Source organism: Watersipora subatra, chromosome 8 (assembly GCF_963576615.1).
Source record: "Watersipora subatra chromosome 8, tzWatSuba1.1, whole genome shotgun sequence".
In the NCBI taxonomy this organism is placed as follows: Eukaryota; Metazoa; Bryozoa; class Gymnolaemata; order Cheilostomatida; family Watersiporidae; genus Watersipora; species Watersipora subatra.
In genome coordinates, this window is record NC_088715.1 from 27609224 (window position 1) to 27753402 (window position 144179).

General features: G+C 36.9%; 7 protein-coding genes and 1 non-coding gene across 11 annotated transcripts in view; 6 read left to right on the forward strand and 2 right to left on the reverse strand.

The window, feature by feature from the left end:
* The first annotated feature begins 1049 nt into the window (after nucleotides 1-1049).
* Nucleotides 1050-56515, forward strand: LOC137402208 (importin-5-like). Its single transcript, XM_068088703.1, has 25 exons — nucleotides 1050-1188; nucleotides 1583-1663; nucleotides 2914-3106; nucleotides 8535-8637; nucleotides 18426-18516; nucleotides 20239-20469; nucleotides 22351-22536; nucleotides 22817-22889; nucleotides 24075-24246; nucleotides 25467-25563; nucleotides 27548-27697; nucleotides 29798-29922; nucleotides 30612-30718; nucleotides 32067-32161; nucleotides 34634-34750; nucleotides 38510-38698; nucleotides 39755-39866; nucleotides 40921-41027; nucleotides 45887-46054; nucleotides 47853-48050; nucleotides 48791-48935; nucleotides 51349-51465; nucleotides 52905-53016; nucleotides 54372-54513; nucleotides 55699-56515. Exons 1-25 carry the CDS (start codon nucleotides 1105-1107, stop codon nucleotides 55783-55785), a joined length of 3282 nt encoding a protein of 1093 aa, XP_067944804.1. The 5' UTR covers nucleotides 1050-1104; the 3' UTR covers nucleotides 55786-56515.
* On the forward strand, nucleotides 19546-19618 carry Trnat-agu (transfer RNA threonine (anticodon AGU)). Its single transcript has one exon. It is a non-coding gene; the product is annotated as a tRNA-Thr (tRNA).
* LOC137402210 (uncharacterized) lies at nucleotides 42077-44795 on the forward strand. 3 transcript variants are annotated; one of them, XM_068088709.1, is made up of 5 exons: nucleotides 42077-42276; nucleotides 42659-42740; nucleotides 42975-43314; nucleotides 43567-43740; nucleotides 43894-44795. In XM_068088709.1, exons 3-5 carry the CDS (start codon nucleotides 43075-43077, stop codon nucleotides 44065-44067), a joined length of 588 nt encoding a protein of 195 aa, XP_067944810.1. In that variant the 5' UTR covers nucleotides 42077-42276; nucleotides 42659-42740; nucleotides 42975-43074; the 3' UTR covers nucleotides 44068-44795. The 3 variants fall into 3 exon arrangements, with proteins under 3 accessions (XP_067944810.1, XP_067944808.1, XP_067944809.1); XM_068088707.1 differs by lacking the exon at nucleotides 42659-42740; XM_068088708.1 differs by lacking the exon at nucleotides 42077-42276 and having other exon boundaries at nucleotides 42555-42740.
* Nucleotides 56516-57153: 638 nt separating the features above from the next.
* LOC137402015 (uncharacterized) lies at nucleotides 57154-69473 on the reverse strand. The gene is made up of 3 exons (XM_068088480.1): nucleotides 69258-69473; nucleotides 63167-63319; nucleotides 57154-57548 (listed from the first exon to the last, which is right to left on the reverse strand). The coding sequence occupies exons 1-3, from the start codon at nucleotides 69412-69414 to the stop codon at nucleotides 57412-57414; spliced, it is 447 nt and encodes a 148-aa protein (XP_067944581.1). The 5' UTR covers nucleotides 69415-69473; the 3' UTR covers nucleotides 57154-57411.
* Nucleotides 69474-69600: 127 nt separating this feature from the next.
* On the forward strand, nucleotides 69601-98330 carry LOC137401701 (DDRGK domain-containing protein 1-like). The gene is made up of 9 exons (XM_068088160.1): nucleotides 69601-69757; nucleotides 88756-88845; nucleotides 90400-90456; nucleotides 91642-91754; nucleotides 93089-93190; nucleotides 94803-94922; nucleotides 96058-96096; nucleotides 96938-96994; nucleotides 97744-98330. Exons 1-9 carry the CDS (start codon nucleotides 69667-69669, stop codon nucleotides 97945-97947), a joined length of 873 nt encoding a protein of 290 aa, XP_067944261.1. The 5' UTR covers nucleotides 69601-69666; the 3' UTR covers nucleotides 97948-98330.
* Nucleotides 98331-100122: 1792 nt separating this feature from the next.
* Nucleotides 100123-105939, forward strand: LOC137401683 (mitochondrial import inner membrane translocase subunit Tim9-like). 2 transcript variants are annotated; one of them, XM_068088142.1, is made up of 4 exons: nucleotides 100123-100141; nucleotides 102210-102319; nucleotides 104372-104467; nucleotides 105543-105939. In XM_068088142.1, exons 2-4 carry the CDS (start codon nucleotides 102299-102301, stop codon nucleotides 105702-105704), a joined length of 279 nt encoding a protein of 92 aa, XP_067944243.1. In that variant the 5' UTR covers nucleotides 100123-100141; nucleotides 102210-102298; the 3' UTR covers nucleotides 105705-105939. The 2 variants fall into 2 exon arrangements, with proteins under 2 accessions (XP_067944243.1, XP_067944242.1); XM_068088141.1 differs by having other exon boundaries at nucleotides 100135-100253.
* Nucleotides 105940-134453: 28514 nt separating this feature from the next.
* On the forward strand, nucleotides 134454-134864 carry LOC137402408 (processed variable antigen-like). Its single transcript, XM_068088907.1, has one exon. The coding sequence runs from the start codon at nucleotides 134454-134456 to the stop codon at nucleotides 134862-134864; it is 411 nt and encodes a 136-aa protein (XP_067945008.1).
* Nucleotides 134865-135982: 1118 nt separating this feature from the next.
* Nucleotides 135983-144179, reverse strand: part of LOC137402409 (uncharacterized) — a 12308-nt gene continuing 4111 nt past the window's right edge. Inside the window, exons 4-6 of the mRNA XM_068088908.1 lie at nucleotides 143667-143814; nucleotides 138167-138540; nucleotides 135983-136201 (exon numbers count right to left, since the gene is read on the reverse strand). Coding sequence (XP_067945009.1) covers nucleotides 135983-136201; nucleotides 138167-138540; nucleotides 143667-143814 — 741 coding nt within the window. The remainder of the gene's footprint in view (nucleotides 136202-138166; nucleotides 138541-143666; nucleotides 143815-144179) is intronic.

Here is a 144179-nt window from a genome sequence, read left to right on the forward strand (position 1 = left end):
ATATATATGTATGTATATATACGTATATATAATACATTACGAATTACATTTGCGAGCCCTACTTGCATCTAAATTAAATTAAGCATTAAATTTTCAATTTCTTTTGTAAAGTGATTGAAATGTTTCTCGCACCACCTGGTGGGGCATTTATTAGCTTTATTTTTGTATTTCATCCTCATGCAAATATTATATATAATATTTATCTATATATATTTTATATGTAAAATATATGTTTATGTATATAATTTATATTTTATATGATATATAAAATATTTATAAATATATATTGGCCTATATTATATATATAAATGCGCTGAATGAAGTAATATTATATATAATTACATATTATTCATATGTATTATGTATATATATGAGTATATTTACAATATTCAATAATTATTATTCAATATATATTTATATACATATTGAGTAATACATACATATGGTATATCTGTCCATTATATCAATTATTGCATTATTTCAACACCAAATTCATTTGGCGAAAGCGTGCAAATATATATAGGGTATATATGAAATGGCTTTTTGACAAATGATTTTGGTAAGTTAGTGCATAATTTGATTTGAATATGAATTAATTTGTTAATTTTATTATAAAACATATAATTCCTCGAGAAACCTAAACCAGAAACTGGTTGCAGATACACAACCTAGCAGAATCTGAGCTTTATGTCTTTTAGAGAAAACTTGTGTTTTAACATAAGTTTAAAAGGGCTACCTTGTTTTAAATCATAAAATTATTGGTATCATCTTGTAAAAAATTTCGTTTTCTTTCAAACGGTATGTAATACAACAAACAGTTTCAACGCAACTGCAAATGGTAGTTATTTTGTTCGTTAATGTTGTTGTCTCTCAATTATAACTTGTATAAAATGGTCTGTTTGATTGGAAACTAACGTTTGTGCTTCCGGCTTTAGTCACTTGACTTTGAAGCTATACGGCTCTGAGATAGCGTACGGTAACTGCAATAAATAGCGATCACGATTCAACTTCGGTCCTTTATCAGTACAGGAAACGCGAGTAGTGTTCTTCTCCCGCGTGTGAAAGCACAGGTCGCGCTGAAAAGATCTATCGGTAAGATCAAAAATGGCCACCCAGGTACAAGAACAATTCAACGATATTCTACAGAATCTTTTAAGCGCAGAAAATGAGACACGGAGTAATTCTGAGGTAGAATTATATATTTACGGTCACTTTATTAGAACAAGTTGTATAGTTTCAACTAGGCATAATTAAACTAAGCAACCACGCTCGCGTAGTACGTGAAGCTGTCTTTTTAATATTAGCTGTGGTCGACCTGGCAGGATGAAACTATATAGGAATATTAGTCCACTAGTTAATACCGTCGCTATTTCTACATTTATTAAACTATATATGACCTAATACAATCGCTCGTAATTTCGTTTAGCAGTTTAAAAACAATATATTCTAAGAAACTGATATTTATGAATTCGCTTCACTGGCTGTCAACGAAATGGTTCAAGTGTTGCCCGTAATTATTATTTTCTATTCCATGTATCTAGTTGTCTTTGATTGTACGAGAAACTTAAAAATGTTGTTTTAGGCAATATATGACACCATCGCGCCAAATCAAAGACTGGAGCTTTTACTAGCCGCAATACAAGATGAGACCAAATCAACAGAGGTAGGTTGAGCAAATAATTTCTTTTGAATTTTCCAACTTCTATCCAGGATTCATTGCATCTTTTTTGGGTAGTGCATTAAATAATAAAAACCTGAATTGACTCTGATTCATATCGTTGTTAATTATCTTTAAATTTCAACCTTTCAGATAATGCAACATGATGGGCTATACAGCTAGTTAGTGGCAAAGTGTGATAATTTTACATGAATAATTATATTCGTTTGTCATTATTAAAGGTTGACTTGCAACAAAATTCACATTACAGTTATTTGGTATCATAAGATTCACCATGTCTTACTCTGTTATGTTGTAGGTGCCAAATATGTAGGAATGTGATTACAAGCTCGTAAAAGCTCAAAAACAAACAGTTAATCGCAGCCACGCAAGACCGCCATAGTTTGGATTCTCTTTCCAAAACTGCTCAAATGTGACGCATTTGTGAGAGATGGTTTCTGTTTACAATTTCATGCAACCTAATTCGTCGAAATATTTTCACAACTATACTTCACGCATTCAATAAAACCATGTCTAGTGTTCTTACGCGTCTGTTTTATCGTCATTGTAATGCTGTCACTTTTAGCAGTGATATCTTATAACTTACTGTAAAAATTCATTTAACTTTTTAACCTTACCTTGAAGGAGTACATATCATTGTCTGATAATCATGATGAGCCTGTTGATCACCAGTGATAAGCGAAAAGTGCTGCAAAAATTATTTTCGAAGTATTGGGTCACATGATCAGATTGCGACTTGCCGATTAGACCAGGCCGAAACAAAACTGTAAAGTAGCGAGCATCTATATTTGATACGGGGTCTTCGGTAAAACCCGAAGTGTTTGTCATAAACTAGTACTGCGATAAGTTTTATATTGAGCTTTGTATTGGCCTTTCAATTCACGTGAGAACAATGTGAAAAAACAATAACCGAATTTCATGACTACGTCATCGAAATAAAGAGATTCCAATCTACGGCGGCTTTTCGTTTTTGAGCTTTTAAGAGCTTGTCATCACATTTCCACATATTTGGCGCTTACAACACAACAGAGTAAGACATGGTGAATCTTTTGATACCAAATAATTGTAATGTGAATTTTCTTGCAAGTCAACCTGTAAACATTATCACTGCCCACGTAGTGACTGATATATTTTTATGTGAGCTATTGTTAATGACTTGGTAGGCTATAGGTAGATATCACAGCAGATTTACTGTTCGAACCTTAAAATCAACTACTCATCTTAATTTGTTGCAGATGCGAAATTTGGCTGCTGTTTTGCTGCGAAGACTTTTTACTGGGGACTTTGATGAGTTGTGGGACAAGCTTCCTGTTGAGCACCAAGAAGCTACAAAACAGCAGTTGCTAGCTCGAGTTAAACTTGAGACTGAGTCTTCACTGAAGAAAAAACTCTGTGATGCCACCGCTGAGCTCTCCAGGAACCTCATTGGTCAGTTGAAATTTGGATAAATTAATCATCGATTGTCTTCGAGTCAAATGGATGTTGAACTGTATGTAGCTTTGAATCTTTTAGGTTTATTCTGTATTCATGTTCATCAGTTCTGGTATTTACGTTGGTATGTTGATATTTATGTTGGACAAACTGTATGATATAGCAAATATTCAATAAAATTCATTGCATTTGGTTTAATACTGAATTTCAGGCTTATTTTCAAAACAAAGTTTTAAATAGTTTTTTTTTTCAAAGTATTTTTCAAATTGTTCGGAATTTTCAATACGGATGCTTTTATTTTGTAGCGCTTGAAAATGTAGGTCACCAAATAACCTTAAAATGGTATTTTCACTTCTTGTGTAGACGGTGATACCCTCTTGGTATCAGAACTCGATAAATAATTGTCGTACAATTTCTAAGACACTAAGTTGATATTCTATGCTAAAATTCTATATTGTATGTATTTCATATTTTGACTTAATAGCGTTTCACTGCTGCTTATTTATAAGAAATTGAACATTTTGTTTGTTTTCACAAAACCACTTGCCGGTTAACAGCCAAACTGTTGTCAATTTCAAGATCAGCTGACAAGTTACCGTAGACGGATTGATGAGTTTAAAACTGCAGCATGTGCTGGAGTTATTATTAGATTGACTAGTTGATTATGTAATAGACAGCCAATCTCGATCTTGACAGTGTCTGTTGACCGCTTGTGTGGAATTTCATAAGGGAAGCGCTGCTAATTTGTCAAGTGTGTATACAGTAGACACTCCTGTAACGTAATCCTCCTATGTAGTAAATTCCAGACAATGTTAAGAATTTATTTATGTCAAGTTTTGCTATGTACTATGTAAAGAATTCCATACAACATAGAGCGTTAAGTTGGTGCAAATTTTCAAATTCGATTTGAATAGCACGAGTCCCGTAGTGAACCTTGAAAATATCGTTTTCTCTCTTGCCACATTTGGGAGAAAAAACAACAGATAGGGGTTTCTCTGTTAGATATACTAGTGCCCTCGCAGTCTAGTGTGCCATGAGAGATCGTCAGGTGTGTCCATAAAGCTAAGGCAATAAGTCGCTGGTATAATTACTAAGAAACGCCTAAAAGGGGTCGATTGGTGTTTGAATGTTGGTCTATTAATCTGAATGTCACTAATTGGAGTCTCCTTAAAATCAATCTTTTGTCATAACCCCTAATCTGGGAAAATGGACTATCAGCCAGACACCACTCTTACGAACGCAAATCTCTATTTTTGTTTTACGTTATTTTAGACATGATATATTTTATTTTTTAATTCCAGCATACACGTTGCTGTCTAAAAAAAGAGAAAAAAATCGCTTCAAATTGACATGGAAAGTATGCGCTTCCCTAAATATAAATCACTGTAATTATGAACCCTAAAGCAAGTGAAAGTGGTAAAAAGAGAAAATTTGTCAGTACAAGCCAATAATACTACAGTTGCTGTACAGTCGTTAAATCACAGATGTAGGTTTGGTTTTTTCTACTTGAAGTGCCAAGGTGGTGAGTTTGGGACAGTCTTGGAACAGATTAGACAATTTACATGTATTTTACCGTTCGTATAACATAAAATCCTTACAAGGTAAATGTTCTCGGAATGGATTAGTTACGTGGTAGGAGTGTATTTATGTTGGAGGAGATTTTACTTTTGTTAGTACTTTCCAGTTGGGGCACCATCAACATCCTTTGCGTCTGATTTGCTTTGTTGCTAATTTGCAACATGGTCGGTAGTCTGAATTTACTTTGAGTGTCTTGAAGAGTGTGCTTGACTATTCATCATATCATCTTACTCCTAATACCTCTTACTTTCTAATACAATGCAATCAGAGAAAAGAGTTAATTTATATGAGTGTAATCCATCTGACTTAAGGCATTGAGTTGTGTGTTTAGATACTATAATAAGTATTATTGCCATTCACCAGGGCATTAACGCGTGTATAGCATTCCACCAGCATATATTTCCCTCATCATTGCGTTCTCCATTCTCGCAAGGAGAATAGGAGCAGGCTAGTTTGGAATATGGAATTTACTGAATGATTAGATTCGCAGTTGGTTCACACAGTCAACTTCCTTCTGCTATGAATACGTGGTTAACTCATTTTAAAGGATCCACTAACTTTTCCGTCACTTTTGCCGAGATTCAGCCCTGAAACTGTCGATGAAAGTTACGTTTTACTTCAGTGCTTGCAACAAGAGCGTCTCAAAAGAAATCATGGTAATTTTTTATGCGCATTTCCTAAACCATTTAACCAGTTCCATTTAACCATCTGAACCGTTTCCTTCCGTTTCATTAGGGATGATGTAATATGTTTAAGAAAATATAAGCAAATATCTCTAAAGGTCCAAACACACTAAGCGATTTTATCGCGAGCGTCATGAGGAGGGCGGAGATATCGCTGGCGTGTGCATAAACACACTTGAGCGATTCACTAGCAAACGATATAATGGGCACGCTCACAAACTGCCAATAAAATTCCGTATCATTAGTTTCTTCGGAGTTGTTAACAAATTTAGGTAAGTCAATATGGCGCCGTCTAGGCAACAACGTAAACAACTTCCGCATTTGTTATTAAACCTATCTCACTTTCACGGATTGTACACTGCCTACACTACAAGAAGACATAAGAAAAACGATTATTGTATTTTTAACTGTAATATTTTTACGATTTTTATACATATTTTATTTTGTAGTGGTTTTTTATATTTAATATATTAACTATTTACCGTTCTCAAGATGGTCAACCTGCGCAACGATTGACTCCAAATGTTGGTTTTCAACTCGGATTTTTTGTAATTTTTGTTTGTTATGGTGTACAGAACTGGGAGTGCTATTATTACATTTATGAACAATTCAGTGTTCGTTCTGAAGATGTTTCAATTGTAACAAAATAGCAAATTGTGGCTGCTGTACGTTGTAGATCATCGATAAGAAATAATTACCCATCATAAAATTGCATTCTGGTAAAAACCAACCAATCGAAATGCATCTCGTTAGCGATAAAATCGGGTAGAGAAAGTCTAGCGATATCGCTCTGCATGAACATGCTGAGTAAATTCTAGCGCAGATTAGCGCTGCGCAGCGCAATATCGCTCGAAATATCGCCTAGTGTGTTTTCACCTTAAGATATGATTTGGAAGTCACAGCGAACAGATTTACAGAGAGCATTTGGCAGAAATTTGTCATTTGGCTGGTCTGAAATAACCAGTAGGTCTACTGTCAGAGCCTAGGCGACAAGTATCTCTTTTCCACACATGGAAGTGATTGACATTACTGAATAATAAATTTATCTTTATCCATTGTGTGCTCAGTTATTGCTGAGCAGTTTGGCAGTTATATTTGTCCAGAAAATAGTACTCTCCACTTTTGTCAAGTTTGTCACAGCCAGCCATCTTATTCAACAGGTCATTGCTCAGCCGGGCATCTGGAGCTGTAGAATATCACTCCTGTCCATCCTTGCTTTATCAGCTTTAGCAAATTGTCTTGCTTTATTCACTGTGTTTCCATGACGCGCATGATTCGCACATTTGAGCCAATCCTCAAGCTAACCGCATCATGGAAATGACATGAATTTGCAAGCTAAGCGAGTTTTGCGATTCGCAAAACTTTATCAAGTCCATCATGCTTGTGAATTATGGAAACAGCACTTGCTAAGGATGCGCATTAGAATGCTGCGCCAGCTATTCAATTTTAAACATTTTCAATACTTCGTCATTTCTTGATCAAGTTTCACGTGCTTGCGTCAGTAATTAATAATTAATTACAGTAATTAATAATTAATTACAGTCAAAAATACATCAATTAATTAATAACAAGAAGGCGCCAGAGTCAATCCGCATCGTGTGAATGTCCATAGAAACACTTAATTCGCATGATAACACAACTTCACATGATAACACAACTTCACATGATAACACAACTTCACATGATAACACAACTTACGCATAACTCCAACTGCATGTCATGGAAACATAGCGATTTAACCGGATGTTTTAAATCTCTATTTTGTACTAAAAGGTTGGTGCTGGTCACCGATTTACTGTTGTTACACAAAGTTTATTTATGCAGATCAAATTATAGCTGTGCGGTATGAGTTTTCTGCATTTCGATACGATATGCAATAAATATCGACGATATTCGATACGGTATTTGCATTCCTAATGAATAATGATAGGTTTTGCAGTGACATAAATGAAGAGTGCGTTGTAATAAAACCAAAAGTTAGAAAACAACTACATGTATTTGGAAATGGAAACAATCTACTCAAAACACCAAAACAAACTACAGCTTTACACAAATGACTACAACAAACTGAAAATCCAGCTACAAGTTTCTACTATTATGAAAACAATTTCGCGAGGAACAGTCATTGCCTATTTTTAGTATTGCAGTATAAAATAAATTCTATACTTTCAGTTTCTCTATTCATACTTTTGAGGGTGTACATGACTCAATATAGAAAAATATATATCATTGAGTTGGTATGCAGTAAGGTTTGCTTTAGTTCCCGCATTTCCATGCAGTTGCAGCTATCCTCAGCAACGTGTGACCGACATGGTAATGGAGGGACCTACTATTAAATCTATACAAACATTTTTATCATTCACTAACCACATTTGTTATATAAGGAAACCGTTCGAGTATCATACTCTACAACTATTGCATCACTAGTAAAGATCTTTGGCCCATGGTGTTTAATGACGCATTGACTCATGCAGTGGACTGCAATGGACTCTACCCGCTTATGTTATTGGGCATCCTCGTGGATACAATCAAAGCAAAAGCTACTGTAACTTTTTCATTATGGGGAACCGTACTGTCTCACCCCTCACCTACCGCCTATAACTAAGAAATCGGGTAGTTCCCTTTCTGTTGTTACATTAAATTTATTTATGTGACTAAAAACCATGAAAACACTTATAAAGAATTTATTCGAATATAATTATTAATACTTTAACTTCTATACTATCGGGAACCCTACTGCCTCACATGCATCCCACTCACCTACTGCCTATTACTAAGGAATTGGCAAACTCCCTTACTGTTGTTACATGAAATTTATTCATGCGATTGGAAAACCATGAAAACACTTGAAAAGTATTTATTCGAATATAATTGTTTATATGGTTCGTATAGACAGTATAATAGATTAAGCAAATAGGTTAAGTTTAGTGTTGAAACAGTGCTATGCAAACAGTTTGGAGGTTTTGCATTGCTGTAATCAGGTCTGTGGCATGATATACAGGCTTTAGCTCAACTTCCTGCGCTAGGGAGACAATGAATGTTTTGTAGGTGCTTTAAGTTTGGCTAAACAAGCTTGGGCGGTAGTTACCCAGTTTGACTGCAGGACCTAACAAGGCTATTCATATTATGGCTACCGCCTTCATGCAATTTCAATCTTATTGCAGATGAAAATAATGTCAACAATTGGCCTGGGATCCTGCAATTTCTACTCGAATGTGTGCAGAGTGGGGAGACGCCCCTCAAGGACAGTGCACTGCATATATTCAGGTAGGCTGATTGTACTAATAGGCCTTCAAGTGGCTTCCTCTCTGGTCTTTGTTATCCCGCTGCCTTTTGTGTTCACATGCAGCCAATCACATTAAGTGTCAGCGCGTGTCAGGCCTGACTCCTGGTCGACACTGTTTCCTTAACTAGTCCTCTCGATTGGGTTGGATTCGTTGGTGCCACTGCTGCTAGTTGCTACTACTTAAAGGCTAGTTCACACTGTATCGCTGTATTGATGCCACAATACTTCGGTGATCGTCGATGATAACCATGTTTACACTATGACAACCCATCCACGTTTGCATCGGGAAATACTCCGTGACGTAGTGTTTTCATTTATCTTTTTAAACCTTGGCGAAGAAACCTTTTTGTTATCGCGTGGTTGAATCAAAAACCAGTTGCGCAGCAACCAACATAAATGGATATGAATAAATCACGCTATTCGCGGCCGCGAATTACCATCGCCGAAATTGTTCACGTTAGAAAGGCGGTCGTCCATGTTCGGCGAAGTATCGGGAAAGTTTGACAGCTGAAAACTTTCCCGAAGTGTCCGTGATGCTTCGTCAATGCCATCGGTTCACATAATCTATAATCTACAAACATTGACTTATGGCAGTATAGTGTGAACCAGGCTTTAGACCAATGTTTGACACTCATGTGCAAGTGCTAGGCACCAGGCTCCGTGTGTTCCCGGGAGTTTCACCATCATTCACCTCTCGACCAATCATATCAGTCATTAGCACCCTGTTTTGAAAATTACTTGAAAAAGTTAAGCTCGCTAATAGGATATTTTTTACCTTGAAAATGGTTTTTTTGCAAATTGCTGGGAATACTTAGCCCATCAACTATTACATAGCCAGAGTTTTATTGAAAATAATTAATATGTATATAATATTGTGAAGAAAATGTTGACATGTGTAACAAATAATGCATCGGCAAAATATCCCTCACTGGTTAATAGTATGCCAATTCTGAAAAATCATCGGCCAAGAAGGATCATTCAACATTTGCATCTGCGTAAAAACTGGTTGTACTCTGCCATTAGCTGGCTCGAGATGAAGCTATCTCCATTTTAACTTGTTTATCAATAGCTTTTGTACCTCTAGTCTACTTTTCTAGTCGATGACAGACTGGTGTTGATGAATGTATGGAATGATTGCATGACAATTGATCGTGTCATAGGGTCATCTAGAGTTGTAGACCTACTCGTGATGAATATATGTACTGTAATTGAGATAAGTGTTATAGCTTCTGTCCTGTAGGAACTTTCAATTCAATCTGCCACAGGTGTGCCACTCGTCCATAATCATTATCAGTCTATTAGTAAGGACAGGCCTCTCACCCACCCTCATTATAATCCAGTTTAATAATTAGGCCTCATTATTACCATTGAATAGCCGTTAATTAGGATCTATTATCACTAGCAACACCATCACCTTTCTCATCATGGATATGATTTAGTTTTTATAGAAGATTTTCACAGTGTTGTCTATCACTGCATATCTTGAGCCACTGTTCATTGAATAATGCCGTCTGGGCTGCACCTTGCGTCTCACAGTTTATGTGCTAGTTCCCCATAACAATTTTATTGTTTATAATTTATTTTTCTTTTAGAATTAGCAAGAGTTTGTCTGCAAATATTTATTCATTTTTTTGTATGTAAAGCTTGTGAGAGTATTCACTGACTTCACAATTCTATTAAATGACAAGTTGTATGTTGTTTGACAACATAAAATTTGTCATTTGATAAAATTATGAAGTCATACTCTCACGATGTTGATATGTGTTGTCTTCAATGACAACATATGCATGTAGATGCATATATATATCGCCTTATACTTTGTCTTTGGTTTTTAATACAGTGGAACCTCGGTTCTCGAACGCTTCGGTTCTCGACCAATTCGGTCTCAGATCTCAAACATAAATTCGGTTCTCGACTAAACCGGAGCATGCGCATTAGAATTAAACATTCGTACCAGCTCCGTAAACAACATGGAAACATTCACTAACAAAGGGAGAAGCAAGTTACGTTTCATAAATTTTTTACAAAAAGGAAGAAACTATCTGGGACGATGTCCCGTTACCAAAGAGATTTGCTAGAGAGACAACTCCTCCAGTCGAGTTACCCTAAATTGTTTTGGAGGAGGATTCTCCTGGAAAGATCTGAACTAAATGTTGGCAACTAAACGAGCCATTGCTGTTTATATTTTCTTTTTCACACGATTTCTGATGCAACTGATCTGTTGCATTTTTCTGTTTCATTTTTCTCTGTATCAGTTTCTGCAATTTTTTGTAGTGCATCTTAATCTAGAATGTTTTCGGTGTTTCAAAAGCAAAACATGAAATGTTTACTCTTTGTTTTCTGTTTTCATATTCATAGATAGAAACTCTTTTGTTGAAAATAAACACGGTCTATATCTACCCGTTTTATTTATAGTATGTAGTATATGGTAAATTTTATGGTGTAAAATGTTATAAAAGTACTTTACCGAAGTTGTTATCTCGGCTTGGATCGGACTAAAATTTACATACATTAATTCTAATAGGAATAATTGTTGCGGCTCTCGAACAAACTCGGTTTTTGAACAACCGTCTGGAACGGATTATGTTCAAGAACCGAGGTTCCACTGTTTATTATTCAATGAACAAATTCAAATACCGTTTTTATACAGAAAATTTTTTCAATTTTTATATTCAATCCTGTTAACAATTGTTTAACATTGTCTTATGGAAACTTTTTCCTTGTTTCTTCTATTCTGCCGAGATTTGAATATTTGTAGTCAAACCTGACTTATGATCATCTCTACACAGAAGATTCTTAATGCATGATATAGCATTTGAGCAAATTAATTTCTAGTAGATCATGTCAGAAATATTTTTAAAACATTCACCGTTACGACAGCAAAGAAATTTAGCAAAAATTAAAAATGTAACTTAAAGATATATGTAAACTAAAAATTCCCCTGTCATGCAGCCCACGACCAAAGTGATATTTGAAAAAAGAAAGGGGACTGATGGTTGAGAAATGCAATATTAGCAATCAAATGGCACTGCAGTGCAATAGGATAACTGCAATGGTAGCTGTAATGTACTGGGTGTGGGTGTTATTATGTACAACAAACAGCAATAATGAGACAAAAAGATTATATGTTTATATCTTATGTTTATAGGAGAAATGCAATATTACAAGTAAAATATTATTAATACAGTAATAATAGAAAACCAATGCACAATTTTGTTTACATTTCAAAACGTCATAGCTAACAACATCAAGAAGTTGCGATATTTGTGTAATTTTTAGAAAATCTATTTAACAAAACTATTTAAAAAAAATAATAACAGTAACATATTGCCCATCATCGATGTTGTTAATGTGACTATAACACTTCAATAGTCATCCGAACTTATAATTAAATATTGTAATAATCTCGTAAGAATCGTTAGAAAAAATATCTTTGTCATTTCCTTTACTTTCACTGCTTTGGACATCAGTTAGAATACCAAAGTACTCGTTATAAGTGTTCAAAATGTCAGTTCCTTTGAAATCGGCAAAAAAGAAACGATTACTTTTCAGTGAAACTTAAAAGTATTTATAAATAAATATAAAGTAATTTAAAGTGTATTTACTGCAAGTTATCTGTGTAACTCTGAACAGTATCTTTGTATAAAAACCGTATATCCCCGTATATAAGCCGATTTGAGAATGCAAAATTTCATATAACTAAAGGGTCTGGCTTGTACACAGTAACTCTGATTAAAATCATACGAAATCAGATTATGCCAACATAATTTTAACAACTACAACTCTACCTTTATTAACTCACCTTTATTAACAAAAGTAAAATAACAATAATAGTTACCACTATAATTGAATATCTTGCTACCAATTAACTTTCTATAGAGACGAATATTCAGTAAACCAAATATTTGACATTGGCCCATTCAAGTTGTCATAACATTTGATAAGGTTAATTAGCATAAAAGTTTACATCATCTGATGCAATAAAAAGGCCACAAATGTGCTGCAGAAAGAGTTCAGACACCTTTTGTCCTCATCATACTGTCATGGTGGACAAGTTAAGCATGCTCCAAGTATGACAGTTACTACTATTGCTATAGCTTACAGCATTATTATTACTGTTAAAAATAAACACTCAGTCACTACTACTATTGCCCCACAGAGAATCATCAGAAGTCTATTGTTCTACAATTTGAAAAACGTGCGTAGCTAAATGCGTCTAACTATAAAAACGTCTTTTTGAAAAGCGAAACTAAGATCACCGTGAAATGCAAACACGTGTTCCATTGGCTCAACACAAACATGATTGTTTCCTATTGATTAAACAGAGACACGATAGGTTAATTATGCTGCTACTGACCAATCAGAAATGTTTTGTACCAAGTCATCAAAAGCCACTCCGCTTCTGCAACCTTTTGCTCAAGAAGAGTGATACGGTTTATAAGGTCGACTCAAATGCGAAATAAGCTATATGGTAACTATTGGGATATACGGTAACTTGGCCATTGCGCCTTGTCATTGTTGAACCCGCATTTCCTTTGTTGTCTCTAAAATTAACAAATAAAAACTGATTTACTGCTTAATCTTTTATTAACTTATATTATATAATTTGATATTTTTCAATCAAGTAATAAAAAATAATATAATTTAGTGTTTCACCAAATTTTATATAATACATTTGTTTTATGTTACATCTAATTACTTGCAGTAGCTACCACTTTTTTAGGTTCTAGATTGAATTAAATGCAACACTACATGTATATTCTTGTGAAAAGAAACAACAGATAGCTATTAAAATCGACGAATTAAAAGCTCGCTGCTTGCTAGATTTGTACTCACGGTGATTGCAACTGCAAGTTTCGAAACCACGAACTTAATCACTGAGCATACATATGTACCAGTATCGGGAGGTACCAGTATCGAGAGGTACTCGTATTCGAAGTTTTTATGGATAGTTTTTGCTGGAACAGAAACCTTTCTCATACACACACTTCCATGCACGAATTGTTATTATTAATTCACCATATTCACGATTTTTCTTTAGTTTTCTCAGTTCGTATTAATTGTATCATTACCAAATCATTTTTCATTGAAATTGTAGCAAAACAGACTTAATTTAGCTAATACTTGCTAATTATTTCACATTTACATTTAAAAGCTCTTATTGTTGTTTTACTTTATTTATTAATTTGACCTGTTCAAAGTTTGCAAACTTTTACAGTTGTTTTTATTGTTTATATTGATTTTTTTAACTGAAGAAAACGCTTTTTCCATGATATGAAGTTTAACCCATTCAGGCCTGTTCCCGGTTACTACAGGAAGAGTTGTGTTCTCTAGGGCCCGTTCCCGGATTCTCCGGGTTAAATTTTGATTCACTCTATTGCTTAGCTGTTTAGGTACATCGGTTTTATTCATTTACCAAACGAAGTTTAAGAGCCTGGGCATCATTTTGATACCAAATATGTGATAGGACAAGAGATTTTTAACTAACAAATTACGTGATAGATATCAACTGTTTTGAAAATTTGTTGATCACCATTTTGGAAAAAGTTTATCCGAACTATGGCAAAATTTTTAAGTGAATCAGATGTGGTAATTAGCTCAGGGGAAGAAAATAGCAACGAAAGTGATGTTCAAGAAGAAAATGAAAACTTTCTGATGGAAGAAGGTAAGTTTTATGTGACTATTTATAGAATTTTTGCCGAAAAAAAAAGATAAAAAGCCGAAATTTTTCTTGTGAATTTCAAAAAAACTTTATTCTAACAGTGTAAGATATGGAGTTTTTCATGATACACATGATTATAACATTTTCAATCCAATAGAATTTAGATTTTTTGCAGCATAAACTCATTACTCTATTACCCCATAATAAATAATAATTTTATGATTTCCTTGTAGAACTACAAGATAATAAAAATTTCTTATTTCATTTATATCCAATTGTTCAACCCACAGTTAGTCAAACATACAGTTCTCAACCTCAACATCTACTATAAACTAGCCCCAACCACTAGGCTCTAATATTGGTTGATAGAGGACACTTACCACAGTAATCTTCTTCATGACTTTCTGTGTTTGTATCTACAGTATCAAAAAATATTTGCAATTTGTATTACCAATTGTTAGCTGCAGTAGACTACTTATTTTTCAATTTTTATCAGGTGTTTACCTTGAAAAGCTACTAAAGCACAATTTCTTCTAGGCTGTATGAGAAGTTTGAAAGCAAATAGGTTGCTTACTACCGATCATATTTGCTAATGTAGGTGAAGACAGTCAAGGGCTTGTGAGTGATGATGCCATTGATGATGAGCCTAGGGCTTCAACACCAATATCTGATGAATACTGCATCAACTAACTTATAATGGGAGCAAATATGCATGTGTAGTTGGTATCAAATAACTCTCACTGTGTCATCATTTATTTATGAACACACCCATATTATACATGTATACATTGTTTCGTTTTCATGCATATTCATTTTTACTGTATTTTTTACAATATATTTTACTGTATTTTTACACATTTTTTTTGCTGGTGATTGTCTGTTAGCTGGTAACTTGATTATCTTTTTTTATGCATAATATATTCATAATAACCTCTGCAATGCATTTCAATATAAATTAACAAATTGTTTGATTATATAATTGATAAAACTGTCATTGACGTAGTGTTGGTTAGAAGCTAGTAACACCTGTTCTATTGCTTGGAATTGAGAAATCTTTTTTTATTTGCTGCTGATAAAGTTTGCTATCAGTCTAACATAGGTCCAACAATGTCAGTACCAAAAAACTGCTTGTGAGCTGCTATAAAACATAAAAATAATTTTGATCAAAAAAAGTTCACGGAGGTATTAAAAATTGTGGTCAGTAAAATTTGTAAAGGTGCACAGACATTTATATCAAATTGTAGCCTGGAATGTCTTCGTTAAGCTGCAAAAAATAAATCAAGATTATTTTGAAAAGAACTCCAGTTATTCTCAATTTCGTGTAGCTCTATTTTAATTGTAAGGCTATGTACTGAAAAATTAATTAGGCTGGGGGCAGTCGACCAATAACTAATTAGTCCTGAATGGGTTAATGTTTGTGGTTTGAAGCATTCGCACTAGTGTTCTGTTTCTGATATGGTAAGAAGAAATTATGTAACAAGCTGTATGCATTATGCAACTGTTCGCTGCAGATCTGTTCGTGGTCTGCCTGTTTGACTTAATGCTTTTTTGGTTATTGTCACACCATAGGTGTGGGGACAATAGGTGTTTGGATTGGGCTCATGGGGCAGGTTTTGTTGACCAATGGGACATGACTTTCTGGTGTACTGACATATTTTAAGCTCTTGCCGCCTTGAACCATCAGCTCAGCGTGCTCAGTCAGTTTTGACTATTCAATTAGACGACAAGCATTTCGCTGTCTGTTAAAAATATATCTGACTAAATATTTTAGCTTATAATGTGATCCATTTTATGGTCATTTTGAGATTTAATAGTACAGGAGGCAAAGGTTAGTAGTGCATAGGTCTCTTTACATTTTATTATATTCTAACTGCAAACACTCGTCTACCCTAGGACACTTATATTTCGCTAGTGTTTAGTTTCATGAGTAGCATACAGAGTAAAATTTCGGTGCAACTTAATTTCGCAGCTCTGATGAGTGCAAAAATATGGTGATGTGAAAATAAATGTAGTGGAACATAATTAGATTCCTCGGGTTCAGTTCACCGATAAGAAAAAAATTTCAATTTGGGACTAGTTTGTAATTGTGAATCGCAGGTGAAATGGTGTGGTGGGATCGATAATGCAATTTGATCGCTTGCTGCCATTTGTTTCTTGGACTATCAATAAACAAAGCTATTTGATTTCGTGATAGGATGAGTCCTCGAAAATTAGATGAGGCGAATACATAAGTGTCCTGGGGTACAATTTTTGTTTATATTCAATGTTGTTTTAATAGTTTTACATGTGTGGTTGTTGTAGTGTTGTGGATAGTGTTAGTGTTATGTTGGTTTCTGTGAAATTGTGAAGTAGTGTACCATACACTCATCTGTGAAGATCCAAGCATTCCTAGTTGTGAACAGTTAGTTAAAGTCTAGTGAATACCAATTCGCTAGACTAGAAAATGTCCCTCATTAGTTAACAATACGTTAACAAAACCAATCTGGAACTGTTTTTGATTGTGTGACTGAAATGTTAATCCAGTTCCTAATTAAACCGTTTTACTATGTTTCACGTTGTCAGTGAGAAGTGTATAAATATATTCATAACTGTAGTTTTCCCGAGTTACCCGAGGACACTTTTATTTCGCTTGTATTTAGTTTCGTGAGTAGCACACAGAGCAAAATTTTGCTGCAACCTAATTTCGCGGCTCTGATGAGTGCGAAAATATAGTGATGTGAAAATAAATGCAGTGGAACAAACAGATTAGATTCCTCAGGTCCAGTTCGCTAGTAAGAAGAAACTTTCAATGTTGGACTAGTTTGTATTTGTAAACCACAGGTAAAAATGTGTGGGCCATTTGTTTCTTGGACTATCAATGACGTCTAGGTCCCTCTATATATGACGATTTTATTGTGGATATCAATGAACAAAGCTATTTAATTTCGCGTTTTCGCTCGTTCGTTATGATAGTTCATTTTCGCCGATGAAATTTTTGCGAGATGATGACTCCGCGAAAACGCGAACGTTAGATGCCGCGAATACACAAGTGTCCTCGGGTATGTTAAATAACCTGCACTTCATGCATCATATAATTGTCTACCTTAAAGGTTGACTTGCAACAAAATTCACATTAAAGTTATTTGATATCAAAGGATTCACCATGTCTTACTCTGTTGTGTTGTAGGTGCAAAATATATGGGAATGTGATTAAAACACTTCAAAGCTCATAAACGAACAGTTAATCGCAGCCACATGAGACTGCTATAGTTTGGATTCTCTTTCCAAAATGGCTCAAATGCGACGTAGTTGTTACAGGATGGTTTCTGTTTACACTGTCATGCAACCTCATACGTCGAAATATTTTCACAAATATACTTCACGCATTCAATAAAACCATGTCTATTGTCCTTAAGCGTCTGTTTTATCGTCATTGTAATGCTGTCACTTTTAGCAGTGATATCTTATAACTTACCGTGAAAATTCATTTAATTTTTTAACCTTACCTCGAAGGAGTACATATTGTCTGATAATCAAGACGAGCCTGTTGGTCACCTGTGATAATCAAAAAGTGCTGCAAAAATTATTTGCAAAGTATTGGGTCACATGATCAGATTACGACTTGACGATTAGTTCAATCCGAAACAAAACTGTACAGTAGCGAGCATCTATATTTGATGCGGGATCTTCGGTGAAACCCGAAGTGTTTGTCATAAACTAGTGCTGCGATAAGTTTATATCAATTGAGCTTTTTATTGGCCTTTCAATTCACGTGAGAACATCGCGTGACAAGACAATAACCAAACTGTCATGGCTACGTCAGAGAAATAAATGGATTCCAATCTACGGCGGCTTTTCGTTTTTGAGCTTTTAAGAGCTTGTAATCACATTTCCACATATTTGGCACCTACAACGCAACAGAGTAAGACATGGTGAATCTTTTGATACCAAATAACTGTAATGTGAATTTTGTTGCAAATCAACCATTAAAAGAAGGGCTATTATGTAAATGACTGCCTAATGATTAGTTGTTAGCAAAATGAGTTTAGAGATTAGTTGTAGAGGTTTAACTTTACTATTTCAAGAACTGCAGAGTTGAAGTTCTCATCTTACATTGTTGTCTTACAGCTCTGTCCCCGGTATATTCGCCAATCAGCAGGCTCAATACATGGAGTTGATTAAACAGATGCTCCTTAGCTGTCTTGCTGATAACTCGGAGGTGAGTGGCTAGAGAGTATGCAACTCCGTGCTTGCATGGAGTTGGTACATACAATCGCCTCGCTTTGCCGGTTTTGCGTTGTATGCTTTAAAATGATCAAATGCTTCCAATTAGTAACCTTAATAATAAATTAATAATTAATGTTTCAAATATAGTAGTTAATCTAAAAAAAATTGAACTACCAGCTTGAACTATCATCGATTTAATGCCGACGTGGTTCCCTTCATCTGTGTCACTCGTGATGTGATTGTACAGCGCAATGGAAAAGTCGTTACACACTGAGACAACGAAGTGAAGGATTACTGTGAATGTGTAAATCAGTGTGAAACCATATGGGTGTTTTTCTCCACGTTTTGTTTTACGTAGCAAAAACCCTTCTCTACATTTTTCAGATAAAAGTTATTCTCTGTTTTTGGCGTTGGCTGTTTATTTCTTTGTTTGAATGTGGAGACATGTGTTTTACATACACTTACGCTATCTGCCTCTCATGTTGTTCAGCCGGAGAAAATGACTACTTGACACAGGTGCTCTCATAGTTGAGTTGATTGATGACTAGTTGTCAGTTTAGGTAAGCACTGAGAAGTATACTTGCGTGTTTGAATGATTGATGCTGGATGCAACCAACAGAAAACTCCCTAAACTTAAAACTAGACATATCTCTATTGGTTTGCGCTGTGTTACGCGAAAAGGGGATCGGAAAAATGGAAATTTGTACCAGAGCCTCAGTTCATTTTATTTGTTCATTACACCCTTTATGATAGCTTGGCTATATTTCGATGCTGATTATTGACCTGTCCATCCTGTGCCATAATTAGGCTGGCGTATGACATGCATCTATCATGAGTGACCTAGAGGACTATATATACACGCACGCACACACCATACCTGTCAACAACATTTTTCGCAGATGTTTGCGGTAATTCACGATATATCAGATATTAATACACTGATAGCGGTCGCAGGTCAAGCGTGACGAGTGCTTCGTACTTGGCCATTGATACAATTGAATTCTTAATTAGTTGCGCATCTGCCGCCATAGCTCAGTGGTTAGAGCGCCTGTCTAGTAAACAGGAGGTCATGAGTTCGATCCTCATTGGTGGCTAACATTTTTCTCATTACTAAAAGTACCGCAATGTTTAACGGCATTCATAGGATTTCACCCTCGGCATTCATAGGATTTCACCCTTCAACAATTATTATCAAATTGTTTTTTTTCTGCCAATTCTAACACACCCACACACTAGTTTTTGTCTTTAACTCTTTTGTTTAGTTATTTAGTATGTTAACCATATTTGTGTTAATTGGCAAGCCCGTGGCAGTGTCTTCTTGCTTGCCATTGTTTTATCCGATTTTCAGTTGAACTTTTATTAATGTTAAGCCAGTAGCCATAGTTAGTAGGAGTTGCTTTTGTTTAATATCTGCAGTCTAGTTCCTGGCCAAACTATTGATAAACATGGCAGACCTGTTGGAAAAAGATTTTACATCTATTATCTTGCTGAGGGCTACCGAGTCATACATTTTCAGCTCTACCAAAGAAACTATACCAAAGAAACAGTACAAACACGGACAAATACAAATAAATTGATTTCCACTAAATTCTTTGTTTGCATCGTAAAAATATAAGCAGATATTTGCGCACCTAGCTGAGCACTATATTACATCGGTAGCTCTGCGAGTGGTTTTCATGGAAACTATGGCCTGATCAAAATTATATTTCTGTAGGTACGTTTTTCCGCTGCTAAAGCGGCATGCTCTTTTCTCGTGGCCAACGACTCCGACCAACAGCTGCTAGTTTATTTCCGAGACCTGCTACCGGGAGTGCTAACAGCGGTAGACCTGTCGATTGAAAGGCAGACGGATGACATGCTGTTGAAATGTCTAATAGACGTGGCAGAGAATATACCCAAGTACTTTCGTCCTCAACTCGAGACTGTTCTTACCCTCTGTATCAAGGTATGTGTGACAGATTGGAGTTGTCTAACTCGTACAATAGTTCTGATGAGTGCAGTAGTCAGTTGACTGATATAATAGTTCATACCTTTAGTTGTCTGACTTATGTTGTAGGGCTCTAGTTAAAGCACATAAATTACATAATTTTTTTATTGTATATTTCAATACATCAGAGTCTTGGCTTTCGAATGAGCCTATATTCAATGCACAATGAAGGATAGAACTATGAAAAACATGGTGTCAAAAGTATGGCCTGCAAAAAACACTTGGTTCAGGTTCTCAAAATGTGATCATGTGTATTGAATATAGGCTCATTCGCAAGCCAAGACTCTGATGTATTGAAATATACAATAAAAAAATTATGTAATCTATGTGCTTTAAAGATGAACTTACAACAAATTTTAGTACATTTCATCAGAATGTATCGATATGTTTCTATTATTTGCGATTATTAATGATGTTTGATGTGATCTGATTGCCAGGATGTTTCAATATTAGTATCCGTAAAACGATCATTCAAAGATTAGTATCGGTAAAACGCTCAGATCATTCAAAAGTGGGATTATGATGTCTATAATTGCAAAGAGACGCGGTAACGCATTAACTTTAACACAATAGCTGATATCAACTCTCGCAATGATTTGTCTTCTCAGAGTTTTAACCGCGATCAAATTTTATCGATACTCTAACAACATTTTGGCGACCAGTTCACCTGAAACTTCAAAAACAATCGCAAATGATAGAAAAATACTGGTACCTTTTGATGAATTCTATCAAAAAAAACTTTTGTAAGTTCGTCTTTAAGGTAAGGTAGGAGTTACCTGACCAATAAAGTAATTGCAGCGTCTTAAAGTTTTCAATTCATACAATTCATGTTGTCAGACTGGTTATTAAAACTATAATATTTAGAAATTGTCTGCTTTCGGCTTTTTGTGTCATTCTACTGAGTGAAAATTCTATGCTTCAAGAAAATTTATTTGACAATTAGGTTTAAGGACTTTCTAGAAACGCTGAGTTTGGAAGTTGGTCAAGTTACAATTGGTATACAAATCACAGGAAATGAGTATAACACAATATTTTGATGTGTTGCGGTATAGTTGCATATTGCCAAATACGTAATATTTGTCAATATGCGTTCAAAATCATTTTGGCAAAAGTTATGAATATATGTAGTTATCATGGTTTGTTATTTTTTTGCAGGTTTAGGTATTTTCTCGTCATTGATGTAGAATTGTTTTGTCAAACAAGTTGAAAACTCTGATCATGAGTTCCAAAAAGGTCCTGACATTTTTTAAAAACGTTTTTTATTATTGCCAAAATACGTCTAGCTGTTTTCACACTTCTGGACTTTTGCTACAAAGAAACCAAAAATAGTTAACATTTTCCTTCTGTTATGCTAAATTTTAGACCAAAAATAACTTATTCCATATCTGTGACAATTTATTTCATAAAAATAAAGTGATCAGATGCGTTGTATCTTTAATTGTTTTTTATAAGATATCTGCTAAAGTTATTATTACTCTTGTTATTATTATTATTTGTTATTATTAATCGCTATTATATTGGTGTACATATACTTATCTCGTATTACTACAAGGTTTTATTTAGTGCCACAGTTGTGCACGGTCACGGTTTTATATTTATATTTCTTAGTGGACAGTTTTGAAACTGTTCGGCTTTAACGCTGTACAACTCTGTCTCTACCGCTGTTACTTTGTGAAGATGTCAACTATGACATCACTAAATGTTAGCCTGTGATTCCGGCAGCTTTTATCTCATAATAAAGTCTCAGCATGTCTTATCATTTCAATGAAAAATAGAATGGTTCTTACTGGCTGTATGGTTTTCACCATAATATAATAATAATTATTATTATCGTGACAGGTGATGTCGAATAAGGATCTCGAGGACTCTTGGAGGCAGCTAGCCTTGGAAATTGTTACCACTCTTGCCGAGACTGCATCAGCCATGCTCAGGAAACAGAGCAAATACCTCCCTCATATCATAGGCATCATTCTGCAGCTTATGTGTGAACTAGAGGAGGAAGATGATTGGTCATTACAAGATGAGGTCAGCTGCGATTGGCCGTTCATATTGTTTCTTGTTTTTATTCATAACTAGTTTGAAAGTTCTGCGTGATTTCCTGAGCAGTGACAAATTATTCAAAGCAATCTTCAAGGAAGTTGAGCTATTTCCTTTGCAAAAGAATTAATGTTTGTACTTATTGTGTTTAGGGAGTAGACAACTCTGTAGCCAGAGTGTTTTAACAGTTTATTTTTGTAACCATGGAACAACCTACAACTTCGCTACTCGGGGATCTAACTATCTGCTATTGTATCTTGTGTTGCAGCCAGAGGATGATGAGGCTGATACAAATCCTGTTGCAGCGGAGTCAGCTCTGGACAGGATAGCTTGTGGTATTGGTTAGTAGCGGTGGCCATGCCTGTTTTCCATGAAATGATTTCAGTCTATCATCTAAACTGTAATATGGTGTCCGGTATTGTTTAAACTCAGTTAAAATGTAAGGACAAGCAGAAGCTGTAACAGTATTACGCGTACATTGTAACACATAGATATTGTTGCAGAGCTGCTTTGAGTACAACCGCAGTATGGCAAACCAAAACCATTATTTATGAGAATCCCAACCTTCAAAGTACAAAAAAATACTGAAATTGGAGCCACTGAAATGTGACTCCACACCGGAAAGAATTTCCAATCTATGACTATCACAGTTTCTGGAGAAGTTGCAGTTTTGGAAATAAGAGTGAAAAGGCAAAATAAAAATGAAATCATAATGAAAGCTTGAAAATAATAAAACATAAAGAGGTTTAAACTGCCTAGTCAGAGTTAGACAGTCTAAGAGATGGAGATACACTGAGTCTCTCTATCACCGCCTCAACCTTCAAACTTCTCTCAGTTTACAGCGAAGTGCAGATAGGCATCACCTCTCGTGGAGTCTTACCTTATTTAGTCTTTCTTACATCTATATTATTAAATTCTAATTTGTCATTTTGTTTTGTCATATTATTTATTATTATATAATTTGTCATGTTATTAAAGTCTAATTTGTGTTTGTCTGTCTGTTAGTCTGTGTTCACGCTATGAGTTTCCACATCGTTGTCCGAGTTCATCCAAACTTAGCAGGCATATTCTCCATGCCTCCCGCCAGGTCACTAAAAGTATTTAGTTTCAAAACTACACGATAACATAACTCCTTAATGGTTCCTGAAAACCAGCTTCTTAAACACCCACCCGCAGGGCACCTGATTGAAAATAAAAGGAATCCTCGGGCTTACCGCTGAAACAATTAGGATTTTACTGTAAGTGCTCATATCATGCGTTTTTAATGCTACGTAATTTATTAATTAGTGAATGTAGGTTTCTGGGCTATGATCAGAATTATACGAAACTCAGTTTGCTCTTATGGAAGTATTTGCTCCAGCATATGATGCCGTTAACAGATGAAACAGATCACATCTAAAGGTTTGACTATTTGTTGGTAAAAAAGTGAAAGAAAGGGAGAGGTTGGTGGTCGACCTCAATGTATAACCATAATTGGGACTAGCTATAAACTATAATTATAAACATATGATAGATGTGCTTTGCAGGTAAAACCATGCTGCCGATCATCATGGCCAATGTACCGGCGCTGCTGCGGTCTGAGGACTGGAAGTGTCGCCACGCTGCCCTCATGGCTATCAGTGCGTGTGGAGAGGGCTGCAGTAAGATGATGGCATTAATGCTTAAACAAATCATCGATAGTATTATTCCATTAACTAGGTGAGACCTTCCAACAACTATTCGCAGCAACTATATAAAGAAACTAGCGGAATGCCAGGCGTTTCATGGGTATTAAAAACAGCTTATAAACAGTGACGGGTAATGTAGTTTCCTGCCACTAGTCTGGCATATTGCCAATGGCTAATTTGAGTAAGCAAGTGCTTTGAGTACTTACCAATAAGAGCTGTGAGAGCAAGTATTATATGACGAACGTTGTGCAGGGCAGTATGTGTGTTTTCATCCACATTTCAGCGTATTTCAGCGACATTTATCTCCTCAGAATTCAATGCATCTTGCGGAGCTTAATTGTTAAGATATTTGCCCGGTGAAAGGGAGGTTCCAAGATCAAATCCAGCTTGAAACGGATATTTCATTCCTAAATTTTAATAGCTGTAACTGGAAAAACCAAAACACACATATACACACAAACTTTGAGATTGATATAAAAACATGGTTTGTTTTTGCAGAAATATGAGGCAAGATTCGGTAAAATGCTTGAAAACTTGATTCAATTTCAAGCTATAATTTATGTATACGTGATATTTAATAAAACTATTTTAATATATCAAATGGTATCCATTACAGAATTAAAATTGCTTTTCTTGCTACAACGCTATTGAAATGCTACAAAAAAATAAGACACGTAAATTATAATTTACTTTGACTCGTTGCCAAATGGTGTTTGTGACACACATGGCTCATAAAAAGACTCGTTACTGGTTTCTTATGTGCTGTGACAATGCTGGCAAGTAGCTCCCTCATTCAACTGCAAACTATATTATCTGCAGAGCTACAGAAGCCTCATAGATTTTCAAGTCTGAGATTTCACTTTTCTGTCATTTGCAGGTGTTGCATAATAATAATAATTTACAGGTGTTGCAATAATATTTCCTTTTAGGATTGTAAATTTTGGTTTCTGTATGATGGAAATACTAACTTATCATATCATGGAAATGCCCATTTATCATATCATGGAAATACCCGTGTATCGTATCATGGGAGTACCTACTTGTCGCATTATGGAAATAGCTACTTATAACAAGGAAATACCAGCAGTTTGCACATCAAGACTGCATGCAGCCAAATTCAGTGATGTCAGTTCATGCAAATAAGATAAAAGCAGTAGTTCAGGCTACCATACAACAGAAGTTTAGAAACCAATGAGAGCATTCACTCTATCTGTAGCATGCTTGTAATGTTCCATCTGCTGTCTTCTGCAGAGACAGTCACCCGAGAGTACGCTATGCAGCTTGCAATGCACTCGGCCAGATGTCTACTGATTTTAGTCCTCACCTTCAGAAAAAGTTTCACCAGGAGGTCAGTATTATAGTCCTCAAGTCCTAAATAGCAGCACCAGTAGGTCAGTATTATAGTCTTCAAGTCCTAAATAGCAGCACCAGGAGGTCAGTATTATAGTCTTCAAGTCCTAAATAGCAGCACCAGGAGATCAGTATTATGGTCTTCAAGTCCTAAATAACAGCACCAGTAGGTCAGTATTATAGTCTTCATGTTCTAAATAGCAGCACCAGGAGGTCAGTATTGTAGTCTTCAAGTCCTAAATAGCAGCACCAGGAGGTCAGTATTGTAGTCTTCAAGTCCTAAATAGCAGCATCAGGAGGTCAGTATTGTAGTCTTCAAGTCCTAAATAGCAGCACCAAGAGGTCAGTATTATAGTCTTCAAGTCCTAAATAGCAGCACCAGGAGGTCAGTATTATAGCGTTCAAGTCCTAAATAGCAGCACCAAGAGGTCAGTATTATAGTCTTCATGTCCTAAATAGCAGCACCAAGAGGTCAGTATTATGGTCTTCAAGTCCCAAATAGCAGCACCAGGAGGTCAGTATTATAGTCTTCAAGTCCTAAATAGCAGCACCAAGAGGTCAGTATTATAGTCTTCATGTCCTAAATAGCAGCACCAAGAGGTCAGTATTATGGTCTTCAAGTCCTAAATAGCAGCATCAGGAGGTCAGTATTATAGTCTTCATGTCCTAAATAGCAGCACCAGGAGGTCAGTATTATAGTCTTCAAGTCCTAAATAGCAGCACCAGGAGGTCAGTATTATAGTCAAGTCCTAAATAGCAGCACCAGGAGGTCAGTATTATAGTCTTCATGTCCTAAATAGCAGCACCAAGAGGTCAGTATTATAGTCTTCAAGTCCTAAATAGCAGCACCAGGAGGTCAGTATTGTAGTCTTCATGTCCTAAATAGGAGCACCAGGAGGTCAGTATTATAGTCTTCATGTCCTAAATAGGAGCACCAGGAGGTCAGTATTATAGTCTTCAAGTCCTAAATAGCAGCACCAGGAGGTCAGTATTGTAGTCTTCAAGTCTTAAATAGCAGCACCAGGAGGTCAGTATTGTAGTCTTCATGTCCTAAATAGCAGCATCAGGAGGTCAGTATTATAGTCTTCAAGTCCTAAATAGCAGTGCTCATTCATTGTCTTGTTCCGGTCTGCAGTAATCGCTCACTGGGGATGCTTAATGGGGACCGGCCTCCACCACCATAAGCGAAAATCCGCGAAGCAGAGACTTGCTTTGAAAGCATATATATTAGCCAAAATTTAACACCAGGACACTTGAATCACTTTTTAAACATATTGTATTTATTTCCTATATAATACATCAGTAAATTGAAATCATCTTGATTCACTTTCAGTTTATATTTCAACTTTAGTCCCAGTATTTTAAGCTAAAGAATTCACTTACATACATGTATTATGGGTATAGTTTGGACCTCATCTGGTCTGAATATTCGTACTTGTGATTAATTGGGTTCATTGTGAGAAGAAAGTCACATGTCTGTAAATGTACTTTGTGTATTTTAACTTTTCAATGTTTTTTTCATGAGTTTTTTTATTGAAATTTTAATCGGGAGGGATTACTATAAGTAATTACATATTATTTATCATCGCTTATTTCGGTCATCTTAGAAGTCAGTATTAACGGTTTAATAAAAATCTATAAATGCTTTACCAAGCGAGGTACCAACTGAAAGGCCTCTTAAATGTTGTGATCTGTGGATTGCTGTTCATTAAGTATATGATGAAAGATGTGAAAAGTTGGTTCACTTATGCATTTAATAGATGTGCCATTCCTCTGATCAATTTCTTTGGATCCAAACTTTGCCCGCAGATATACATGTATATATTTATGTATTTTAATCTTTTTTATGTTCATTAACTAATTTTCTGTTTTTAATTTTTAACCGCAAAGTACTAAAACTGCGAAAAGTGAGCTGCGAAGTAGCGAGTCATTACTGCGCTACTATTGTGTAGTGACTGTAGTACAAGTTGCAATGTTGCCAGGTACTCGAGGGCCTGTTGTTTGTGCTCGATGACAAGGAGAATCCAAGGGTGCAAGCTCACGCCGGCGCAGCTCTCGTCAACTTCTGCGAGGAATGTCCTAAAGTTGTGCTCGCTCCATATCTCGATCGTATCATACAAAAACTGGCGGAGGTGAGTGGATACTCCTGCCCATATGGTTAAGTAACAGATATGTGGCCATATGCAACAGGCTTTTGTAAAAACCTTGTGTTTTAATTGACAATTACTGAAAGCTGTTGTAGTTTAGATTCGCTCAGTACTCTTGCTGCTGATTTCCCATCATTTTTGTTCAAGTTAGCATGTTCAGGATTTTTGCTGTTTTCGTGCTACTTTTAAAGTTGGTCGCTTCCATTGGTTATGCTTCTATTTATTTTATATTCATTTTCGAATTGATTGTCTTTATTTTTAGGTTTTTACATGAGTATTTTCATTTGAGTATGTTTATTATCTTTGTGTATACATGCGTACGCGGTACGCAGTATGCGCGAAGGTGCGTAGCACCTTTGCGCATACTGCGTACATGATACATGCGTACATGATACATGCGTACATTCTAGCAAAGGTGCGTAGCACCTTTGCTAGAATGTTATTTGTTTGTACGTCCTAAAAGGTTTTTTTATTGAGCAGTGTTACAGATGTGTGTGATCATGCTTTTGTATGTATATTTCTTGGTGAACAATTTCAAAAATGCTTTGTTCCGTGTCAAACCTTGACAATGACAATGTTTCATTGAAATGACAATGACTTTAAAAGACAATGACCTAAAATAAAAATACGTTATGCACTTTTTGGCAATCACAGTTGATAAGTGGTTTACTATGCACAAAAAATTTTCTAAACTCCAAAGGGAGAAATAAAGAGCTAAATTATGACAATTTCATTTTTCATATTTTAAAGCAAATGCCCAGTCGCTTGCATTTGCTGAAAGGCCAAATTTATTAATAAATGTTACAGACATCGAGATGTCAAGCTGCTCAAGTGATCTTACAAGGAATGGCTACTAACCACTGTTACTAGCTCGTGTTACATCGGATTGAAGATAAACTTACACAAAATTTTAATAGAGCTTATAAGAAAGTATTGGTATTTTTTAGAGCTGCACAACAATTATACAAATTAATCGCGATTAATAACTGGTCTGAACCAGTTAATCTTAGAATTAATCTAGCAAAAACCTGCATATTCAAAAACAATTAATACAGCTATATATAAATTAATTATATTTGAGACAATTATTGTTAACAAGAGTACATGTTATGTAGATTGTACAGAAGTTACAATGTAGTAATTATTATGAGTATGAAAACAGTCTATAAAGGTCTATAATTTAGTCAGCCAAGAGTTGAGGCAGCACAGTTTATTCACATTATCTGAATAAAGAGATGCCCTCTTCTTGCATACAATATTGCCAGCTTTAGAGAATAGTCACTCGCAGGGAGCAATAGTAGTAGTTATTGTTTTGGACAGCTGGTCATGATTTCTGCGGGTAGGATGAGAATTCGTTAAATTATATCTTAATGATGATGTGCTGTGGTAGTAGGTAAATTCTTTCAGGCATATATTGCACTTTGCTTTCTTGTTTACGCTTCCAGCAACATATGGAAATGCGCTACCTACTATGAAAGACATTTTTCTGCTTTCATGTTCCAATAAAGTGTCATTCTTATATTACTAATATTCTCAAGCTGAAATATGATTGTGATTTTTTTGAAAAATGAAATCACATGTATAGTTTAATTAAGAAAGTTTTTAAAAATAAACAAAAAATAGACTTAGAAAAGTACATGTCGAGTTGCTATCGTTTTTATAGTTATACTCGTTTCTATTCTGTCAGTCTCTTTGCAACTATAGACATCATAATCGCACTTTCACTTGGTTTGTGAGTTCTAATCGCAATCAAGTTTTGTTGATTTTGATCTTGAAACATCCTGGCAGTCAGATCATCTTAAACATAAAAAACAATTGTGGCTAATGAAAAACACCCAAAACTTACAACAACAAAAAAACGAAGTTACGCTTTACAAATCGTAATTCGTAAATTTTCTTGTAATTTGTAGATTTACAAGTTGCATAATTTTTAGATTTAGGTAGATATAAATCTATCTCAATCAACAAATTTTTTGTAGATTTAGGTAGATTGTATCATTCTGATAAAATCTACAAATCTACAAAAGTTTGTGCAAGGTCATCTTTAAACAAGGAGACAAGGATATGATTGGATTTCTGTTGCAGGTGTTGCAGGATAAGTTCAATGAGCTCATACAGAAAGGAAACAAACTGGTATTAGAGCAAATAGTGACAACCTTGGCAACTGTGGCGGATTCGGTGGAGGACAAGTTCATACAGTATTATGATCAGTGAGCTTTTACATACATGTATCTACCTACTCTAGTATCAGTAGTAATACTACCTACTCTAGTATCAGTAGTAATACTACCTACTCTAGTATCAGTAGTAATACCACCGTATTACTACTGAAACTAGAGTAGGTAGTATTACTACTGGTACTAGAGTAGGTAGTATTACTACTGATACAAGAGTAGGTAGTATTACTACTGATACTAGAGTAGGTAGTATTACTAGTAGTAATACTACCTACTCTAGTATCTGATCATCCGAATACCAACTTTCCTGCACTTGGCACATCAGTGTGTTGGTTTTAATCTCTAAGGTAAGGTAACTATTATTTTAATTTTTATTAATTTTGATATAATAGTCCATTTATATGGTGGACAGTATTGAAATGATTGCGCTCACTCACTTAATTATGTATAGATGTTGCCATCGTTGAAGATTTTATAAAAAAATTGGAAAAAACTTTCATTCTTTTCTGCATATGTGTTATCTCAGGGCGAGAAACAGCAGGTGCCTGTTATGCAGGAAGGCCTCCTGAGGTTACGCTTGACCGCTCTTCATTGTTAGGGACCATAATGATACATGTTTTTGCAAGCTTCTTAATTTATGCATTGTGATATAATTTATATTTTAATATAATATGAATTCGATATGCTCTTATATATGTTCATAATCCGGCCATCTCGTACAGGTTCATGCCATGCCTCAAGGTAATTATAGAAAATGCTGTCCAGCCGGAGCTAAAGCTACTCAGAGGCAAAACTATAGAATGTGTCAGCCTGATTGGGCTCGCTGTTGGTGAGTCTTTTCCGTCATGCTTAAAACTTCCTTGCAAGAGATTATAGTTTTATCTATTATACATAGTAGATACAGTATGTAACTGTTTAGTATCTACAATTACAGACTGTATAGTATATACAGACTGTATACAGGGGGTCTTCGACTTACACCATTGATCCGTTCTTAAACCTTGGTGTAAGTCGAAACACCATAAAGAAAGTACTTTAAACACCCTGTTCTGTAAAGTATTGTACCTTGTACTTTAATGAAATGCATCAAATGACATAACAAAGTGTTAATTAAAGGTAAAACTCTTTACCACATGAAGTATTTCAAAAAAAGAGAGAACAATTTCTCATTTTATTCCTATGGTTGACTAGCGTTTTTGGAGCGCTTAATGTCTAATTGCATTTCCATAGTGATGGCTTTTCTTTGATGCACTACCATCAGAGGCATCTGACTTACGTTTTGGAGCCATAACAAAGGGCAAAACGTTAACAGAAACAATCAAACATGTGAGAGAGCGGCGAGACACAACCGATATGGCGTACCACTGAAACAAAGTGACACTATCTTCCTCATCTAGTGCCGCCTCACAGTGTATTCGTCTGCTGCGCGAGAGGAACTAGTTCGCTGTTGGTTACATTTTTACGACGCAGAACAGTGTAAGTCGGAAACACACTTTAATGTTTTTATATTTTTTTTATGGAGTGGTGCTTCGTAACGGCGAAACGGTGTAAGTCGGGACCGTCGTAAACCGAGGACCTCCTGTAGTTTATACGGCCTGTTTAGTATATACAGTCCGTATGCATGTCTCAGCAAACAAGCCCTCATAAATCCTTAGCTTATGATGACAGTTTCTTGCTATTTTAAACTCTTGCCCTTTCTTATCACCTGACTCGAGTGTATTGTGTCATGATGTCTGTAGGCATACATGCTGGTACTCTGGCTTGTTGGAGAACTCAATATGTTTTAGCCAGTCATACAGTCATAACATTTATGTCAATTATTATGTGACACCAAAATGCTATATACACCATCATATGTTTTAGTTTGTGAACTTTCTGTTACTACAACCTTCATATCACTTTCCCAACTCTTTCGCATTACTATTAGATTAAAGCACTTTTAAAGCACGTTTGTTCAACTTACTCAATTATTCCTGATTTATTTCTTCTTTTTTTCGTCATGTAATAAAAAATTTATTTTATTATTTGTCAATAAAAGTTGTACAAAAGTTTTTTGTCAAATGAAAAAGAAAGTTGTGCGATACGATAGACCCAGTTTTAGGTGTTTTAGTTGAAAATAGGCTGCTTGTTCTCGATATGCTGTGTTGTTTGTTGAATTGTCCTGCTCATTTCTTCAGGTAGGGAGAAGTTTAGTCAAGACTGTGAGCAGGTGATGAAACTATTGCTTGCCTCACAGACAGGGGCAGCAGACATAGCCGATGATGATCCTCAGGTAATCAGTGACACTCAGGCTATGGGCCATTAAATAGGATTTTTCAACATTATTGTAAATAAGACGGACAGCAGGAAATACTGTAGGTTTGAAACTCATTTGGTGGCGGGCCATCTAATGTTAGGCCAGCTGGATTTACTGGTTATTAAATTACTCTCGTTTATATTCGTCATCACAGTACATGCTTTTTTACAATGCTTGACCTTGTATTTATCTAGCTGAATGCCTGGCGTTGCACGTGTCATAGAATAATTATCTAATGAATTTGAGTAACTTTCCTAGAAAGCTAGATCTTTACTAAAACAATACCCGCCTTTTGAGCCAGCTTAACAATTGTTATGCATAACGATCAATCAAGCAATCAAGCAAGCGAGTAGCTTAACCAAGGTAATGACTATTCACCCGATGAGTCCATTGTATTATGCGCAGCTTAATGGTTAAGTTCGTCGCCTCAAATCTAGTGCTATTCAGATTTTTAATTGCTATAACTGGACACAGTTTAAAAAAGACAAAGACGCAAAAACAAACACAGATTCATATGTATACTAGCTGTGCTACCCGGCGTTGCCCGGGGAATAAAAGTCTTTGCACAAAAAATTGATTTCTATTTAATGTATAACAACATTTGCTATTCTAACTTTCAAACTACATACCATGAGAGAAGTGTTTTGTGTAGTTGAAATAAATTGAAAAATAAAAAATAAAAACAACTAAAGGTTTTTCAACTTTGTCAAACAACTTTTCAACTTCATATCATGAGGAAATGTTTTGTGAGGGACAACTAAGTTAAAAATAAATAAAACAATGGTAAATGTTTTCAAACCACTGTAAATTTAAAATTTCATAACTTTCAGCGGCGTATATATTTTAGCAACATACAGTGGAACCTCTCTTCGAAAACCGAGTTGTTGGAGATCCGAAACAATTTTTCCCATTAGAATGAATATCAGTAAATTTTAATGCATTCCAAGGCGAGAAATCAACTTCGGTATTTTACATTTTTCACCATAAACTGTACTGTATACTGCATACTATAAATAAAAACGGATAGATATAGATCGTGTTTAATTTTAATGAAAGATTTTCTATTTATGATGATTGTAAAAGAAAACAAATGTAAACGTTCCGTATGTTTTGCTCTTAACCCTTTGGCGGGGGAAACGACCAGAATGTCATTTACCGGTTGCGTGGGGAAACGACATTTATGTCTATTTCGTTAGACGTTTATAAAGCTGTCGCCTAGTAACGTTAAACAAAGGATATGAACACTGTAAGTTTTAAATATCATCAACAAGATATCGGTCGATGATTTACAATATGAAACGATTGAGAGGCGTTGCTTTGTGCTAAAAGCTAAACAAATCGCGATTCCTTGGAAAAGATTAAAAGTTGGAAAAACCAGTCAACATCGGCTCGACTTTCAAAATGGTAAAATAAAAGATTATTTTATCCTGTGATCGTTAGTGATTTTTTTTCTGATCAGAATAAAAATGATTCAAATGATAGAAGTGATGTAAACTTTTTGGACTTTTAATATACTTGGAATATGCATAGAAAACGATCGTTATGGTGGCTCGCACGGCTACGTTATAGCGTTTGACTCTACCGAAAAAAAATGTTTCCAAGCATTTCATACAGGGACAATTGCACATGGTTGTAATTTTTTTTGAGTAGTAGATATATGAATGAATGTATATGTACAAAAAATTTTGTTCATAGAAATAAATTTAAGACTTGAGCTATGCATGTTCATAAAATATCGATTTTATTGAATTTTCGAAAATTAATTACATGAGTTTCGGTTGTTTTTGGTCACTGGTCAAAGGGTTAAAACGTCAAAACATTAAAGATTAAGATGCAATGACAAAAATTGCAGAAATTAATAATGAAACAGCAAAAAAATGCAACAGATCAGTGACATGAAAAATCGTAGGAGAAGGAAAATATAAACAGCAAAGGCACGTTTACTTCACATCTTAGAATTTCCTCATTTTCCAGCATACAAAATAAAACAGGAGCAACATTTGACTTTGATCCTAAGTTTTTCCATTTTGTGACATTTTTTTCCATTTCTAAGTGACTCCATTTTCGCCAGAGTGTCAGTGAACCTTGTCGACATACATTTCTAATTTTTTCAAGCACTTTTATAGTCGAGGATTTGTAGCCAACAACTTTGACCTCTGGATGAAGCTTTTAGGTGTGCCTAGCCTGTTTTCTAACAGACTGTTACGATATACATGTACTACCATAGATGGGTCTGTTACGATATATTACCATAGATGTGTCTTTTACGATATACTGCCATAGATGTGTCTGTTTCTGTTATGATATACTACCATAGATGTTTCTGTTACGATATACTACCATAGATGTTTCTGTTTGATATACTACCATAGATGTGTCTGTTACAATATATTACCATGGAAATGTCTGTTACGATATATTACCATGGAAATGTCTATTTTGCAACAGGTATCCTACCTGATCTCAGCTTGGGCTAGGATGTGTAAGATTCTTGGACAAGAGTTTGCACAATTTCTACCAATGGTCATGCCACCTGTCCTGAAGGCTGCAGGCATCAAACCAGAGGTGAGACTACTATCAGCAGGTGCCAGTCGTGAGATACTGCATTTAGTTGTATAATAGTTATGTACCATCTGCTCATTTTCACTGTGTTTCTCTCAACACCCAGTGACATGCAATCCAGTCTCTTCAGCACCTAGGGTATTCATGGATACCCTTGGGTATCTCCATGTTAATGGCTAGTCCCAATCATCAAAGACATTTCCCCAGCCTTCCATTCAATGAACTGTTGTAACAGGATGTTGTTATATTACTGCGAAGGTAGGGCCACACCAGGCAACAGTTTTACAGTTTTCCCATCTGAAATCTCATACATCAACAGTAAACCACGCCGATTTTGTAATGCGACTTTTTGGCGCAGATGTTTTGATGCAGAAATTTTTGGCGTAGGTCAAAAGTTCAGAATTTATCCATCTTTTGTTGTGACTTATGGCTCAAAAAAATCTTAACTAAAAACGGAAGAGAAATTTGCACATACAGTGGTGTGCATAAACTTGGAATCACCAGTTAAATCTTCAAATATGTATGTTTATATGCTGTTGTCTAAGAAATTCTTTGGAGTTAAGTGCCTCAACCCCATCAATATATATATCATTTGAAAGGGAAAATTCTGAAGAACAAGATGATGCCAAATATTCGAAAATATTCTCAGATTTTTATCGCTGGGGGTGGATCTACCGAAAGGCAGACTTATTGGAGGCTATGAATGTTGTTAGTGAAAATTGATAAAATAGGATACAAACAAACTCTTTTATACAAATTGGTGACCCTGAAAAGGGCCGTTGGGTTATTGTTGGTCTTCAGAAGGACTGGTAAGGTGTCTTGAGCTGAGCATTAGTATTTTATTGGCCAGCCCTTGTTCTTGATCACCATCTGACACCGTCAAGGCATGCTGTTTACCAACTTACAAGACCAGATAAAATTGCTAATCTGTTTAATAGGATTAATATAAATCACTCAGAAATGATTGTGTTAAATCAATCAATGCATTGTTTGAAAGCACATCTTCTGCTGATCAGATTGATATATAATATCTGGCATGGCATCATAATTGGCGGGAAAATAGAAAGCAAATGGAAGATCCATTCGATATAGAGTGAACAAAACAATGTGATTCCAAGTTTATGCACACCACTGTAATTGTTAAATTTATGTATTTGACAGATGTAGTTCACAACATCCTTCAATCAAATTTTGGTGAATGAAAAAATTCATTTACTTTCATATGCATTCACTTAACATTATTTCATTAATAAACTTCACACTAAAAATGGTGAAGTGATTAATGAAATAAACCTGCATGGCCACAGGTCATCAGCCACATCAATTGAAGCTGCTCTCGTTAAATGTGCGATAAAATGCCTAGTGAAACACTGAACGGAACGAGTAAAATACGCTGAACTAAAATAAAATTTCCGTTTATTTTTTTAATGTATTTTGAATTAATAGGTATTATATGTGAAGTTTTATGAATAAAAAGTTTTTTATCTTGTGATTATTATCATCGTGTTATTTATTTACTGTAAACAGGCATGAATAGTTGCCAAAAAGTCTTAGACGGCAAGAATTTTTAGTAGCCAATCTGAAAATATTTCTCAAATGGCCAAAAATGGATTGTCTTACTTTTTAATTGAGATAGCGCTTGATTTTTACTGTAGCTGTGTGAGTGTTTTTTCTCGCATGAGTGTGGCTGTTGTTTATAATTAATTTTATGAGTGTACACTGAGCATTGAATTATTTGTTGTCATTGGTTGACCAATATGAAATTTTAGAGACCATCTGTTGGGCTAATCAAACTTTGTTGCAATTTTTGTAACAAAATTATAGTACAAAAATTGCTTTAAGAACTTTTTTCTGGAATCCTGTTTTATGTTATTAAGGTAAGGCTGGGCGGTTTTGGGCACCAACTGTATACCGAGACCGCACCTGTTTAAACCGATACCGTACCGCATACCGATATTGAGAGAACAACTCCCAAAAACATACGGTTCGGTTTACACACCAACAAATACCGCAAAATGAGACAAACCGCATGAATTTTTGGGAGTTGTGTTCTACCTACCATTGCTACGCAGCACTAGCCAGGTCTACTTGAGTAAAGGGTCCCTGTGTACAAGGGATGGCATTTAGATTGCACCATCCACCTGTTGGTTCATTCCACCACTCTTAACTCTAAAGTTGGATATTGTGTATTCTTTATTTTAAGCAAGCGTGTAGAAAGCGAGCATAGAATACAAAATCACAGACACACATAAAATCATGTACCATGTCGTTGAGAACAAACCCAGCTCTTCAGCAATGAACGACAATTTATTTTATTTATATATGTAATTACAAATACCGTATATAAAACAACATTCAACTTGACAGCGTTTGCTGCAATCCTATATACATCTACAAATAAATTGCGTGCTTATTAATAACTAACATGGAAGAAGTAAGCAGCGTGGTTTCTACATCTAATGTAGTGTATCATAGCATTGCCAAACATCGGATTTCGATGATGTCGGTGTTAAAACATCCAAATCTGCATCTTCGGTAGATTTCAATGATGATGATGTCGGTGATAAAAACCCCAAATCAGCATCCTCGGTGTCTTCACCTACCAATGATGACTAAAATCAATTAGAGTACGAACTACAAAGTAAACAGAAACAAAATATAGAGCAGTCCGCGAACGTGAGGAGAGTGAACAGCGAAGAGTAAAATTTTGCAAGCAACAATGTCTATATCAGTAATTGTCATTCTAAAAGCTTTGAACAATGTCTATATCATAAAATTTTGTTCTTGAGAGCTTCAAAGAAATAACGCACATTATTAAAATAATAGATTTTATTTAAGTTCAGGTGGTTAGTTAAATGCAGACTGGAAACAAAACTCCTAATGATAAGGAATTAATTATTACAATTAAAAAGATATGCAACTGACAAAGTGTATGGTTTGGAAATTATCATTGACAGTCATAACAAACACGAAAATTTTGAGTTCGAGTCTTGAATAAATAATATTCTCATTAATTCTGCTGCCTAGCTAGTATTTCCTCTCCATTTACATTTATAAAAAAATAGTACGGACACTAAAACTGCAATAACTGGCAAGTCAATGTTCACGGATGTCCATCTGATTAGCATCAATCTTTATTGAATCAAAAATAATAAAAAAATGATCCGCACCCATGCATACGATAGATTTAGACTTAGAGATTAGAATAAAAAATCAAATGCCTCCTAGCCATACCAACTAATGCACCAAGTACCGACACCAACCTTAAGTGTGACCACTCATGGCCTAACATGGTGTATAATAAGAAACAATGAAAGCATTTACCTTCTGCGATACTCTCGCCGTAGATTCTAGCATGACGACTCTTCATCCTGCAAAGGATGGCCCCCTGCGACGAACACCATCTCCATCCACCAATCAATCTGCTCTATTTTGGCGCCACTTTTACCATGTGACAACGGTTGCTCGGTCTACCTGAGTGCGTACCGATACCGCATGAATGTTCACATAATTGTTCGGTATTCTCGGTGCGTGAACGACCGAACCGCACCGCGCGGTTCCATTGTGACATTTTTACCGCTCGGTTTTAAAAGCAAGTACCGCAAAAAAACGGTAATACCGACATACCGCCCAGCTTTATATTAAGGTGTGTGGCTGTAACAAGAGCTTCCACTATTTAACCATCATTTGTAATTACTTGTAATCACACGCTACCTCTGATGTATTGCCTCTTATTTCTCTGTGTTTTGCCATTTACTACAGTTGGCTGTGCTGGACAGCGATGAGATGAAACGGCTGGAAAATGACAACGACTGGCACTTTGTAACCCTCGGAGACCAGCAGAACTTTGGCATCAGGACAGCCGGACTCGAAGACAAGGCGACCGCCTGCCAAATGCTCGTTTGCTATGCTCGAGAACTCAAACAGGACTTTGCCATGTACACAAAGGAGGTGTGTATCTTGTAGGCTACCTCCTACCTTTTAGATATCATCTTTGTAAATTAAATTATACATAAATTAAATTGTTTTACATATTTTATGTGAAAAAGTAATTTTGACTCTTATTTCAGCTTTTTCTGGTTGTCTAATAAGATAAGACAACTTCAGTGTTTTCTGACCTGAGATCCTCTCAATTGCTGAACTAGTCCATATTAGTGTCCAAGAAATATTTTTAGCAGAGCAAAAACTTTTATGCAGCCATTTTGAATATCTATCATGTAAAGAAAGAGAAACTTTTAGCAATTAGTTCAGCTTGCCCATTCAAAATGAGCACAAATTTTAGCCTTGCAATACTAGTAGGCTTACAGATGGTATCGTAATTTCTCAGTCCGATGATTGATTTATATAACAAATAGTACAATATTGAATTGTTATATAACAATGTAACAAATTTCTAGGTAAATAAGAGGATTTTTAAAAGGCCTCTGAAAGTTAAACCATCTCAGCTAATTCAAGCACCAAAAATCTGTTTGAATTCAAATACATTTTCTATTCGAACAATTTGGTTGAGTATCAAATTGTTCGATTAAGGAGTAGGTCCAGCTCTGAGGTTCCACTGAATATCTCAATAAAGTTGAAGCGTGAGGCGTCTCCTTAAATTTGGAGTTATTCTTTACATGCTCCTTGCATAGATATGTAGTCTATATGATGATTACTCTATGGAATTGTGGTTGATCATCTTGTCATGGTTGGCCTTCGTGACCTACAAACAATATTTGCGCAAAATTCAGGCTATGATTTGTAATGATGCATCAAAAAGCATGAGCTCACCCAGTGCCAGGCTACACATCCACTTGTAGTGCTCCTACGGATGAGAAGGTTATGTAATTTTTAAATCCAAAGGAATCCACTCTTTTATGTTTATGAAATGTGAAAGTATCCTTGTGCACTCTGCGGTACATTTATGTAAAAATCCTTTTTTATGTTATATCATTGTAGTTGTGATCAGGTTTAGGTTAACATTTGCATGGTGGGTCAGTATGAAATCTTTTCTGATTGTTCTTCCAGGTGGTGGAAATTATGGTACCTTTGCTCAAATTCTATTTCCATGATGATTGTCGGGTGGCTGCTGCAGAGAGCCTTCCTTACTTACTTGACTGCGCAAAGGAACTCGGTGAAGGTATGCTGTATACTTGGCTACAGTATCGAATGGGCTGAAATTGCCTTGAACAAAATTTCAACATATTTGCATTAAATATTGTCTTTGATGGTGCACTTTGTTACACTCAGCAATGTCCTGCTTTGTTTACTTGGACCATGCATGAGTTTCTTTGAGGTTTATGCAAGGTATACGCATTTATAAAATCATGAAATGGCTGCTTCCGGCGCAATCGTCTTCATTTTTAATAGATGGAGTCGCTATTAATTCGCCATCAAACAGACTATTCATTCGGCTATTTCAAGGGGCTTTACAATAGGAAAAAGAAGTAATAACAGCACATTTTACCTCAACTGTTTGTGTAAAATCTTTACTATAATAAGAGCCGTGTCTATCGATCTGTCACGTCGACCTCGGACCTGAAAACCGGATATTCAGATTCCTCAATTCGTCGGAAATCCGGCTATAGATCTTAAAATCTTGGAATAAATATTCCATACCGAAGAGGATTCGATCTTGGACCAAGCCGTTCACCAGTCTTACACCTAGCCCACTAGATTACGGAAGTCGAATTGCTAGTCTGCCAATATAAGTCATTATATCAGAGCAATACCTAACTGCTTTACGTATGACGCGGGTCATAGAATAACGTCACGAGAAGCTGTTCGCTCACATTATTAAACTGGCTAATAGCAAAACTCTCACTACTTCTCATTGTTTATAAGACAAAAAACTTTTCTCATGATATGTAGTTTGAAAGTTAGAATGGCAAATGTTGTTATATGTTAAATACAAATCAATTTTCTGTCCAAATACTCTTCTATTACACGGGCAACGCCGGGTGGCACAGCTAGTTTAAGAATAATTGTACACATCTATTACATATGATGCTCTCAAGGCCCACAGGACTCTCGGCCTACTAGTTTTACATAATATTTTAAAATAATGTTGAGTTGATCGGAAATTTAGGTTTGATTCTATTAGGATATCTATGCAGCTGGAGTTGTCATTACATGACTGACTGTGTCTGTGTATATTAAGAGTAAGGCATAAATAGACCATGATCATGTTGCAGAATTTGTGCAGAGCATGTGGGACTTCATTCTTCCCAGCCTTCTTAAATCAATAGAGTCAGAACCTGAGCAGGACATCCAAGCGGAGGTGATGAGCTCACTAGCTCAGGTATTTGATAGCATCAGTTCTTAAGATGTCTCATCATTGAGTCTATTGTAACGAGTGGCCCCATCCCCATCTCTTCCTCATAGGTATTAATAGCTTGCTATTTAGGTGTTCATTCAACATCATCATTTGTTACAAATTTGCTAATTGTGGAGGGAATGAAATCGTTTATTTCCGCAATATCGTTTGCATGGCGCAATGGCAATACAAGGAAGCTTTTTTGTATACATCTACCAGTGATGTTATTGGCCAGTTTAAGTGGAAAGTATATGCCCACTGGCTTGCTCTCACTTGTCGACTGTTAACATTTAAAGGTGAGGCAACTCCTGCTAATCTACTTACTGCCAGCAAACTGGCAGTAGTTTGCTGTTAGCAATTTCAGTTGCGGATGCTTAAAGGTTGACTTGCAACAAAATTCACATTACAGTTATTTGGTATCAAAAGATTCGCCATGTCTTACTCTATTGTGTTGTTAGTGCCAAATATGTGGGAATGGGATTACAAGCTCTTAAAAGCTCAAAAACGAACAGAAAATCGCAGCCACACGAGACCGCCCTAGTTTGGATTCGTTTTCCAAAACGGCTAAAATGTGACGTATGTTTGCTAAAACGGCTAAAATGTGTGCGAGATAGTTTATGTTTACACTTTCATGCATCCTTATTCGTCGAACTATTTTCACAAATATACTTCACGCTTGCGATAAAAACCATGTCTATTGTTCTTACGCGTCTATTTTATCGGCATCGTAATGCTGCAACTTTGAGCACTGATATCTCAAAACATAGCATAAAAATATGTTTAATTTTTTAAGCTTAGCTTGAACGATTGCATATCATTCTCTGATAAAAATGATGAGCTTTTTGGTCCGCTATGATGGTTGAAAAATGCTGTAGAAATTTTTCGCGCCATATAGCGGGAATTGTAAGTCACATGATCAGATAATGTTAGTTTCAGTTCAAGTTTGATCTATCGCAAATGGCAAACACGCTATCTCATATTAAACTTGTTTATTTCAATTCGTCATAATGTCTAATGCGCCACATAGTGTTTGTGCAGCTGCCAAACTGAGAAGCACCTTTTTTTGGCCAAGAGCTGAGAAAAGACTAGACCTTCACCGGGCGTGGAGCAACTGGGTGAAGCTGGATGTGACAAACTTTATTTATTCGTCTGCTTACTCTTACCTTTGTTTTCGCCAGTTCAAAGACGACATGTTTTCTAACCTGTTTGCATACTCCACATATCACCAAAGCACGTGAGTAATTTATTTTATGAACTACTTGTATTAGTAGTTGTAACTCGGGTTATTATCTAGTATTCTCCTAATAGTACTGTATTAATCTATATTTAATATAACAATATTAATGTCATTTAATTGTAATATTATATTATTAGTATTTTATCTTTTTAATTACGTGTATTATTCTTATTATAATAACAAAACTAATTCATACTGCATATCTATCTGTAAAACGTAATATATTAATATATAATTGATAAAATAATGTTGTTTCACGATAAATTTCGCCAAATTTCTTAACCCCACTCACTTATAGATATGTTATATAAAATAGTTATTGTCATTTTCTGGTATCATCGTTAATAGCATATTAATATTATTAGTTGATTATTATTAGATGAAGAGTTTGTGCCAACCACTGAAGACTGGGAAGAGTTTGAGCGCTATGTTGGCCAGCGTCAAACGCTCTCCAATTACATGTAAGATAGAGCTGAACTAAACCAAACTTGACAAAATATAAAAAATATCCATAGAGTTATTACTCACATTTTATGTTTACAATATCATGGATTCTGATAGGGTTTTGTAAAATCTGTGTCATGATTGCATGGCTATATATTTATTCTTTTTCTGATCAAGCAAATATGATATAATAACAGAAAATGATGTTGTACAAATCTTATTGCAAGTCAACTATTGTGTTGTGATTTCAGAACCGAATCCTCCTTCAAAGAGGAGAAAATAATAGTAAGTGTGACAGCACTCCAGCGACTATTTCACTGTCACACCTGCGCCCTCCCCTGCTCATTCACGATGGTGCGAGAAGGCGGATGGGTAGAGTTCAAGGTTACATGTGCCTCCTGTCACCGATCGTACACTTGGGAAACAACTGCCAGGGTGAACAGAGCTCACGTCATCAACCCCCTGCTGGCAGCTGCATCACTCTTTCCTGGCGGATGCCTTACGCAGAACCTCCGATTTCTGTCGCTCCTGAACATCGCAATACCAAGCCACAGCGTTTGCCTCTACCAACAAAGAGAATACTTACATGGTGTGAGTGTTAATATTTACTCATAAACTTGGAAAATGTGAGTAAAAGCTTGGCACACTAATTGAATAACAACATTTAGAAACATTTTTTTTTTGAAATGAAAATATGTCATCCTTCAAGCAAAATATATTATAATTCAAAATTCTGATTCATCATAATATAGCACAAAAAGGGGGAAGAGGATTCTACATTCTTAGACTAATGATAATGATACAAATTAATTTTGTATAATGAAGTTTTACAATATTTTACAGTGTATTGCTGAGCAGTACACCCTGCATAACGAGGGATTGATGGCAGCAATCGATTGGGAGCTTGATTTGGCAGGTGACGGTAGATGCGATAGTCCGGGGCATTGCGCACTATACAGAGCCTACACTATGATGGATCAGAGCTGCGGTTTAATAGTCAGCAGCCATCTTGTCAAGGTAAAACTTTGACAGTTTTTACTTCACAGCCTGACAAAAACCCAAATTTTTTAGTAGTTATCAATACATAAACGTGAAGTTGCTCATCTAGCTAAATAGTTCATTCAAATAATGTGAAAGTAATTGTTGGTCGTAACTTTCTTTACATTGCAGTCAACAGAGACCACCAGCTCTAACACCATGGAGCTGGAAGGCTTCAAGCGATGCCAGTCCGATCTAATTTCCCACGGCCTGAGAGTGAGGTCCATTACAACGGATGTTGTTACAAAGGTTGTGTGCATACTGCAAGCTTGTGTTTTGGCTTATGCCGCAAATTTGTCGCCGTGAGCGACGGCCTCTACCTGCATGCTTGGTGTCTAAGATTCGGGCTCTTTTCCCACCAACGAATGATGAAGAAGAGTTTGCAGACTTGCAAACAAGATTTGCGGCATAAACCAAAACAAGATTGCGGTATGCACACAACCTTTTCCGAGCATTTGGCGATGGCTCTCCAAATGGGAAAAGATTATCTACCAAAACAACTATTGAAAAACAATAATTGCTGATCATCAAAATAATCTCGATCTTTATATAATAAAATCATAAAACTAATACACTCTTTACTGTAGTAAGTGTACAAGCCAAATATACCAGTTCTCCTTGTGTTCCACGAGTTCAGAATATGTGTGTTCAACTGATGCATTAAATGTGTAACACAAGAATTGTAGATAATGCTTGACACATTAGCATAACCTTGGTGTTGTTGGCATTAAATGAATATCCAACTCACTATGATATCGCAGGTAATTATTCCACCTCAACTCAAGGGGTGCAGACGCCACAAATTCGTTTACACCAGGATGCATACGCAGGCATTCATGCTCCCCTCGGTGAAGGAGACAATGCGCAAACTCAGCATAATGGCAGCACAAACATTCAGGAAGAGATGGCATGTCTTGACAACGCTCGCAGGCACACCACTCTGTAGCCGGTGGTATTAGCTCCTAAAGAAATGAACAGATATGTCTATGCAACCATAGCTAATACATCAGGTCGATGTTATCCAACAGTATATCAGTGCAGCACTAGATTTAAATATTAAAATTGTTAATGTTGTCATTCGAGAAAAATCTGTAATTATTTTTTCGCAATATTGAAGCGATAATTATCATCATTAAAATCATATATAATAATATTCGTTCTATCACTCTCAAGCTAAAACTATTACTACTAGCTAGCTTGGCACATAAGAGCTGGCTAGTGGCGGTGCTTACTTGCTGGGAGGTTTTATTCTGTTGAGGATTTTCTTCAGATAGAGCGTCAGGCTCGAAACGCCAGGGTCTTAACTCTTCAGAATTTGACATTTTTTATGATCGCAACTCAGACATGAATAGTCGAACGGAATGGCCAAGCCGAAACTGTAAAGTAGCGAGCATCTATATTTGATACGGGGTCTTAGGTAAAACCCGAAGTGATTATCATAAACTATTGCTACGATAAGTTTGATATTGAGCTTTTTATTGGCCTTTCAATTCACGCGAGAACATCACGTGACAAGACAATAACCATACAGCGCGGATACGTCATCGAAATCAAGAGATTCCAATCTACGGCGGCTTTTTGTTTTTGAGCTTTTAAGAGCTTTTAATCACATTTCCACATATTTGGCACCTACCACACAACAGAGTAAAACATGGCGAATCTTTTGATACCAAATAACTGTAATGTGAATTTTGTTGCAAGTCAACCTTTAAGAAAAATTTAGATTTTGGTTTATGCTAGGCTGTTTTAAGTTATTTTTAGCGCTTTTACTTGAGATATTTTTTACCAAAATATCATTTGATGTCAGCCATAGGCTTTGTACAAGTTTTTCGTATTCGGATGATCATATCATGCGATTATTAGAATTTTTTGGTTAAAGCCTTTTATGCCGTTTCTAAGCATAAAAGGTAGGATCCAGAACAGAGAGTAGAATGCAGTCCGGCATTAACTGTTTGGCTCGTCAGATATGTCTGCTGTCAGTACAGAAACTGTTAAAATATAACTAGTGGTTGCCTCGTTTCAAACTTCAGACAGTTGACTAATTCATACTGATATGGTCTTTACAGACTTTCTGGTTATAGCATCATAATTACAAAGATTTTCCAAAGTTTATGTTTGGTTTCAGTGCATCGAGAAAAAGGGAAAGGGTGCCCTTGGTGACCCCCACTTGCAGGAGCTGGCAGGCACCATAACAACTCTGTTAGATGATCATTTTAAGAGACAGGAAGAGAGACACGAGCAGAGGAAAGATGAAGATTACGACGAAGACCAAGAAGAAAATCTCAAAAATGAAGTGCGTGCTGGTTATTTCCTACTCTGTTAAATGTTTTCTGATTGGCTGAATCCTTGCTAACTAATGCGGAGCGTGTGAAGTGAAATTAGTGTTAAACCACGTTAGGAACGTTTATGTTATAGGGAATTTACGTTATAAGAAGTTAAGAACAGTAAAATACATGTAAGTTGCTTTCATCCATTCCAAGATCTGTCCAAACTCACCCCTTTGGCCATACAAACAGAAAAACTTGACATAACTTTTTTATTGGTAGGCTGGTACCGTAACTGCAGTATTATTGGTAGGCTGGTACCGTAACTGCAGTATTATTGGTAGGCTGGTACCGTAACTGCAGTATTATTGGTAGGCTGTACCGTAACTGCAGTATTATTGGTAGGCTGTACCGTAACTGCAGTATTATTGGTAGGCTGTACCGTAACTGCAGTATTATTGGTAGGCTGTACCGTAACTGCAGTATTATTGGTAGGCTGTACCGTAACTGCAGTATTATTGGTAGGCTGTACCGTAACTGCAGTATTATTGGTAGGCTGTACCGTAACTGCAGTATTATTGGTAGGCTGTACCGTAACTGCAGTATTATTGGTAGGCTGTACCGTAACTGCAGTATTATTGGTTCGCATCCACAACTTTTCTTTTTCTCATCAATCTTACTGGTTTTATAGCCCTGGTTTTATAGCCCTGGTTTTATAGCCCTGGTTTTATAGCCCATGGTTGCGGTACTTTTACAATAAGTCGTTGGGAGCACACATCTTCGACGTTAATTTGCAACGGTTTGCTTATTTTTTCTAAACAGCAAAATCTATTATGCAAAGTAAAACTAATAACAGATTTGTTGTTTGTCTACAGTAAAACAACAAAAAGGTTTTTCAATAAAAAGTGGTACTACCTTTTTGTCGTCTATCTGCATCCAGGGGTCAAGGTTAGTATAAAAGATAACTTTCGATGATACCTCAACTCGTGACATTGATTAATCGAGTGCCTTCAAGTACATATTTATGATCGATTGCTCAGCTACCTCTTCTCTGTTTTGTTGACGATCTATCACGACGAACTAGAATGTCACGGAAGTTGTTCATATAATATATATAAAGCTATACACGTGTCGTTTTTGCTTTTGCAAGTGCGGCGAGATCGATTAACATTCAAATCGAATTTGAGAACTCGCCCGACTTGACACTTTACGTTATACGCAATTGTTTACGTAGTACGAAGCAAAAACTTCACATAAATTTTTACGTTATCTGAAATTTACGTTATATAAGCGTCTACTGTATAAGGATTGTTTTTTGTATCTTATTTGCTTCGACTGATTTCCTTATACAGTAATTCTTTATTGTTCGCAGTTAATCCGGACCAGTTCCCTCGCCTCAAGTGAAAATCCACAAAATAAAAACTAACAAACTTTTAACTAACGTGTAATGGAGTCACTTTCATTAATCATAAGTCGTCTCTTCATTTTCTTAAGTTCATTAGACAAATTTGAGAGGCATGATGAAAGGTGTCACAATCACTTTTACATTTCACAAAACCTGACAGTAGCGAACTGCAACTGCTGCTAGAGCATTGGTGCTTTCCTAGGGATCTTAGGAGCCAGAGTGTGATAGAGATTTATGAACTTTTGTTCATTTTCTTTGATTTTTCAATTAATATGTTTTAACCCCTTTTAAGTGCTAAAGCCGCGAAAGGCAGCGAGGGGTTGTTTGTGTTTAAAATGGAGCTAAGATGTTTCTGTTTGCTATACCAATTATAGTTGCATACCGAATAATCTCTCCTAAATGCTGCCTCTTATCTATTACAGGATGCTACAGACGTGTACATACTCTCAAAGATATCAGATATAATTCATTCTCTTTTTGGTACGATGGGTTCCGACTTTCTTCCTGTCTTTGAGCATCTTCTCAACCAGTTTGTGAGGCTCATAAAGCCCGATGCTCCCTGGTCAGACCGGCAATGGGGAATCTGCATCTTTGATGACTTGCTCGAGTTCACCGGACCCGTAAGTTGCCTTACTTAGCCTTGACATGTAGCCTTATGAACTGTGCATTAGGTATTACACCGCTCTTACGTGTAGCCTTAGTAACTGTGCATGGGGTGTTACGCAGCCTTCAAAAGCAGTCTTAGGAACTGTGCATGGGGCATTACGCAGCCTTCAAAAGCAGCCTAGATACACAAGCTAGATTCATAGCTACAAACATATTTCATTCAGTTTTACACTCTGCACTTGGCTAGTTCTTTGCTAAACATTACATTTAGAGAAAAATGTTTCATTAACCTTTTTTCTAATAGTTGTGCAATTTTTTTAGCATTAAATGCATTTACACACCCGCTATCGTTTTGACACCACTAGAATGAGAAATTGTTAAAAATAGCTTATTATTCTGAACCATTAGGCTTACAGATTTTTTATAGAAACTCATTTGGTGTTATGAAGTTGTCGGCACTTTAAAGACGCAATCGTAAGTTCATTGTAATAAAACTCCGCTTTGCATCTATTTATATTGAGCAGGAGTTGTGTGCTCCTCAAGAAAGGTGTACTTACACGTATTGTGTACTTTGTGCTTCAATTGTCTTGTACTTAACAAAATTTCCAGCTTTTACAAATGTAGCATACATAATGGGAGTTGTATGCTTCATAAAGGTAATACACTTACAGGAGTTGTGTGCTCTGTACGTGCAACATACTGTTTTCTTCTTAATTGTCCTGTAGGAATGATGTGCTGTTTTCTATTTATTCAGACAGCTATAAAATATCAGACATATTTTCTGCAATCAATGTGCGCTGCTCTGACAGACAAGCAGCCTGAGATCAGACAAGCGTCAGCATATGGTATCGGTGTAATGGCCATGTTTGGACAGAAGGCGTATAATGAAACCCTCACAGGTAAGCATTAGAGTCTGAGAGGGTTTTAGTAATTCAGACATAAACATCAAAGACTTGAAGATGAACTCGCACAAAACTTTAGTAGTTTTTATCAGAAAGTATCGGTATTTTTTATCATATGCGATTGCCTTTATATTTGAGTTATTCTGGCTGCCAGGATGTTTCAAGATTAAAATCGACCAAACTTGATGACAGTTTAAATGTGAAAGTGTCAAGTGAAAGTATGATTATGGCATCTATAGTTGCAATCAGACCGGACAGACTAGAGACGCTTAAACCTTTGAACCGTAACGGCAGGTATTTCGGCATTCACATGGCTCTGTTTACAAGATCTGTTTCATAGTAACAGCGTAAATCAATCAAATTAATTCTTGCATAGGATGTTAGACCTGAAATTTCACTTCCATTTGTCACAGTTTTCGAATATCTTTATCTACTTCCTTCGTTATAATAACAAATTTTATTAGAATGATATCACGAAAAAATGATATGATTTGCTCGTTGGTAGGTCATAAATGATTGTGATGCAAATGAAGAATTTCATGATACTGTTAATAGTTTTCCAGTATATTTTGAGCCGTGAAATGATGATAAACATGCACTCAATGGATATGATAGTAAGTGTTTTTGCGAGTTTTTACAATCGTACGAACTTTTATAGTTTCAGCCTGAATAGTTTCAGCACTGTTTTTTTCTGTTTGACGATATTTGCTGTGGGTTGCCCGATTTTGTACTGGTGTTTTACCAAATATCATTGTATTATGAGCACATTTAGATATATTTAATAAAAGTTTGAAAACTTCGGATCGTTGGACAAATTGCCCAAGGTTGACAAGAATGGCCAGGGTTCAAAGGGTTAACACTTTAACTTGAACACAATAGCCGATATCAACTATAGCAATGAAAACAACTAGTGACGACATTGTGCGCGTGTTTTTCTTCTATTTTAGCCGCTATCATGTTTGGTCGATTTTAATCTTAACTCTTTGAACTCTGGCCGTCCTTGTCAATGTGTGTCAGTATCCCCGGGCAATTTGTCCAACGGTAGTAAATTTTGAAACATTAAAGATATCTAAATATGCTCATAACCTAATAATATTTGGTAAAACACTAGTAAAAAGGTCCAGCAACACACGGCAAATGTTACCAAATAGAAAAAAGCATTTCACAGTTCTTTAAATTGAAACCGTAAAACTTTACAGTGGCATCATATCCATTTAGCACGCGTTCATCATTTTATGACTTGAAATAATCTGCAAATTTATGGTTATCATATAATGTAGTTCTTCATCTGCATCACAATCATTCATGACATACCAACAAATGAGTTGGATCAATTTCTTTCTCGATTGTAAAATTGTTAATATAACCAAAGAAGTTGTTAAAAATATTTGAAAATGGTTGACAATGAAAGCAAAGTTTTCAGTCTAACACCCTGTGCAAGAATTAATTTGAATGCTTTACGCTGTTACTTTCAAACAGCATTTGTAAACAGAGCCATGTGAGTGACGGTATTCTGGCCATTAGGGTTTCTGTCACACCCTACGCAGTGCTATAATACCTGCCATCAGGGTTCAAAAGGTTAAAACAACCTAGCAGTCAGATCACTTCATACGTCAACAACAGTAGCAATTGATAGAAAATTACCAATACTTTCTGATAAAATCTTCTAAAATTTTGTGCAAGTAAATCTTGAACCGTAGTTGTGCTACTAATTTGGTTTTATAACTGAACATAAGTGATCACTCACATATCTTGTGGCTCGTTTTCTCTTCCTAGGAAATTGATGAGTAAGTTTTACATAATCAAAATATCAAATTTGAAATATCAAAGGAGCTCTCAGTTACTCCATGGTTACTGAGCCTTCAACTAGAATGATATATAACGACTTGTAGACGAAGAACTGCTCTCAGTTTTAAGAGTAAAAGGTTGTCTCTACATTTCCTCATTTAACTTTTGAACAATTACGAAGATTTTACAAACTTTACGGAAGCAACTGTTCATATATAGACAAAGGTATTCTCATTTGTAACGCATTGAAAGTAACTCAGTGTAAATCAGTACCGGTCCACAAATGTTTTATGGTTCGATTCATTTCCTTAACCCAACTTATTTTTTGTTTGGCTAATTTTTAGCAGTCACATGTAATGTGTTTTTAGTAAAATATAGCAATGCAAATTATAGTCACTCGAATGTTACTAAATCACAAATTGTTTATGTTCCTGCTTTACCAGAATGAGAGCCGTGTCTGTCTGTCCATCCGATGTTAGGGTTAACAATGTAGTTAGGGCTAAAGATAGCCTTGTACGGTGCTCCAAGTCATGGCATTTAGCTTACTGGACTTACACTAATATTTATACCGATCGATTGCTTTACGGGATTTCAGAATAATTGTATTCTGTTGTATATTTAGCCGCATTCCCTGTCCTTTGCACCATGATACAAGACAGTAATTCTAGAAGTCTGGAAAATGTGAATGCTACGGAGAATGCTATCTCTGCAGTCACCAAGATGTGCAAGTACGCTCCAGGTATGTCTAGCAGTGTTGTTTTAGGTACAGACAGAGCTCCGCTTACTGTAGATTTATTCATGTACAAAGTACTGTTGGGAGAGCGAGTGGATTAAATAAATTTATTATTTGCTGCTGTTATTTTTTCCCAGTTAATTGACTTTTCACTACTGTTAATCCTGGTTCATTTTGGTTACCATTCACACCTTAACTGGTTACCATTCGCACATTAACTGGTTACCATTCACACATTAACTGGTTAACATTCGCACCTTAACTGGTTACCATTCGCACCTTAACTGGTTACCATTCGCACCTTAACTGGTTACCATTCGCACATTAACTGGTTACCATTCGCACCTTAACTGGTTACCATTCGCACATTAACTGGTTACCATTCACACCTTAACTGGTTACCATTCGCACATTAACTGGTTACCATTCGCACCTTAACTGGTTACCATTCGCACCTTAACTGGTTACCATTCGCACCTTAACTGGTTACCATTCGCACCTTAACTGGTTACCATTCGAAAAGAAATTCGAACAGAAATATTTGGCTTGACTCTTTTCCTACTACAAGTTGCAAGGCGTCCAATAGGAACCATGATAACATGTGGGTGTAGTTACAAGGTGTCCAACGTGAACCATGATAGCATGTGGGTGGAGTTACAAGATGTCCAATGTGAACCATGATTACATGTGGGTGGAGTTACAAGGTGTCCAATGTGAACCATGATGACATGTGGGTGGAGTTAGTTAGAAGGTGTCCAATGTGAACCATGATGACATGTGGGTGGAGTTAGTTAGAAGGTGTCCAATGTGAACCATGATGACATGTGGGTGGAGTTAGTTAGAAGGTGTCCAATGTGAACCATGATGACATGTGGGTGGAGTTAGTTAGAAGGTGTCCAATGTGAACCATGATGACATGTGGGTGGAGTTAGTTAGAAGGTGTCCAATGTGAACCATGATGACATGTGGGTGGAGTTAGTTAGAAGGTGTCCAATGTGAACCATGATGACATGTGGGTGGAGTTAGTTAGAAGGTGTCCAATGTGAACCATGATGACATGTGGGTGGAGTTAGTTAGAAGGTGTCCAATGTGAACCATGATGACATGTGGGTGGAGTTAGTTAGAAGGTGTCCAATGTGAACCATGATGACATGTGGGTGGAGTTAGTTAGAAGGTGTCCAATGTGAACCATGATGACATGTGGGTGGAGTTAGTTAGAAGGTGTCCAATGTGAACCATGATGACATGTGGGTGGAGTTAGTTAGAAGGTGTCCAATGGGAACCATGATGACATGTGGGTGGAGTTAGGTGTCCAATGTGAACCATGATGACATGTGGGTGGAGTTAGTTAGGTGTCCAATGTGAACCTAGCCTGTGAACCAGGCGTTATAATAATTACAGCTGTTTTCTGACCATAATTTGTACATGCTGCACTGCTATTACAGAGTCCATTAATGTGGTAGAGGTGATACAACTTTGGCTAGGGTGGCTTCCTGTCTGGGAAGATACTGATGAAGCAGTTCACGTGTACGGCTACATGTGCGACTTATTTGAGAGGTAAGAAGGCCTTCTTCTCATCTGATGGTCTTCCTCTCCTGCACCAGAGCAGTCAAATTAGTTTGTCGTTGGACCCGCATTATATGTTGATACCTTCATATTTTAGATGGAATATTCCCATTAATCCGCACAATAATTGGTTAAATTCGTTTCACTCACTCCTTAATAATTATTTCCCATTGCAATTTCCCTTATTACACACAGCAATAAGACAAGTATGTGGTAGAGAGATGGAAAAATGATGTAAATAAGGAAATAATTAATAAATGAAGTAATTTGTGTTTTTGGAAAAGGGCGGAAGGGAGGTCTAGCCTTGAAGATACAGGCATCGGTAAAGGTGGCCATAGAGATTTATGAGACGCTTGAACATAGTCTGCGTGCACTTTACACTATTCTTTCTAAAGGCTTTCTCTAACTTAGCACCGTCTCTTCACTCACTTTCAGGAAATTTTATAATATTATATGTGAGCATTTACTGTGGTTAGAGAGTTGAATATTTCATCCAATTCGCATATGAAAAGTTGGTGTTTAGCGTGTCATAAGTGCATAATATACATGTTATATGAATGTATATGGCTTCAAACAAGGAAATAAACATGTATGTAGTGTGATTATATTTGTGGTCATCAACCATTAAAAAAATGAAAAGTTCAGAATTCGGCCATCATAATAATTCAATACCATAATGTTGCAGCTGTTTGATTTACACTTTTAAAATCAAAACAAAATGAGGATTAATTTAATATATAATTTATGGTTATTGACTAAATTCACAATTAGTAACAATGTAAGTGAGAATTTTAGTTTTCCAACAAACGGCTCCAGCATATTTCGCCCAACGCTGTAGAAGTTTGTCTGTAATTGTTATAGAAATAATAAAAATGGTTATTTATGACAAATGGCTAAACATCAGACCCCTGACTCGGGTGTAAACTCAAAGCTACAAGCAGTCTGATTGCAGTCAAGGTTAACCTGCTGTCATAGGGGTAACCGGCTGTCATAGGGATTAACCTGCTGTCGTAGGGATTAATCTGCTGTCGTGGGGTTAACCTGCTGTCGTAGGGATGGTGTGAACTACCCAATAGAATCTTTTTAGCAGTCTGGTACATTTGAGGCATGTTTGCTGGAAGTTGTGACACCTTCTGTCGAGTGGACAACTCTAGTATATAATGATCAAAACTTGTATTTGTTAGTCGACAACTCCGACTTCTTTGTGCTGTTTTATGGCTGAGCAGATTTGTTGATAAATAGAATTTTCCAATTGTTTTATTCTGATGTGACATATTTAAATGCAACTTTCTGTCTAATTCATGTTTATTTCATGTCTAATTCATGCTGTTTATTTTCATTTGTAGCCAAAACCCATCACTATTTGGAGAGGATGGCTGTAATATTCCTCATTTGGTATCTATTATCGCTCAAGTTTTCAATCTAGAGGTCATTGAGAGAGACAATGAGGTCTACGCTCGCCTAAAACGTTGTATAACTTCATTACAGGTAAATTGTGTAGAGCTCATTGAAGCCATGTTGTCAACCTACTTTTTAGTCCAAAGTGTTTTTTAGACCCCAAGGTACTATGAGCAGTAGGCCTACTCAATTTATTTTTTTAATGAAAATAGATATCAAAAATGGCAATACTCATTGTAATAGTAAATACTCACTGTAATAGTAAATACTCACTGTAATAGTTAATACTCGCTGTAATAGTAAATACTCACTGTAATAGTAAATACTCACTGTAATAGTTAAATACTCGCTGTAATAGTAAATACTCACTGTAATAGTAAATACTCACTGTAATAGTAAATACTCGCTGTAATAGTAAATACTCGCTGTAATAGTAAATACTCACTGTAATAGTTAATACTCGCTGTAATAATAAATACGACACTTAATTTGTTTATACAAAAGCCGTTTAAATAATCTGCTTCAAATTTATTACTTGGCCAGATGAATTTGTGTTACCAATCGATTCGTCAAGTACTAAATTTACTCTGTCTGCTGATTCGACTCTATTTTTACTGCTGTGACCTCAGTGACGGCTGAAACTCTCAGCACCGATTCGGTCATTGTATTCAGCGTTCTGATTGGTTCATTCAGTGCTTGCTTTTAATTTACTTCAACATCAGAATTGTTATATTGTATTTGTATCTGAGTAAGAAAGCCTTTCAGTTTATGATATTTGTAAATGTGGATGGTTAAGTTGCTATCAGCATGATCATCATTTCAGCTTTGAAAAACATTGGTCAGCCGATCCCGATACTTGCCTCTTTATCAGAGCTAATATAAGAGAACAAAGGGATATCAGTTGAAATGTCTATGAGATCCTTCAACATAAATATAATTCTTTATAACATATTTCATAATCATATCGCAAATGCGCCAGCACTCATGATGTGCATGGCAGTTTTTGATTTAGCATAAAATGACCCAACTTTAAAACAATCATGTTTGGATGGTGCCCACTTCATTTTGTTCTGAACGCTGTCTGATAAGCTAATCTTGAATGTTAATGAAAGTTTTTATAAAATGATTGTTAGCTTTGTAACTTTATTGATTATTTCACAGCCATAATAAAATAATAAATATTGTTAAACAACCATAATATTACCTAAATCATCACAACTGAAAATCAGCGCCAGTCATATTAGAGTGTAGCCATCATAATATGTCCTGTTGTAGAGCAATGCTGAGCTACTACAGAGCTGCATATCACAACTCGAGAATGATCACAGGGAGGCTCTGTATGCTGAGATGAACAGGCCATAGTTCCTCAGTTTCTGCTAGTTTACCAGCTATTGTTATACATTCAATCACTCGTTAGGTGCACACAGACTACAATTGGCCCTTTGTAGGGCGCTTGCCTCATCAGTCTTCATTGAGAAGACAATCCCTTTGGTTAAACAAAACAATAATACAACCTCAATTGTATGTGTACATATTACAGGTATACTGTTATATTGCATGTATTACATACATCGTTGTATCACATATGCATCTTACGTGATGGGTGGGTCATACACATTGCATATACTATGATAGCCATTATGGTTGACCATAAGCCGAAAGTAATCATTTTTGGGGTCTTCTGTTACTCCACTGCATACCTAGGTCCCAATGTCATCATCTGAATCTCATGTGCTTTTTAGTTCCTTCTGATCTCTTAGGAACAAGCGCGTGTTTTTTTTAGTAAAGGGTCATTTTGTGATGTCAGAATAAATGATCACTTATTGTCACCATTGTTGAAAGTAGGTGGAGGCAGTGTCAAAAATTGAGTTTATGTTGATGGCTGCGGTTTAAGATCTTATCTCCTATGCGAGCCGGTAAACAGTCTCCTGGTTTGGCTCGTAATTTAGCTAAACCATTGTTTTGAAAGAGAGGTTGATAACTCCAACTGAAGGTATATGTCACAGCTGATTCTCGCATGTATCATGTGCAACCATTATCTGTTAGTCATTTGTTTTATATAATTTAATAATATATATTGTTGTAGCTGGAATGTCGTCTTTGGACGCCCTTTATTGCAGTGTCTGTTATTCAAATGGCATTTATAATGAAAAGGAAGTTGATAGTTGATGTTTATTGCACCGACAGGAATACCGTTGTTATGTGACACATTAGGATAGTCAAATTGGTGCTACTTGGTGAGTGGGCCAATCAGCCAGCCAAAAATCATTTAAACTATTCATAGACTAAACGTCAATGGACTGCTTCCATGTGAAAAAATCAGTGGAATAAGCTGCAGCCCTTTAGTTAAAAAGGTAGTTCAGAGGATGCATGCTATTTCTGTTTGAGAATTGAAGCTGAAAATCCAGAAGGTTGACGAAATCGGAAAAATTCTGATGATACAATATTACGGGAGAAGCAAAAGCATACTGATCCACGTTGTCTAGCATTTTTAATAATAGCATTGCTTCATTCAGACAGCTCGCTTGAAATTTGTAATTTTTTTTCATTTGCGACTGTACCTGCCAATATGTGCAGCCTTAAAAGTGCATCCTAACAGTTGACTATTTTGCTGTAACCACGTTTCTGGTGACAATTATTCACATTAATAACAAAATCTTAAATTTCTTAGCCTCTGACATGGTTTGTCAATTCATACAGTCTACTGTTATGTTAGATCTGTAGATTCACTTTTTGGAGGTAAGAAAATTTATTGTTCTTGTTAGTCATAGCAAACACACATCTTTGTCATTTAATGCATTTCTGTGAATGAAAAGCGTTGAAATGCAATGATTAAGACAAGTTTGACTCTGGAGAAAAAGCAGCAACATGTTACATGATACTAAACTGCAATATACAAACGTAATTATTAGACACTTGGTAGTTGTGCTCTCACAACAAAGAACATTTGCTGATAGTAGCAGTGTTCGCAAACCAACACTTCAAACTTCACTGCTCATTGTTTATTGGCTGATAATGATCAGTTGGTTTCTTTCTACCGATTTGAATGAACTCGCTCATAAAGCCAGTGCCACCATTTCTCTTGGGATACCATGCATCAAACGTGTCTACCAGCTTCTTAGGATCTGCAACGTAGGACAGCAACATAGACATATGCATAGTGATTGTGGCATATTATTTTAATGGGGGATCAGATAAAATATACACAATTCTTGAAGATACTTGTGTTCCAAGCAACAAAAATAATTTTCTTCAAACCTCAACTTACGACGACCTCCACTAAGTTGGTACACAAAATTAAACGATTCAATTGTTGCTTTAAGCCATGACATTTTTGGAGCAAAAATCATGATCTTAGTTTTTTTATGAGTTCTTAAAAATCAAGGATTCTTGACAAACAATCTTGTTTTGATGTGTTTGTAACAAAACTGAATACTCCTCTTTTAGTAAACATTAAGAGATAATTGACTGCATGTGTAGTACAATGCCACAGAAGTACCTTTAAAGTTAGCACCTATGAGTTTTTTTAGTAAATCTCGAAGCAGGATTAATTGCGCGGCAGCAACTGTAACTGGTAGTTTTTCCTTACTACTTCGTTTAACAAATGACCTTATGACATCGAACTCTCTACTGCAATCACAGGGTTGATACTCCACCCAAAAGGAACTCCCAGTGTTTAGGGGGTGTATTTCAAATTGACCAACCAGATGATTGAGGTTACAATATCCAGTCTAGGCCTATCCAGGTGGGTGTTTCTTTCAGAGTATCAACCCTGGGATTGCAATCAGCTCAAGCGCAAGCATTGAAAAGTATTCTCGACCTTCGGTTTCATCCAGTTATAAGGCACCAGGCAGGCACAAAAACTAGCAAGCTGGTATTTACATTTTTCATGATCAACTGCATTAATCGCACCTAGGAACATTGCTGTTAAGTATTTCAGAGTGTTCTTTTATTTCTTTGGCTTCCATTCAGACTTTGTATGAAACTGCTAGTAGTTCTACTCCACTAACTTCCATGCAGTTTGCACATACCGTAAAACCTCTAATTGAACGCCATGGCGCTCTACTTTTCAACCTTTCCTCAGGGTGGTGGTTAATCGGAAGTGGCATTCAAATAGAGGTGGCGTTCAATTAGAGGTTTTACAGTATATATTCATGTATATGACTTTTACACGCAAGATGTATAAGAATTTGTCAAATTAAAGGATATACATGTAAGTCACTAATACTGAAAACAGCGTTCATAAGCATTCTGATGAGCAAAGCAATGAACAGACATTTCATATGGGCAAAAATGAGTGAAAACATCAAACTACTCCAAAAATGATATAACGAAAAGATTGAAGATTTAAATAAAAATATCTGATTTTCCAACCCTGACCTGAGCGTAATAAGTGCTCGATATCAGAACTAATCAATATTTGATATCAAAACTAATCAATATTTGATATCAGAACTAATTGATATTTGATACCAGAACTAATCGATATTTGATACCGGAATTAATCAGTATTTGTATAGAAATTTTTAAAAACATCAAAGCTTTATAGTTAAGTTAATATAAATTATGAATAAAATGTAAAAGTAATAAAATACGTGAACTAAATTAACTTCAAAATTGTCTATTATAAGTCAGAGTTACAATTTGTATCACTCACCATTTTTGTGTTTCTAAAATAGTCTGATTAAAACCTGTTTGTACTGGTTATTGTTTTACTAATTTAGTTTTGACATAGAATTAATGTTTCTACAGTTAGATTTTACATGGTTTATGCACAATATGATACATTTCTTTGAATGCCATGTGATTAGTTGAAATTATTAACATTGCTTGTTGAGCTTTTTAATTAATTAAACCAAATACGCTATATTCTGATGAGAACATTTGCCCCAGCATACATGCACCTATGAACATGCACCTATGAACATGTGATGAACATATTATGAACATGTGATGAACATATTATGAACATATGATGAACCTATGATGCACAAATTAACTTTGTATATAGCGGTTCAGGTGTACTTATTCCTATGCAGAAACAATAATTTTCATATCTCCAAAGTCCTGCAAGTTTTAAGGATCTTTAATGAATAGTTATTGATCAAATATGCATGTATGTTTGTTATTGTATAATTCAAAATAATCTAGAGCCAGTAATAACATGGCTAATATATATAACAGTTAATATACATATATATATATAAATTATTTATAAAAAATTATATATAAAAAATTATAATAATAATAATAAATTATAAAAAAATTATATATAAAAATATAAATATTACATATAAATTATTTATCTTTATACTAGCTGGATGTCCAGCTTTGCCCAGGTATTAAAAATCAGCTTATAAACAATGAGAGGTAATGAGATTTGCCTGCCACTCGCTATTAGCCTGGCATATTGCCAATGGATAATTTGAGTAAGCTTACTAATAAGAGCTACCGCTTCTCATGACGTTACACCATGATTTTGCGTTGTGACCAACAGCGGTAGCCTATTTGCTCTCCTATAGAGACATATATTGCCTCGCAAATCTTTTGAGCTCGTGTGGCTTAGTTAGTAAGGCATCGTACTGGCTTAGTTAGTAAAGCATCGTACTGGCTTAGTTAGTAAAGCATCGTACTGGCTTAGTTAGTAAAGCATCGTACTGGCTTAGTTAGTAAGGCATCGACTAATTCCTAGACCTTTATTCCTAGACTTTAATAGATATATAGCTGGATAAATATGCAGATAAACTTCGACAAGTATATAGACAGGCCTACTAGGTGAATGCCCAGCGTTTCCCTGGTAATATAAAAGTCTGTGCAGAGAATTTATTTTTATGTAACAATAATAACTTTCAAACTTCATATTACGAGAAATGCGTTTTGTGCAGTTTGAATTAATTAAGAAAAAAATAAAACAACTGTAAAGGTTTTTAAACTTTGCCAAGCTGTAACATTCAAGCTTCATGAGAAAAATGTTTCATGCAGGTCAAATAACTTAGGGAACACGATAAAACAAATTAATAATTCAATTAAATTTGAAAAAATAAAACGACTATAAAAGTGTGTAAATGTGAAATAATTAGCAAGTAATAGCTAAATTAAATCTGTTTTGCTGCGATTCCAATAAAAGATGATTCGGTAATGATACAATTAATACGAACTGAGAAAACAAGATAAAAATCCTGAATATGTTGAATTAATAATAACAATTCTTGCGTAGAAGTGTGTGTTTAACAAAGGTTACTGTTCCACCAGAAGATATCCATCAAAACTTTGAATACGATGATACTATTATTTCTCGATACTGGTACAAATGTAAAAATGAGATATCGTCCTTTGTCTGACTGAAAGGAGAGAGAATGTCGAGGCTTTTCTCAGAAATACAGTGTACTTGTCTGCGTGAGAAGAATTGGCCTTGACCAAAGATATAGTAACTGAACTTTACAAATATATATATAGACAGAGGCATCGTACCGTGTGGGCGCAATGCTAAAATAATAACTATGACTGGACAATCAAAACGACGAATCCACGAAATCACATACGATCAACTTTGAGAAATATATATAAATATACACACTAGCAAAATTCCCGATGTTGCACGGGTATTAAAAATCAGCTTATAAACAATGAGAGGAGATGTAGTTGCCTGGCACATTGCCAATGGATAATTTGAGTAAGCTTAGTAATAAGAGCTCTCTATTTGCTCTCACGGTTGAGCACAGCATCAAATTAGGCTACCACTCTCCGTGACGTTGCGCTGTCACAGAGAGCGTTAGCTCATATTTACCCACATAGCGACATATGACATCGCTCAATAAGTCTATCAATTTTGGATAGCTAAATTGGTAAGGCATTCGACTGGCGAACATGAGGTTCTCAGATCAAATCTTGTGTGATACGGATTCTTATTTTCAAAATTTTAATAGCTATAGCTCGACAAGCTGAAGGACAGAGACCAACTTTGAGATTTATATATATATGGGTCGTGATCTCAAAAACCATGGTTAAGTCGCAAATCACGAAGTTAAGTTATCCGACTTTGAAGCTGCACTAACTGAATTTATAAAATTGGTAACGATTTTTGCAACACGTGTATCCGGACAAATCAAAGAGTGATTTTGCTGAATATGAACTCAGTTTAGCCAATAGAAGTCTCCAACCCTCGGAAAAAACCTTAAAACCGTTGCTAGGCTAAACAGGAAGTGCTAAAAAATGGCATCCGATAAAAGCAATCAATTCTTTTTTGCCGATTTCAAAGATAACTCTGACATTTTGGACACTTTTAATGAGTACTTTGGTATTCCAACCAGTGTTGAAACCAGGGAAAGTAAAAAGAATGACGATGATATTTTCCTAACGATTCTTATAAGATTCCTATAATATTTAATTATAAGAGTAATTATTCGATTTTATAAGATTTAATTATAAGAATAATTATTCGAAATTACAAGATCGGATTATATAGTGTCCGATGGTGCGCAATATGTTACTGTTATTATTTTTCTAAGGATTTTGTTGGTGATACTACAGTTATGCCCAAAATTGCGATACTGCCAAGCCGTTTTTAATATCTGCAAAACTTCAGAGTAAGTAATACATTTTCTGATAGATATACAGCTATTTCTATAACAGCCAGCTAAAATCTAATTAGATTTTTGAATTCAGCATAATTTTTAGATATAAAAACAGAAATCTAGATAAATATCACAACTTCTTGATATTGGTTGCTATGACGTTTTGAAATGAAAACAAAATTGTGCATTGGTTTTCGTTTCTCAAACTTTAACACCAGTTTTCTCAGAACTGTGTTTTCGCACTACCGGCGAACGTGCATTCAGTTTATTGACCATAAAATCTGCTGTAATTAAGCTAGAATCAAAATCTTTTTTGCAAAACAACTAAGAATGTTCTCCTTCTGCTAGTGTAGATAACTCCAAATCTCACACACCCAACTTTACCATGGTTTCTGCGATCATGGCCCATATAGATATATATATATATATATATACATGTACGCATTATATACATATATATAGACAAACCCTACAGGATGAAATTATTCAATGGATTTAATAATTCACAAGTTCGCGTACAGCCAATTCCGCGAATTACTAAAATCCGCGAATAATTAGTTTTCCTTTTTAACACAAGGGAGAATAACTACTGCCTCAAATTAAAAATTAGCCGCTATTCAGAGTTAGTAAACGTAGCTGAATTCCAAACTTTTTTAAAATCATCGCGGAGGCTTCGAGTTAAGTTCATTGCCAACGCATCACACTTCTTAACAAAGTTTTTCACAAAGGTTGTCACAAGTTTTTCAGCTCGACGTCGAAAAGATCTTTCCTGCAATTCTTTACATTGACAAAAACTCATAACTTACCACAAGTTGTTGGTTCACCAAAAGTATCCAAATCGATGAACATTCATAAAAAACTTTTGGATGCAGCCGAAAATTAATAGCTTAACATGATCGACATAAATTTCTCAGCTAAATAGAAACCTAAACACGTTGTATACGCACATAAAGGTTTTACTGTATTGCTAGCTGCTTTCACGGATTAATTTATTCGCGAATGTGTTCATCCGTAAATAATTTATTTCGCGACTATGCATGAAAAGACAATTTTCGCGAAATTTAAATCTGCGAATAATTTCATCCTGTAGGGTATATATTATGTACATATATAAAAATATAAAATATACACATAGTTGTTACAGCAATTTGCTTCACAAACAAACTTACTGTAGACAGGGAAACGGTCAGGATGCGCTTGCATATATTCAGCAGCAATTTTGTCCTCTTGCAAATGCTTCAACGATGTAGGTCTATTTCTTATTCGGTGCACGTAGACTCCCAAAAAAAAGTATGACAGGACTAGTGGCCATCTTTTACCAACTAAAAACAGCAGATTAAATTGGTTGACTGCAAAAGAAAGCTACAAATAACTAACCGTAATGTATTACAATGAGCTTGAAAACCTCCCTTAATAAACAAACACAATATACATGGAAGAAATTTGGCCAGCCAAAAAGTAAAATAAAATGATTGAGAAACTTAGGTTGCTTACACGAGATGATATTATAGAGAATTGGAATTTACCGCACAAACTAAAATATTTTGGCAGTTGCAAATGTTATGTATAGCCTGCCAAACAAAGGTAGCAAGTTTGACCTAATTTACATTAGCATGAGCTACATGTAAATAAAAACTCATTTTATAGACCAACAAAAATCATCCTGATGTATTATGGGTTTTGTGGGGCTCAAGCTATTTTGCCGTCTGAGCTCAAAACAGTTGCAGATGGTTGCGGCAATTACGGTGAGTGAATTAAGCCAGTGGATTAGGTAGTATTAGGTATTATTGGGTAGTATTGTAGGTATGCAAGTATAGTACTGGTAGTAGTGATGCGAGTGATGTTAGCAGGTATGACTTGGGAATCGAGAATATAGTGAATACAGTGGCAGTAGGAGGTATATAGATGATAAAAAAAGTGGTATGTTTCAAGATATGGAGCAGGTAGTAGAGTACGTAGTAGAGTACGTAGTAGAGATAAAATTTGCTACAATTGCATTCGTAGTGGTCGTGAGATGTGCAGCTGTCTCCGCATTAAATGTTTTTCTTGTGGAAAACGAGGTCATGTATCCCGATATTGCATGGATAATGGTAGAGAAGTAAAGTATGACAGACTAGGTAGCAGCAACAGCCAAGGAGATAGCCTAAGAGCAGCTACGAGAAGTACGATAGCCGAGATAGTAGTAGGGAAAGGTATAGAGACAGAGAAAGCTCTCACATGATCAGGAATAAGTGGAGTAGATACAGGGATAGCACTACGGACAGGTATGAGAGAGACAGACGGTATAAGAAGCGGGAGACGGATAGGCATGATGAAAAGTAAATTGACAGCAGGGGTAAAAGTGTAAGGTCTGCTGACTCTAGAGATGAATATGGGGAAGACCAATGAGTGGCTGGAGAATTGTGCAGTATTCAGAAGTTAATGGAAACAGTGTCGAGTTTAGATTTTTTACTGAGGCATCAATAGTAACCGAGGCAGCAGCCAATAGGTTAAACATACAGTTAAATAAGATATCAAAAGCTTTAAAAATGCTGATGGCAGTGAGTTGAGCATGATAAGAACTGCAGTAGGCTTCTATTTCATTTGAAAAGTAAACACAGGACTATGGATGCTGAAGTTTATGTGGTGAAAGGATCGACAACAGACTTTTTGGGCATAACTGAGTTGAAGCAGCTAAAATTATAAGCCGTTGAAAATGTGTTATGTGAGAGCGAGTTTGAGCCTGTTAAGGAGTGTAGAGGTATTAAACCAACTGAACCGTTTTTGTCAAAAGCCATCACTACTGGGTTAAGTAGTGATGGCTTTTGACAAAAACGGTTAAGTAGTCCCGTTTCAAATGATGTCAAGTTGCAAAACTTGACAAATAAGTTTGACAAGGAAAATGATGTTGAGAAGGCTGAATAGGTTAAGACTTGTGGGCTTGTAAAACCAAGAAAGTGACGAGTAGTAAATGTGCGGCAATGAAAAGGTATGTTGGAAATTAACACAAAGAAAGTGGTAGAGAAATTGGTAGTCAAAGAGGGGACAGCACAAGGCATCAAAAAGGCGAAAGTGTCTATGGGGCACAATAGAGAATGCAGTCATGCTAAAGTAAGAGATTGTGTTGAGAAAGTAGCTATGCTAGTATCTGCAATGAAAGTGTGCCCTTTTTTAGCTGAGGTTTCCAGTGATGGAATGTTGGACTGAGACGGTTATGAGAAAAAGGTAGCATAGATTAAGAGGGAGGAAGCAGTGGTACAGAGAGAGAGAGAGAAAGAGGTGGTACAGAGGAAATCTAAAAAGAAAATGGCTAAGCTAAAATAAAAAGGTGAGGCAGCGGTGACAGAGTTGGAGAATCCTGAGGCTTTGAAGGGTTGCAGGGAGTAAACCCGCACTATTTAAGGGTCAGGCTGAGATTAATAGGTTTAGGCCTATAACAACATTAAGCTCTGTGGTGTCACCTCCTTTGCAGTCGGGTACAACCAAAGAAGTATTGTCCTATGGGATGCCAGACAAACCCGCCTCCATTAGTGGGAGCGTGGTTAAGACGGATGAGATGGGAGATGACGTTGAGAAGTCATTATTGACCTAACCAACAGGCTCAGGGATAGTCAGTGGTGGTGGCAGTGTTGGTAGTGACAGTGGTCACGGTAGAAATGTTAGTGGTGACGATGGTCATGATGGCAGTATTGGTAGTGTTGGTGGTCAGCGTGATGGAAATGTGAGCACATATTGGCAATGTTGCAGGCAGTAAAGTTAGTATTTTTGGCAGTGGAGCAGGGTTAGCTAAGCAAGAGACATAGCCTATGAAGACTACCTTAACAGAGTCAGGTAACGAGTGTCACAAGTAAGATGAGTTATTACATGTGCTCTTTGATAGCTATAGTGTGGCTGAAAAAAGAGTATGTTGTATTACAGAATTTGTGAGGCACAACTTATATTGGCGTCTGAGCTCAAAGCAGTTGCAGGTGGTCACAGCAATTACGGTGAATGAATTAAGCCTGTAATATATAGGAGGGATCGGAATTTATATGGTGGAGGAGTTCTTGTGGCCATTAAAGCTAGTATTCCTCACAGAGAGATTGCATGTGATTCTAGCGCGGAGGTGGTTTCGATATGTTTTAAACTCTGTGGCGACGAGTATTGCAACTTAACATGCTACTACAGGCCACCATCAAATAATGATCTTAACTCGTTTTTGTCATATATAGATACCATCAAATCTCTCCACCCCACAAATAAAACACTCATAACCGGAGATTTTAATTTACCTGGTATTAATTGGAACAAAGTGGAGTTGTCGACTTCTTGGAGGCCTTTTTATATTGATTTTATTAATTTACTGGCAGAGCACAATCTAGAACAACTCATTCATGAGCCTACACATATAGCTGGCAACACACTGGACTTACTATGTACAGACTTGGCATTTAAAATTGAAAATGTAAGCGTTATCCAACCAGGAATTAGCGATCACTTCATGATTGAAGCTAAGATCCTTGCCACTCAGACTGAGAAAAGTAAGTCACTTAGACCACCTGTTAAACTATTCCACAAAGTGGACTTTGCACAATTTAGTGATGACCTAGATCTTGTTTACACAGAGATTAAAGATCAGATTAACCAAGGGGCAGATATGAATACCTTATGGTCAACTTTCACAACTGGATTACACAATGCTGTTGACAGTCATGTTCCTACACGCAAGTGCACAATTAAGAATGACAATGAACCTTTATGGTTCAATAGTATGGCTAGGCGGGCATGCAATAAACAACGGAAATTATACTCCTTATATAAAAAAACAAAGGACCAAAGCACGATGGCAAAATATAAAAACCTGAGACGTTCTAACAAAAACATGTTCAAAGCCCTGAAAAAATCGTACATGACGAACAGATTGTACAAACCACTAAGCTGTGGGAACTCAAAACCTTTCTATAGATATGTAAAAGATTTGAAAGGTAACAGCAATCAAATAATGTCTATGGAAAAAGCAAACGGAGCACTAACACAGGACTCGGTAGATATTGCCAATACCCTTAATAATTTTTTCAATAGTGTTTTTACAAAGTCGTCTCCACTACCAAATCTGCCCTCTGTGGATAGTGCTGTTGATATTCAGATTGACAAGGAAGGAGTTATAAATCTTTTAAAATCTCTCAAGTCTGGAAAGGCACCAGGACCAGACAAAATAACCCAGGAGTACTTGTCAATTAATTTAGACAAAACTGCAGACATTTTGGTATGTATTTTTAACCAATCTATTCAAACCGGAGCTCTACCAGATGAGTGGAAATTGGCGCATGTGACCCCCATTTACAAACAGGGCGGCCGAAGCAGTCCCTCAAATTACAGACCGGTGTCTCTTACATGCATATGCTGCAAACTCCTTGAACACATTGTTCATCATCATCTGAGTAAGCAGCTTGATGAGATTTTACACGAAAACCAGCATGGTTTCCGTAAAGGGTTGTCATGCGTTACTCAGCTGGCTACGGTAACTCACGACATTCTGAAAAGTATTGAGAAAGGTGTCTCTGTTCATGCCATAGTTCTAGACTTCTCGAAGGCTTTCGACGTAGTAGACCACCAATTACTTTTAAGTAAAATGATTAAACTTAAGATCAATCCTATTATTATTCGGTGGGTTTCATCATTTCTTAGTGAGCGATATCAGAGAGTAATTCTGAATGGCGAAAACTCTGATTTGACTGTTGTCACATCTGGTGTCCCGCAGGGTAGTGTGTTGGGACCAGCATTGTTTATACTCTTTATCAACGACATTGTGGACTGTGTGTCCAACAGCACTATTCGATTGTTTGCTGACGACACTCTAATATACCATCCCATTACTGGCCCTGGCGAACAGGCTGAACTGCAGGATGATTTAAATAGTTTAACATCATGGGCAAAAATAAATAAGATGAGATTTAATGCAGGAAAGAGTAACTTTATATCCTTTGGAGACAAAACACTGAACGCGTACATATACAAACTTGACAAGAGTGTCTTAAACGCATGCACCACAATTAAATACTTGGGAGTCATTATTTCACAGGACATGAAATGGCATCACCACATTACTGCAGTGTATACAAAGGCACTACGCATTCTGGGTCTACTCAAGCACTCACTTTAAAGTGCTCCTCAGAAAATTAAACTGCTTGCATATAAGACTATTTGTCGGCCCTTGCTTGAATATGCTGCGGAGGTATGGGACCCAGTAACTAAATCTCATTCTACTCAATTAGAGAATATCCAAAGTAAAGCTATTCGCTTTGTAAAAAACATCAAGGGTCGAGATATTTCAGTGACTGACAGCAAAATTGAAGCGGGGCTGATCTCACTTCAAAAAAGAAGGCAATTGCAAAGAATTTCTTTATTTTGTCGTGTTACAACAGATAACTATTTGCTTCCTTCTTTTGAGGACACTTTAAATTTTATGCAGAGCTCAACTCACAGTATGAGTACTCGCACTCAGGGTTACAATGCTATTGCTTGTGAGTCAAGCTTGTTTTTACAGAGTTTTTTAGTACGAACGGCAAGGGAAATTCGCACAGGAGAAATTCTTGATGATTTTTAAAAAAAAAAACTAATATTACTATAGCTTTTTCATGTAAATTTTTTATTGAATAAATGGGTTTAACAATATTTTGATAGGCACATGAAACTGTCGTTCTAATATGGTGCTATAACGTGCATACTTTTAGGGTGGATTTTTAACAATCAATTTTAGATATAAATCTTACAGTAAAAAAATTAACTTTTCATTTTAATGACTCTCAATTTTTACGATTCAGTGGTCAGAGGGTCCCACATTTTACTCGGCTCAAGAGGTCTTGGGACCTAATTTATCCAGATCCAGAGATCCAGATCCAGATCCTGTGTATTAGATAATATTGAGTAGTATTGGGCAGTATTAGGCAGTATCAAGTAGTAGTGGGTAGTATTAGGTAGTATATAAGCAAGTGTAGAGAAGGTCGGCGCCGTTCGTCTTTGCTACAACTTCATGAGAGTACACTCATTTATACAACACATGCAACACCCACCTTTAACACTTTAACAGAAAAAATGACCAGCAACCGTTTCAAATACTAATGTAAAACAGGGTGCATACGAAGTGCTTAATAACCTAGATAAGCATGCCCTAACAAAATGAGGCTAAGCACATTGATACAGCACCTTTAAAAATGTGCAACAGTAGCTTATCAATCTTAATTCATCAATGTTGAACAAATCAAGCAACATAATATATAGATGAGCTACCGTTTTACTTACAAATAGCCGGTCTTTTTGGGAAAAGGTACATAAAAAACAATCCTACAGCCAGTTCCTTGCTGTCTTGAGGTATAGGATTCTTTGACAACGGTTGTGGTTGTTTAGCTTTTGGGAGCATATCCAGCCGAGGCTCGGCATAAAAATAATTTGGAAGCATTTTGTCACAATTACTTGCTCGTTGGTAACAGTTGAAATCCTCTCGGCATCCGGCGAAACCTACATATAGTCCCGCTTTGACCAACAGGACCTCTTCATAGATGTGCGACCCCCGAACAAAATAGTTAATGAGGAACTCACTAATCGGTAGCGATTCCAGTCGCTATGAGAAAGGGGAAACGGGAGTTGGACGCATTTAGATATGCGAATACGTATACGTTTTTGTTACACTTGACAAAATAGTTTTGTGAGAATGGATTTAATTTCTAGCTTTATTGTTGGTGGTGCAGCTATTGTGTGCGTTATTGCGGTTTTCTTTTATGTATTCAGAACAAAAAAGCAAGGTATGTATATATTTTGTGCTTGAACTTTTACAGGTTGGCAGCATCTACGTCGTTGTCTGTATCATCATTGAACTTGATGGTTTTGATCAGTTTATCTGCATTGAGTCACTGGACCGATTTGACTGATTAACAATCCGCAATGATACAATATTCAACTCTGTGGCTGCCGGTAGGGAGCTTTCTCTGCTGTCGTGAAGGAGATTCATCCTAATATCAGCGTTATAACCAATGAAGTTGAATTTCGCCAGCGACCACTATTTTGTTGGATTAACTACTAGTTGTTGGATCCAGGCTTACACTTAGTTATTATGTATTAGTGTGTTGTAAAGTTGTTAGTGGTCACCTGGTCACATCTAGATCCAGACCTGGGTGTTAACTGCGCGTTTTTGCTCTTGTCTTAGGCACGACAACTAATCTATCGTTTGTGTGGGATATTATGTGATTATCGAGGCTTTTCTGTAATTAGCCAGTAATACAAAAGCTGGCTTTACAAAAAGCCAGAGGGACTGTTAGCAGGGCATGATATATATTAAGCAGTGAATCGGTGTGGGTGGATGGCCTCTGCAAAGAGAGCAGGACATGCGAACTAAGCTACTGAACTGCCATGCCTTTTTCTCTTGATGGCACGAAATTTTTATCGTGGCTCTTAGTGGAGAAGCAGCCTACCATAAAGTGCTCAAAAAAGTGATTTATTTTATATTAGGATGGATAATATGCTGAAATAATGTTCTAGACCAGAATTTATGCTGATGCTGAATATTGTGATGGAAACATGCATTACCATCTCCTTTTTGGTTATTGTCATTAGAGTTGTGTTCTCTTGTGTTATTTTATATAGTCACGCCCCTAGAGGAGGTTGGCCCTAGCCACCTCATTTGCATATCTGGTTATACTTAAGGCCGTGTTTCGGCCTAGTAAGTTCGTTCAATACATGCTTTGCATTTGGACCCACACTCTTCTGTTACCTTGCGCAATAACAGAATCACACTGAGCACTTATTTACTCCAAGCCTCAGTCTACGGACTGTGCTTTGGGAGTAGAGTATAGAAACACTGTCGACCCCGGTCGACCTCAGGTCGACCTTGTCGAACGAGCATAATATCACTCAGGGAGCAATTCCCCGTATAAGGTGGTTGTAGTAGACCGGTGGTGTAAGCCGACCTAGTCGCCTCCGCGTGTTGGTCAACAGGCAACACTTACACGGCCCCTGTGGAGAGTGAATGCAGACCGGTAGAGTAAGCCGACCCAGGTCGCCTCTACGTGTTGGTCGCAGGATCCAATACACTGGTGGCAGCAGTGGGATAAGACTGCGGTAATTAGGAATTATAAGACGAATCTAGTAACCATGCCAAACAGCCGACGGAATGCTACCAGAGATCTGGCTGAGGCAGAGTTACAGCAGGTCGACCAGATTGGTCAACTGACAGAGGCTATCACTAGAGCCTTACAGATACCCAGAGGGGGAGCCAGCTTCAAGCCTCCGAAGTTCGATGGGAGTGAGGATGTGGAGCTATTCATCTCCCAGTTCAAAGAGGTTGCGGAAGCAAATGAGTGGAGTGAGAAGGCCACGCTCCTCCACCTGCGGGAGACCCTGAAGGAGGGAGCCAGAGGTTGCAGTCGAGGGGACTCACCTGCCTCCATCTTCTCGGCTTTACGCATGAAGTACGGGCTCTCCCCGAGAGAGGCGAGGAGTAGACTCCACCTAAAAAGGGAACCCAAAACAAGCCTCCAAGAACATGCCACAGAGATGGAGCGTCTGGTGAAAATAGCATACGCTGACCTCCCAGAATCCTACCAGTCCAGTATGGCCATGGATGCGTTTTCTCTGACACTGGGAAACACGCCCCTCCAACGCCACTTGTTAGCGATGAAGGCACAGAGCTTGGAGGAAGCAGTGCAGGCGGGGAACGAGTTCCTGCAAATCCAGCCCACTCTTCCTCGACCTGGTGCCCGACCCCTAATAATGACGGTGGAGGAGGAAGAAGTTACCCCCGCTACAGTCGCCCCCGTCCATTCGGACCCCCCATCAGCCACCTTGAACGACGTCCTGATGGCTATAAAGGGGTTAGCAGATGGACTGAGGGAAGGAAAGCTGTTGGGACAACGGGGAGTGGACAAAAGGGGACCAAATTGTTGGGGTTGCGGCCAGGCAGGGCACACCCAACGCCGGTGCCCCCAAGCCTCCCAAGGACTACAGCCTCAAGTCACGAGGCCGGGAAACGGTTACCATCCACAGCAGTAGGGGGAAGTACTGACTGTGGATCAAATATACCCTTGCAAGAACAGTGGCAACAGCCACGACGGACTAGGCGAGGCAGGCTTCCCCCCTACTCGCCACCGGTCCCCTTGCATAACCAGTATCAACCCTTACCTGAGTGTGCAGGTCTCCCACTCTCAGAAGCCAAGGACGAAACATACGTCTGGCCAAAGCCGTCTCGGCCTTCCAAGAAGGGCCCCCAGAGGACTAGCAAAGCCAGACGGACCCACGGAGACGAGTCATGGAAGCCACATAATAGCAGCTATTTCTTGCCAGGTCGCATCGGAGGTCAGCCCGTCCAATTCCTCGTGGACACCGGATGTACCTCTAATTTGTTGGGACGACATGTCTTTGAGCGGTTACCTAAAGATGTCAAAAGCAAATTGGAGGTCCGGGAGGACTATGGACAAATGGCAGATGGTACCCGGCTGCAGTTCCACGGACTCATCACTCTTCCGGTCAGAGTCAGGAGTGTCCAGGTTACTGTGTCTCTCGTGGTGTGTGCCCTGAAGGAAGATGCCATCCTGGGCATGCCTTTCCTGGTCGACCACCACTGCGAGATGAACTTTCAGCAACCCACGCTGGTGTTAAATGGACAGAAGTTGACTTGCACTGACCGAGAGGGTCGACCTCTGACAAGCAGCGTGCAGATAATGCGAGCCACAACGCTTCCCCCTCGAACCGAGGTCCTGGTTGCCGGACGTCTCACGTCCTCCTCCTATCAGCCAGTCGGGTTAATTGAGGGAACGAAGAACGGATATATGGTGGCCGCCAGCCTACACCAACCCGGTAAGAAGGGGAGAGTGGCCATCCGTTGTATGAACCCCACCGACCATCCCGTCAGCGTGACGGCAGGAACGGTCGTGGGGCAATACACTGGGGTCGGGCCGGACGAAATAGGGGCCCCCTGGACAGCGAAGGGAGAAGCCGAGGTTTCCAAAGAAACTCCCCCTCCTGTCTCCAACGTACCTCTCCACATGCTGGACCTGCTCCGACAGGCGGCGCCACATTGCTCGTCCCCTACCGAGCACCGAAGAATGGAAGACCTTTTGACCCGTTATGCGGATGTATTCAGCCAAGGGAGTGAAGACATGGGACGTACCACCCTGGTACAACACGAGATCCCCCTCCTCCCAGAGGCACAACCCATCCGTCAACACCCGTACCGTGTAGGACACGAGAAGGAAGCCGAGATCGAACGACAGGTTTCGGCCCTGGAAAAGCAAGGCATGATTGAGCCCGCTCACGGGGCCTGGAGCTCTCCGGTGGTCTTGGTGAGGAAGAAGGACGGGGCGTGGCGATTGTGTGTAGACTATAGGAAACTTAATAGTGTCACTCGCCAGGACGCCTACCCCCTCCCCCGGATTGATGAGAGCTTGGACGCCTTGTCTGGCAGTAGGTTCTTCAGTACCTTGGACATGATGAGCGGATACTGGCAGGTACCCCTCTCCGCCGAGGCCCAGGAGCGATCGGCGTTCGCCACACGCAGTGGGTTGTGGAGGTGGAAGGTGCTTCCCTTTGGACTGACCTCCGCCCCAGCTACCTTCCAGCGGCTGATGGAACGTGTCCTCCAAGGGCTACACTGGAAAACCCTGCTGCTGTACCTCGATGACATCATCGTCATGTCAGCCGACTTCTCCAGTCATGTCACTAGGCTTGCCGAGGTATTGGAGCGATTGAGGCAGGCCGGGCTGAAGTTAAAGCCCTCCAAATGCAGCTTGTTCCAGACCCAGGTCAAGTACCTGGGCCACATAGTCAGCAACACGGGGGTGGCTACCGACCCTGAGAAGATTCAGGCCATAAGTGGATGGGCAGCACCCCAAGACGTGACGCAGCTAAGGTCATACTTGGGTACCACTGGGTACTATCACAGATACGTGCCGGACTATGCCTCGATCGCCAAACCTCTCACCTTGTTGACCAGCGAAGGGGTCCCCTGGAAATGGGGAGAAGAGGAACAGGAAGCTTTTCTTAGGCTCAAATGGTCGCTGACACACGCTCCAGTACTGGCATATCCCGACCCCTCCTTGCCCTACGTGCTAGATACCGATGCTAGTAACGTAGGGACTGGGGCTGTGTTATCCCAGGTCCAGCAGGGCACGGAGCGACCCATAGCCTACTATAGCAAGACCCTCTCCTCCGCCGAACGCAATTACTGCGTAACCAGAAGGGAGCTACTGGCAGTGGTACAGGCTGTCCGGCACTTCCGGCCCTACCTATATGGCAGAGAGTTTACCATCCGAACCGACATGCCTCCTTGGTTTGGTTGCACAGGAGGAAGGAACCCTCTTGCCAGGTGGCCCGGTGGCTGGAGAGTCTGGCCGAGCACAAATACCGAATTATCCATCGAAAAGGCGATAAACATGGGAACGCCGATGGATTGAGTCGACGACAGTGCGTCGACTGCCGGCAGTGTGCTGCTATTGAGAGGCGGGATCAAGGGCCAACGAGGTCGCAAGTATGCGACTCTCTAGTAACCCCAGGAACGAATTGGGAAACTGCTGTGCCAGTGGACCAAGTTCCGGTACAGCCGCCAAGAGGCACCGGAACATCCAGTCCCAACCCCCGCCAGTTGGATGAGGATGAATGGCCTCGACTACCTGGCAACAGACCTGTTTTAGGGCACGGCCTCCCGACTCCCACGCCAACCAGTCCCGTCCCAGTACGGCTGCCGGGCGGGGCAGGAACATCCAGAGTGTTGGACCACCCTCCCAGAAGGCCTCAGGATCCTCAGTTACAAGCCGTCAAGGTAACTGGCGAAACCAACATTTTTGATGGAACTGGTGAAAGTGTAGTCCAAAAGGGTCCAGAACAACTGACGGTTGTACAAACCCCGCTGGATGAAGTACGGGCACTACAACAGAGAGCCGCTACCGACCTAGGGGTCATTTACCAGGCCGTCAGGAACCGGAGAGGAGTGGAAGAGGCCGTGCTACGAGTGGGCAGCCCCGAGCTGCAGCGATTGGCCCGGATGTTTCACCAGCTCCAGCTCGACGAGTCGGGCGTGTTGACCCTCCATCTCACCCAGAATGGGCGAGAAAAGGTGGTGGTGGTATGCCCGAAAACATTGAGACAGGAAATCCTGTGGAAAGTCCACGAGCAAACACACTGCGGTGTGGAGAAGACCTTGAAACGCGTCCAATTGGACTGGTATTGGCCGGGTATGGCCGGAGATATCCGGAGAGCAGTCCTCTCTTGCGAAGTTTGCCAGAGGGCCAAAACAGGAAAGGGGCGGACCTCCGGGAATAGACAACGGCTGTACGCCGGGAGGCCGTGGCAACGCCTAGCCGTAGACTTGGTGGGACCCCTGCCTCCGACCCCTCGAGGAAATAGTTGGGTGTTGGTGCTCACTGATCACTTCACTAGGTGGTCAGATGCTTTAGCCATCCCCGACGCTACAGCCCCAACGGTAGCCCAGATCCTAGACGAGAGGATATTTAGTTACTTCGGGCTACCCGAGATCATCCATACCGACCAGGGGAGCCAATTCGAGTCCTCATTATTCCAGGAGCTATGCGACTTGTGGGGAGTCGATAAATCTCGGACCACCCCGTACCACCCCGAAGGGAATGGGGTGGTTGAGAGAAACAATCGTGTGTTGGGTGACTCCCTACGAGCTCTCTTGCTGGGCAGAGGACAGGAAGATTGGGACCAACTACTGCCACAAATCATGCGGACGCTGCGAGGGTTACCACACTCCGCCACTAAAGAAACACCCAACTATTTGATGTTGGGTCGGGAACTACGTCTTCCTGACCAGTTGCTGTATGGGAATAGACTAGAATCATTCGCAAGCATACATGAGTATGTGCAGACTGTCCACGACCGATTGATACAAGCCCATACTCTCCTCCGAGATAGGCAAAAAGAAATTGTGTCAACTGACGCGAGAGAGCCTCCGTTATTCAATGAGGGTGACCTCGTGTGGTTGCTAAGCAAGCGGCGGAGAAGAGGGGAAAACCCGAAGCTAGCGGCCAAGTACTTGGGGCCCTATCGCGTGTTAAGGAGTCACGAAAACCACACTTATGAGATAGAGAGGTATGGACAGCGATCTATCCAAGCAGAGGGAAGGTTACGACTCTGTCGCCCCAGTCCGGTGCAACAAGGACGAGCCCCGGTTGAGGTCGAGCCTGCTCGCCGTCCCAACATGAGGGGCCGACCCAGAAGGCAAATCGCACGAGGAAACGATAACCCAGAAGTAGTTATTCCAGAGTTGCCCCTGCCTAGCCAACTAACGGAGTTGCGACTACCTCAGTCGCCAGGAAGGTCAGAAGCACTTCGATTTCCCAGGGGAGATCCCTTGGTTCCCCCAGGGGAACACAATCCTACCTCGATGATTGACCCCGACCCTGGCGGCGAGTTGATACCCGAGGAGGAAAGAGCCACGGAAAATACGGGAGCCCAGGCTAGTGATACCGGGGCTGGAGATGCACCACGGCCCCAACGAATCAGGAGGCCTCCCGCGTACTTGGCCGATTACGACACTAGCACCGTCCAATCGGGAGAAGCCCTCGGAGTTCAAGGTCAGAAGGCGGCCATTTTGGGTCCCAGACAGAACGCGCTCATTACTTGTTACCAACTCGAGGCGCACACACCTATATCTTTTCTCAACATGGAAGTCACTAAGGAAACCGTAAAGAAGGCTGCACCGATCATCGGAGCTTTACCCCTGTTGCCCGAAGTAAAGATCATGCCACTGGAGCTCCACCCGGCGCCGGGTGAAACCCTGGACGACTCAGAAACGGATCCTTTAGATAATCACGTTCCACACTCCCCACTACCGACCAAATGGATCGCGGCGGAGACAGCTAAAACGATCTCAAAACTATGTCGAGAGAAAGGTACTAACTGTCCATTGTGCCAACAACTACTCTCTACCCCTCGACGGCGCAGAATCCACATCGCCCAACATTTTACACGCTTCTTCTGCAAATGTGGGAGGAACTCCACATCTCGAGATACTATTGCAAAACATCAGGCTCGGATCAAGGATGCCGAAGTACGGAAGGCGCACGGTGGAAAGGGAGTTACTATATACGAGGTCGACCGAGATAGCTACCCGGCCTGGAGCAAAAAGGTACAATTAAATAATCCTCCGGCCTTTGAAAAGCCTACACCCTACGGGCCGATTAAAACCAAGCCACCTACGCGAAGAGGACCCCAGGCACCTCTCCCCTCTCCCCCGAAGAAGAAGTGGTACAGTCCGCCCAAGCTGGAACGACCGGTCCCAGCTCCTAGAAGATTGACGACAATAGGCAGCATCCAGAGCCGGCTGGGGGACGTACGACCCCGGGTCACAGTGGACGCTTTGCGAGAGGAGGCCTCCAACCTCCGACGGGCGGCTCGTCGCCTGGAGGACCTGGCAAATCGCATGTCGACCTCCTAGATGACACGGTCGACATGATTTATCAGTATTTCCCTTGGTATTTAGTAATTGCGATCTCTCATATTATTATACTCCCTTTTCTTTGTTTGTTTTGTTGTAGCTAGTTGGTGTGTTCCTATATTCTTGTATTTTTTTTTTCTTTTCTTGTGATTTTTATATATAGCCGGTAGTCGTCTATAGGGGCGGCGTGTGTGATGGAAACATGCATTACCATCTCCTTTTTGGTTATTGTCATTAGAGTTGTGTTCTCTTGTGTTATTTTATATAGTCACGCCCCTAGAGGAGGTTGGCCCTAGCCACCTCATTTGCATATCTGGTTATACTTAAGGCCGTGTTTCGGCCTAGTAAGTTCGTTCAATACATGCTTTGCATTTGGACCCACACTCTTCTGTTACCTTGCGCAATAACAGAATCACACTGAGCACTTATTTACTCCAAGCCTCAGTCTACGGACTGTGCTTTGGGAGTAGAGTATAGAAACACTGTCGACCCCGGTCGACCTCAGGTCGACCTTGTCGAACGAGCATAATATCACTCAGGGAGCAATTCCCCGTATAAGGTGGTTGTAGTAGACCGGTGGTGTAAGCCGACCTAGTCGCCTCCGCGTGTTGGTCAACAGGCAACACTTACACGGCCCCTGTGGAGAGTGAATGCAGACCGGTAGAGTAAGCCGACCCAGGTCGCCTCTACGTGTTGGTCGCAGGATCCAATACAATATCTAGTTTCTACACCTCTAAACTAACCACCAGACTAATAATAATGCATTACGTAGTACAATAAATTATTAATATAATCTTTATAATTTACAAGTTCGACCAGTACAGAACGGCACCATGATACATCAAACTAGATCAAAATTTGTAGCTGATTTTAAATATCATATTATGAGATTTCAAAAATGCATGGATTTGAATTTATATTACATAATAATATTATTATGTAAGTTATATGCGTAACTTGAAGTATGTATTAATTGTATGTAGTAGGTATGATTGTGAATACCACCCAATTCCATTTGTTTTGGACCAGAATTTGGAGCTTGTTCTGAGTATGTAACAGAAAATTCTCTCAACTGGCCACAACATTTTTTGTAATGTATTATGTAATACATGAATTTAATGATATAATTTCAAATTTTGCCAGTCTATCATTTGGGGAAAGCAAAGAGGTTGTAACACATCAATCAAGATCAGAATTTGTAGTATATTTCAGTTTTAGTATTTATATCTTTCCAAGTTGCATAAATTTAAACTTATACACGATATTATATAATATAATGGATTACATAATTTGTTTGTCTGTCAGTCTAATGTAGCACCGTGACTGGGTTATTTTCTACACATCTACAAGAAGGAAAAGTGAATCAAAAACTGTCACAGCTGTTTAAAGATTTAACCAAGATGTAGAATTTTTTTTTCTGTCTGGTATCAGGGAAAGGTATCATGAGGGGAAATATCCTGCAAACTTTTAAAGACATAACCTGATACTTGATGTATAATAACCTACCTTCACCAGCATTCTCATCAGAATCTGTATTCTCTTCTTCAGCACCAGTTTTGTTTCCACAGTCCTTGCGCTGACACATATCTGTACATTTGAGTCCAGCCTTCTGGCACTGGCATCTATTGGATGAACATCCAATAGATGTCAGTGCATCGACAAAACATGATGTCTTACATCGACAAAACATGTCTTTCATCACATCAGAAGGCGCTGGCTTCTGTGTCATCCATGTGATTTTGATATTGCCATTAGACAAAGTCCAGCCATGATTAGTGGGTAGGGGAGAATCAGTTGTTGGCTGCGCAGCTCTATGCCATATGGCTGCTTGATAACCAGCTCTCATTACATGCAGCCTCAGTTCATCTTGGGTTGGAGGAAGGTTGGTTTGGGAAATCCTTGAGGGAGTGCAATAAACCAAATATCTTGCTTCATTGACCTTTTCAGTTGTGTCAATATTATAAAGCCTGCATATGAGTTTTTCTATAGAGTGCTGAGTATCATCATCTACCTCAAACTCCAAGCCCAAAGAGCTTAATACTTTGATGAACTCAGGGTTCTGCTTGAGCAAATTCAGAAAGGATTTCTTTCCCTTTGAATAAAATGTGCTGGTACTTTCACAACCGCTGAGTGCATGTAGACCCAGAAGTGCCTGGGAGTAGGGCGGTGTTAGAATACCTGATACATTTCCAATGTATATGTATCGCATTCGTTCTTTCTTCCCACTGAAGTAGTAGAATTGATCTGATGGAAGCTCATGTACCAAAGATATACAAATCATAAACACACTTGTATCTTGACACTTTATCATCACCATACAGTCTGATCCTTTGTCTTCCATGATGAACTTTATATGTACTATCATTCTTGTGTCAGCTTCTTCATGATCTGATGCTAGACTCACTATATTTTTATTACTAGTTTTCTCATCCATTTGAAAACTGATCTTGTTGCAATTGGAAGAAAATACTATGTATACATCAGGATCCTGTTTGATCTGTGCACTGCTCCACTCCTTACTCAAGAAAGCCACCTAAGCTTCTTTGTTAGCACCTTCTGCCAGGAAGTCTGACCATTTTGGTACCATTTGATTTGGATCAAAAATCGTCACCTTTTGACTACCTTTCAATCCACGATGCATTCATGCTGTTGAGTTGATGCTCGGCACAGGATAGCTATCACAGAATTCTAGAAGCTTCTTTATTTCTGTGTGCACAGCTGTCCTTTATATATGAGCCATGGTCCATCTCTGTGAGGCAGATTAGGTTTTTGTGAATCCAATGAGACCTCTCTGTGATTTAGAATCACGATTGATGGTCTGTTCTATCGGCATATCACAGGCAACGCTGGAGAATGGGTGGTGATGCTCATATTGAAAGGTAGAATAACCACGGTGATCTGCCATTGCTTGGTAAATTAGGGAGTGAGTTTTTGCCAGCTGCGTCATCTCCATATAGTAAAGTGTGCCATACCTTGCATAGTTGGAGTGGTCGTATACAAAAAACTGTCCCAAGAGTCGTTGTAGTTAGTTGACATGTCAGATTCCTTTGTGGCTCGTACAAAACTTAGAAGCTGTGTCACCATTTCAATATGCTCTACCCAGAATCTAAATGTGGGGTTGCCTATTGAAGAGGTGACTATAAAATCTTGGAATACCTGATTCGTGTGGGCGAGTTCAGATTCATTACATTCAGTGTGATTGAAAACAGCTCTACTAACGTCCAAACTAAGAGAGTCAAGGGCACTAGAGGATTCAAGACTTTCAGCGAATTCATCGAACAATAGGTCATACAGTGCTTCCATGCAGAGTTTGTGTGCCATGATGGACCTATTGTAACTATGACCATTGATCACCCCTTTCAGGCTTCCTTCAGCGATACATTGCAATTCTGTGATTATTTTGGCACACCCAGCATCACCATACCTTTTGCCTATCACCAAGGAAAACCATCACTGTGTTGAAATTTCTTAATCTAGGGACAAGTCTTGACATCAGAATGGGATTGTGGAAGCGAATAGTTTGTGCTTTACAATATATAGCTTGGTCAAACACTACTACTGCAGTTTCTATAGCAAACTTGTCAGCTTCATCGATACGTTTCTGAAGAACCCTAACCAAGGTTTCCCCGCAATTTTCCACACAATAGAAGACACACTCCTCATCCTCCACGCTTTTATAACTCTAAAAGGTGAACACTTGCCTCATAGAAGTAATTCCAAGCAGGAAAATAGGGATTTTTCGAAATTTTAGAGTTGTCCTCTCTCGAAATAAAATCGTTTCATAACTTCTAAATGTGACCAGTTATAGGTGTAGAAACTATATCATTAAACTCAGCATGAAATTTTGACCAAGAATCTGGTCTTACTTTATTCTCCATATTTATATAAATAAGAGTGAAAGATAGCTCTGGGCTGCTTCTCCACTATCTAGTATAGTTAAATAGAAAACATCCTGTGGCAGCATAGGCTGCTGAGTGGTTATTGACTTTCGCACATGTGTTGGCATTAGGAACTGTCATATTTTAGCTAAGGTTAGCTGTAGCTATTTTGCTGTGGGTGTGTAACGTCATGGTGGTGAAAGCTGGTGGAAAAGGGAAGATGGCACGCCATCTTTGCAGCTGGGTGCTGCGTAACAACTTTTTGTTGTTTTTTCATATTGTGTATACAAGTGCCACGGCTAGTAGCAGGGCAACAGGAACGCAAGAACACAACCACAAATGTGCAAATTTGAATCAAGAGCTGTATACACGATTGAAGTGATAGTTATTTGTATGACACAGTCCAATCTGTATCTCAAAATTGCTAGCAAATTCTGTACTCAAATTACTGTTCGCCAATTCTGTGCAAGCTTCAGCTAGCAAGTGACACAATAATTACGTTGAAAAAAAACTAACCAACGTCAATACTTAGTCAATACTAAACGTGATTGATCAAGGTTTGTATATTAATGATAAACAAAATAGAGTAGCTTGGGACATCCTCACTGCCTGAGTGGTACATTCCCAAAAGAAAGCTTCTGGCTTTTTCTCCTGAATATTACTAATTTTCCAACAAGCTAACGGATAACAAGCTCTAGAATCACACATTGACTACCTGCACAACCCAGTTGCGCAGGTAGTTCACACGAATCCATTACACCATTATGAATAAAAACATAACAAACAATAACTACACGCTAATAAGTACTCCTTAGCGCGCATATATGTAGAAAGCATTACAGTTGCAGGAAATTTCAGCTGGATATCTGCGTAGTTGCATTAGCAGTACAAGCATGTCATAGCTATTCAGTATGCTGTATAATTGCATTGTGTACTTTTGCTACTGGGCAGTATAGGCAGTGGGATGAGCAGATAAACCAGCTCTCGAAATGAAGTTCCGTTGGCACCCCCTTTTAGTCGCAATTTATGCCGTGATTTAGACTAATTTGGGTATAGAGAATTCAAAACTGAAGAGTTGCCACAGCTGCCATTCCCACTTCTGAGAGAATATTGATAAAAATCATTATAGGATTTATTTCCCCTGCCAATATGATTAGATCCCTCTGTAAAAGCTTCAGATTTGCAACTTGTCATTATAATTACTTTGCAGTGATTTAGGATGTCAGTGATGAAGTCAAAATTTGTTTTCCATTTATTTTGTCACATTCCATATCTTGTGTTTGTTACACTTACATGTAAACTATATACATATACGTGTATATACATATGTATATATATCTGTATATGCATGTATGTAACCATATATAAACATTCATGTATTTATATGATTTAATAGCTTCAACTTGTAAAAAGAACTCAGTCTTTCATTATGTTTTATAACCTGACACTGATAAGTCATACAAGATAACAAGAAAGCCGCAAGCACTCTGAACATGGTTATTAATAGTATTAATACTAGTATCAGCAGTTCTACAAAACTAGCTAGGATACTTCAATATATCACACATCCCAACTATTTGTTCAATTTGCTGATTTTATAGTCATCGTTCTCACGATCGGCATCTTCTGCTGTTACTGCTGTGCAAAGCTCTATTGTAAGGCAGCTTTGTCATGACACAGGCACATATTTTTAGTCAGCAGTTGGATTTTTGATACCCACATAGAACTGGCTGCAGAATATCAGGTGGGGCGATAATGCTGATAGAACACTTCACTACATACTCATCGTTTTCTTTATTCGATATCCAGCCATGTAAATGAGGAAATGGTGCATTGGCTTGTTGTGTTGTTGCATCTTTCCATATACATGTAGGTAGCTGCTACATAATTGGTGCGTTGCACATGCTCATTCGGCGATTAATAGAAGAGGGGCCCTGACTTGCACCAGGCTTGAACACAAATAACCTGTATCTTAGCCAATTCATGTCTTGTATTCTGTTCATTGATATAAATAGTTTGTGCCATTTTCCTGGGTGCTATCTTGCTGACCATAGATTCTGCATGTGTACGTCTAACGGAGATAATAAAATTACCCCGAAACCTAAATTATTTTTCGAGTCCTTTCATTGCCTGCTGACAGTCGAAATCTATTTTTAAAAAGTTTCCTGTGACTCTTTTTCCATTTGCCTGCAAAGGGCAAAGCTGCATCACAGCCGGAGCAAGCATACAAGTTTATGATATTTTCACATTGGTAGATTATCTCCGAGATTAGTAGCCATTGCACTGACATCTAATAGCATGTTCTTGCCTCTCTGTCCAACAAGGAAAATGGACTTGACAATTAATATTCTTACTATGGGCAACTGCCATAATAGCAACCTCTGTGTCAAAATGTTTGATCTTCACTTGTGAATAGTCACCAGCAGCATGACGCGCATGCAGCAAAAGATGCGTGTCCGACTTCTCGTAATCACAAGCCAAATTAGGTGCCTCTGTAGTAGTGAGTTGAGCATAAGGATTAATACTAAGCCGGTAGCATGATCCTGTTGTTTTAGTGGAGAGTATTAGGGTAACCTTTCTGACTGTTGCCTTACAGTGTAAAACAATGAATGTCAACATCACTTCCTTGTCGCTTCCAGACTTGTGAGAAGCTTTTCAGTTTGGTGTCTTCACAACTTTGTTACTGATATGAAGATTGCTTTGTAGACTTATCATCTTTTGCTTTGTGCGCTTCCCTTGATTTTCTTCTTGTACTAGCTGTTGATCACAAAATCCATGCAAGCAGTCTTGTACTTCTTAGCATAAGCAATAAACACATCAAGAAAAGTATCAGCAAGTTGTTCGAATGTTGAAGGAATAGCACTGCTACGTAGAGCTTTAATAAACTGGCATCCTTGGATGGCCCCCACATCCCCCATTAAGGATGTAGTGCCATTCTCGTTGGCATCCACGGGGAAGGCCTCGCATCCTCAATAGCTTGGAGTCATTGCGTTTATGGTAGTTTGATCATGTCTGCCACAGACATGAACTGGTCCTCTGAGAATGTTGTTAACTCGTTTTTCCTCAGGTGGCCTTGGCTGAAATATCAAAAAACTACAGTTAGAGGTACAGTTTTTTGCTTGTTTCTTCACATAGAAAGTTTTAAGGTACCATAGGTAATTGGTGGACAGTCTTCTTAATTGATTCTGTCGAGGCAAGATTGATCAGAATACTCGCCACATACGCAGTCAAGTATCGAGCATGAAGCAGATATACTCCTCATAACATTTGTTATGATAGGTCATCTCTAAAGCAAGCGCATCTTGATAAAAGTGCATGAGTATACGTTCTTCCTGTTTGATAGTAGCAACACTTTGCAATCCACCTGCATATGTAGGTAGGTATACCGCTCGCAAAATTAGCAAGGTGTCTACACACGACCATGTTTGAACATGTTGATAGGATTTTAAATCAGCTATTGCAAGCAGGGTGATTTGATGGCAATTATTGGCACCATACCAGTAGAGGTTGGACTGCAAAGCAATATACAGCAGCACAGATTATCGATTACTTATCATGGTCAAAGAAACTGAAGAAATCAAGTCTGAAATTAATTTATAGGATAGGTAGACATACCAACAGACTCTGTTTTGGCTACATAGTACCACACTTTTTTACAAATCACACCATATACATTCAAGTGTAAGTCTTGTTTGCGAAGAAGTGGACAGCAGAATTGAATCGTGGGATTTTCTTTGGTGGCTCACCTTCATGTTGACAAGGTTTATCATGAGTGGCAAGTTCTCGACTCTTTTCATGTGGCTAAATAAATACCAGGACAGGACAACATTGACTGAAGAAATCACTATCACATAGTCAGTGAAGACCAATAAACCAGAGTCAATACATGCATGCTTTGTCCATTTGATAACAAGATTAAAACTAATGGCCAATGCCTAGCTATATAGGAATTTAGTTTTTTCTAAAGCTGAATGCAAGCACCTTGATCAGTAGCCACCACTATTGGTTTGTAAAGAGTACCATGTCAACAATCCTTTCATTTCGATAACAACTATTAATTATATAATTAAATTACATTATTATGCTATAGAATAATTATAACTCACGTTAATTTACCTAAAATGTCTGAGTAGTAAAGTGTTTCGTAGTCTAAAAAAATACTCACATCACTGTGTTTTTTTAGTTAGCTCAATCTTGCTTTTGCTAGTCAGTTTCTGATAGCATGTTCTGTGAATCTGAGAGCTCTTGCAAACAAGTTGAAGGCCGACACCATTGGAAACAGATTTTTCAGACTCTTTAAAAAGTGTTTTTCCAGTTTTTTAGACGGTAACTATGTGTTTGACTTGTGTGTTTGACTTACAATCAAATTATTTTCTTGAGAACCATTCATGTGGGTTAGACAAGCCATGTCAAAGTTCTAATCATGCATAAAAAGAAAAATAAATTACATCTGGCAATGCTTTGACCTTAACCTTCGTAATAGATGGACAAACTGTGATTTGCTCAGTAAAGAGCTAATTACATTTTGGTGTAAAAGGAAGCGACTCCTTAAAATCTACAAAACCTAAAAAGTGAAAATTCTTCCACTAGCGGGACTGGTAGGCATTGCAACTCATTGGATATAAATTCTACATCATTAAATCTATCTAGTAAATGCAAAAAGTTGCCACTGAAAAGAGGTGCCAACGGAAATGCAAGATAAGTTGCCTTGGCCCACGGCCTAGTAGCCTGTGCGGTATATATGCGGTACAACTATTTTTAATGTGCAATAGGCAGTAATGTTGCAGTGGCTTTATGACCGACTATACAATGTGCAGTGCTGGATGCAGTAGGAATGTTGCTAGTGCATATTTTGTAGTACTTTATGCAGTAAGAACTTGCATTACATTGTACATACATGCACAGCACATCTTTCGTGAAAACTCATCACAAAATCAAGTATCGAGTTTACTTTGACACATCCGCAACACAATTGCAAGATGTGAATGCTGCTCAGACTTGGGTATGAGTTGGTAAACAAATTGATCACAATCAGCATGTGGTATTATAGATATAAAATGTTAATGCCTCCACAGTCATAACTCGACATACGAGCTAACTGTCTTCTGGGACTGAGTTCGTATGTCAATTTACTCGCGTCTCAAGGCACTATCTTTTATATAAAATCACAAAGTGTAAATTATTCCATTGTTATATTACGAAAAACCACACAAAACAGAATATTTTCGTGGAAAGTGTTTTTAATTATTATTCGGTACCTACGCTAACAAAGCAACAAATACCTATTTAGTTGTTAAAATCTGCCATAAACATTAACATTACTATGTACACTACTGTAAGTTTTTATCTTCTAACCAGACGTAGCAGCTTACGGCGATCTGAGAGAGATTTGACAGCAACTCGTTCGGTACACTAAACTTTTGTATCAGAAACTCTGAATTTAACTTAAATGGGTTTGGCTTACTAGACACACACTTGAAACCAAGTTTTAATCTTCTAGTAAACTCACTTTGATTTTGGAATCCTAATTTTTTTATCTATTTCCAGTTTGGCGCTTTTTGCCTCGCATTCGCTATAACATATAGCCAATCTTTTAAAAACATTTTTTTAAATTGATTCAAGGAGAAAAATGAGCGATGTTGTTCTCGAAAATTGCTTCTCACAAACTTAACTATGTTGTGGCCATCATGAACCAGCCCGTATCTCAAAGATTACTTTTATCTCCACGGAGAAACCTAACCACGTTGTGGACATCAAGAATCGTATCGTTACCGTATTCGTATCTCAAGGGAGAAACTTGCCTCGAATCTCTGCTCGTATCTCGATTTGCTCGTATATTGGGGCACTTGTATATTGAGGTATGACTGTATTATGTAAATGAGAATGCAATACAAAGACCCCAATTTTGTTAGAATGGTGGAACACGAATTGAAGTGATGTGGAAGTCAGAGAGCAAGTTCATGAGCTTATTAAGCATAGCTTTAAACAATTGTTTACGATTCTGTGCAGACGCTTGGGAAATCAGCTGTGTTCGTTGATCCACAGTATCAACCACGTATTAATGCTTAGTTGCTGTGCGCATGCGGTTTTAATTTTTGAAGAATTTGTATTTGCAGCATGCATGATTTGCTGGGTTTCAGGTAATGCATCATATCACTTTCGATTGATCTGACCGTTTTATCGATTTAATTTAGAAACACTCTGGCACTCAGATCACCTCAAACACCAAAAAAATCACAAATGATAGAATAATTACCAATACTTTCCGATAAAATCTATAAAGGTTTTGCGTAGGTTCATGTTAAAGGAGGTATGACAGTGGCAAAGTCAATGCATTTTATGAATCAGGCTACAGGACAAATGGCTTTGTTATAATCAAAGGTAGTTTCCTCATGGAATAATTTTAATCGTTGAAAAAGAATATCATTGAGTAGCATTTCAGACCAATAACAATTGCAGGTTATTATTGCTACCATATGCCAGTTCAGCTGTTTGAAAGATGATAGTGTTGTATCGTCGCAAACATTTATCGAACCTTTTCAAGATGGTTTGTTAGACAAAAATACATATCATTAAGTTATACTAATGTAATTGCTGGGTTTTCAAAATAAAAAATAACTCACCCTTTTTGGTATGGGCTGTTATGAATTTAGCCTGGCTATTATATTATATGTTATCCCGGCTATTATATTCTGCTGTCTATTGATACATGTCATGTTATATCAATAATCAATGTTCCACAAGTTGACAAAGCTTATTTTTGCTCACATTTTGAATTGAGTACTTGTGCAACATCAAATATCACAAAAATAAATTTATAATGTTGAGGAAACTTCAACAGATATTAAACCATCTGTTCAACCCAAACATGACAAGAGAAGGCAGATTTCAATGCTGCATTTAAGCCGGTGGAAAACCTAAACCATAAGACATTCATTGTCCAAACTATCGACTGCAAGAGAGAGAGAAAAATAAAATGCGCATAGTGCTCCATTTTCAACAGCTTTGGAAATGTTGAAATTTTCAATTCTTGCTATGTAAACTCATGGCGGCGGCAGTAGAAAATCATGATTAGCAGCATTTGAAAATTTCATCATGCATTGAGCAGCCTAAGATAAAGAAATGTACATGTATATTTAGTTTTTGCATAAATGAGAATATGAAAAAGCTATTATTATCTGTGGTTTCTAGAATTCTTTCATCATATCTATAAATCTGCTTTAATTAGTAAGTCTGGTTTCAAACTACCTCAAGTTTCTATTTTGCACCTCCTTCTTCGTTGTCCCTACTCAAAGTAAACCAGTACCTTTGATTTGATGTCCAACTTATTCGGTGAAAGGATGAAGGAATGACAATGCATGCGTTTAGATTTTGACGAGCCCTTTATCAGTAACTAAAGTAGCTATTTACCTCTTGTCAGCAAGTCAGAGAAACTATTACGTGCACCAGTTGTGATGCGCATGACTATGTGTTTTAGAAACAGAGACTGTGAATGAGGGTAGGGGGCCACAACCTCGAGCTGTCCCTCGTGAGAACGTTCCTCCTGGCGCTCGGCGCAGGAGACCGGGTAAGATCCTGTTCTGGAATCTCCTTTAAGAGAGCATAACTCCACACATTTTGATGACGTTGAAACCATTGTTTCTTTTCACTGATTAACCTTTTAGATTTCTGGTTTGACTCCTTGTAGTGTAAATGAGTAGTAATCACAGAGATATGTTACAGTCGTATGCAAAAGTATAGAGTTGTCCTATCATTTCCATAATTTTTCATACATTTGAATTTTAGGATTTGATATACTGTAATTTAATATAGACTACTTATATTAAATACAATCAAGTTATGTATAACTGGATTATATATTTTAAATTCAACTCTCAGTCAATGAGAGTTGAACTTAAAATATAATATCATATTAAATATGATAGGCCCTATATACAGTATATCATATTAATCTTAAAAATATACTCCTTTTGTGATTTTATTATATTTTTGGTGAGCTAAAACTTTAATTTTCTTAATTGTATACTACTCTCACTCGCTGATCTCTGAGCTGTAATAATGAAACGTTAGCAAAAGTTAATCGGTGTGAATTTTTTTTCTCAATCTGTTGTGCTAAATTCTTTCAATTTTTCTCAAATGTCTGAGATGTTTATTTCTCCATACTCTATTAATTCAGTCATTTTTGGCATTTTAAGCATTCATTTCTCAAAATAACATTTAGTGAAAAATATTCAAGTTTAAAGCTGTTATGTTTAGCAACATATCAGCCAGTGTATCATTTGTAAAGACTAGTAAATGAGAGCAGCAGAATGAGGAGATACTGCGCATTAAACGGAAACAAATTTTTGTATTCTTTGTTGAAGACAATAAGGCAATTCAAATGGAAACGCGTTTCAAGTTAGGCATTTTATGAAAAAAAATTTTCATAACATTTTTCAAATGTTTTTATAAAAAAGTTTTGATGTCTTGTTCATAACGTTTTTATGAAAAATTTTATAAAAAATATCTTTCAAATTTTATTATTAGAAATACTAAAGTATAGTAGGTGGCTCCACATTTGATCACATACTTTTTAAAGGAAATTTAGTTTTTAGGCAACTTGCATACTCCGTCATGTTATCTCCAGAATTATTATCAACTTAACCCAAAATGTGAAAAAAATTGAATTAATCAGGAGTTAGCGCTCTTTGAATAGATGACCTTGTTGATGAATCTTATGCAATTAGAAGTTGTTTACTCATTGATTAAGAGGAGATAACTCAACGTTTTATGACAACAGTTTTAGTCACCCCAACTGACTCTGAGCATCTTTTGGTCTCATTGTCGAGTACCCCTCAAGGTTTTCAGCTAGTTTTCTGTTTCCAATAGATTATTAAACTGACAAGAAATTAATATTTTTATGCTAACTTATTGTAATTCCACAACTAATGCAATTGATCCGGTATTGATCACTGATCATCCGGTATTGATCAGTGTTATGATGATAGCGGCAGTCTTAGCTGATGAACCAACTGTTATTTAACCTCTCAAGCACTAAACTATCATATTTCCATCAGCTATTTGTCATGCTTCCAGCTTTATATCTTTAGCCTGCTCTCCATTATATGACATATCTTTGCAGTGGATAGGCTAAGGAGAGCCAGGGAAGCTGAACAAGCTAGAAGAGACGAAGATGAAGGTAACTCTATAAATTGATGCATCTATGAATGCTGTAAAAATCATCATTTTCTCATTTCTTTCAAAATACATTCAAATCTCCATAATGCTGTTCAAAAAATGATTTGTTTGAAATGTAAAACTATTTTCTCATTGAACTTACTTTAATGTACATAATTTTAATTCATTTCAAGTCTAGGAAACACCCATTTATAACTAATTTCTTACAATCTTTCACCATAAATCGTGTATACTTGTAATAATAGAGGGAATATGTAAAATACTATGACTGTCTCTTAAAAATCTATAAATAGACATGACTACATCGTGGAATGTACTGTACTGCTGTATCTGTAGTAACTCATACCTCAGCTCTAGTTTCTCAGAGACCTGGGTACTCACTGTGTAACTTAAATCATATGTGTAGAAACAGACTGTGTGATTATGCTGGTAAAATATTTTGTATCTAAAATCATGAAATGAAACGAAACATTTTCTGTTATACTTTTACCGATTTTAACACAAACATTAAAATAGCGAACACTATCCTATGGTAACATTTCAATCAAAACAAAGTTCTTATGAAAAGGTACAGGAACGCATCCTAGAAAGGATCACGTGAAATAAAAAACATGGCAACATTTTTTGTCTTCCATGTTTACCTATTGTAAATAAGTAAATAGCATCGGTTCCAAAATGCTGCCTAAAAAGCAATTTGTTTGAAATTCAAAACTTTTTTTTCGTTATAAGTAAGGTGAATAATATTAATCTGTTTGAAAAGAACAATTTTTAAAGCATTTTATCCCAGTTTGTACCATAAACTGGTAAAATGCTTTAAAAAATTGTCGAAACCCGATTGGTCGAGATCAAGAGCTTTCGGCGGACATGTTATGACAGTACATTATTTAACTTTCTGCTGTTGATTGTCTCCCTAGAAATTTTGATCTAGCAAAGGAGAGTTCTAGATTAACACAGAAATTTTGGGTTGTCCACTCATGCCCTCAAAATGAATCACGAAAATTTTGGTATTAATTAGACCTATTTAATAGCCATTAAATAGTTCACAAATTTCCATCATAGCAACCGATTTTCAGCTCTGGTTAGTACTAAATAGTCTGTTATAAATCTATTTTTTGTGCTGAGCACATGCGTGCAGGCACAAAGAACTGGAGTGATTACCGACATGTCCATCTTATGATACTGGCAGGGTCTGAGGAAGAAGGCGATGTGTTTGACTATATCGAACAGCCAAGTGGTAAGATTGGAGCCAAGAAGATGGCTAAGCTAGAGGAGAAAGTGAGGAAACGAGCGGAACGAGAGGTAAGCTCCTCTCACTTTTGTTTGGGAGTGAATACCTGCTGCATCTGTAATAATCCTTACTGCAATCATACTAAACACTTACTATTTTCATGCCCTGGTGATCACTGTTACTATTCAGTTTCTGACACGTTTGAGGAGCCAACCAATGATTTCGCTTTTCGTTTGTGTTTCTCAATTTCTCCTTTGACACGGTGACAGTAGTCAATGAGTAAATGAGTTTTTAGTCGCTAGAGCTCTGTCAAAGGCCCTGTTTCTATTTTCACAAGCGTCTAACTGGCTTTCCTTTCGGTGTCCTCACTACTATCTTCATCGAAATACATTCACTGTGTTTCCACGTTTCAAAGCGGTTCGCAGCTGCTTCTACTCCCGAGTCCTAGAAATGGTAAAATATGAACACAGTCTATGCCATTTGGCGTCGCTAAAATTGTGCATTGGCTGGGAGAGCCATTCTACATTTTTAATATTCTCACTGCTGATGTATCTGAATCAATAGTACTCTGCTAAGCTCTCTCCAGTCAAGGTAGAAGTATTTTAATATACAACCACGCGAGTTTCTTTTATAAAAATATCATACTGCTACTCACTGCCGTTTCTTTTTGTCTTTACATGCCAAGAATGGGTTACTCATAGGAGGATGATGAAATAATTACTTTTTACTGCAACTAGTTGACACGAATAATGACCTTGACCCGAAACCGAGTCTGCTTTAACAAGTTTTGTTTTGAAAGATATATCGCAATTCGCGGAAAGATTTATAGCGCAGTTTCGAATCGTTGAAACGGTAGGGTGCTAATTCGTCTGCAGCAGGCAACTCCGAACCCATTCGAAGCATGGAAACACAGTGATTGAACTTTTTTGAAGACCCGTTGACTTGTTTCCTTTACTTTTGTTTCTTTACTAAATAGTTTATCTTCTTTTTCATGTTTACCGTTTATTTTATTCTTAATCTCTCAGTTTGAGTTGTAATCAAACAAGATTCTGCATCATCCAGCTTTGGAGATAGATGATATGCTCGAGCTTTCTGAAGCTCGTCTCGGTGAGCATCTTATAATAGGCTGGAAACATAAGGCAAAAACAGTATAAAACTACGAGCTATTGACATGCAAGAGTTTCACATCACTAGATACTGGTCTGAAATAATTTACTTCTATTTATCTGAACATACATGCATTGTGAAAGTTTGATAGTAAGTTGGAAACTAGACAAGAGCGGCTAACTTCAAGGACAGGTAAAGGTCAAGCATATAAATGGGGAAGTGACTTTGTCATAGTCTGAGAGTACCAGATTATTATATAAATATCTCCTTAATTCACTCAATTCTGTTCATGTTTTAGGCAATGGAGAGGGAAAGAGAGGAGAAGAAGGAAAGAGATGCACTTATGGAAGAAGAGCGGCAAAAGGAGGAAGCAAGGCAAAAGAAGCTGGAAGCACAAAAGGTTCTCAGCTCACCTGCTTCTACTTGTCTTGCAGTGTTCAAACTTATCTAGTCTTGTTTCAGATGAGCGCAAACATTACTTCATATTGCATAACTAGCTCCTTCAGCGCTAATACTGAAATAGGTTTTCCTCGACTGCCTTATAATTTAACCATACATTTGTTATAGAATATCTTAAAGATTATCTACGTCTTGTTGCTCGAGAGTCACTCATAGATTCATAGCCTTAGTTCCAGAGTTTAAAAATGTTGTGATTACTAGCGACGACGTTGGTTATTAATTATCTAATGTTTGCTACAAGATAATCCGCCTGGAATCCTTGATAAACAGTCAAACTTCGACTGTCTGCTTTATCAAGAGCTCTATAAATAAGTTGTAACAGTCCATCTAATATTCTACTCGATGCTCAAAGTAGTTTCTAGTCTGATGTTTAAAGTTTTTCCAAGATTCTCAGCGTCGTTTGTAGTGAAGATGAAAATGCGTGTAAAAATTTCAAAAATTAAAAAGCATATTAATTAAATTGGCTACTTACTATTGGTTAAGTAAATTATGTCAGATATCTATATGAGCACCTTTATGTTCTTGCCTACTCTCCTCTTTGAGTGTATCTAATGTAATGCTAATGTAATTCAATAATCATAATCTCCCCGTATTGATTAATGGATCATTTTAGTTTTTACATTCTTTTTAGTTTCTTTTACACATAAATTTAGTTCGCTTAGATAATCTTACATTAACAGATATGCTTATTCACATTTTATATAAACACATTAGCGAAATTCCCGGCGTTGCACGAGTATTAAATACAGCTTATAAACATTGACAGGTTATGTAGTTGCTTGCCATTTGCCTGGCACATTGCCAATGACTAATTTGAGTATATTACCATCCGTATTGCTAAACTTACTAATAAGAGCCGTGAGACCAAGCTTTAGTGACGTTGTGCAACGCTGAGTGCTACGTGTATTTTAACCTACATAACTACTCATCTCACCCAATGAATTCATTGCATCTCACTTAGCTTAATTTGTAAGATTATTGCCGAGATCAAATCCAGCACGAAGCGGGTGTTTCAATCTTACATTTCTATTGTTATAGCTGAACAGACCAAATGGCAAACTTTGAGTTTTATATCTATAAATTATTAGTTTATATAATTATTAGCAATTGTTTACTCCATATTGCTTTGTTTTACTAAGTAAATGTTCTATTGTTTTTCTATTATGTCAGCTCTAGTTAGCGACTAGGGTGACTCATGTTTCATCTCATCCACAGTCATTCGCTCATCAATTGGTGGATATCCAGGTTGTACTATAATATGTTTTGCTAACCAACTACTATTATATTATTAACAAACGCAACATACATAATGCATTTGTTTTAATGTTATGTGTAGTTACCTGCCGTAGATGTTGATGAGTATAAAAGGGCTTTTGGCTGCTAAACAAATGAATTGAATTATATTGTATTTTCATTTCTCTATATTTATTGTATTTGTATTTTCCCATTCCTTTGATAAATATTTTTCATAGAATATATCTTAGTAAGACAGGAAGAATTTATTTTTAGCATTTTGGCTCCTGTTGATAATGGTAAGAGATGGTTGGTTTTAGGAAGAGGAGGAGAAGAAGGCCAGGGAGGAGAAGGAAAAGCAAGAGTACGAGGAATATCTCGCCATGAAGTCTCAGTTTGCTGTCGAGGAGGAGGGGGAAGATGCCGTTATGCAGACAGATGTAGGTGACATGTTTGTCTACAATCATCATTTGGTCTTCCAAGCTTCCAGTAAAAGTGTATTTTCAGTGTCACATCATGTTCGCTGCTCTCAGTGCTGATCTCTAGGCTGTTGCTAAGCTTCCATACAACAAGAGTGTAGCAACACCTAGTGTGCCAGGTGTTGACCTGGCACACCTCGACCTGCTGGGTCGAGAAGCAGATCGTGTTTCGATAGGGTGCTCTAGTAGAGTGATGGTTGTGAGATAACTTATGGAGTAACAGGAAAGGAGGACCCATGCGCATGAACAAGTGTGACACCGTTGGCCATTTCCTTGGCACAAAGATGGTGCACCCCACGAGTTTTTCGCTTCCAAACAGTGACACTGGATCACGACCGAATGAGATCAACACGACTGTAGCCATGATGACATTGCAGAGCCATGTGGAGTTGTGTTGCTTACGCTATCGCTGTATGAAAACTTGGTGAAAATTGGTGTTAGTCTTATTCTGCATTAATTCTGGTTCCTTCAGCTTGATCTTGCGATGAGCATCCGTATGGCTTTACATGGATGAACTTGTGTACCCTTTTGTAGTCACTGTTCTTTCAAACTCAGCTGTTCCATCCAGATTTCATTGAGCTTCCCATCACTTAGGTGGTGCTATCATTGTATTTGGATTCCAGTCACGTAACTTTAATATGATAGGGGAATTATGGAAATTTTCGGTATGATTTTAAGTATACAAGAACCTGGTCAGAGAGACCTGATCCACAGAGTATACATGTCTCTATATGAATAATTAAAAAATATACTCTCCATATTTCAGCAACCTATGGCAATCAATCATTTATGTTATGAAAGACATTTACTATTAAATACTAAAATTGTTTTTTAGATTCATCCTTTTTAGATTCATCCTTTTTAGGTTCATCTTCTAATCAATAGAGTATTTATCATGTCACTAGCTATTGAATGTGCTGGGAGAGGATAACTCCTTGTTTATAAATATTTGTAAGCACCATCATTCTCTCCCCTACCCATACTCAGATACCCGTACAGTATGCTTCTGTTTCACTGTCGTTGTGAGCACCCTGCATGCCTACGGCATAGGTAGTTAGTGATGCGAATCAGTTAACTTCCTGCTCTGTCCTTGCAGGAATCTGACCTCCTCCAGCAGTTTGTGGACTACATAAAGGTATTTATTTTTCACTTATTTTTTACTAGTAGATCATAAATGTCCACTAGTTGGTTCACCTCTCATACTGTTGAGAATTATGAGCTACTATTTTGGATTTGTCTCCCTTGTCTCATACAACTAGTTGAACTAACATCTAGTTCTGCTACTAGTAAATGAAGTAGAAGATTTTTGCTGTAATGCTAGTTTTTTGTAACTCATACACACTGTTACAAATTTAGAAGGTTTTTTACTAGACATCTCACAGTGATTCATGTTTAACACCTGATCAGCCTGTAGATGATAGGCTAAATCAAAACTGTATAAACATTTTAGACTTGTTGTCGGTTGAAGGTGATCTAATGATGTAATGTATACTGGTGACACATGAGTTCAAAGGTCACTCACAACTTATGTGTGGTCTTAAAATATATTTTTAGAACTTTTCAATTTGGAGTTTTAAATTTTAGAAGTTGTATGACTACAATTTCATCATGACTACAACATAGATTTAGCATTTTCATGTTATTTATCATTTACGAAATAAAATCAAGACTGAAAATATTTCTGTTTTGATTGTACCAAGTAAATGGTATATAACATGAGCATGCTAAATTTATGTTTCATCATCGTTTTGGTAAAATAAAACTGATAAGATGACAAAGTGAAAGTAGAAGTAGAGCCCCTACTTATCAAATTCTTGTTTGTTTTTGTTGTCATGTCGATGTGACAGAAAATATAAATTTAAAGTGCTCCACTTTGAATTTGCTCAAACTGCAAATTATTCCACTCTCAGGTTTGGTATATTTAGTCCTTGCTGCCGCTGACCATTGTCTTTATTTATCTATTATAATCATTTTAGAAAATGAAGGTTGTCATACTTGAAGATTTAGCCAGCCACTTCAGCATTAAAACTCAGGTAAGTTGGTGACAAGCACAAGCTACAGATAAGTAACTGTTACAACTTGTCAGGCACCTGCCAAGGGATCACATGTCAATACTGGTCAAATGCATACAACTCTAACAACCGCCTGTATTTGTTGTCGAACTTAAATCAAACTGATTCAAAGTTCTATTCTGTTGATTGTCAACGCTGGTTTTCTACAAATTGAGGCTACTCTGCTTGGGCCTTTATAATGTTGCATTTTTATGGATTCAACTACTGTGCAGTCCTATTTCTCATGAGATGATTGGTCAGGTCTCTTTTTCTATTTTATTGCTATATTCTTTAGTAATTAACAATTTGTGTTAGAAAAATTATCTGATGGCATTTTGTGTAACTCCTGGCAACGGAACAGCCCGGGGAAATTTAATAGCGAGTATTATCAGGATCAATACGATAATAAAGAACTTCCTAGCTTCTATATAAAAATCTGTCGCGCTGATGGCAGCATTCATGTAAGGGTCTTGTCATAAGCAGCATCATTATAACGTGATGGGGATGGGGGATGGGAACTTTCTGTTTAGTGTTTGTCTTGTTGAATTTGTGTTACAGCAAACAGATATGACCCGAAATGACCTTACACTCTCTGTAAAGTGTTCTATATTTTTAAACTATTCATTTAGTGTTGCCAGTTACTATATCTAACAATTGATATATTTTAAATTCATTTTTGTAGAAAAAATTAGTTTGTACGTAGGAAATGAGGTGTATGTCTATTTTCACAGGCTGTCATAGACAGAATAGAGTCTCTGATGGCTGACGGTACACTCACTGGAGTGCTCGATGACAGAGGAAAGTTTATATATGTCACGATGGACGAATTACAGGCCGTCGCAAAGTTCATAAAACAGAGGGGGCGTGTTACAATACAGGAACTCGCAGAGTCTAGTAACAGACTCGTACGTCTCACTCCAGAATTAGGTGCATAGGCTCAGTCTATCTGTTGGTTTTGTGTTTTCTGCATTTTATAGTTCGTTTTTCTGTTGTTGATTTGACTAATTGTCTAAATATACAATTAGACCGGTCTTTCTGTTGATTTTGGATTTTCAACTGTTTCATGTGTCAGTCACAGCTGATGTGTCCAATCGGCTGGAATCCTTTGGGCCTTGAATTATGTAAGTTGATGTAGTTGTACAGAACATAACTAAAGAACTTATTTTGTTGGTAATTGCGAACCTTTGTTTATTTTCTAGCAAGTTTTTTACACACTACGTTAATAAGCTGACTTTGCCATGGCATTGTTTTTGGTGACAAATGTGTAATTTGAAGCATCTATATTTGTATGTCAAAACTGCTTTACCTTCCCACGTTCCATCATCTGAACTTTGTAATTTCAGAATTGCTCTTTGTATAAAATAGTTATTTGACAGTCGGTCAGTAATTGGAGAAAGACTGTTATTTAATTGAAATGTTTATGTATTGCTTAATACAGTGCTATGAAAGTTACATGAGAATTTAAATAATTGAAAAAGTGACATTGTTAGAATGTGTTGTAGCTGTAAAAAGTTATTTCACCATGTAAAATTGTCTAGAGACATGCAATACTCTTGTGAGTGATTCTAATAATTCGCAAGTTTCTGCTGTCTACATTTCATGTACCTATTCTTAGTGGCAGGTAGTGTTTCCGAGGATTTTGTAAAAATGGACTACTAAATGCTGTTGGTCACCTTTTATTATCAAAAAGTTGAATGCATTAAAGAAGGCATATTGTTGGTACGACAGACCAGCAACTGTGAGTACGTATTCTGAAGTATTCTGAGTACGAGATTCTGGAGTGTCTATTTTATTAGCTGGTTATTTTAAAGGTGAAGAAGCATTGCGTGTAATGGGACCAAAGGTATAGTTATCATTTAACAGCTATTTTCAATATATTTGCATTGTTATAGCTGAAAATCACGTTTTTGAAACAGCTGTATATTAGCGATGTTCCCACACACGTAAATGTCAAGAGATTAGTTGATAGGTAAAAAACTTAGCAGTTACAATACATTCCTATAGCATATATTATCTCCCATTAATGGAAACAAGTATGCATCAACAACCATTGCTCACGTGCTGCATACGTGTACAATATTCCTATCATTTGATTGTGGAGTTGGGAATTATTTACTCAATCCATAGCAACACTATAGTAGGAACACAACTCCTATTTAGTTCATTTATATACATGTAGAAGTAGTGATATTCATTCCATGTCTAGCAACTAAGGAAGCAACATCAGTTAATTGTATACTAATAGTGGATCAATCAACATGTATGTTTTATCGTAATATCTTACGTCTAGACTGCTATTCTAATCCCAACCCAGACTTTAGAGGGTTGGTTGGAGGTGTATGTACAGTAGCGTATATGTATGAGGCATCGTTACATGAACTATAGCATTGGATTAGCCTAGTTGTAGAACCGTAACCTGACCATCATTAGACTACCTTCCATCTATCGGCATCGACACTCACGTAGACAGTGAATAACACTATAGCACCAGCTAACCAGAGTCCTCTGCACCTAACGACAAACACAACTGAAGTGAAGACTATCCATATATATATAAGAAAATTTGGACCATACTAATACTGAAAGTAGATAACTCATTTAGAACAAAATAAGCTACAACAGCATTTAAGAGTGGTAACATAGATTTTTATTTAGCTTGTACTTTCGCGTATCGACTTAAGGCTTTCACATGTCATAATAAAGCTGATATGTTTTGAATTCAAAGTTGATTCAAATGATTTGAATGAAAGTTTTGAAATCAATTCTCAACTTTTTGGCCAGTGGTTGTTTCTTCCTGATTAATGGTGCTAGATGTGTACCAAATGTCTAATACAGGCTAACTAGTGTTTCCGTCACTATTTCTGTTTCAGTTTTAGCTAAAAACAGAGCAACGCATGTGCATGTTTAGCCAATGTACATACAGTTCTGTATATACATACACATCTAAACAATGCATGTACATACAGAACTAGCCATGTGCACTGTATTTACCACACTCATTGTAATTTGGAGTTGCGCACTCCCAAGGACGCATACACATGCGCGCATTCTCGGTACATAGCCTACGATTGAAAGAGTTCTTTGTAGCGATTGCAGTTGGATACATTTCTGCGTCGGTGCTGGGTGCTGGTATACATTTGCTACCGTTCAAATTTACAAAACACTTATTACTGATAAAGAGAAACCATTTGTTTTACGTATACTATATTTATTTTAACTGGTGCACATAAGCAGGTTTTGTGTACGTTGCTTATAATTTTACATTCGCTTGCATACACCACAATTCTAGCATCCTTCAATGGGTAAATGTTAGCAACTTGAAATAATAAAAAGCCGTTGGGTTTTACAATTTAATGAAGAAATAACGAACTAACTTTTACAGTTTTTTTACATCATTGATTATTCTACAAAACTGTAAAAAACTTTTCACTGAACGTCTTCTTAAACAATGAACACTCAAATTTTTAGGCTGTGTTATTTTGCATGCATCGTATTGTTGGTGTTATATATATGAGCAATCGTTGATTATTGATAGTATTGGATTATCCTGCCAAGTAATCTCACAACTGTTAGGGAGCAGCTCAAGTTTATTATCGAACGCAGATGCACTGCTTACTTGTCAGTACTAATTTCTCAGATATGGACTAATCCTGATTAATAACTGTTTAACCAATGTCTTGTTGATTAATGTAATCAAGATTTTACAACTGACCTTCCTAGATGTGGGAATCTTGGACTATACTCTGAAAAAGGGAATCCCTAAGGTATCGAATATAAAACTGGGTTTCTCAAAACCTTGTTTTATCTGAGAACAAGAAAAAGATATAATAAGTTACACTCTAGGCTAAATTATAAGAATATAAAGTAATTTCTAGAGACTTAAAATATAGTCACCCTCTTTTTCTCTTGGGAAGCGATTCTTCCACTTAATGTGCTGACACGTCTGCCTGCCATGATGAAGCTATGCTGAAAGAGTGAAGCATATGAGTGAATATGCGTCCTTTTGTATTGGTCAAAAGTTAGCCTTGGTGTTCAGGAGTGAAACTATATGTTTTAGGCCTTCAATTCTGAGTCTTGTAATTTTGGGAATTCTTGGCTATGTCCTGTTGTTCCTCCATCAGTGGAGGTTTCTTAAAATTTAATCTTTAACTTAAATCCCTGGTCTGGTGTAGATTGGTACCAGATGTACCGCATGGCGCAGACTGTTATCATCTGGGTGTTGTTGCTTATTGAGAGTGCGGCGAGGCGTATGTCCTAAATCGTGCTCTTGTAAGAGCGCGATTTAATACATTCCACTGATAATATGAGTTCCACTTACTAGCTCTTAGTGACCATCTGGCATCCTCCTATGTAATGTTTTTAACGTTTTAATAGTGGGATGGGTGGGTTGGCTTAAGTCGGCATTTGATGGTGATAATCCAAAAGATGGGATTTGTAGATGTCGTAACTCCGCAAATCTGTTCATGTAAGCTGAATGGTGATATAACTTGTTATCTTCTTTAGGTCTATCTGTACATGGCTGATATCAGATATAACAGTATGAAAAAAGAAAACCGGTACTATATGTGAGATACAGTATCAAAATCCCTTTTATTAAAATTTTATATGGTATCATGTTGTACTTAATACATTTTCGACAGAGTCAACAAGGCACTATTTTCACTTGTGTATTGAACAGAATAACCGGAAGCAAAGGTCAAGTGTCTCTATGTTGCTCGCATGAAAACTCTAGTGTGAATGTAGTGCTTGTGATTCCGGTAAAGCTATGTGGTTCTCAAAATAATAGTTTTTTGTTGATGTTGAAAAAAATAGTAAAAACGGTTGAATGATAAACAGTTGAAACTATAAAATGCAGGAATATTAAAAGAAAACAGTTGCTTGACAAGACTGAACAAAGGAGTTTTGGTATTTCGTACTAGGTAGTGTTTTAGTAACGTGTCATTGCTGGGACTTATTAATTTTAGTCATAAATGCATTGCTCTATCTGTAATTAATTGGCAATCAAGTTTTTATCCCACAAATAATAATAATTACAAAAAAGATTCTGATCTTGCCTTTCGGGCTGTATGCCTAAAATGACATCGCTATTTTTATTTAAACCAATCTATGAACCCTAATTTTTTGAATTTCATGCCTAAAATCAACCCTTCATAATTTACATTTGATCATTTTCTCACAATGACCCTATTGATGGCAGGTTGCTTGCAGAGCTTTTACACAGACACTGCCAGTCATCTCTGCTCAGAGATCAGGTCAAACATTGTTGGTGACATTCACAGAATAATCATGGTTGATCACACTGTCCAGGTGGGTTCACTATTCATTGACTTCTATTATACATACACAACACCTATATGAAAGTTCAAACATGTCAGCTTTTGTTATTGAATGTTGGAACATAGTTACTGGAGGTAAAATATCTTTGGAATTTTGCTAGGCTATTTGCCTGTCTGTAACTTTGGAAATGCATCTAAGTGTTTTAACAATTTTATAGTTATTTTGTGTTTTTACAGTAGTACGTATTACTACACAAAGAACATGAAACCATATAAAAATTAAATGTACGTTATCATACTTAAAGGTTGACTTGCAACAAAATTCACATTACAGTTATTTGGTATCAAAAGATTCACCATGTCTTACTTTGTTGTGTTGTAGGTGCCAAATATGTAGAAATGTGATTACAAGCTCTTAAAAGCTCAAAAACGAAAAGTCGCTGTAGATTGGAATCCGTTTATTTCTCTGATGTAGCCATGACAGTTTGGTTATTGTCTTGTCACGTGATGTTCTCACGTGAATTGAAAGGCCAATAAAAAGCTCAAGATAAACTTATCGTAGCACTAGTTTATGACAAACACTTCGGGTTTTACCGAATACCCCATATCAGATATAGATGCTCGCTACTTTACAGTTTTGTTTCGGATTGAACTAATCGTCAAGTCGTAATCTGATCATGTGACCCAATACTTTGAAAATAATGTTTGCAGCACTATTCGATTATCACAGGTGACCAACAGGCTCATCACGATTATCAGACAATGATATGTACTCCTTCGAGGTAAAGTTAAAAAATTAAATGAATTTTTACGGTAGGTTATAAGATATCACTGCTAAAAGTGACAGCATTACAATGACGATAAAACAGACGCGTAAGAACAATAGACATGGTTTTATTGAATGCGTGAGGTATATTTGTGAAAATATTTCGGCGAATAAGGTTGCATGAAAGTGTAAACAGAAACTATCTACCACAGCTGCATCATATTTGAGCCGTTTTGGAAAGAGAATCCAAACTACGGCGGTCTCGTGTGGCTGCGATTAACTGTTCGTTTTTGAGCTTTTAAGAGCTTGTAACCACATTCGCACATATTTTGCACCTACAACACAACAGAGTAAAACATGGTGAATCTTTTGATACCAAATAACTGTAATGTGAATTTTGTTGCAAGTTGACCTTTAAAAAGAAACAAGATGAATGAAATAATAATCAACAGACATTTCCATCGTTACTCAACTTTGGAAGCGTGCGAAAAAAAGTGGAGGTTTGATAGTGAACCAGTTTTGAGGAAGAGGAGGCGGATAAAGAGATGTGGTATGCCTTACTTTCATGACTAGGTTAAGTTTACACTAATTTGGCTTTTATATTTCTACGTTATTTTGCTTTTTGATGTAATCTTCACCAAATTTTTCAGTTACAAAACAGTGATACATCAAAATAGTTAAATTCTGTGTCTTGAAAACTTGGTTGCATAGTAATATTTGTTTAAACTTTCATGCCATATGTTAGAAGATTTGACTATGCGTGTAAGGTATAATAGGAGGTTTATCGTGGAGCTATCGGGATTGTGCATTCTGATTTTTATGCATTAATTGATTCTGATAGTCTTATTGGCTTCAAGTTCCTACAATTTTGTCTGGAAAAATGGCTTCAAATTATGTCAACTAGCTCTAACCTTCAGAAGCTATAAACACTTCCAATCAGTCAAAATCTATAGATTAGATGTGAAGACCGGTATATTTAATAATAATGTGTAACAATTTAATTACAATTTCTCTGGCAGTGTAGCAGTTGCGACAATTGTGACATTTTTGTTGCATGCTGGTGTCGAAGGTCGTCTATAGCTTGCGTCATCTTACAGCCTTACAATTTACATCGTCAGTAATTTGCTGTAAGAATTGGGGTTTTTGTTAGTTTGCAGGCATGATTAGTCTTGTTTCTACAAGAGATAAACTTTAGAGTTGTTAAATCATTTATGTTTGTTTCATTTTTCGGAGTGCTAAAATTTGGAAAAAAAATGCCATCTATCTTGTCACCCATCCTAGGGTAGTTTTTATTGTATAACAGGTTTGTTTTTTTAGTTTAAAGACTTCATGCTCATGTACAACAGAATCACAGACAACTGCTTCTCTTCCTGTGTGTTTGATCTGAACCAGCGTACCCTGAACAATGCAGAGGTTTGTTCACACTACCTTCATATAGCGGGACCTTCATAAACAGGGTCTACGTTGCAACCCTTTTATGTATTTTATGCCGCCACTTTTGTCTTTCCACTCTGATTTATGGAGTTCTTAGATCTTGATTGTTTGGTACTAACTTAAAGTCATGGCTGATTTGTTTACTGCATCTTCAGATATGTTGGTGCTACAACTTCTACATTTAGCTATGCGTAATAAAACAAATTTGGTCCAACAAAATTTGGTTGTTGATTTGGAAGATCATTAAAATATAGTCTTGGGCTGAGATCTAACCAGCTGGGGTTAGTAGATATTGCATTGAGAATGAAAGAATTGATCCAAATGTTAACAAAGATAGTAAAAGGAAAGTCAATGTCCTAAAGGAAACAATATGACGATTAAAAAATTTGAGTAACTTAATAATTTTTGGGATTATAAACTATAAGACCAAAACAAAAATGTATATTTTTCGACATTTGCAGTCTACTCTACGGATCTTGGCATCGCGTTAGCGAAACTGCTGCAGCAGCTATTATATTATGTTCAACAGTGCTTAAAATGAGATTTCATGAGACTAAGGTTATTATAATGAAGCGACGTTGAGGAACAAAAGATATCTCGATATTAGTCATCTGTAAGAATGATCACTCGTAAAAATTAGCTGAATTGAGGTCAAGGACAATAGCAATGCGATATCGCTTTTCAATTGTGATTAAATTTCTTGTTATTTTAGTGAGTTCATTAGAGATGTTTTACATTTTAGCCTGTGTTCAATGTGTACTCATTAGTTTAGTTTTAAACAATTTTATAATGTCATACTTCAGCCAAATTAAAACAATGAAAAAAATAAATCTTCTATAAATGGTGATATGCTGAGAAGTCAACCGAGTTGCTAAGAATCTGCAAGAATGTGGCATTCATCACCTCAGAATCACTCAAACTGCCAATGTTTCTCTTGTGTATATATCTGTGAATGCAATTACAAAATAGTAGTAAGTTTTTAGTCTTAATGCATCGTTAATGGAAGCGCACTTTTCTGTTGTCAAGTTTTCCTCGACTACTGTGCCTGTTGTAGGAATCATGCATCCACAATTGCTTCTTCAAGCATCTCAACTCTAACAATCGTCTTATGGTTATTTTCTCCGAACTTCAAGCCAAAAAACAGGAGGATGAAAGGATTGCTCGAGAGCGGTATGAGGCAGCCGCTGCCGCAACCAATGCACAATCCGGCACTTAGGAAAGTTGATTTGAGGCTAGAGAGCTGACTGTGATTGACATCGAGCTGGTTAGGATGCATGCTAAGAATATTGAACAATGAGTTGAAAAAGAAAGCAGATACATGATTTTTATTGTGTTATTTTATAGTCAATGGTGCTTGGCCTAGTTAACCGAAAATATAATCCTTTATTGTCTTGTTAAAGCTAGCATTATAACGCATTCAAAACAATCAACAAATATAACAGTAACATACTTTTACGAAAAATTGTTTTAAACATTTCTTGGTTGATTCATGCCGATTCCAACACAGAAACTCTCTCGGTCCGCCACCCCTGCTAAATAGCCTGAAAACTTGACATTGGGGCTCTGGTGTGTGACGGTGTAGGTTGCTATACCGAGCTTTGTGATGCGAATGCTCACAGCACTGTAGGTAGAGCCTGTGATGTCTCGAACAGCATTCTCCTCATATACAACATCTTCGCTTTCATCTACTGTCTTTCCATTTATGAGAATTCCTGCAGGTGCAATGTTAGAGGCGTGTATTAGCTGAACAGGAACAACGCTAATGACAACACTGGCATATAACCTACGGTATATTGGTAATATATGACTTCATTATATAATTGATGTAGTAAATATTTTTCAAAGATTAAAATGATTAAAACTGTCATAGCTCATTTAATGCTTGGGCTAATCACAATTGCAACACACACCTGTGAATCGGCTTTATATGGCAAGATACTTCCTTCTAAGCAAATCTAAACGGTCTATTAGTGAAATTCCTTTAAAAAATTCAATCTATATACATGTATAAGTCTTAGTGTTTGTCTTTTTGTTAAACCCTGTGTCCAGTTATAGCAATTAAAATCTAGCAAACATAAATCTACACGGCTCTGGATTTGATCTCACGACCTCCAGTTCTAGAGGCGGCTAGCGTAACCATTAAGCTACACGGAATACAATAGGGTACAGTTTGTAACGGGTATAGTTTTAGTAGACATTTTAGTAATAATCTAGCTTTTCAGGTAAGTTAATCAAATTTATTAAGCAATTATTCTATTGTCTGTGCATTGCCCGGCATTCAGATAATAACATAATATAAGCCATTAATTATGACAATTGAAATGTCTGTTTACAACTTAATTCTGGATAGCAAGTCAATAGATAGGCCTGAACATGTGTGCAACGATGCCAATATTTTTCAAACTAGGAAAGTTGCTTCAGTATTTTAAGGAGTAATCCCCTCGCGTATCTATAGATAGACGATTTCAAATTGTATGCACACCTACGTGTATATTATCCTACCTATACAACCTTTGATTCCAGTGGTAGTTGAACGCAAGTTTAAACTTGTTATTAGTAAATAGGCTAGGAAAAATGTTACACACATACACCCACTTACCAGACACCGCTGCTTTTAGTAGAATGACTGTAATATGATTCGTGTAGTGCTCTCCAGCTTTATAAAAGCCCCTACTGTAGAGAGGGGTAATTACTGTTGTTGAACTGACAAACTGATGAAGTGGCACCACAGGAATGAAGCACGGATCACCAGCCTCACTGTCATAGGCTTTCTTCTGTGACTTCATTATGTGCATTACAAGAACTGGTCTAAAGAACATGCCATGATATGTTTATGGTATCACTTTTTAACGCAATATACAGTCAAACATGGATAACTCGAACTTCACGGGACTGAGCGAAAATGTTCAAGTTATCAGAGCGTTCAAGTTATTAGAGCACTGTCACAAGTCCATTTATTTATTTATTAGTAGATACATGAACATATACAAACTATAATAGAAATCAAAAGCATAAATGGCTTGTTTCAAATTAAATGCTTCTAATGTAAAGTTTAAAACTTTTTTATCAAAAAGTATAGGAGATTTTTCTATCACATGAGATTGGTTTGCTGTTTTATGTGATGTGACTGTCAGGACGTTTTGTAGATTAAAATTGGCAAAACTTGATCGTAGTTGAAATGCTCAGAAGAAAAGACATCTTTTTTTGGAGCGTTTTAACCGAGATCAATTTTGCCGATTTTTCTTGAAGTTTATGCGAAGGTCACCTCACTTTTCCATGCTTCCGAAAGGCAATCACTAAGCGGATGTTTGGTAAAAATCAAAATTCACGAAACCTTTAGAAAAGTCGTTGACAAAAATATTTTGCCGACGGTGGTAATAACGACGCCTATAACTTACGAAAAGTTGAGGTTTACCTCTATGACTTGATTTTCTAAAGCGATAACAACCGTCTCGGTAGCCGTTGGGCAAAAAACTGTTCGAGTTAACAGAGTTGAGGTCGAGTTATCTATAGCAATTTATCATTACGTGGGAACGGACCAAAGAAACACTTCGAGTTAACCACATGTTCGAGCTATCCGTGGGCGAGTTATCCATGTTTGACTGTATTTGCATCAGAAATGAAAATATTTGATCCATTAATGTTACTTTAAAAGGCAGGTTTCATTCATTTTTCGTAACAGTTCACAATCCAAGTAGAAATCATTAAGCCTGTTCTATCTAATGTTGACAGACACCTGCCGTCACTTGTGACATCGATGCAGGTTTACTTACTCGCTAGCAGATAAGTGAAATGGCTGGCTTCCATTTGGTTGGAGTTCAAGGACATCTCCAGCTTTGTTGATGGTTTTGTTAAATGCCATCCAAGTTATTTCCGTGTTCTCTGCCTGAGCCACTATCCGGAAAATATCACCATTTGATCTGTCAGAAGATGAAACACTAGAGCATAAATTCTTCTTAAAAATTAATTTAACCAGAAATCTTTACTGTAAGTAGATTGGTGTACATCAGTCTGTATGTTCAAAGCCATGCTTGAAGGTTAGGAAATGGTTGCATTCAGAGGGCTTTGAACTCACAACTTTCGGCATGGTAGACCGACACTGCAATCTGACCCACTCAACCGCCTTGGCATATATTGCAGTTACTTGATCCACTCTGACATTTGCCCACACCGCACTGGTGCACTGGCAGGCTACTAGTAATCATAAAGCTTGGCGGGCAACTCAACTGTTGTCCATGCTGCCAGCATTCATTAATTGATTCCACCACAGATATTGCTTTTAAAGTGTGACAGTAAAGTACATGCATATAAGGGAAATCATAAGGGACAGACAACTCTCTAGTAATCCAGTTTTTACTGATAAAATTGTGTATATAATCACTAGCAGCCGTGAGGGTCAATGACAGCAGCGTAGCCAAACATTTATTCTACTAACAAGTGAATCCTGATGACATGAGCATGAGAAGACAGACTCTGATGCCACATTGTTTTATTTTATCTTGTGTATTGGTTGAACTTTGTTGGATATATTCTGATATTCGCAGCAACAACCAAACCAATCACCAATGTCATTGTGGGTGCGTTGTTACCACATCTCATTGTTCAAGTACACACTTCTAAAACATTTCAGTCTGTTATGTGCTACTGTCCTTCCATATGAGCAATATTATTTTACTATTACAACAGTGATACAGGTAATATTTGCAAAATTTCATATTGCTTTAATTGCAATTTCATTTTTATCAAAGTTGTTAAAATGTTGCAAAAACTTTATAAGTAAAAGCTCCATTTTAGCTGCACAAACGGAGTGAACAAAGCAATTGTGGTGAACATTTTTAAGCTGGATTTTAGAGAAACCCTCATGATACACTATTTTGCTAAGTTTTATAAACAACACTACCTCAACCATTTGTACAATTATAGCCGGCTGAAATTGTCTTAACGGAAGATTACGGATTTCGTAAAAAGAGCCCAGATGGGTCAGAACAGGACATGGAAAATTGACACCGCTTTGACTATCTGTTATCTTAAGGTTGTGCGATATCACCTTTAGCATTTTGAATCAATGTTCTGTATAGCATCCACTCACACTATGTTTTGGAAGCAACTGCAAACTTCGGTAAACCCTTGCTAAGCCAATTTGCGATTTACTGTTACCCGTTAGCTGCACGCATTTATTTTTTAGTCATTTTTGCTGTTTTTTCGATCCAAATCCAGACGCCAGAAGTCATACTTTAGCAGCCAGTTGGATACAATTTTAATTAAACCTTCAGTTAATATCTATGGGTAAGCTTCATAGTGTTTCTAATAAAAGTTGCTCAAGAAGGCAGACTAATTTGCTACAACATAGAATGTTGAGGTAATCTAACCTGAACACTGCTGGTACAAGGTAGAAATCTGTTCCCCAAGAATTTACAGGAGGTATCTGTGCAACCAGATGATCCCTTGATGCTGACCAGGCCACTTTAGTTCGTACATTTCCAGAGAACACGGCAATTGGTTGGTCAGCTATAATATGAGATCCTGTGAGATCACCTTCACTCTGCGCCTACAGCGAACATTGATCCACCATTTTCTTTATTTCATCTCAGGGTACAGAAGTATAAAGTTCTAAAAGTTGATTGTAGCCAATTTCAATACATACCTGGAATGCTTCATATTGTTTTAATTTTATTTCAGTTGAACGTAGATCGTTGAGTCCCCAAATGACCGTAGCTTTCATAGACATTGTTACAGTTGTCAGACCACTCTTCACCGCGACTACAGCAAACTGAGTCTGTATTGTTGCTGGTGCATAACTTACTGTATAATACTCCTTCCCTAAACAGAATAGATGGGCAACATTCTATAATCCTTTTTCAACATTTCTTAATTCTAGTCAAATTAATTAATTGGAACAAATTTACTGAGATGTAAGTGTCCTGTAAGCCAGCTCAGTCTTGTTACATTTACAAACCTATGTTCGGTATACTGTGCAGATTAGTACATCAGGTTTCATGTCATACCATCATTCAGACTGAACTTTCTACCCATCATTAACATCTCATGCGGTCCTAATGTTAATGATAAGAGTTTAAAAGACTTATACAGTTAAACCATGACACACCAAATTAATCGTTTCTTTATGTTCACTTTTTATGTCCAACATATTGTACGTTGAAGTCATTCGTATAAAACACATTGTAGGTTGAAGCACATATTCTTATAAAAACATTGTATGTTGAAGTATGTAATTCTTATAAAACATATTGAATGTTAAAGCACATATTCTTATAAAAACATTGTATGTTGAATTAATTCTTATAAAACATTGTATGTTGAAGGACATATTCTTATAAAACATATTGTATGTTGAAGAACATATTCTTCTAAAAACACATTGCATGTTGAACCACTTATTCTCACAAAAACTTTGTATTTTGTTCAAATCATTTCATGGCATAAGAAACTTCTAGAGAAATAGTTTAGGTAATTACATACAGCAGTAAAACCAATAAACTATATATACAGTCAAACATGGATAACTCGAACTTCACGGGACCGAGCGAAAGTGTTCGAATTATCAGAGCGTTCAAGTTATCAGAGCACCGTCACAAGTCTATGTATTTACTTATTTATTAGTAGATACATGTACATATACAAACTATAATATAAATCAAAAGCACAAATGGCTTGTTTCAAATTAAATGCTTCTAATGTAAAGTTTAAAACGTTTTTATCAAAAAGTATAGGAGATTTTTCTATCACTTGAGATTGGTTTGTTGTTTGAGGTGATCTTATTGCCAGGACGTTTTTTAGATTGACATTGGCAAAACTTGATCGTTGTTGAAATGCTCAAAAGAAAAGACATCTTTTTCTTTTGAGCGTTTCACCCACGATCAATTTTGCTGATTTTTCTTGAAGTTTATGCAAAGATTACCTCACTTTTCCTTGCTTCCGAAGGGCGATCGCTAAGCGGATGTTTGGTATAAATCAAATTTCACCAAACCTTTAGAAAAGTCGTTGACAAAAATATTTTGCCGATGGTGGTAATAACGATGCTTATGAATTACGAAAAGTTGAGGTTTACCTCTATAGCTTGGAATAAAGTGATTTTCTAAAGCGATAACCGTTTCGTTAGCCGTTGGGCAAAAAACCGTTCGAGTTAACAGAGTTGAGGTCGAGTTATCTATAGCAATTTATCATTACGCGGGAACGGACCAAAGAAACAGTTCGAATTAACCATGTGTTCGAGTTATCCGTGGGCAAGTTATCCATGTTTGACTGTATTTATATGAATAAATAAAATAACTAAATAACAGATTTGCTAAAGATTTGATCCCCAAATATTTGGTTTTGTTTCTTTATAAATCCTTATCATTTCTCCATTATTACCCTGAACTGATAATTTTCAGATTATTGTTTTTGAACTTTAGAAAGAAGGTATAAAGCAATATTTAATATTATTTAAGCGCAATAGAACTAAACAATCTCAATAAGGGCTGTTTATACACGTACAAACCGCAATAATCTTTAAGGTCTCAGACGTTATATTTGGCAACATTTGTTGGCGGTTGATACAGATCTTTGCTCATATTTTACTAAGCGTTTCAGAAAATATGCATTTCAGGTTGATGGTAAGCAGATATATATACACACACATATGTATATATACCTACATATATACGCATATTTAAATATACATAAATTAGCAGAGAATTAGATAGTGTACCTATTTTTGTCAGCTACTGTCAGTAGATTTTAAGTTGAGGTTAAAACTATACACACGATACATATACATGTATACACATACATATACATGTATACCTATACATATATACACATACACGTATACACACACACGTATACACATACACGTATACACATACACGTATACACATACAAGTATACACATACACGTATACACATACACGTATACACATACACGTATACACATACACGTATACACATACACGCATATACATGTGCGATTGTGATTTGCATTGATCCTGGCTAGAAAGTTACAAGCATTTATAGGGAATCAAACTTTATACACTAACAACAGAGTATAGAATAGTCATTACTGGCAGCTAATGATCATACCTAAAGTTCTCTCTTCAAAGACTGTGAAAGCATCAGTTGAAAACCTTTCTTTATTTATTCCCATGACAGTCACAGGTCGGTTGCAGGTCATAACGACAGCGCTGTAAGCTATATTGCTAGCTGTCGCTCGCAGAGCTGCCGACACCGCAAACTGCAAACACATGTGTGCGAGTTACAAGGCTTCCTTTTTTTAGAAAAGTAGTAACGCTAGTGTCAAGGCCTAATTTAAAGTTTAACAAGAGGGACCACTTTTGCTTAAACTTACAAATGACTATTTTATTTACATATCTTGAACTTTTCACTAGCTGTATGGAACTGAGGCTAAATCAGATGAATGATGCTGCATCTGAAATTTGTACAAGTCGAGCAAAAAAGCACCACCTGTAGAACATAGTGTAGTAAAACCTCACCTTACGATTACCTCAACATACAAACTGTTTGACACGTCGCAGTTTGAGCAAATTGTCAATGCACAATGTGGCAAGTCGTTCAAAATGTGACAGAACCATAAGTACAAATAAAAATACTGGTTGAAATTTAGGATAATACAAAAATAAAGAAAAAATATATCAATAGATTAATTTAAACTGTCTAGTTTAAGTTGGCGTAAGTTACATCTCAGGCTCTCTGACCAAACTTACACATTGTCGAGTCGATACGTTTGTTCACATGTCTGTAATGAAATAATGAAGATTTCTTTATTGGTTATGTTCTAAACCTAATTTTAAGTATAATGTGGATTTTAACCCTACGTTATTTACACAATTAGCTCATTTTTGAGCTCAGAGAATAATAAAGCAAAAACAATGTAGCTTTACTAGAATACTAGCTGAATGCTGAATATTGGCTCCAATATTCAGCACAAGTATTCAATATTCAGTGGTCTCAACACAAACCAATATCGTAAAGAATTTCCTGTGAATGTTAAAGTCTGACAGACTTTCTGCAAAGTGCTGACATACTTTAGGTGGTTGAGCCTGTATTTTATACTAATGATACTTTGAATGACCTTAAAAAATAATGCTTTATAAAACTAGAAACAAAAAAAGTTTAGTGCTGCCAGCTATGCATGTTTATCAGTTGAATATTGCTCATTTCATTGGGAACTGATAAAAAAATGGTCTACTTAGAAGCTGACAAAGCTCAGTTTTTTTAACGGCTTTCATGACATGGATGGAGCAGATTTGGAATTGTGTTACCATGCAATAAGTGTTTTAATAGAGCAGGAGCAAATTAAAGCAGGAGTTTCCTTAAAACAGATATCGAATTCTATGAGAGAGGTCACTGCAGCATATTTTTATTTTGCTAAAGACTGGTTTACACTATATCGCCGTATTTTGACATTGATGCCACAATACTTCGGTGATCGTCGATGATAACCATGTTCATACTATCACAAACCCATTTGCGTTTGCATCAGGAAATACTTCGTGACATTTATCTTTTTAAATTTTCAGAAGAAACCTCTTTGTTATCAATGCGGGAATCAAAAACTAGTCTCGCAGCGACTATCATAAACGGATATAAATAGATCGACCGTGAATTACCATCGCCGAAATGGCTCACATTTGAAAGGCGGTCGTCGATGCTCGGCGAAGCATCGTGAAAGTTTGACAGCTGCAAACCTTCCCGACGTGTCCGCAATGCTTCGTCAATGACATCAAATCACGGTTCACATATTCGATGACCAATGCCGAAATGACAACGCCGAGATACGGCGATATAGTGTGAACCAGCCTTATGCAGCGCGCTTTAAAAATACGAATAACAAGCATTGAAAATTGTAAAAATGGAATAGCTTGCGGGACATTTTCTTGTGCATCATTACAAAGTGTTATATTTATCTTTCGCAAGCATGAAACACTCTTGACTTGTGGGTTTTCGCCATTTCCATTTTGCCGATGACGCAAACTTATGGCTCAACCTCGTAATGGAAACAGCGATTAACTGATTGGTAATACACAAATAGATTTCTAGTAAAGCCATTCAAATTTATCTGATGTTTTACTGCCTTCAGTCGATTGTACCAAAACACTTCCGTTTAAGCAAGGTTCCTGCTCGAGTTTAGATGTACAAGCTAAAGTCTTCAAGATTCACCCCTCCATATAATTGGCTGAGCACAAACAATAGCCTATATCTGAAAGTGACCAGCTATGAATTTCATAAGTTGGTGTTTAGCTATGACCACTACAAGACCCATTACCATGCTAGTTAAATACAATATGGTGAGATGTCAAGCTTTCACAAAAATAGAACATTTGACAGTATTACTTACAACTACTGACGTAACGCCATACTATTACTAGATAAAAGTACCTGTATTTTCTCTTTGTTGCTGATTGGTTGCTTTTGTATGGACGCTGTAATATTATAGTAAGGGGCTGTTTTCATGGCTGGTGTTTCCATGCGACATATAGCGGGCCTTTCTGTGCTTGTCCCTACATATATCTCTAGCGCGTAGTTCTTAGGGTATTCGACTACATTCTCTTCAAATATCTGAAAGACACAAACAAGTCACTCTGGACAAATATGTCCACATTTCACTTCGCAATTTTTCTTGGTATTACGTTACACTACTGAGAAGAATCCTTCTAAAAATATAATTATAATGCTGCTTGTGTTCAACCATGCTGTAAATGTGTACAAATTACAAAGCTAGTCAAACTCCTTTCTCAAGATTACAGCTCTATGAACATCTCCCCAATGAAAAGTCCCCAAATGCATCCAGTGGAAATCACTTAAAATAACATTCCGTTGTATAGGGATAATAGTTTTATCATCTGAAAGGACAACAAGGGAGTAGAAAGGTTTGATACGCAAAAGCTGACGGAATTTGTGAACATACCAGATAAGGACAATCTTCTTAGGTAGCACAGTTGTGACCTGAAGTAATAGCGTTACACTAGTATGTGCCCTCACCCTAAATTTCCCTTTTACTTGGGAAATGTTGGGTTTTGAGGCTAAAGAGCTGACTGACTTTTACATCGAGTTGCTTAGCATGCATTGCAAGAACATTGAACAATGAGTTGAAATAGAAGTCACGATTTTTATTGGATGTTATTTTATAGCCAATGGTTCTTGATCTAGTTAACCGGAAATATAATCTTTCATTGTTGTATTTAAGTTAGCATTGAAACGCATTAAAAACAAACAAATATAAAAGTAATATTGCTTAAAAAAAACAAACATTTCTCAGTAGATTCGTGAATATTCCTAAACAAATTTTCTTAATTTGCCACTTCAGCTAAGTAGCCTGAGAACTTGACATTAGGACTCTGATGTGTGAGGGTGTAATGTAGTACAGCGCTATGTGTGATGAAATTCACGTAAATCGTACTATTTCTTGTTAACATCTCATTACCTCATAATTTTATTTTAATTTGGTACCTTAAGAAACCTCCGGTATAAACACGCAGACATTAAGAACTACATTTCTTACAAAACTTTGATACAAACTAAGATTTCTGATGACATCATCTTAGATGTCATCAGAAATCTCAAGGTAACCGTCTTTTTGACACATAAACATGTTAATTTTTCTTTAACTGTTTTACAACAAAGTCATAAAATTTATTAAAATTTACTATTTATTGTTGGCACCAACCTTAACTTGTACTACGGAAAATTTCTGTACCTTTACCTGACTGATATGCCATTAAATATTAACCAAGTAGACCGGTGAAAAATGCAAAATTTATGTCAAACAGTCTTTGCAGTGCAACACAAAACATCTTTGCTACATGTATATTTTGGGCCAACCACTAACCATAGGATATTTGTAACCATTTGGAGGAGGTGCCAGATCTTCGTCAATCCTCCCATCGCCATCATCATCCAAGTTATTCTTCATCTCCTCATCAAACCTTCCATCACAGTCATTGTCTATGTCGTCTCCTATTTTCATAGGCGCATTCGTGCAATTCTACAACATACCCGCATTCTATTAGCAGGAGGGGACAATCACCACAAAGTGCTTATAGATACTCAAATAATGAGTATTTGTGATTTATTTGCAAAAAATCTTGAAATTAAAGAAAATTTCTAGAAATTTTTATGATACCACCACTTGGAGGTCATAGACTTATGACACCACCACTTGGAGGTCATAGAACGAAGGCACCAAAAACTTTTAATTATTTTTTCCTTTATGCGGAAAAGTGATAGTACATTTTTTTGAATTTTGTGTTTTGTGACAACAATTATAAAACAGGCATCAATTCAATAATTGAATTGATCAATAATTGATCTTTAATTGACCAATGTTTGGACATTTCAGTTATTAACAACTTTCATCAGTAACAGTTTGTTTTCAAAACTAACATGCAAAATGTTGTTCCCATATCAAATTTATTTCTCAAACACCCAGAAGGGTTACTAGTTATAACAAAACATTATTTTTGTCATATACAATTATTGTATGGCTAAACATTGGTCAATTAAAGATTCCACTAGTTCCTAACAGGCCTAAATATGTCATTGGATCGGTCTTACACTCACCCGGCTTGGTAAAAACTCTTCGACTAATTAACCATTTCAGAAATGCATGCTACATTCTTGTGTCAGTGAGTGAGAAGATAAATTCTTATAAGCTAACATTCAAACAGGTAGGTATAAATATACACTTACAGTTGAGAACCTAAGGCCAATAGGATTACCATAAGTTTCTCTGTTAATCCTCCCAAACAGCAACGCCATCCATGTTGCTGTTGGGTCAAGGTTAGTGATCGAACTTTGACCTAAAATTTATTGTGGCGGCTTTAGAAAATCATTAAGATCATAAAGGCTATTTTTATGATTCTACTGACTTGGTTCTTACAAAAACCTTGCGACATTTGTGAAAACAATAGTTCACATAGATTGTATTTGAAAAGTAACCGCACACAATTAAAGTTTTTTCACGTAACTACAATATATATTGTAGGTTTATTAAAGGTTCCATGATCTTTAATGGTTTGTGTCCTTGTTTTTTACTAGACAGTCACCAGTTTCAACTTTTGAAATAAAAAATTGCATACAACATCTAACAATTATTTTGAAGATATCATTGCTAGCTGCTTTTAACAATCTTCTACCTAATATTTATTCTCTTAACGAAGAAAGATATTTGTAACGCTGTATGTCCAACTTTATTTTATTTGATTGGCCATGGGCTGCCCTTTCTTTCTTTTTTTATGATTCTTGTATAGTATAATTTACAAAACATTTGTTTGAAATGAAATTAACACGCTAGGAGCAAACTGCTGACTGACTACCAAAATGGCTGCTGACTAAGATGACCACACATCAACAAACCACTAGGGTATTTTACTACTAAAAACTTCTATTAGAGATAGCACTACAATAAACATTAACTGTTCTCTCACCATGGTTATTAGAGAGCCTAAAGACAGCACCCTCAACATCTGGTTCTCCTGGCAACTTAACCCAAATTGGTTTATTGCCAATCTTCAGATCAGGCCCTTGTACGGTTTTCAGCAACAAGCCCCGTCGATGCTCCTTGCGAATGGTTAATATTAGGTAGTTCTCAAATGGCAGTTGAGTTCCATCTGGGTTACTGAAGTAGACATATTAGTTCTTCGAGCTTCGGTAATGAGGATGAAACATGAATTGTGAGAGGCACTTTGCAAATAACGGTAAGGAAACTAATGCCTTGAGGTCAGGCTGACATATACTTAATAGGCTCTGGACAAACACTTGCTGAACTGCTCCTTTCCTGCCAGATATTACATAGGCTAACGGCCTTATTTGTCACCAACTAACTTGTCATCGCTGAAAAGCGTTTTTGCAAATGCAGTCCACTAGAGAGTCCTGTATTTTGATTATTCCAAGTAGTGCTGGCCGCTTCTGATAAAATATGATCGTTGCAACACAGGTAATTTTGTATTCACGCGTTTACATCATACGAAAGGTGATGAAAGCAAGATATTGTTTTAGTACTCACTTTAATGTTGGTTTAGTGTAAAGTAAACTGTGGCAAAAAGTTTATCAACTTTACAATAGAATAACCTTTTTCATATGTTGAGATGCCTCAACCCTTTTGTTTTGTCTTCCCTTGGTATGACCTTTATGCGTTGGTGCATTAAAATGTCTATGCAGTGCTTCACACGAGCGTACATAGCGAAACATAGAAGATTGACTTTTTGTAACAATCTAGTAAGTTAACAAAGATGAAACTGACATTCAAGCCATGTTAATTTTTATCGTGTTCCTATTGCAGTAGTGAGATAATATTGCTCATAATTAGACTAACACAACAGTGCCAAATTCTTAAAAGTGCATACCTTGAGGCCAGACTGAAAAACTTACTAGGCTCGAACGAAGGACTCAGAAGTTACATAGACTACGGGCTTCCCTTGTCACCAATTAGCTTGGTATGATCTTTACGCATTCAAATGTCTATGCAATGCTTCACATCAGCGTATATAGTGCAATTGTTAGCAGTAATTGCTGCAAAGGTTTTTTTTGCAAATGAAGACCATTAAAGGTTGACTTGCAACAAAATTCACATTACAGTTATTTGATATCAAAAGATTCACCATGTCTTACTCTGTTGTGTTGTAGGTGCATAATATGTGGGAATGTGATTACAAGCTCTTAAAAGCTAAAAAACAAACAGTTAATTGCAGCCACACAAAACCGCCGTAGTTTGGATTCTCTTTCCAAAACGGCTCAAATGTGAAGTAGTTGTGGGAGATGGTTTCTGTTTACACTTTCATGCAACTTTATTTGTCGAAATATTTTCACAAAATACACTTCACACATTCAATAAAACCATGTCTATTGTTCTTACGCGTCTATTTTATCATCAATGTAATGCTGTCACTTTTAGCAGTGATATCTTATATCTTACCTTAAAAATTCATTTAATTTTTTAACCTTACCTCGAAGGAGTGCATATCATTGTCTGATAATCAAGACGAGCCTGTTGGTCACCTGTGATAATCGAAAAGTGCTGCAAAAATTATTTGCAAAGTATTGGGTCACATGATCAGATTACGACTTGATGATTAGACCAAACCGAAACAAAACTGTAAAGTAGCGAAAATCTATATTTGATACGGGGTCTTCGGTAATACCCAAAGTGTTTGTCATAAACTAGTGCTACGATACGTTTTATATTGAGCTTTTTATTGGCTTTTCAATTTACGTGAGAACATTACGTGACAAGACAACAACCAAACTGTCACGACTACGTCAGAGAAATAAGCGGATTCCAATCTACAGCAGTTTTTCGTTTTTGAGCTTTTAAGAGCATGTAATCACTTTTCCACATATTTGGCACCTACAACACAACAGAGTAAGACATGGTGAATCTTTTGATACCAAATAACTGTAATGTGAATTTTGTTGCAAGTCAACCTTTAAAGAGCATTTTGATTATTCAAAATAGTATTGGCTATTTTCCCACGACCAAACACGAGCGAAGTGAGTGTTTGGAAGCTTTATAATAAATGCATATGTGCACACAACTCCCGAAAAATTATCCGTCAACGGCCGTAACCAAACCGTTGTACCGAAATCCCATCAAAAAATTTAACCGTTGTGTAGAGTCGTTTAAGTATAATAATGATACAAAACGCACATAACCCTATTTAAATATGTTACCAAGTCTTTGAAAAGTTGAGACAATATCCTAAAACTTACCCATCTGATGGGATAATACATAACTAGACAGATTAATTTGGCTTAAATCGCCATTAAAACCTGACAAGCCTTTTTTAATCAAAATTAAGACCGGCAAACAAAACGCCAATAAAGCTGTGCGACAGATAGTAGGACTATTAAGCCGTGCGCATTTCACGAGGAAAATGTGCACATTTCACCAGTCTAGGGCATTGTCCAATTGCCAAAGGTTTCTGTAATTAACGTAGAAGTACTGAAAGGTATTCGTTTCTTTTTGCCAATTTTATTATTCAATCTACTTATTCGATTTTATAAGATTATTATAAGATTTAATTATAATAATCATTCAAATTTACAAGATCAAAGTATATAGTGACCGATGGTGTGCAACATGTTACTGTTAACATTTTTTTAAAGATTCTGTTGATGATATTACGGCTGTGCCCAATATCGCGGTACTGCCAAGCCGTTTTTAATATCTGCAAAGTTAAGTAATAGGCCTACATTTTCTCATAGATATTCAGCTATTTCTATGACAACCAACTAAAATCTGTTTAAATTTTTAAATTCAGCATAAATTTTTGGATATAAATTCAGAAATTTAAATAAATATCATAACTTCTTGATATTGGTTGCTATGACGTTTTGAAATGTAAACAAAATTGTTTACATTTCATTGGTTTTAGTTTCTCAAACTTTAACACCAGTTTTCTCAGAACTATGTTTTCGCACTAATGGTAAACGTGCATTCAGTTTATTGACCATAAAATCTGCTGTAATTAAGCTGGAATCAAATTTTTTTTTCGCAAAATAACTGAGAATTGTCTCCTTCTGCTAGTGTAGATAACTTTAAATTTCACACGCCCGATTTAACCATGTTTCTGTGATCATGACCTATTTCTTCATTTTGCTTCAGTTTGCAAAACCCTCCAGTGACACGTGAATGCTAATGTTTGCTTTCTGTTACTGATCGCTGTCAAAACCATTCTGCATTCAACACAACCAACTTTCAAACTGTGTATATTACACAGCAGCTTGCCAAGTTACTTCTAATATTGCACTTCTCCTATTGCAGGGGAAAAATATAAACATATAATATTTTCCTTTCATTATTGCTGTTTGTTGTATATACATGTAATAACACCCACACCCAGTACATCACAGCTACCATAGCAGTTCTCCTATTGCACTGCAGTGCCATTTGACTGCTAATATTGCATTTCTCAACCAGCAGTAACCTTTCTTTTTTCCAAAATCACTTTGGTCGTGGGCTGTATGACAGGGGAAATTCTAGTTGATGATCGTTGCAACAAGTAGTTTTGTATGCATGCGTTTACATCATATGAAAGGTGAAGAGGATAAGATATTGTTTTAGTTCCTCACTTTTATGTTGGTTTAGTATAAGGTAAATTGTGGCAAGAGGTTTACCCACCTTACAATGGAATAACTTTTTTCATGTTGATTTGCCTAAACCCATTTTGTTTTTACTTCTTTTGGTATGACCTTCATGCATTGGTGCATTCAGATGTCTATGCAGTGCTTTACATGAGCGTACATAGAAAGCATTAAAAATTGGCTTTTTGGTAATAATCCAGCATGTTTAATAAAAATGAAACCGATATTCAAGCCATGTTAATTTTATTGTGCTACGCACTATTGCAATAGTGATATAATATTGCTCACAAATAGACTGTATAACACAACAGAGCCAAATACCTAAAAGTGTATATTCAAACAATGAGGCGTGATAACAACACTTCCATAATTACCTTAGTAGTTAGTTTTGTTCTTGCTGTGAATATCAGGTTATATTAAACATAGTTCAACCAAAATTATACAAACTAAAATAATGAGCTACTAGAATTCTTAGCTAACATAATAAATACTTATTTATGGTACTACAAGAATGTTTTTCATTTGCCATTGACCTGCGCTACTGGACTTACTGAATAGATTATATAAAATTACACAATGAAGACGGTTTTGGATTACAGCAGAGGCAGAGACAATATCCGACACTGCCTTACCTACATGTATTATTTTCTACACATACCTATGACTGGACAACGAGCTAGCTATTTTAAGCTACACATAAAACTGTATGTGGTGTGACCATATCTGTACATATTGTTATCTTAAAGTAATAAAAGATGAAATGTTCAGAATTTTGCCTACATACTCATTCAAAGAATTTCTTTACAGACGTTTGGTTTACATACAGTTCACCCTCAGAATACGATTACCCTGATATATGATTTTGTCACATTACGAAGTGGAAAATGATAATTTTTTCACCTCCCTGTATGAATCTTATTTCACCATACGAATTTAACAAAATTTTCGTCGGTGTGCTTATTACATCCGTCAAAATAACAAAGACGCCGCAATGCTGCTTGCAGAAAATATTTTCAAAACGCTCGAAAGAGACACGATGATCGACAGGCCCGTATTCCCTGGGGCGGCTGAGCAGCTGAGCCGCCCTAACTTTTTAATGATTTTTGGTGGCTAAGTACTAAGAGTTGCAGTCTAAGCTCGTTCACTTGGAATTTCCAACAACTAATTTACTAGCGCTAGTTGTGCTCTAGCGCAACTAGCTAGCGATGAAATGGAGTATTGGTTTTTCCTGCCACTAATGCAGTGAGTGAGAGATCCTTTTCTGCATTGAAGCGAATCAAAACATCAATGAGGAGCACTAGGGGGCAGGCTCGTCTAAATAATCTTCTAATATTACACATGTATAAAGATGTTGAAATAGATACAGAATCAGCTGTGAAAGGTTTCTGCCATGGACACATTGACAGAACAAGAGCTATTGCAATAAAAAAGTAATAGCTTTTGTTCTGTCAACATCCTTTACAGAAATCTGTGGTGTCATGAGTTTTATATCGTTCATTGAATAAAGAAAAATGTTTGCCTACCATGAACCATAAACAATATATTTATGTAGACTTTGATGCTTACAATTGATTGCATTTACGCATACTTTGAGGGTTGTTGATGCTTAAAAGGTCCAGAGCTTAGGGGTGCTGCACCGAACCCCGTTGGGGGCCTTATACCGCCCCCCAAACTCCCAGGTGTTCATAACTAGTCGCCTAACCTTTGCAGCCCCAACTTGCAACCAGGGAATACAGGCCTGATGATCGACTTCTCTCAGTTCATCAATTTTCGTGTGTAAAACGGTAATATTTTCCTTTTAAAACTGGTAGCAAACTTTGAGTTGCGATCCCTTCAAAAGAAAGATTCAGTGGTCAGACAACTTCTTTTCACCTGCTAACAAAAATCCATTACGAAAACATCATTGTTAGGGCTTTTTTGCCGAATTTATATGTACGTTGAAAAAGGTTTTAATGAAACAGGCTAAAATTATATTGAAAATGAAGCCGGAAATTAATGGGTGATGAAATTTTAGTGATAAGAAATTGAAATTCAATTAAATGGATAAAAATACATACTAAAGCTTAGCTTTAAGTTTGTGTTTAGTAAGCTAAACTTAATTAAAGTGAATTCAAAGTTTATGTTATACGTACCTCTGTCTTGAAGGTAAGCACTCTATGGTACGCACTACACAGCACATTGCAACGTTACATTTTAATGCCGATCATAACCAATAAATACACTAAATACAATAAAGTTACAGTAGGTAACTATAGTTACTAAGGTTAGCATACCATTTTGTTACTAACTTTTAATATGTACAGCACTTATATCAAATTTTGACGATTTTACCAGAAAATGTTTGCATTATATAATTACCATGGTTTCTATACTCCTGCATATGATTTTTTTCACCAAACGATCCCAACCCTGGAACGAATCAAAATCGTATCCTGAGAGTGCACTGTATTTGGAATCAGGACAAAACAAGGATTAATGTAATATATACATGTAATTTGTATATAATGTATACAATGTATATATATAATAATATATTATATACAATATAATATATATAATGTAATATGTAATTTGTGGCTACCGACTAAATTCACAGGGAGGAACGATGTTGCAAATGAGATTTTTAGGTTTCCAACAGAGTGGTGCAGTTTATCTCGCACACCGCTGTACCTATGTAATGTATTCGGTAACTATGTTACTTTACCCCACCTATGAGCAAATCAGATATTTACCTTCTGTTATAATACACCTGCCCTGAACCTAACAATAACTTACCACTTACAATATCACACTCACCTGTGACCTGACAATGGTGTGAAAAAATGGTAATTATTACTCCAACTGTCCTCTGGCACCACCAATATTGCGGAAGGGTCATTTAGCATGCCGCTTTCGGGATGAGCAGATTTGGAGATTTGGATGACAAGTACGGGTTGACTGGACTGAAAAGGGTAAAACAATCTTTTCAACGATAACAGCCTTTTCTGCCTGTTCGTCTGTCCGTCGGAAGCCCTGCTAAGAGCGTTAGGAAAAAATTGCACCCCATAGGGATTAGACCCGCATATTTGGCTTCCCAACCAAACGTCCTACAAACTGACCCACTCGACTAACTTCCTGCATTGCGGAATAATTGTGGATATACTTATTACACATGATGATCTCTAGCGACATACAGGATTGTCAGCCTACTAGTGACATGTAATGCTGTGTACTTCTACTTCAAGAAATGATAGAACCAATGATTCATTTCTTAATCTGAATGGTTCGCAAAGGCCTGTCTAAGTTAATGATACCGATTGCAATAACTCGATTTCATTTGTTGAATTTTCACAGAAAAATACAAAATATCTCTTCTGAAAGAGTCTTGCAGTAGTAGATATAACGGCACATGTACTAGTAGACATCATGGACACATACTAGTAGACATCATGGACGCATACAAGTAGACATAACGGTACACATACTAGTAGATATAACGGTACACATACTAGTAGATATAACGGCACACATACTAGTAGACATAATGAACACATACTAGTAGACATAATGGACACATACTAGTAGACATCATGGACGCATACAAGTAGACATAACGGTACACATACTAGTAGATATAACGGTACACATACTAGTAGACATAACGGTACACATACTAGTAGACATAATGAACACATACTAGTAGACATAACGGCACACATACAAGTAGACATAACGGTACACATACTAGTAGATATAACGGCACACACACTAGTAGACATAACAGTACACATACTAGTAGATATAATGGCACACATACTAGTAGACATAACGGCACACACACTAGTAGACATAACGGCACACACACTAGTAGACATAACGGCACACACACTAGTAGACATAACGGCACATATACTACTAGACATAACGGCACATATACTACTAGACATAACGGCACACATACTAGTAGATATAACGGCACACATACTAGTAGACATAACGGCACACATACTAGTAGATATAACGGCACACATACTAGTAGATATAATGGCACACATACTAGTAGACATAATGGACACATACTAGTAGACATAACGGTACACATACTTCTAGACATAACGGCACACATACTACTAGACATAATGGACACATACTAGTAGATATAACGGCACACATACTAGTAGACATAACGGCACACACACTAGTAGACATAACGGCACACACACTAGTAGACATAACGGCACATATACTACTAGACATAACGGCACATATACTACTAGACATAACGGCACACATACTAGTAGATATAACGGCACACATACTAGTAGACATAACGGCACACATACTAGTAGACATAACGGCACACATACTAGTAGACATAACGGCGCACATACTAGTCGACATAACGGTACACATACTACTAGACATAACGGTACACATACTTCTAGACATAACGGCACACATACTACTAGACATAATGGACACATACTAGTAGACATAATGGACACATACTAGTAGACATAATGGACACATACTAGTAGACATAACGGCGCACATACTAGTAGGTGCATATTGGTAATTAAACTAGTAAAATATAGAGCGAGCTGCAATTGTACAGTTACTAAGTTAATGCGAGCTGACCACTCTAGGTAGCAGACAGTGGCCCTGCAGACGGACAAAGGACTGATTAGGCTTTTACTTGGAATGAAGGAAACCTTATCGCAGCCATATTATTACTATATTACTCTATTACATTATTACTCTATGATTAATAATCCAATATCTTACTATGCTTCTATGGTACTGTGTAAACTGCCACCCTAACAGCATTATGAGCCCTTGTCAAACTTTAGTGTTAGATGGAGCCTGTGAAGTCCTAACGCAAATAACCTCTGTGTTATACGAACATTTTGTAAGCATTTTAATAGGTAATCAAATTATTCAAGCACTTTTATATTTTCAACCATTACTGAGAATCGAAAGGTTGCTTACTTTGATTGTGATTGGTGAAGACCGGTTGAAATGGATATCTTGGTGACCGCCACGATTCAAATTGAACGTCTCATTTTCGAGCGGGCTAGTATCCGTGTGGTACCAGTAAGAGACTCTCGTTTCATTCTCTCTCGCTATCACTTTGAAAATATCACTCTTATCTCGATCTCCTAACCAACAAGTGAAGTTAGGGTTTGTTAATCAGCTTTATAAGTTGAAGGGCAAGAGAGCTCACTTTGCATCTCAGAAAATTAGTTGTAATGCATAAACCGGTTTGCACCACTTCAGACTGGTTTGCACTAGTTTCTAGCATGTGAAACTGATTTGCACCAATGCTAACTAAAGCATATTTAGCACTGAAATTAATACAAATCTATTTGAAGGGCAGTCATACACCGTGTTTTCATGCTTCGGATGGGTTTGGAGTTGCCCGCTGCTAACAACTTCCACCCTACCGTTTTAACAATGCGGAGTTGCACTATTGATCTTTCCAAGATTCATGACGTATCCATCAAAATAAAACTTGAAGTAAACTCGATTTCGGGTGATGGTCACTTTTCAATTCATTCTTAGTTAACTAGTTGCACTAAAAAGTAATTATTTCATCATCCTCGTTTGAGCAACCCATCCTTGGCACGTAAATGTTAATGTGAAGGGAAAAGTTCAGACAAAATCAGTAGCGAGTAGCAATACAATGTTTCCATAGCAGAAACCGGCAAGGTTACTTTTTGAAATTTGTTTACTTCCACTGGGGAGATCTCTGCCGAGTATTATCGATTTGGATACATCAGTAGGGGGCGTTTCCATGTTGAAAGTACTCGCCCAGCAAACGTTTTCGCAGTAATTTAGCAAAGCAAAATGGTGGCAATGCGTTTGGATTTTACAGTTTTCACAAATCTGGAATCGAAGCAACTCCTAACCCATTTGAAGCATGGAAATGAACTAATAATCTACATAATCAGCAATAATTAGGCCCAATTTTTCATGTGCAGAATGTGTCCTTTGCTTTAGGTATGATAGCTAGGAGCTATGAATCAACAAATGAAAGTGTATAAGGTTGCCTACCAGAAGATGAGTAACTCGTATATACTTTGAGTAATAATTACGGTGAGCTGATACTGAAACAGTGAAACTTTAGTAATTTATAGACACATCTAAACAAGTGAATGAACATCCGTTTAGAAACTACTTGTTCGTCTCACAATAAGCTGACAACTCTGCTGCCTCGTTAAGCTTGGCCAACCACACATAGGCCTACTTGGTAGAAGCAGTAAGAAGTTTTGAGCAAAAAAACATACTTGTCGCTAAATCACACTTGAGACTGCAAAACTTGACATGCACCACAGAATGAGTGAAAAAGAAAACGTTTGGTGTATGCTTCATATAAACATCAGCTAAATACTTACTCGGAGTGGCCATGCTGAAGTAACGATTAGCCCACGCGCTCGTGGGAGGTAATTGCTCTGCCAAGTGATTTCTCGATCCTTTAGAAGTTGGCAGCTTTGCCCGAGTGTTTCCCGAAAAGAATGCAAATGGCTGGCCATTGTTTGTGTAAACACGAACACCAGTAAGGTCAAATATGGACTGCATCTCTATAGCCTGATAGCTGTTCAGATACACTTCAAATGGGATCTGAAAAACATAATTAATTTCATTCAGTTAAAAAACTTCATCGCACTTTATCCAAAGTCAATGAGCTAGAATTCCTGGTGAGCAGCATTAAAATATGTTTATATAAAATATTGTTAAGCCATCAACCCTAGCAACAATTTATTAAGATGTTGAGCTTATGCTAGTGACAGTTGCAACCAATATAAATATATAGGCGTATAGGTTTGGTTAAATAAACAGTTAATACAATCTTAAGGGCTCAGAAATCTTGCATTTGTGCCTAAGTGAATAATCACTGCTCTTTATATTTTATTTAATCATACACTATTTTTACCAAGTGGGACCTTTTTCAGGCAGAAGTTCTGGCACAAGACTTTTTGACAGGATAATTTCTGGCGCAGGAAATTTTTGGCTCACATTAAAAATTGAGAATTTATTCATCCTTCAAATAAAAGTGGAAGAGAGAAGTTTGTAAATAACGACTATATTTCCCTGTTTAAAAGATGCAGTTCATAAGATCCTTCTATAAAATTTTGGAGACATGAATGTTAAAATTTATTTCTTATGTATTTCAAAAAAGAGGTTTGTTTAAAAGTTCATGAATAAAATCATGGTTTCTGTATCTTCTTGTAACCATATGCATGTTATTTATTTACTGTATAAAAGCATAAATAATTTATTTGATTAAAGAATATCAGTGCGAAAAGGTCTGGCACAACCAAGGCTGAGCCAAAAAGTCTTGCACCAGAAATTCTTGCATTAAAAAGTCTGCGCTAAAAACCACCAGAGCGTATTCTTGTAACTTATAGTGATTAGTACAACCAGATCTCTAGCATCGTTCAACAATTGCAAGATTTTAGTTAAACTTTACTCATTAATCTAATAGCAACTGGAGGAAAGAAATGAATTGATAAACAATTGACAATAGCATCACAATTTCATCTCTTTATAATTGCACCAACTAAACCGTTTCCTTGAAGTTAGCCAGTGTTCCGAGTGTGTATTAACCGTTACAAAGATCTTTCTTATGATTTTATCAGTAAATGGTTTGAGGATAAAACTTGAGACGGGCTTCATTTTAAACTAGTTGCAATTCATTAAAAATCCGCCCAAGGTCAGTCTTCGTAGTAAATCAAATGCTATCCATTGAACTGACAGATATAACAACCTTTTAATACCTGGTTAAAAAGTTGATATTACCAGTGACACTCCGTAGAAATAGAAACATTGTGGCAAGTTTTGTTAAAGATGTCTATGAAAAAATAGTTGAACTTGCCCAAGCACGGGCAAAAAGACTTTGTTTTTTAATTTGCATAAAACAGACTTACAGGCCCTTTAATCTGCTCTCCATCGTTGATGGGGTCAAGGGAAACACCTTCTGGTACATCTATTACTATAACTGTGTTATCAGCTATAGCAGCAGCAGCAAACTGGCATCGATCGTCGTGTGTATTCACAGGACTGTTGCAGAAGGCAAAATACTCACTGCCTGTTAGGAAGAAGGCACGAGTAACATTCATAAAGTGAACTAAACAGAAAATGCGGCAGAAAATGGGAAAAATAGTTCTTGACTAGGCAAGTCAATTGTTTTCAGAATGAAGTTATAGAATTATGTTTAGAAAGAACAATAAAAACAAACCAACAATAATTTGTAAATAATTATGCTACAATTTTAAAAAATTTAACATTGTGTGAAAGCTTATATCAGCAAAGACTAGCAAACAGTGAACAATGGCGAGGACTAGCATGTCTCTATAAACTACCGTAAAACCTTTAATTGAACACCACCTCTATTTGACTGCCACTATGGGAGAGGGGTAACAAATTAGAGCCCCCTGACGTTCAATTATAAGTTTTACAGTAGTTCTCACCACTTGGGTATGAGAACAAACTAAACTGAATACAATGCATTTTTATAAGAATTTGTAATTATGCTAAACTAGTACTCTGGCAGTTTCGTGTACTGTGGGAGATCGTCAGGTGAGTCGATAAATCAAAGAGAGCTACAGAGTTGCATAATTATTATACAATGTGGCAAGGTGGTTGATTACAGCTGATAGTAGGGTGTTGATTTATCGAGTTAGAAGTCCGAGTTCAAATCCCGTTGACAGCAATTTTTTCCGAACCTCCAAGCGTGGCTTTTGACAGACAGCTATGGCTTTTATTACAGTAAAATACTTTCAACATAGTCAGCAAACAAATATTGGAATCAATAACTTTCATACATTGAGTTTTGACCATTCACAATCTGATCTACCAGCTTTACACCATAAACTTTTTAAAGTTATGATTTGATTTTTGATTTGGAGGATGAAATTGCAAAAAAGTTGAGTACATTTTAACAGAAAGTATCAGTATATGTCTATCATCTGTGATTGTTTTTGATGTTTTAGGTGATCTACTTGCCAGGATGTTTCAAGATTAAAATCAACAAGACTTGGATCATGGTTAAAACGCTCAAAAAAAGCATACATGTGAAATGACGTCACTAGTAGCTATCATCGCTATAGTTGACATCGAGTATTGCATTCAAGTTGCAACATCCCGCGTTTCTATTCTGTCAGTCTCTTCTCCACTATAGCATTATACGGTAATCGCACTTTCGCTTGACCTGAGCATTTTAGCCGGGACCAAGTTTTGTCAATTTGAATCAATGAAACATCTTGGCAATCAGATCACTTCAATCATAAAAAAATCAGATGATGGATAAATACCGATACTTTGTTAAAATCTACTAAAATTTTGTGTGATATTTTTAAAGTAAACTTTATCTCCTTGTAAGTCATGACTATTATTTATAACAATCCTTACCTAACACATTCAGAGGCAGCGCAAGGAAACTGTCTGTAGAATAGTTTTTCTTGTTAATTCCATAAACAACAATATCCTTGTTGGCTTCTACTTTTATCACTTTAGAGGTAAGCGTGGAACGTCCATTCGTGGGGCTTTCTTCTGGAGTTACACGAATGTTCGAGGGGAGGGGGACTCGCAGAACGTCGTTTATGGTTCCTTCTAACTGAAGCTGAAACCATCATTCTGTCTGTTAGACTCACAATGGCAGCCTAAAGTTGCTGTCATAGCATATGATTTAAGACTTGCACATACCAACTGAAACGGGAGTTTTCTTTTTGTAGTAAACATTAAGTAAAATGCAGAAATTTATTTTTGATTATAAGGTTATTTAATGAAATTAATATATTGTTATTGCAAGTGACAATTTAAAATTTCTCAGTTAAAGCTGAGCTCTCACAAAATGTTAGTTGGTTTTATCGAAAAGTATCGGTATTTTTTACTATTTGTGATTGTTTTTGGCGTTTAAGGTGAGCTGACTGCCAGGATGTTTCAAGATGAAAATCAATAAAACTTGATGGTAGGTAAAACACTTACATTAAGCGAAAGTGCGATTATGACGTCTATAGCAGCACTTTAACAAAAAGATCAAGAGAATAAAGATGCATAACGCTGCAATTCAAACTCAAACTCAAAAGCTGATATCAATAATAAGCGATAGGCAGCTGTGCAACTGGGGACGTCATTTTGCATGTATTATTCTTCTGAGCATTTTATCCAAGCTTAAGTTTTGCTGAATTTAATCTTGAAATGTCCAGTCAGATTCCCTCAAATATCAAAAACAATTACAAATGTTAAAAGAATACCGATACGTCCTGATAACACCTCAAATATCAAAAACAATTGCAAATGTTAAAAAAATACCGATACGTCCTGATAACACCTCAAATATCAAAAACAATTGCAAATGTTAAAAGAATACCGATACGCCCTGATAACATCTACAACAATTTCACGTAAGTTCATTTTCAATTGCATTTTTAAATAGATTGCTTACGAGATAATTTAACTTAACACGCAACATACTACGTACTAAATACAAAGCTGCAAACTTATACAACCAAACAAAAAAGCAGCACATTTTAAACCAACTATGGATGCAGACTAGAAACTACAACAGACTATTCAAAAATGAAAACAAGAACCTGTAGCCAACTAGCGTTCTTACATCAAGTTTGTTGACTCCATCATAGCTTGGTGTTGTTATGTCTATGATGGTGTCAATCTCTAGTGGGGCAATGTATAGCTCAACCTGGTCACCTTCTGGGTCGACGGCATCTCCTAGGGTGTTTGTCATGAAGACTATTGCATAGCTTCTACCAGTAGCATCACCGACTCCCTGTATCTGGATATCTTATAAAACAAATAGGAAAGCATCAAACCTGCCATAAACATCGGAAGTATTGATTAAAAGTTGATAGGTACACTTTATTGGAAGTATTGGAGTATTGGAAATTACAACACAACCCCTTTAAAATTTTATTGGAGCAAATGTCATAAAGGATATACATGCACCAATTATATAAAATGAAAACCATGAATAGTCAACAAATCGCTTCACTTTTAAACTAAACCAGGTCAAAATTTTAGATAGGTGGCTTTCACTAAATCGCTTCATGCAGGACTTGCCTAGATATACTCTTGTGACCTCCTGATTATAATATCAATGTCATCATGTTTTTTGGTTTGTGCTGACTATGTTACACACTCTAGTGTTTACCATAGTTAGTATTGAAACCTTACTTTAACATCAGTTAAAAACGTGTCAAGACGTTAACCTACTATCAACTAAAAAAAACTGTTTTTGTCATGCTAAAAACGACATAATTAATACAATTGGTAAAGCAGAATTTTTACAAAATAATTTCAGCAATGCAGCGTTATACTTTAATGAAGCTCCACTTCAAACTTGGATGGATAAGGGTTCAAAACACGTACATTCATGTAGCTGTTACCAGACCATTTGATGCCATGATCACCTTGATTCAGAGTTATAACTGGACTTAATGCCCACAGTTTTAACATTAGCTGTAAGTGTAAAATGCTAATAAGAAGTAAACAAGGCATAGGATTTACTATACCTTGAATTACTCGAGTCAAGGTGAGATGAGTTTTTTGATGAGAATCACATCAAAAATAACACAATCGATCTGAATACTTTACCTTAGAATTTGTAAAAATAATAAATAACAGACTACAATCAGGGATATACAGTAATTGTGGTTTTGCAGTTTGCTCTGTTGTCTGAGACTAAGATAGATTTCTTGTAAATTTCAAAATAAAGCATCTCCACTGCGTCAACAAAATTGGAAAAACTATTTTGCGTTAATAAAAATGTTAGAATAGCCATGTTGATATTCGCATTTATAAAGAACATGAAACTTTAGGTCATGCCAGTTTGAGTAAATTTTACCCAGACAGTTTTACTTTAGTTCATCCATTGTCATTTTATACATAAGATTTATATATACATGACGTTTCACCAAAATTCACTGCTTGACAGGTTATTTATTTACCAAAGACTGCATTACAACTTGTGTGTAACCTACAAAAAGTACCCCTTACTTTGTACAATTTAACTTTTTGTTTCAAACAGTGGATGTTCGTTTACTGCCAGATAAGTAAAATTATTTTACAAACAGTGCTGGATTCAAAATATTCCTTTAAAATATATCACCGACATTTTTCAATTTTCTCAAATATCAGATATCTACATTGTGATAATTTTACTTTGTACCTACCAAAAGATGCGCTCAACAATTGTATTGCTAAGCTGTGACATGTTAAGATGTATACATGTTACAGCCAATGTGGAAAATCACTCTATTTGTGTAATGCCGAAAAATTTATTCAGTTTACAAATTGCCGGATTCACTCAGTCATTTTACAAGGTGACTAAAACTTTCAGGCATTTACAAGTTGACTAATAAATCAAAACATTTATTTGACAGATTGCCTGAAACATTGGTGAGAACTAAGAAAAGTCATCTACGTCAAGTAGAGCATCAACTATCACATATAAGCATTTTTATGTATATTAAATTGCTAATTTTTAGCATTTAAAATTTTTTTTTTCGGTAAGTACTACATATGTGTAATATTTGATTGAGTGTATAAAGATGATCTCCCCAAACTCCAAACCCAGTGAGATCCTCACACCATCGATAACAAAATATGACCCGAGAGCGGCATATGAATCAGCAGCGGAATCAATGACCCGCAGGAAGATATTTCAAACAGTAGTAATAATCTTACAGCTTCGTCAACTGAACAGATGGGACCAACTAAAGAGACTGAACAGATGGGACCAACTATAGAAACTGAACAGATGGGACCAACTATAGAGACTGAACAGATGGGACCAACTAAAGAGACTGAACAGATGTGACCAACTAAAGAGACTGGACAGATGTGACCAACTAAAGAGACTGGACAGATGGGACCAACTAAAGAGACTGAACAGATGGGACCAATTAAAGAGACTGAACAGATGGGACCAACTGAAGAAACTGAACAGATGGGACCAACTAACAAGACTGAACAGATGGGACCAACTAAAGAGACTGAACAGATGGGACCAACTAAAGAGACTGAACAGATGGGACCAATTAAAGAGACTGAACAGATGGGACCAACTAAAGAGACTGAACAGATGGGACCAATTAAAGAGACTGAACAGATGGGACCAACTGAAGAAACTGAACAGATGGGACCAACTAACAAGACTGAACAGATGGGACCAACTAAAGAGACTGAACAGATGGGACCAACTAAAGAGACTGAACAGATGGAACCAACTAAAGAGACTGAACAGATGGGATCAACTAAAGAGACTGAACAGATGTGACCAACGAAAGAGTCTGGACAGATGGGACCAACTAAAGAGACTGAACAGATGGGACCAATTAAAGAGACTGAACAGATGGGACCAACTAAAGAGTCTGAACAGATTGAGCAGCAGCATGAAAGCAATTATTCAGTCATAAGAGAGCTACTGATGGACAGCTGTCATAAGCAGAGCGCATGGTCAAGCGGAGTCGCCTTTTCACATGTAGCTGAAAATACTGGTGATGACGCAACCATTCTCATCATCTTGGTAGTTCAGGAAAAAAAGGAATCCTCATAACATAAGGGGCATGATTGTGGACAGAGATGACAATGATTTGTATTGCATAGGAGTTTGTGCGAAGATTGTTAAAGGGCGCTACAGCAAAAACCAGTTTGACTTACACACCCATCAGTTCTACAGCATGAATGATGTGTCGAGAGACAAAGAAATAGGCCTGCGACAGGCAGTAAAAGTGGAGTGCAAGTTTGGTAGGTAAGGTTAAACTGAGCGACACTGTGAACAAAGTCGTGAGCAGTGCAAGTCAAATGTAAATGTTTCAAGGTTAGAGATAAACGCAACAGTAGACGCCGTGGGAGTTTGACATGTACAAATAATTTAATAAGTAATTTGTAAATTATCATAATTATTACAATGTCATCGTTAATCAAATGAACCGTATGTTTTGGTAGAAGGTGAGAAATGCAAATGCAAATTCGTTTCAAATGCAGAGATACTTAATTTAATGTTGAGTAGAGTCAAATTTGATGGCTGTGTTGGAGACAACTAGTTTGGATTTGTTAATACAGTTAAATACAGCATATCCGATCAATTAGACAAATGAAACAGATCAATTTTTTGTACTTATTAAATAAAATGTTTTTAGATTGTGTTGTTACATTGATCTATACCAACATCAAATGGATTTGTGAATGGCTGCCTCTTTTACTGTGAGTACTCCACCAGACACCGCTGTTTGGTTCTAATTGATACGCAAAGCAGCCTCGATACAGCCAACACACAAGTAATTGTGGTAAATAGCTACTCTTTACCAATCATCCAACCATCTTAGCGTTCAAGCATTTGGTTCATGTATTTGATATTAACATTACATTGGGAAGTTCTTGTAAAAAAGACCATTAGGTATTACCTCTGCAATCTTCATCCAATAATCCATCCATATCATTGTCAAGCCCATCGGCACACACCTCTTCGTCTGTGAAATTATCACAATCATTGTCCACACCATCTCCGAGTATCATATCCGTGTCATCACAATTGGAAACAGGAAAGAGGTAGCCCAGGTTGGAAGCAAAAGACTCTCGATCACTCGCTCCATAGACTATTGCCATGAAAGGCTGTGGAAATAATTAAATGCATTGAACTGCCTTAGAGCAATATAGGTAGTGGCAAAAGACAAATAGAAAAAGAATATTCATGTTACAGCATTTTCCGGTCTACAGTGGATTTATTTGTCTTTGGAAAAACGCTGTTCGATCAGAGGTATATATCAGCTATACTAGGAATGGTGCTATTTACCAAGTTTCCGTACAGCGATAGAGTAGCAATACCCCTCCATATGGCACTGCAATGTTTTTATGAATACAGCCGCATCGCTCTCATTCTGTCGTGATTCAGTACTGCTGTTTGAAAGTGAAACACCAGTGCGATGAGCCACCCTTGTGCCATGGAAAAGGCCTACATGTAAGCAATCACCAGCATTACACTAGTGCGAATAGGTTTTGCTTTCCTGTTGTTGCATATGCAAAAACTTTTGTTGACACGAGGCGTTGACACGACACTACCATCGCTCTACTATAATAGCACTCTATGAAAACATAATCTGCCTGTCTGTCATGATCGCCACTGGCGTGACCAGGCGTGCTATCGCTGTATGGAAACTTGCTAATTAGTTTGTAGGTGCATGTAGCCCATAAACAGCAGGGTAATGTCATGTCCTTGCAAGTAAATTCAGCCTATGACAGATATACTGTTAGGCTATTGGCATACAACACCCAAGGAGCTATCAGGTAATAGAGAAGTTTTGTCGATACAGTAGATGCTCTTATGACGTAAATAATTCATTCCTAGAACGTATACGTTATAATGCTCTAGCGTTATCAGTTTAAACAGTAAAATACATGTAAATCGACTGATTCGCTCAAAGATCTTTCCAAAATTGCATCTTTTGCCATAAAAAAGGAAACGTTATAGACTAAACTTTTTAATTCAATGACTGTACAGTAACTATAGTATTACTGGTTTGCATCAACAACTTTTCTCCTTTTATTTTCACAGTAAAGGGGAACACGCACATTCAATTTTAATTTTCATCAGTCTTTGTGTTTTTTTACACAAAGCAAGGTCTATTCTGTAAAAAAAATAATACAAAGTATTTTGTATGTATGTTAAGTAAAACAAATGTACTGTATACTTTTACTAAACTTGCAAGAGCGATTGTCTGTATGAGGGTTTGATGTAAGGATAAAATATAGCTTTTGATGAGAGTAACATCAGTGAAATTCAGCTTGGTATACCGACACTAACACCTGCACTTATCAATTGTCTTTAGGTACTTCTGCATTATTGCGCGACTACTTATTCCCTGCGCTTTATTGACACACCTGACAATCTCCCACGTCGAACTAAATCGCCAGAGTACTTATACATATATAATAAAGATAACCAATTATGGCGTCTTCACTCCCAAGTGTGACAAGAAAACAAACAATATTTTAAGGCTGATCATGAGACTCTTGTTATTCAAATTGAATTGGAGAATATGCACCTTTACGTTGTATGAAGTTCGAAATAAAAGCTACGTAATTCTTTACGTTACATGGAATTAACGGTATAGGAGGGTATACTGTAGTAGTGTAGTAGGTAATGCCTACCAGTTGACATGTTCAAGTAGCTTATGTTAGTCGAGTTAATAATGGAATATGTAGAAGTGTAGCTGGGACCAACTACGACGCATTCAGATTAGAGGTGCATGTATACTGTAATAAGTAAGGTACAGTTGTGTTACAGAGAACACAGTCTATATCGTGTGAGTTACTGTCAAATCATGAAAGACTAACTGAAAATGTCTCAAGAACAGAGTATAATAATTAGTTAACATTCACAAAACATGATTCTGTAAAAATGCACAACGGAGCAAAAGATACGAGCCAATCAAAAAATATAACGCTAAAATGGCACCAGTAGCAGGTTTTTTAGACAACTTAATTTGCAGTTTACCAACCATTAAATATTAAAGAGCGTGGGTCCCATGCTAAACTTTCCAAAAAAAGCATGCAAAAGAACACAGGCTATTTGCTAACCTTGCTGCTTTCTAGTTGGTGTGGCATGTCTCCAGAAACTTCTAAAGCTTGAGTGAAATAGGTGTGCTGAGGTTGGGGCATTAGGTTAGAGACATTCACGCCTACACCATCCATCTGTGGTGCAAATCTTGTGGATCCAAACGCTAGTAGTACCCATATCTTTTGGTAGATGTCATTTATCGAGTTCTTGAATTGAGGCATTACATATTTTATGTCGTACTGGTCGATACTCGGCAAAAAGTACAAAGATGGATCGGCTGGGTCTGTTAGTCTAACATTCTTGCTGTCTTGTGAGCGAACAATTACGGCTACCAAAATGGGGGATGAAGCTTGAAGCTCAGTTGTAACGGACCATTCTAGCACAACTCGTTCCTCTAAAAAAAGACAATGTTGAAACATGAAATAGGTGGTTAAAATTACAGTTACACCATGCAGTATTCATACAGATAAGTTTCATTTAAAGAACATATGTGACTTTTAGCAAGACTTCTAACTGAACTTAGGCATTTGCAGTAAAAATTGTACAAATATAATAATTTAACAAATATATAAATATGTATATAAACTACTATGCTAGCAATACTTATGAGCAATACTTATAGCTATGAGTGTCCTGACGTACAAGCGATTTGAGATACAGTCATACTTCGACTTACGAGCTTAATGCGTTTTGGGACTGAGCTTGTATGTCAATTTACTCGCATGTTGGTGCAATTTATTTATATATATAACAATTAAATATATATTGATTGGTTTCCATTCTCTAGAAAAACGCAAACAAAAACACTTAAAACAAGTATTGTAACAGAAAAAATGTTGGTAATTGTCCTAATTGGTAATTGGTAATCCTAATCGGTAATTCCTAATTGGTAATTGTTTACATGCTTTCAAAAAACAACAAATAAAAAATAATGCAAGGAAATGTGATTAATTAAAATGTAAAATTAAATACATACAATAGCAGCTAACACTAGCATTTTACACAGAGGGCAAGATAAGTTATCCTTCATTACAACAGTTGACTTTGATAAATTTAGATTCTGATGCAGAGACTTTAAGCAAACTTTCATTTTAAATTTAACATAATTAAAATTTCTTTGGCATTCATAGTTTTAAGTTTCTCGGGGCTTAGCTAATTTTTCTTTTTTCTCTCTCCCGTTCAGCTGGTCATTTTAAGAGAAACCTATCTAAGGATGTTTGCCTTTGTCGCCCTTTCAACATGTTGCAAAAAAGACGAACACAAATGTCGTCACAAAGGGTTAATGCACGACCATTAGCCAACTTGTCCGAATGTCTATTTTTTATAGTCTTGATAAATAGCACCGGCTTTTCCCATAGTATCATTTTAGTTACACTGTCACAGGCCAATCGTTTGTCTTTTAATCAAAGCCTGAGCAGTTTCTCCATCTCGTCGTGAAGATCGCTGCACCGGTTAGAGGTTAGTCCTTTTGCAGACTTAATGCCTTTAATATAATCCTTCTGTTTGATAATTGTGCATATTGTGGATGTATTTCTGTCATATTGCTGAGCTAGCTCAATCACGCATACACATTTCTCAACATTTCTACATATTTTTCAATAATTTCACAATTGATAACAATTGATATCAATCGTTATCATTCGCTTTTTTTTGCATTATCCTTCATTGTACCGGTTAACATTCGGTCTACGCACAGTACTTTTAATTCCCTTAATTCTGCACTGAAAAAAGCCCACAAAAAACATAGTGAAAAAGTATAGCCTGAGCAGTTGAAAAATACTGAGTGATGCTGTTCTCATAAGACACCTTTGACATACTTGGCCACTGACCAGTGTGGACCTGTTGGGGCACTCGTAAGTCAAAGTATGGCTGTACAAGGAATGGAGAGAATTTCTACATAAATTTTTGTTTTGAGATACGAAACAAATTTGAAACACAACAAATATGAGACGATGCGGTCGCTATGTGGCCAAGTGTGTGACAGGCTGCTCATGAGAACAGCATCGGTAAGTCTTTTTCATCAATTAGTTTGAGAAAGTTTTTAAAAGGACTGCTAAAAGTGTAGGTGAAAATGTGACACAAAGCAATGCAAAAAAAGCTAAGCCAGAAAAAAATGGAAATGAAGTTAAAAGTAAATTTTTTGTAACATAAGATTAAAACTTACTGCTAAGTGTGTGTATAGTATACCAAGTTTATATAAGTTAAATTTAAAGTTCATGTTACGTACCGTCACAAAAGTCTAGTATACCGAACGCATTGCTGTCAAGTGAACGCATTGCTACCATAGGTCTCGAAGGTAAGAGCTCCTTACAGTGCTGTACATAATAATGTCATATTTTATTGAAGATCACAACCACTAGATAGGTATTTGTTACTTTGTGAGTGTAATGGTGAATAATAACAATTAAAATTGTTTTTTTTATTGTAATGTGCTGTTTTTAAGCGTTTTTTTTCCAGAAGATAGGAAGGGAGTAATTTATATTGAGTTATTTCGTAAAGGCAAAATGATTTGAGAAATATAAAAACTTAAATAACCACATGTAAGTACAAATTAATCCATGTAATATATGGGTCATGATCACAGAAGCCATGATTAAGTCGAGATTGTAAGATTTGGAGCTATTTACATTAGCAGCTGAAAATTCTCAGTTATTTTGCAAAAAAAATTCGATTCTAGCTTAATTACAGCAGATTTTATGGTCAATAAACTGAATGCACGTTTACCATTAGTGCGAAAACATAGTTCTAAGAAAACTGGTGTTAAAGTTTGAGAAACAAAAAACAATGCACAATTTCGTTTACCTTTCAAAACGTCATAGAACCAATATCAAGATGTTGTGATATTTATCTAGATTTCTGTATTAATATCCAAAATATTATGCTGAATTTAAAAATCTAAACAGATTTTAGCTGGTTGTCATAGAAATAGCTGTATATTTATAAGAAAATGTATTACTTAATTTTGTAGATATTAAAAACGGCTTGGCAGTACCACGTTATCAGGCACAGCCAAATCATCACCAAATATTCAGAAAAATAACAACAGTAACATGTTGCACACCATTGGTCACTGTATACTTCGATTTTGGAAATTTGAATAATTATTTTTATAATTAAATCTGATAATAATCTTATAAAATCGAATAATTATTCTTATAATTAATTATTGTAATAATCTTGTAAGAATCATTAAAAAAATATCATCGTAATTCCCTTTACTTTCACCGATTTTGACATTAGTTGGAATACCAAATTACTCATTATAAGTGTCCAAAATGTCAGTTATCTTTAAAATCAGCAAAAAAGAAACGATTATATTTATCGCAGGCCATTTTTCAGTACTTCCTGTTTAGCATAGCAACGGTTTAAAGGGGTTTTTTCCCGAGGATTAAAGACTTCTATTAGCTAAACTGATTTCAGATTCAGAAAGATCACTCTTTGATTGGTCCAGATGCACGTGTTACAAAAATCGTTACCACTACACTATTATAAATTCAGTTGGTGCAACTTCAAAGTCGGATAACTCAACTTCATGATTTGCGACTTAACCATGGTTTCTGTGACCGCGACACATATATTTTATTTAAAGTTATCCCACGACCAAACACGAGCAAAACGAGTGTTTGGGAGCTTTATGATAAATGCATATGTGTACACAACTCCCGAAAAGTATCCGCGAATGGCCAAAGGCAAACCCTTGTACCGATATCTCATCAAAAAATTTAACCATTTTTCTGTGGAGTCGTTGAAGTATAATAATGATACAAAACACATATTCACCTATTTAAATATGTTACTAAGTCTTTGAAAATTGTCGACAATATCCTAAAACTTACCCATCTGATTGGATGATACATAACTAGCAACATTCAATTGGCCTAAAATCGCCATTAAAACCTGAAAAGCCTTTTTTAATCAAAATTAAGACCCGCCAACAACACGCCCATAAAGCCGTGCGACAGATAGCAGAATATGAAGCCGTGCGCATTTCACAATGAAAACGTGTACATTTCACCAGTCTATGGCATTGTCCAATCGCCGAAGGTTTCTGTAATAGAAGTACTGAAAGAAGTACTAAAAGAAGTACTGAAAAATGGCGTCCAATAAAAGATTTAAGATAAAAGACTTTTTGCCGATTTTAAAGTTAACTCTGACATTTTGGAAGCTTATAAGGAGTACTTTGGTATTCCAACTGATGTCAAAAGCAGTGAAAGTAAAGGGAATGATGATGATATTTTCCTAACGACTCTTATAAGATTATTACAATATTTAATTATAAGAATAATTATTCGGTTTTATAAGATTATTATAAGATTTAATTATAAGAATAATCATTCGAATTTACAAGATTGAAGTATACAGTGACCGATGGTGTGCATTATGTTACTGTTATTATTTTTCTAAAGATTTTGCTGATGACCCTACGGCTGTGCCCAATATCGCGGTACCACCGAGTCGTTTTTAAAATCTGCAAAACTAAGTATGACATTTTCTTATAGATATACAGCTATTTCTATGACAACCAGCTAAAATCTGTTTAGATTTTTAAATTCAGCATAATTTTTTGGAAATAAATATAGAAATCTAGTTAAATATCACAACTTCTTGATATTGGTTGCTATGCCATTTTGAAATGTAAACAAAATTGTGCATTGGTTTTCGTTTCTCAAACTGTAACACCAGTTTTCTCAGAACTATGTTTTCGCACTAATGGTAAATGTGCATTCAGTTCATTGACCATAAAATCTGCAGTAATTAAGCTGGAATCAAAATTTTTTTGCAAAATAACTGAGAATGTTTTCTTTCTGCTAGTGTAGATAACTCTAAATCTCACACACCCGACTGAACCACGGTTTCTGTGATCATGACCCATTTTTTTATTTTGCTACAGTTTGCAGAAAACTTCCAGACACACGTGAATGCTAATGCTTGCTTTCTGTTACAGATCACTGTCAAAACCATTCTACACTCAACACAACCGACTTTCAAACTGTGTATATTACACAGCAGCTTGCCCTTTTACTTCTAATATTGCATTTCTCCTATTGCAGGGGAGAGATATAAACATATAATCTTTTCCTTTCATTATTGCTGTTTGTTGTACATAATAACACCCAGTACATTACAGCTACCATTGCATCTACTATTGCATCTACCATTGCAGTTCTCCTATTGCCCTGCAGTGCCATTTGACTGCTAATATTGCATTTCTCAACCAGCAGTACCCTTTCTTTTTTCCATTATCACTTTTGTCATGGGCTGTATGACAGGGGAATTTCTAGTTTATATATTTATGTATACATATTCATGTTACATTTTTTAATTTTGCTATAGGACATTTTGATTTTAGATACGAATGCATTGACATACATGTATGAGCTCAGTCCTGGAACTCATCAAGCTCATATCTCAAGACATTATGTACCAAGAAATGTACATGTATGTATTGTTTTAGTGATAAATGACAATTATTACTGATTTATGTAAATGTGAATGATTGACTTGTAGCTGATAACTTACTTCCAATGATCATTGAAGTCATATTTGCTCCTAAGAATGAAAAATTAGTATTTGAATCTGAGGAGATTATCTTGATTGTGTCACCAGGTACGCGTCTTGGAGTGGGAATATACACAAACCTTTTGCCCCATTTGTTTACTGGAGGAACCTACAAAATTAAAGACAAGTTACTCAAAAAAGTCTCGTAGTATGAAGGCATTGAACTGAAGTTCCACGCTTTTCAGAGAAACTCGGTTGTGTAGGAACGGGGTGGAAAGCTAGAAAATATTTATCAAACATTTCTTGCCTTCTTGATTTTAAGTCACACAGCCGAAAGCAGAGCTCCATGTAGGTCAATGATTAAAACCTTACACTACCTTCTATGAGTCAGTGAGCACAACCTTGAACCACCTCATATGAGTCAGTGATCACAACCTTGAACCATCTCCTATGAGTCAGTGATCACAACGTTAAACCAACTATGAATCAATGAACAAAACCTTATACTGCCTCTTATAAGTCAGTTATCACAAC

Bases quoted from the DNA above. Each gene is read 5' to 3' on its own strand.
- LOC137402208 (XM_068088703.1), top strand. From the start codon at position 1,105: ATGGCCACCCAGGTACAAGAACAATTCAACGATATTCTACAGAATCTT. The intron at 20,470-22,350 runs GTATGTGTGACA...TTATCGTGACAG, and splicing joins TTCTTACCCTCTGTATCAAG to GTGATGTCGAATAAGGATCT. The intron at 39,867-40,920 runs GTATGCTGTATA...ATCATGTTGCAG, and splicing joins CGCAAAGGAACTCGGTGAAG to AATTTGTGCAGAGCATGTGG.
- LOC137402210 (XM_068088707.1), top strand. From the start codon at position 42,233: ATGTTTTCTAACCTGTTTGCATACTCCACATATCACCAAAGCAC. The intron at 43,315-43,566 runs GTGAGTGTTAAT...AATATTTTACAG, and splicing joins AAAGAGAATACTTACATGGT to TGTATTGCTGAGCAGTACAC. The intron at 43,741-43,893 runs GTAAAACTTTGA...TTTACATTGCAG, and splicing joins TCAGCAGCCATCTTGTCAAG to TCAACAGAGACCACCAGCTC.
- LOC137402015 (XM_068088480.1), bottom strand. From the start codon at position 69,414: ATGCTTCCAAATTATTTTTATGCCGAGCCTCGGCTGGATATGCTCCCA. The intron at 63,320-69,257 runs GTAAGTAAAACG...TGCTGTTTTTAG, and splicing joins CCCAAAAAGACCGGCTATTT to TTGGTAAAAGATGGCCACTA. The intron at 57,549-63,166 runs GTAAGTTTGTTT...CCTACGTTGCAG, and splicing joins TGACCGTTTCCCTGTCTACA to ATCCTAAGAAGCTGGTAGAC.
- LOC137401701 (XM_068088160.1), top strand. From the start codon at position 69,667: ATGGATTTAATTTCTAGCTTTATTGTTGGTGGTGCAGCTATTGTGTGC. The intron at 69,758-88,755 runs GTATGTATATAT...TATGTGTTTTAG, and splicing joins ATTCAGAACAAAAAAGCAAG to AAACAGAGACTGTGAATGAG. The intron at 90,457-91,641 runs GTAACTCTATAA...TGATACTGGCAG, and splicing joins TAGAAGAGACGAAGATGAAG to GGTCTGAGGAAGAAGGCGAT.
- LOC137401683 (XM_068088142.1), top strand. From the start codon at position 102,299: ATGGTTGATCACACTGTCCAG. The intron at 102,320-104,371 runs GTGGGTTCACTA...TTGTTTTTTTAG, and splicing joins TGGTTGATCACACTGTCCAG to TTTAAAGACTTCATGCTCAT. The intron at 104,468-105,542 runs GTTTGTTCACAC...TGCCTGTTGTAG, and splicing joins GTACCCTGAACAATGCAGAG to GAATCATGCATCCACAATTG.
- LOC137402408 (XM_068088907.1), top strand. From the start codon at position 134,454: ATGGGACCAACTAAAGAGACTGAACAGATGGGACCAATTAAAGAGACT.